General features: G+C 35.6%; 6 protein-coding genes, 2 long non-coding RNA genes and 1 pseudogene across 13 annotated transcripts; 5 read left to right on the forward strand and 4 right to left on the reverse strand.

The window, feature by feature from the left end:
• Nucleotides 1-21,272: 21,272 nt before the first annotated feature.
• On the forward strand, nucleotides 21,273-22,922 carry LOC102631347 (60S ribosomal protein L9-like). Of its 2 annotated transcripts, none has more exons than XM_025094201.2 (3): nucleotides 21,273-21,762; nucleotides 22,510-22,632; nucleotides 22,688-22,922. In XM_025094201.2, exons 1-3 carry the CDS (start codon nucleotides 21,388-21,390, stop codon nucleotides 22,715-22,717), a joined length of 528 nt encoding a protein of 175 aa, XP_024949969.2. In that variant the 5' UTR covers nucleotides 21,273-21,387; the 3' UTR covers nucleotides 22,718-22,922. The 2 variants fall into 2 exon arrangements, with proteins under 2 accessions (XP_024949969.2, XP_006494839.2); XM_006494776.4 differs by having other exon boundaries at nucleotides 21,276-21,762; nucleotides 22,705-22,922.
• A 3,662-nt stretch (nucleotides 22,923-26,584) lies between these two features.
• LOC102629181 (MLO-like protein 1) lies at nucleotides 26,585-32,107 on the forward strand. Its single transcript, XM_006478441.4, has 14 exons — nucleotides 26,585-27,003; nucleotides 27,119-27,176; nucleotides 27,296-27,531; nucleotides 28,969-29,085; nucleotides 29,188-29,248; nucleotides 29,376-29,470; nucleotides 29,645-29,719; nucleotides 29,812-29,900; nucleotides 30,138-30,187; nucleotides 30,384-30,424; nucleotides 30,550-30,759; nucleotides 30,871-30,938; nucleotides 31,389-31,449; nucleotides 31,558-32,107. Exons 1-14 carry the CDS (start codon nucleotides 26,887-26,889, stop codon nucleotides 31,804-31,806), a joined length of 1,527 nt encoding a protein of 508 aa, XP_006478504.2. The 5' UTR covers nucleotides 26,585-26,886; the 3' UTR covers nucleotides 31,807-32,107.
• A 5,658-nt stretch (nucleotides 32,108-37,765) lies between these two features.
• Nucleotides 37,766-41,231, forward strand: LOC102619198 (uncharacterized). Its single transcript, XM_052438232.1, has 3 exons — nucleotides 37,766-38,451; nucleotides 40,086-40,465; nucleotides 40,572-41,231. The coding sequence occupies exons 2-3, from the start codon at nucleotides 40,088-40,090 to the stop codon at nucleotides 40,839-40,841; spliced, it is 648 nt and encodes a 215-aa protein (XP_052294192.1). The 5' UTR covers nucleotides 37,766-38,451; nucleotides 40,086-40,087; the 3' UTR covers nucleotides 40,842-41,231.
• Nucleotides 41,232-46,422: 5,191 nt separating this feature from the next.
• Nucleotides 46,423-47,106, reverse strand: LOC127900753 (uncharacterized). The gene has a single exon (XM_052435956.1). It carries the CDS (start codon nucleotides 47,104-47,106, stop codon nucleotides 46,423-46,425), a length of 684 nt encoding a protein of 227 aa, XP_052291916.1.
• A 1,863-nt stretch (nucleotides 47,107-48,969) lies between these two features.
• On the forward strand, nucleotides 48,970-54,132 carry LOC102614450 (MLO-like protein 1). Its single transcript, XM_052435957.1, has 14 exons — nucleotides 48,970-49,329; nucleotides 49,537-49,594; nucleotides 50,013-50,266; nucleotides 50,549-50,665; nucleotides 51,048-51,111; nucleotides 51,246-51,340; nucleotides 51,870-51,944; nucleotides 52,022-52,110; nucleotides 52,249-52,298; nucleotides 52,488-52,528; nucleotides 52,788-52,997; nucleotides 53,129-53,196; nucleotides 53,527-53,587; nucleotides 53,731-54,132. Exons 1-14 carry the CDS (start codon nucleotides 49,213-49,215, stop codon nucleotides 53,926-53,928), a joined length of 1,497 nt encoding a protein of 498 aa, XP_052291917.1. The 5' UTR covers nucleotides 48,970-49,212; the 3' UTR covers nucleotides 53,929-54,132.
• A 153-nt stretch (nucleotides 54,133-54,285) lies between these two features.
• LOC102628537 (putative disease resistance RPP13-like protein 1) lies at nucleotides 54,286-60,746 on the reverse strand. Of its 4 annotated transcripts, none has more exons than XR_008053481.1 (4): nucleotides 56,296-60,746; nucleotides 55,679-55,808; nucleotides 55,461-55,541; nucleotides 54,989-55,375 (listed from the first exon to the last, which is right to left on the reverse strand). XR_008053481.1 is itself a non-coding variant. In XM_006478438.4 (2 exons), the coding sequence occupies exon 1, from the start codon at nucleotides 60,578-60,580 to the stop codon at nucleotides 56,333-56,335; it is 4,248 nt and encodes a 1,415-aa protein (XP_006478501.2). In that variant the 5' UTR covers nucleotides 60,581-60,746; the 3' UTR covers nucleotides 54,286-54,674; nucleotides 56,296-56,332. The 4 variants fall into 4 exon arrangements, 1 of the variants encoding a protein (XP_006478501.2); XR_008053482.1 differs by adding an exon at nucleotides 56,084-56,160 and having other exon boundaries at nucleotides 54,989-55,541; XR_008053480.1 differs by having other exon boundaries at nucleotides 54,989-55,541.
• A 4,489-nt stretch (nucleotides 60,747-65,235) lies between these two features.
• LOC102628339 (uncharacterized) lies at nucleotides 65,236-67,742 on the reverse strand. Its single transcript, XR_008052842.1, has 4 exons — nucleotides 67,594-67,742; nucleotides 67,422-67,497; nucleotides 65,901-66,298; nucleotides 65,236-65,797 (listed from the first exon to the last, which is right to left on the reverse strand). It is a non-coding gene; the product is annotated as an uncharacterized LOC102628339 (long non-coding RNA).
• Nucleotides 67,743-68,211: 469 nt separating this feature from the next.
• Nucleotides 68,212-69,304, forward strand: LOC127900935 (uncharacterized). 2 transcript variants are annotated; one of them, XR_008052841.1, is made up of 2 exons: nucleotides 68,212-68,570; nucleotides 68,856-69,304. It is a non-coding gene; the product is annotated as an uncharacterized LOC127900935 (long non-coding RNA). The 2 variants fall into 2 exon arrangements; XR_008052840.1 differs by having other exon boundaries at nucleotides 68,964-69,304.
• A 5,585-nt stretch (nucleotides 69,305-74,889) lies between these two features.
• On the reverse strand, nucleotides 74,890-76,877 carry LOC127900754 (putative disease resistance RPP13-like protein 1; annotated as a pseudogene).
• Between the last annotated feature and the right edge of the window lie 38,614 nt (nucleotides 76,878-115,491).

Consider the following 115,491-nt stretch of genomic DNA (forward strand, 5'->3'; position numbering starts at 1 on the left):
TTTCCAATGCCCTTTTTCGGGACAAAAAGCACATTCATCTTTGGCAGACCTCCCTTTAGACTTGTTTCTTTTTCTACGTTTGCGGCTTTGTTAATGACCTCTCGCTGTCAAGGCTTTTACAACTGTATCTTTGTGATCTTTTATGTTTTTCTTTCTAGTCTCAGAGTTGTACAACGCACTGCATATAACATTGAATGTGATACTGTCCTTCCCATGAAGCAAAGTGGTAGTGAGATGATCATATTCATCAAGAAGGGAATTTAACAGCAACAATGCCTTGTCTTCATGTTCAAATTTCTCATACAGATTTAACAAATCTAGTAATATCTTGTTGAATGAGTTTACATGGTCATTTATCGACATACCAGGTGCATATGTGAATCAATAGAGTTTTTTCTTCATATAAAGGCTATTTTCAAGATTTTTCTTCATGTACTTTTGTTCCAGTACCTCCCACAATTTTTTTGTTGATGTCTCCCTCATGACATAGTATTTTTTATCTTTAGCCAGACATAGGCGAATAGTACCATGTGCTTGTCTATTGGTCTTTGTCCACTCTTTGTCATCCATCATGTCATACTTTTCTTCAAGAGCAACATCCAACTCTTGCTGACATAAGACATCAAACACCTCACATTGCCACATACCAAAATTATTGGTACCATCGAATTTCTCCACTTCAAACTTTGTAGTAGTCACAATAGTCCTCGCTGATGAAAACGACGACAATGCCTCTGCCATCATTTTTATCTCAAATGATTAGTGTCTTCAACAAATATTTACACTTAAAAAACAGTCTCTATGATGTTTATTTCGCGTGAATAAATGCACCAGGAAAGTTCCCAGGAGAATGGAGGAGTCAGAATGGTCCCACTTAAAACTCATACTCCTTAGACTCTTATCGCCTTGTTGGCATAACTTTCTTAGACATGCGAAAATACATACTACTTACAATAGACTGTCTCCCAAGTATAAATAGTTGTCTCCACTGTATCAATGAACAATATTGTATATGTGAATAGTACCGTATACGTGAACAGTGCCGTATCTGTGAACAGTTCGTATACGTGAACAGTACTGTATGCCCCAAACATGAACTTTCGGCTTTGATACCAATTGTTGCGGAAGCACAGGTTAAACAATTACTAATATTATGGTAACTACGACTTTTGGAGGCATATAAATGTGGTGATAAACAAATGCAAAGAAAATAGGACATAATAATTTACATAGTTCGGCATAATGCCTACGTTCACAGGTAAAGATTGGAAGATAATTTTACTAATAAATAGGAATTTACAAAATTTGGAAAAAACTCTCAACATCCAAAACCCCAATACACCAAAATAGAACCTCAGTAGAACACTCAAGTGGAAGCTCTCTTAAATCTCTCAAATCATTTCACTTGCAATTGCTCTCTACTTCTCTCAAATTGGGATGCTTACAATTGCAAAATGCTTCTCTATTTATAGAGAGCATTTTGCACCAAGTTGGGTTCAATTGGCCAAAAGATTGAGTTGGAACTTGCATTGCATGCATTAAAGTCATGCATATTTGTCAAAAATTGTATGTGTTATTTGTTGCCATCTTCAATTTTCAACATCATCGAATTGCATGAACAAGAGTTTCAAAATCTTTTTCATGCTTTGAAAACTTAACTTGTCTTTCATATTCAAAGTCAAAATTTCAACATTTTCTGTATGTGGTCAATAAGAAATTAAGGAATAATTCAAACAAATAAATGAAGCATAAATTTTTTCCTCAGAGCAAGCCAAAGTTCACTTCATCTTGTTAATTATGTCAAGTCAAATAACTGAAAAAAAGTTTACTGATGAGTGTTAAAGGAAATTTTTAATCGTCCAATATGAGTGAATATAGGAAGAATTATTTTTAATTCAAATTAACTTTTTCCTACTCCAATGTTAATAGTTTTTCTTTCTTAATCAACGAACTAAATTTGAGAATCGTCGTTGTAGCCTAGGATTGGCCAAAACCGAGTTTTAAATAATAAATAAATAAATTTATTTATTTATTTATTTTTTAAATTAGACACCATTTTTATGTTTAAGTGTTATTAGTCCAAATTTATTAGAATAACTTGTACAATTTATGAGCAATAACGAGATCTCGTACGATTCTATTACCTGTATCAACAAATACGTATATGTGAAATCACACTAATGGAATTTATGAGTACTAATAAGATGTTAATTGCCTAGTTGGAAAATATTTTATAATTCATTATTTGTATAAATAAAAACGTATATGTGGAATCACACAAATTCATTTTCATGATTTATGTCAATAGTTAATATTGTGCTCGCATAGTTGCACTTAAATATTTTGTTACCACATAGAAAAGATTGTTATTATTCTTTTTTCATGAGTAACTTGTAATGATTTCATATGTACATCTCTATATATCACCACACAAATTTACCTCCAGTGGTCTGGTGAGTAGTTTTTAAGAAGTTTTATTTAGTTGGTCATTTGAATTTAAATCTTGAAGAAGTTTGAGGGATTAAACAATTTATTTATACTTTGCCAAGGAAGATATTTATTGTGCTTATGTATAATTATTTTATTTTTAACACGTCAAAAGTTATTCAAATATAATTTTCAAACAACTTCAGATTTTCGGATGTATCTTATGAACTGTAGGAGAGAAAGCAATTGAATAAAATAAGACGGGTATATATTAAGCCAAAAAAAATTCACGATGATTTGAGTTTGTGGACCTATTTAATGGATTAAATTTTCGTTCTTGTACATGTGTTATTAAGAAGGTCTTTAGTGCTTTTGGGGTGTGTTTGTAACCTAGGCATATATGATATTATAATACTATTCACGTTAATTATTAGTAAGGGAATATTTAGTAAAATTTGGGACCTCATTGTGGTGTATTATAATACATCACAATTGGCTTTAGGCGCATTACGCAGCCCGAGGGGAATGCAGTAGCTTTTGTTTCAATTGAGGCAAAAGTTAATACTTCAATTGAGGCAAATCTATTTTATAATGTTATGAAAATAAATATTTTATTTAAATAAATTATCTTATCATTAATAGTAATATAATAAAAAATATAAAAATAAATTATCTGATAAAATATAGTATTATTAAATAAAATAATATTATCATATAATTTATTATATTTCTATATTATTAATTAATATAAAAGTAATTATTTAATAATTAATTTATTATAAATAATAGTAAAATAAAAATTAATTTAATATTAATATAAAATTAATATAATATCGTGTAAAACCAAACATTATAGAATATTGTTATAATACAATGTTAATGCATTATAACATACAACAGTACAATGTATTAAATAATACAATACATTGTATTATTTAATACATTGTACCAAACGCATCCTTGATGCGTTGTTATGTTTCGATTCACTCTTTATCATGTGTATGCATATTATCATAATTAATTGAGACATACACGTGAAAATGAATGAATAGAAAAAAAGCAGTGTCATAGGAACATTAAAGACTTTTCCAATATCAAGACATTGCAATGCCAACACTAATAATTTTTCAATTTGTTTACTATTTTTCAAAGATGATTTATTTACTAAGTTAACTCTATATTTGAATTTTCAAAACTTCTAATAATTTGGGTGTGCCTGGGTCGCCTTAGACTTGCAAGTGGTATTGACACTACTCTTTTAATTTTCTTATAAGATATAATTATTTAAGTCTCTCAAGTCATTTGGACTAGAATATCATCTAGTGCCATAAAATGATTTTTCCTGTTAATTAATTCATACTGGATCTTGTTATAATGACACCAAGTACAATGCTATGTCAAATAATTAAATGTTTTTCAACATTGAACAAGGTGAGTTTATTCAGCTTTTACTATCATATTATTGTGCTTTACTACGCACTTTAAGTTGTTTTAGTTCCACATCTGTTAGTTATATTAGGTAAAATTATGATATTACATCAGTAATCTAACAACGACTTAATTTTTTTTTTCAATTACATGTTTCAAATTATGGGTTACATTTTTTAAGTTCCTTAAAAGTCATAGTCGTGCAACAAAAAATATGGAAATATATACGGCACCACTCATGACTTGAGCGTTGAGATATGTAAAGAAAGGCTAGAGAAGTATAAAAAATAAAAAATCAAAGTTAGCGAGATTTAAAGAAAAAAAAGCTCTACTATTGTAGTCTAGTTAAACTGACCCTTGATCAATTTTGAACAAATTTTTTGCATTTTCATTATCACTATTCTCGAATAAAATAACCTCTGACCTTTCAACAAGACAAATGTTATATGCTATTTAGGATTCTTGTTGAAAACTGATGAAATATGAACTGAATACTCAGTCTTGACATATCATATGTTGATTCCGTGTTAGTGCGACATGTCGTCTGATAAGAGTTTGGAACGAAACCGACATAAGCCAGAATGTCGTTCAATGTTATAAGTAGCTCACATGTCTAACACGTGAGCTAAAGGAAATACTTAGTCTCTCAAAACGACTAAGTAAGAAGTCGTTTCAAACCTGCTTATTAGAGACACGCTGCAAGCACGTGACTAAAGTTGATAATTTTGTTACATTAGCGGGAAAAGCCGCTGATGAAGGGGATCCAGACTCAGTTGATAAAAGGACTGAAGTTCTGGATTTTGCAACGAACAGAAAACGAGAGAGGACATTGATAGGGAATGTAGAGAGAGTTCTGAAATGCTTGTATTCTTCATTTGTGTAAATGATGTCTGTAACTCTTGAAAGCAATAAGAAGTGAAATCACAATGCTTGTTTCCAGTGGATGTAGGCATCATTAATTTGGTGCTGAACCACTTTAATTCGTGTGTCCATTTTGTCTTTGATCTGGTTTGTTATTCTTGATTCTTAGTGCATTGTAGTGATTCTTGAAAGGTTCTTGGGTCAGGGTCAGTGAGTTAAGTGTTCTTAAGGTGGGTTTAGTCTCGATAGTTTGGGTCTAAAACACAACAAATTGGTATAAGATCTACTGGTCTCTGGCTTTAGATTCAAGAAATGGGTACCGAGATCAATCTGGAAAAGTTTACTGGGTAGAATGATTTCAATATGTGGAAGATCATGATAGAGGCTTTGCTAATCACTCAAGGTTTGGGAGATGCCATTGAACCAGCCTTCAAGAAAAAGGGAATGGAGGGCTCTTCTTCTACAACTTCTGAACAAGCTGCTGCGATTGATAAGAAGGCAATGAGTACGATCATTCTTAGCTTAGGGGATTCTGTGATAAGGGAGGTTGCAAAAGAAAGAACTGTTGCAGGGCTATGGACAAAACTAGAGAATCTGTATATGACAAAATCTCTTGCAAATAGGCCGTACATAAAAAAAAAAAATGTTCTTGTTAAGGATGATTGAAAGATCATCACTTGATGAGCATATTGATGAGTTCAACAAGGTATGTGATGCTCTGGAGACTATTGATGAAGGCTTAAGTGATGAGAGTAAAGCACTTCTGTTAATTAGCTCATTGCCTAAAACATATGAGCATTTTGTTGATGCTCTTTTGTATGAGAGACAAACACTTTGTTTGGAAGAGGTTAAATCAGCTTTTGGTACAAAGAAACTGAAAGACAAGCAAAAGAAGGCTGACAGTGAATCTAGTGAGGGTTTAATAGCCAGAGGCAGGCCTGAGAAGAGGGAAGGAAAAGGAAAGAAACAAGGAAGATTTAAGTCAAAACAGAAGTAGCTTAAATGCTTCCATTGTCACAAGGAAGAGCATTTCAAGAGGGATTGCCCTGAGAGGAAGTCCAAGATCAAAGGATAAATTAGGGAATGCAGTAATTGCCATAGATGAATCCAGTTATGAAACAACTGAAGTACTCATAGCTTCCAAAGAAAAGATTCAAGGTGAGTGGGTTCTTGACTCAGGATGCACCTTTCATATGTGTCCAAATAGAAACTATTTTACATCATATCAGTCATGTGATGGTGGTATGGTATTAATGGGGAATAATTCCATATGTAAAGTAGTTGGTATAGGGACTGTTAGCCTGAAAATGTTTGATGGTGTGGTGAGAGAAATCACACAAGTCAGACATGTCCTTGACCTTAAAAGAAATTTAATTTATGTGGGGATGTTAGATCAGATGGGATGTACTGTGAAGGCTGAGAAATGTGTGTTGAGAGTGATAAAGGGCTTAATGATCATAATAAAGGGTAATAAAAACAATGGCCTGTATGTTATGAATAAACAAACAGTCATTAGGGAGGCAAGTATAACTGAGAGTGGTGAGGATAAATCTAAACTCTGGCACTTGAGGTTAGGACATATGAGTGAGAAGGGGTTGAAAGAACTGGAAAAGAAAGGGGTGTTTGGGAAAGATCAGCTGAACTCTTTGGGATTCTGTGAAGACTGTATACTAGGGAAGGCTTCCAGGATAAAGTTTGAATCTGCAGTTCACATTACCAAAGAAAAGCTAGGTTATATACACTCTGACCCGTGGGGACCTGCACAGGTAACCTCTTTAGGTGGTTGTAAATTTTTTCTGACCTTTATAGATGATTTTTCTGCAATAGTGTGGGTTTATGCTCTAAAATCTAAAGATGAAGTCCTTGAAAGCTTCAAAAGGTGGAAAGTTTTGGTTGAAAACCAAACAAATTTGAAGGTGAAAGTATTGAGAACAGATAATGGATTGGAATACTGTAACAAGTTGTTTGAGGAATACTGTGAGAAGAATGGTATTTTGAGGCATAAAACAGTAACATACACTCCTCAGCAAAATGACTTGCTGAAAGAATGAACAAAACATTAATGGAGAAAGTGAGATGTCTGCTGATTCGCTCAAAATTACCAAAAGCTCTTTGGGCAGAAGCCTTAAATACAGCCTGCTATTTGGTGAATAGAAGTCCATAACAACTATAGGCTATAAGACACCAATGGAACTGTGGTTAGGAAGGGTAGCTGATTACTCTGAGCTTAAGATTTTTGGTTGTGAAGCATATGCTTATGTGAAGCAGGGAAAGCTAGAAGTACGAGCATTAAAGTGTAAATTTCTGGGCTATCTTGAGAGGGTCAAATGCTACAGGTTATGGTGTATTGATTTTAAACCACCAAAGTGCATAATTAGCAGGGATGTAACCTTCAATGAAGCAGAAATGTTGAACAAAAGAAGGAGTTCTGAGATTAAAGAAAAGAAGCCAAAAGTTGAAGATGAGAAAATTCTGTTTGAGGTGGAGCATGTTGAAGGTAAGAAGACTGAAACACTCGCAACAAAAGAATCATGAGAGGTTGATAATGGATCTTATGCTGAAGAAGAATCAGAATCAACTGAGAGTGGAAGTAACACTTACCAACTAGCAAGGGACAGAAAAATGAGAACAATCAGACCACCAAAGAGGTATGCAGTTGCAGATTTAATTGCTTATGCTTTATTAGTTACTCATGAGATCAATGATGATGAACCAAAGACTTATCAATAGGCAATCACAAGCAAGAATAGTCTGGAATGGAAAAGGGCAATGGATGAGGAAGTTGAATCCCTCATGAAGAATGAAACATGGAAGTTAATTAAGAACCCAGAAAAGAAGAAGATTGTAAGCTGCAAATGGATATATAAAATCAAGGAAGGGATACTTGGAGCAGAACCTAGGAAGTTCAAGGCTAGGTTAGTGGCAAGAGGCTTCACACAAAGGGAGGGTATTGATTTCACTAAAGTATTCTCCCTAGTGGTGAGGCATGCATCTATAAGAGTCATCCTTCCACTTGTGGCTGTGCAAGACATGCATCTTGAACAGATGGATGTTAAAACAGTCTTTCTACATGGAGAATTACAAGAGGAGGTTGTAATGGAGCAGCCTGAGGTGTATGAAGTACTTGGCAAAAGGGATTATGTTTGTCTGCTTAAGAAGTCTCTTTATGACTTAAAACAGTCGCCTAGGCAATGATACCTAATGTTTGACAGTTTCATGGTGAAGCATGCCTACAACAAATGCAGCTATGATTGCTGTGTGTACAACAGGGAGATAAGTGAAACTTGGATCTACTTAATGCTGTATGTTGATGATATATTGATTGCATGTCATGATAAAGTAGAGATTGATTATTTAAAAAGGTTATTGAGCAGTGAATTTAAAATGAAGGATATTGAGCCAGCAAAAAAGATTCTTGGGGTAGAAATCATCAGAAACAGGAAGACTGGAACAATGTTTCTGACTCAAAAGGATTGCATTGAGAAAGTGATGATTAGGTTTGGTATGAATGAATCCAAACCTGTCCAAACACCATTGGCAAGTCACTTCAAGCTATCAGCAGCTATGTGTCCCCAAACAGCTGTAGAACAACAAGAAATGTTAAAAGTCCCTTACTCAAATGTTGTAGGGAGCCTCATGTACGCAATGGTGCTAATTAGACCAGACATTTCACATGCCCTAAGTGTGGTGAGTAGGTTTATGTCAAACCCAGGGATTGACCACTGGAGGGCAGTAAAATGGATAATGAGGTACCTTAGGGGCACTGCAGAGTATGGTTTGTTATATGGTGGATCTGGAAATAAAGGAAATATCCTAGTAGGCTATGTAGACTCAGACTTTGTTGGGAATCTCGACAAGAGAAGGTCACTGATAGGATAATTTTTTACTTTGGGGGGATGTACAGTCAACTGGAAAGCTACATTACAGAATGTAGTGGCTTTGTCAACTACAGAAGCTGAATACACAGCAGCTGCAGAAGCTCTCAAGGAAGCCATTTGGCTGAAGGAATGGTTACTGAACTTGGAGCTGAACAAGACTCAGTTGAGGTTCATTGTGATAGTCATAGTGCAATTCACCTCAGCAAAAACCAGACACATCATGAGAAGACTAAACATATTGATGTGAAGCTCCATTTTGTGAGGCTTAAAGTTTCCAAAGGTGCTTTAAAGCTTCTAAAGATTAATACAGAGGAGAATCCAACTAACATGCTAACCAAGGCAATAACCTCTGCTAAGTTCAATCTATGCATGAACTTAGCAGGGATTTGCAGGAACTGACGCTGCAAATAGTGAGGAAGAAAGCACTGTGGAGTAACTTGAAGTATTGAGTTCAAGGTGGAGATTGATGAAATATGAACTGAATACTTAGTCCCGACATATCATATGTTGATTCCGTGTTAGTGCGATATGTCGTCTGATAAAAGTTTGGAACGGAACAGACATAAGCCAGAATGTCGTTCAATGTTATAAGTAGCTCACATGTCTGACACGTGAACTAAAGGAAATACTTAGTCTCTCAAAACAACTAAGTAAGAAGTCGTTTTAAACCTGCTTATTAGAGACACGCTGCAAGCACGTGACTGAGGTTGATAATTTTATTACATTAGCGGGAAAAGCCACTGATAAAAGGGCTGAAGTTCTAGATTTTGCAACAGACAGAAAACGAGAGAGGACATTGATAGGGAATGTGAGAGAGAGTTCTGAAAAGCTTGTATTCTCCATTTTGTAAATGCTCTCTGTAACTCTTGAAAGTAATAAGAAGTGAAATCTTAGTGCTTGTTTCCAGTGGATGTAGGCATCATTAATTTGGTGCTGAACCACTTTAATTTGTGTGTGCATTTTGTCTTTGATCTGGTTTCTTATTCTTGATTCTTAGTGCATTGTAGTGATTCTTGAAAGGTTCTTGGGTCAGGGTCAGTGAGTTAAGTGTTCTTGGGGTGGGTTTAGTCTCGATAGTTTGGGTCTAAAACACAACAAAAACAAAAACGCGAGGAAATTATTTTACATCGCACTTTTGTTTTAAAAAATGTGAATTAGCAAAACATTGTATTTTAATAGTAAAAAAACTGACGTGTTTTCTGTTTGCAGTCAAGTAGAAATTAATGGAAAACTTGAAACAAATAAATGAGGCATTAATTGTTCTCTGGGTCAAGCCAAAGTTCACTTCATTTTGTTAATTATGTCAAGTCAGATTAATCATGGAATGGATCCCTAATTCGAAGACTTTTTATGCCAATAGATGCTGAAGATACTCTTAGAATTCCGCTACCTAATGTGCCAAGATCAAACCAATTAGTGTGGCATTATGAAAGGAGAAAATTTTATGCCGTCATAAGTGGTTATCAGGTGTTAATGGGCTTGTAGCCCGTTGGTAATCCATACACATAAGAACGCATAGGCTTGGTCCCCAAAAATTATTGAGATTCTATTTTCTTTTTAATAGGACTCTATTCCCTTCTTAATAGGGGTCCATTTATCTCCTTACATTCGGAGTAGATAGATTTCCCTCTGGAGTAGATAAATCTCCTTCCAGTATTAAGTGAGGATTTGAGTTATGCCATAATAAAATTATTAAGAAAAATCTCAATCAATTTCTAATCATATGGCCTTGGGACTTAGTTACTCAGAATCTCTTTCCTGTTTCTTCTTTTACCTCAGGCTGGTGGAAGCATCTATGATCCTTATCTCTTCCCAGTGAAATTAAAATTTTCATATGGTGACCTTTGTTGAATATTCTACCTACAACAGATAACTTACACAGGAGAAAAATACTAGATTCTCCTAATTGTCAAAGATGTCAAATAGCTAAGGAAGATGCTTTCGATGCCTTTTTGTCTTGCAAGATGGCCAGAAAGCTATAAAAACTTTCAACTTTAGCTGATGTTTTAAATTAGAACTCTTTCAATGACTTTTATAGTGCTTGCCTGCACTCTTTATTATCTAAGGAAAAAGCACTCTTTATTATCTAAGGAAAAATTGCTTTTGATGCCTTGTTGTCTTGTAGGATGGCCAAAATGGTTTGGAAGCTTTCAACTTTAGCTGATGTTTTAAATAAGAACTCTTTCAATGACTTTTATAGTGCTTGCCTGCACTCTTTATTATCTAAGGAAAAAGCACTCTTTATTATCTAAGGAAAAATTGCTTTTGATGCCTTGTTGTCTCGTAGGATGGCCAAAATGGTTTGGAAGCTTTCAACTTTAGCTGATGTTTTAAATAAGAACTCTTTCAATGACTTTTATAGTGTTTGCCTGCACTCTTTATTATCTAAGGAAAAATTTGAAGGTTTTTGTGGTTCTAATTTGTTCAAAAGAGAGCGAATGATACTTTGAGTACTTTGGTAAAGGTCGACAGTTTAATTCAAGCTTACAAGGATGCTCAAGCTACCTATGTTAAACCCTTTGAAGCATCTCTAGTAGGGGTGTTCGCCAATTAGATTTTGCAGATTAAATATCAATTTATATCCGATCCACGATTATACATATTATTAATTTTTAATTCAGTCTAATCCACAGATTGGTGAAGTTCAATTCAAATCTAATCCATATGTCTACAAATCGGATGCGAATTTGACCCAATCTATCATTTTGCGGATTGGTTTGTAGGCTAAAATTTTTTAATTTTGTACTATTCATGAATTAACTAAATAAAATAATAATATAAAAATAATTTTACTACTGATCAAATTCAAAATTAAATAATATTTAAATAAATTAATTGTTTAAATAAAATTAAAAAATACATTCAAAGTTTCAAAATATAACACACCAAAAACAAAAAAATCTCATTTGTTTAGATCAATACATGAAAATTAACTGCTTTAAAAACTATATTTGTTTGTTTAGTTATTTTTTATTTTATATTATTATCGGATAAGATATAATATTGTGTTAATGTACCTATATTTTAACTTATTTATTTATTAGTAAGTATTAATGTCATATTTACAAGTTTAATTTTTTATTAAATAAATATTTTTTATTTTTTTGCGAATTTGTAGATTTTTGCTGATTACAAAATTAAATCCATATCAAGTTCACTGACTACGGATTTTTAAATTTGTAATCAAATCAAATCCACCAATCCATGGATATGATTTTTACGGATCGAATTTCTACAGATAAGGCAAATTGAGCGAATCGGATTAGATTCTAATCACTCTTAATCTCTCGTAATTAAAGAAGAAAAATGGTCTCCTCCTAACAATAATTGGTTCAAGTTGAATTCAGATGTATCTATCAGTGAGATTGAAGGTTTCACCGAGCTCAAAGTAGTTATTAGAAACTCTAAGGGAGAGTTAATGGCTGCTACAATTTGTAGAAGATCGTTCTCGGGTGATATTGAATTTACGGAAGCTAGTCCAGTATTGGAAGACATCAAATTGATAGTGGATTTGGGGCTTACTCCACTTGTGATTGAATTTGATTCAGTTAACATCATTAATCTTATATCACGGAGAATCATTAACAATTTGGAAATTGATTGGGTTATATATGACATTAGAGCTCTTATTTGTAACAAAAGTTTGTTTGTTGTGAAACATGTACCGAGGCACTGTAACTCAGTGGCTCACATTGTTACTAACTGGCTCTTTGTCAATCAAAGTCTTGTACATGACTGAAAGATGTGGCTCTTGAAATTGCAATTCTGTTGGAATGTTTTTGTCTAATGAAGCATTATTTTCCAAAGAAAAAAAAAAACCTGAATGAGTTATAGGAAGGATTAATTTTAATCCAAATCAAATGATTCTGTAATTGTTTATTCTAAATGAATCTTTTCTCTTTTTTCACATGAGAAAGAGAAAAATGGGGTGCTGACTCTATTGGGAGTTTGGGACTCACGGAAAACTCATTTTAAATAAATATTAACCTTTAATTCGATCTTATCACATGCCTATTTGCTTTTAATTAAGAAAAAAGTAAAGCACTAAAGCGATTTGCTTTAATGCATTAAAGCTTTCCTCCTCTAATATTAATGGTTTTAATTTCTTAACCAGCGAATTAAACTTGAGAATAGTTGTAGATAGGGTACAAAAAGAGCTGGAGCTTTTAACACCCTCTCCCCCCCCCCCCCCCCCCCGGCGATGTTACTTCTTAAAATACACTTAGAGGTTGTTTGAGATTTTTTGGAAGGTTTAAAAATAATTTGAAAATTTAAAAGTTAATTTTGATATTTAGTAAAATTTTTTAAGAAATTACTTTTAGAAAAATTATCTCATCTTATAGATCTTTAAAAAAAAAGAAAAAAAATAGCTTATTAAAAATTAATTTTGACAATCATAATTTCATATATATAGGGATGGCAATGGGGTGGAGTGGGGGTGGGGAGGCCTACCCCATTCTCCAGCCCATAAAAAATTTTAACCCATGTTCCCCACCCCATTCCCCAATAAATTTATTGGGGTGGGGATGGAGAATCTCCATGCGTGGAATAATTTCCCTATTCTCATCTCATTTCTCATTTACTTATTTAATTCTTTTACAATATATATGAATACATAATTTCAATAAATAAAAAATTAGAGACTTAAATAAAATAAAATCATCACCATTTTATAAAGTATTTAAATTATTGAAAAAAACTTCAAAAGTTTGAAACAATATCAAAACTACAAAATGTTTGGATAAATCATAACTAAAAGAACAAAAATGTATAGCAAATGTTTCAAATCCTTCTTTCTTTGGTTTCATCTTCTCTTTATCATATTCATATAGCTTATGATTGTCACTTTAATCCTGCAATATCAAATAATACAATTATTGTCTGTTAATTCACTAGAAATTTATTTAAGAAAAGGTTTTGTCATACATCATTTGTAAACACTTGTAATAAATAAGATGATTAACCTCATTCATATAGAATTTTACCTCATCTGTATCTTCATAAAATGAGTTGCATCTATTTTTTGTAAAAGAACCAGAATTAGAACCTGATAATATAAACAGACTCACATATGAACAATAGCTTGCTAAAACCAAATAAAAATCAAATAGAATTAAACACGCGCGCGCGCGCGCGCGCACACACACACACTTTAATGCAAATTATTTATTCACACAACATACCTTTAATTTTTGCCCATAATCAATTTTGAGCACACATTAAAACCTCCAATGTTTTAGGATGTAATCTGCTACGATGTGAACTCAAGAATCTACCACTGGTACTAAAAGCAGACTCAGAAGCAACTGTAGAAACTTGAATGGCTAAAATATCTCTAGCAATAGCATGCAAAGTAGGATATTTGCTTCCGTTCCACCAAGCCAATATGTCAAACTTAGGAGACCAAGGTAAGACAGGTTCCCTTAAATAATGGTCCAGCTCTAACTTAACATGCTCATCACTAGTGGTATTACTAAACAAATAAGTCAAATTATGCCAAAGGATCCACCTTTCCCAAAACCAATTCTAATTGAGAAGATGAAGCAATTGTAGATTGATAAACTTCTTCTTTGGTATTATTCTTCAAGTGATATTCTGTCACCAACTCATACCAAATCATGCGAATTTTATCAATTTCATATGAAGAATCATTTTGGTATATTTTTGGAAAGTAAAACTGTAATAACTTCATCTTGAATCTTGGATCTAAAACAATGGCTATAGCCATTATCCCATAAATCACATTCCAATATTTGTTAAATTTTGCTATCATATATAATGCCATATCCTTTCTTACATCACATGGAGAAATAAGCCACTCTGAAATCGATAGCTTAATTTGACAAATCTTTGGAAAGTAAAGGTTGGCTGTAAGATACTAGGTACCAGAAATAACTCAGTAACTTCAAAAAATATTTCCAATCTATTACAAATCTCCTTCGCCAACTTCCAATCTTCTTCAGAAGACAAATATTTATATTATGACTCTTGTTGTTTTTAACGAGAGAAAACATTTTTATATATCAAAGCAGTATGAAGTATTAAATAGTATAATTCCACCTAGTTGTGCAATCAAGACATAACTTCTTACTACTTTGGATATTCAAATGGCGGGCAACTTCAAAAAAAATTTCCTCTCTTTTGGGTGTTGATGTCCAATAAGCAACACTATTACGAATTCTTTCAACACTATTACTAGTCACATCCAATCATTCTTTCACTATCAAATTCAAGATATGGGCACAACAACGCATATGAAAAAACTCTCCACCCAAACCCATAGGGAATTTTTCCATTCCTACATATATATCCTCACATATATTATAAAATTTTAAAATTATCCTCATTCAATTAGGAAATTAAATTATTACATTTAGGGAGATCATTATCATAATAAATATTTTGGTCTAATTTTAGTTTGGCTTAAAACTTTATGAGAGCTTATCCTCTACAAGTGGTTTTTGGCAATGGCAAGATAGACTACTCAGGAACATCATTTTGTGGAAGGTCGTGGCTAAGACAACTTGAAATCAAAGAAAAAGACCATTAGAAGTGACACCAATGGTGGCCAACAATGACACTTTAACGATCAAGCGAGTTGGAGGTTGAAAGAGATGATGGGTTTGAGAGAAACCCTAAATAATAAGAAATTTGATTGTTTGTGTGAGTGAGAGAATTTGCTCCCTTTGTGAGACGGACCTGATCTTAAAAGGTAGAATGCTCCTAAGGGTATCTTTGTGTTGTTTTGGAGACGTGGCAAGTTGTTGTTGATTATTTCCTTCCTTATGTAGGGGTTTTAGGTAATTTAGCATTTTTTATTGAAGCTCTTGAGCTTGCTTTGGTTGAACAGTTATCCTTTGAGGGATTGTCCTTATTGGCAGTGTGTCCCCTACCCTGTTTGGTTCATTTTAAATGAACCAATTGCGTTGAAAGGTATCTAATTTTGTTGGAGAATGGGTAGGCATCTATGTTGGTAGTCCCCTTCTCATATGTAAATCTTCTCAAAGGACAATTGTCCAACCAGAGTAAGCTCAAGATCTTCAACAAGAAATGCTAAATTACTTAAAACCCCTACTTGAGGAGGGATTGTCCTTATTGGCAATGTGTCCCCAACCCTGTTTGGTTCATTTTAAATGAACCAATTAGGTTGAAAGGTATCTAATTTTACTGGAGATGAGGTAGGCAGTTACGTTGGGGTCCCCTTTGCATATCTAAATCTTGTAGCCTGTAGTAGGGTATTTTAGAGAAAACCCAAGTGGAGATTGTACTGTGATAGTGTTTCTTGGAGTTACTGGTAGACTATCATTGTTTTTTATGGTCTCATATTGACATGTGGTGGGTTTGATGTGTTGTAAGGGGTATCTTCTGTAACTTTCATGTGATTTAGATGGTTGAAGTTAATTTTTTGAGATCTTCGTGTTTTGCCCTCATCTCTTCAACTTCTCTTTCATTCTTTTCAAAGACTTAAAAGTCATGTGCAATATTCATAAACTATCATGCGGTGAATACGTTTTGTTCAAATTTTGCCACCAACAGTAGATATCAATTATATTGAGAAAATAATAAAATAAAATAAAATAAACAAAAAGTTATTTTAATTATCAATTAGTAATATACACCATAAAACATTATGTTCATTTTAGTTTTTGTATTCTTATAGCAATTCAGCGGGAAAATTTACCAAACACATACGATTGCTTTTAAAATTTATAGTTTACCTGTAACGTTGTATTTGCAAGATTACTTTACCAAATTATAAGATTAAGAGCACGATTTCCAAATTATCCAATCAAAACCATACATCTGGATAATATTGGCAAGCTTACATTGAAGATATTTGATGATTACTGTACATTAGTAGGTATCAATATTCAGCATTCGGTTCCACATGTACATACAAAAAATGGATTGGCAAAATCATTAATTAAACGTTTACAAATAATTGCAAGAATTTTACTTCTTAGATCCACTGCTTATCATCAATATTCTCCAGCACAGTTTGTACTTGGTCAACAACCTGGCATTTCTCATCTACACATTTTTTGTTGTATTGTATATATATATATATCACCACCTTAACACACAAATATGAGACCTGAACATCGTTTGGGGATTTATATCAATTTTCAGTCAATTTTACTTGTCAGATATCTTGAACCCATAATGGGTAATCTTTTCACCGCATGTTTTGTGAATTATCACTTTGATAAGATAATTTTTCCATCATTGGGAAAGGGAAAACCTCCTAAAGTAACACATGAATTCTCTTGGAAAGTTTCCACTTTGTCTCATTTAGATCCTCATACTAGTCAATGTGAAAATGAAATATGAAGGATAATATAGTTACAGCAAATTGCAAATCAATTGCCAGATGCATTTACAAATGCAGCAAAAGTAACTAAGTCATATATTCCAGCTGCTAGTAGCTAATGAGTTATCTATTACACTTCATAAACATGGTGGATCACTTGGTTCCAAAGACAGTGCTTCTCGAAAGAGGAGAATGAAAGATCAAGATATTGTTGAAAATAACGCTCGAGCTATAAATGTACCCACATTATCTTAATCACTAGAAGAATCGATGGTCCCTAAAAGGGCACAACTCTCTGACGAGACAGTAACCCCTAAAGAGATACAAAACATTAAAATGAAGAAAAGTATACAAACAACACTTATACAAAAAAAAAAAAGTGGGATTGTAATGAAATAAACTTCAACAACGTATTTTTATTCATAGTAGCTACTGAAATTACAAATGATTTTGAGTTTAAAACTGTTGATAAATCTAGACAAATACATGATTGGCCTTAATGGAAAAAAGTAATTCAAGCATAATTGACTTCTTTAGCTAAACGTAAAGTTTTTAGACCTATAATCCAGACACTTGAAGATGTCAAACCCGTTGGATGCAAATGGATATTTGTAAGGAAACGTAATGAGCATAATGAAATCACTAGATACAAAGCACGACTAGTTACACAACGTTTCTCATAGGGACTTGGTGTTGATTATGAAGATACGTATTCCCCAGTTATGGATGCTATTATGTTTCGATTTTTAATCAGCTTAGCAGTCTAAAAAAGTCTTTACATGCATCTTATGGACATAGTGATTGCATATTTATATAGGTCACTTGACATTAATATTTACGTAATAATCCCTGAATGATTTGAAATGCCTAAAGTATTTAAATCAAAGGATTGTAATATGTGTTTCATCAAGTTAAAACTATTCTTATATAGACTGAAACAATTTGGAAACACTGGCATAATCGTTTGAGTGAATATTTAATTAAAGAAGGATACAAAAATGATTTTATTTGCCCATGCCTATTCATTAAAAAATCTAAATCTGGATTTGCAATTATAACAGTTTATGTTGATGAATTTAATTGGAACTCCTAAAGAGCTCCTAAAACTACTAAATATTTAAAAAGAGAATTTAAAATAAAAGCCATGGGGAAAACAAAATATTGTCTGGGCCTGCAGATCGAGCATAAAACAAATAGAGTGCTTATCCATCAATTCGCTTATGTTGAAATTTTTTTAAAGTGTTTCAATATAAAGAATGTTTATTTGCTAAGCACTTCTATAATTGTTCGGTCTCTTGACCCTAAAAGAGACCTATTTTGACCAAAATAGGATGACGAAGAGATACTTTGTCCAGAAATACTATGTTTAAATGCAATCGGTGCTTTGTTGTATCTAGCTCTATGCATCAGACCAGACATTGCATTCTCTGTGAACTTATTGGTAAGATTCAGCTTAGCGCCAACACGCAAACATTGGAAGGGCATCAAGTATATCTTCTGATATCTTAGCGAAACAACAGACTTGGGGTTGTTTTATTTAAGTCAACCAATAGAGAATCTTGATCTTATCGATTATGCAAACACATGCTACCTATCGGATCGCCACAAAGTCCATTCAGAAACAGGATGTGTTTTCACTTGCAATGACACAACAATTTCACAACGATCTACTAGCAAACGTTTGTTGTCACTTCTTATAATCACTTAGAGATCCTTCCGCTACATGAAGCAAGCAAAGAGTGTATTTGGTTGCGATCTATTATCTATCATATTCAAAGGACTTGCAATTTGACATTCACAACTGATTTTCCAACAATTATGAATGAAGACAATGCTTTTTGGATTGCTCAAATTTGAGGAGGATATATTAAGGGAGGTAGAACCAAGTATACATCAAAGTTCTTCTACACTCATAAGCTGTAGTAGGACAAGAAAATTGATGTCAAACATATATGCTCTACTGATAATTTTGCTAATCTTTTCATTAAATCTTTGCCGACATCAATGTTTAAGAAATTAGTCCACAATACTGGCATGCGTCAACTTAACAAATTAGTAAATTAATACATGACATTTGAGGAGTTATTTCATCAAAGGGAGCATATTTTGAAGATATGAGTTTCTACAACTATATTAGATAAATGTGCACTGTACTCTTTTTCTTTTGACCAGGTTTTGTCCTACTGGGTTTTGCTGGCAAGGTTTTAACGAGACAATATTAAGCACACATAATAAATACCTAAATGGTGAAGTTCGAGCGGGAGTGTTGTAAACACAATAGTAAACTTTCACCATTTATCCCACATCAACAAATTATCCTTCCTCCCCTAGCTTTCCAATTCCATATATATGTAATGTATTCATTTGTTTTTGTAACAACAAAAATTGAAAAGCTTATCAATAATAAGCTTAATAATAAGGTACTCTTAAGTACTTCGTTTAGTTCAATATTTTCTCTATTATTTATTTATTTTATAACAGTATTAGATTACTTTAAGTATTTTCAATTAAAAGTGGGACTATTGGCACCACTCCAAATACCGCTTCACACCTCTTTAATTATTTTATGATTTTAACGTTTATGAAAATTATATAATAGAATAATTTTTAATTAAATCCCCACTCAAAAGTCGAACAATTTTTTCTCCTTAAAAATTCTTTATACGACATCTAGTATAAGCTCTCTTCTCTTTCTTGAACCCTAATTTAAGAGTTTCAAATTTAGGAGAAAATAACCATGCAAACAGATAAAATGGATAAATGAATAAAAGATCAAACTATCATCATTAGCAAACCCAAAGAAGAAACTTTCAAACCCGAAGAGAGAAATTAAGTTTCAGATGCTTGCGTTTAACATCTTTGTCGATAAACCAAATAACATTTGGCCTTAGAATTGCACGCATGGTGGCTTAATGTTTGCTAAGCATCATCATCAGTTTGAATGAATTGTCATGCGTTGGAGCAAAGTGTTTGCCATGTAGTGTTTCGGTGATTTACCGAATCAGAGTAGAAGTTTAGTGGAGCAATAGTTTCTTTTTCTTCTCTCTCTCTTCAATGGATGATTAGTTGTCTCAAAATCCACAACTAAGGGATCAACAAGATTATGAACTAAACAAGAATGTGACAATTAATTTTAAAATAAATAAATAAATAAAATGACTCAGAGAACCAATTATTCTGGTTGTATCACAAAGGAAGATGTAATGAAGTGATTCCAGATCAAATGCGAAGGTGTGCTTCTCAATAAGTTTGAGAATATTGGTGCAAGTAAAAGTAAATAAAAGTTAAATAATGAGATTTATACTAATAAATTTCAATTAAGGGTATTTTTGTCATTAAAAGAGGTGTTGAAAGAATTTTATAATATAAATATTTTAATGGGCTTAATAAAGAAAAGAGATGTCAAGAAGTATTTAGAGGGATGCCAATAAACCCATCCTTCAATTAAAAATGGATTTTGTGAACAATTTTGAAGGGATGTCAAAAGACCTCTGTAAAAAAATGCTTGTGCCTAGCCCATAGCTCGATTTTATTTTTTCTTTTGAGATGTCCCGGAGCCTGAGTTTAAAATAAAAAAGAATTAGTAATATGTCTAAAAGATTACTTGATAGACCCCAATTTGTAAGTTCAATTATTGTCAATTCAAAATTCGTAATATAACTAATGAAACTTATGGGTACTAAAAGTCATATATGATTCCACAATTTATATCATCACACACACACACAAAGAGTCATTCTCTAAAGTGAGCGGCTTTATTTTTTTCATCTGGATATATTGTTAAGCCGTGCGATTTAATAAAATTAGTTTTAATTGCTATTAGCCGTATGATTTTATAATACATTGAAAATTAACTCTATTAAACCGCACAGTTTAATAATATGTCTGCATTAAAAAAAATGAAGGTGTCTACACCTGAAAATAATTATACATAAATACGCACACACATACGAACACCAAGTTTGCCTCTATAGGTGTAATTATGTTGTTTTAGAAATTTTTATTTAATTGACCATCTGAATCGAAAAATGAAATATTGAAGGAATTAGTGGGCTTAATAATTAATTCTATTTTTGTTTGCTCTACTACTATTTTTTTCTTTTTTTTTCTCACTCACTAATTTGTTTCCATTATGTTATACAAGAATATACTACTGTGCTTAAATATTACTATTTTTACTTTTTATTTAAAACATTAAAGTTTTTGTAATACAATCTTTAATAGCTAAATCCCAATAAAAAGTATTTTTTATTAACAAAAACCGGACTCACCAGCCCGACGCTGGCCCGTCTATACTGGGCCCAGGCCCGGATTTTTGCTAAAGGTTGCTCAATGCAGTGTGAATAAAATTTTTACGTAAAAACAAAAACCCTAATCCTTCTCTTTTCTTTCGATAACTCACCCAAATTTTTATATAACATAAGCTTGGAGCTAGGGTTTTGGTTTTTTGGGTTGCAGGCTTTGCAGCAGGTTGATAGAAAAATGAAGACAATACTATCATCAGAGACGATGGACATCCCAGACGGGGTGAAAATCAAGATCAATGCTAAGATCATCGAGGTTGAGGGGCCCAGAGGGAAGCTCAGCCGGGATTTCAAGCACCTGAATCTCGACTTCCATCTGATGACCGACGAGGAAACCGGGAAGCGGAAGCTCAAGATCGACGCTTGGTTCGGTTCTCGCAAGACCAGCGCCGCCATCAGGACTGCCCTCAGCCACGTCGGGAATCTCATCACCGGTGTCACCAAGGGATACCGCTACAAGATGAGATTCGTCTACGCTCACTTCCCCATCAACGCCTCCATCGGCAATGCCAACAAGTCCATCGAGATCCGAAACTTTCTTGGGGAGAAGAAGGTCAGTCACTTACTAATGTCGGTTTGTTCGGCTGGTCCTAGATTTTCGATTTAGTCTCCGTAGACTTATAAGTGTGTAGATTCTCAGTAGCCCCATAATGTAATATATATATATGTATATGTATATTTGTGACAATTGAGAAAAAAAATGTAGACATGTTTTGGTTAATTAAAATACTAATTAGTTGGTTTGGCATTTTTACATGGTGCCTAATTTAGAAGGTTATGGAAAATCTAAAATGTGTGTATGTATAATGTATTCGTGGGTGCCGGGCTCTATGTGTGGATGTATATACATATAGATGTATGGGATCCCTTGATGGAACATTACTCTATATAAATGTATATACCCATCTACACACACGTATATATAGGGTGCGGTTATTTCAACTAAAAATTTTTACTTAAAATTTTGACACAAATTTTGAGTCAAAACAATTCAATGGTAGTGGTAGATATTGAAAGTCAAAATAGCATTTACCGATGGTTATTCATTCATCATTGGATTTTTTGAAATCAATGGCTCAAGATTTGTGTTAAAATTTTTAGTAAAAAATTTTAAGCTGAAATATTCTAATTTTTAGGGGAAAAAATAAAGCTAAAATGTCCTAACCCATATGTAAATATAATGTTACGGTCTGCGTGTTTGTTAGTAGTAAAGAAGAAAACTTAACTTGCTTCTTAGATGTGTAGTTGATTGATGTTGAGCTTTGCCTTGTTATTATTGCTTGGTGAAAAACGAGATCAGGTTCGCAAAGTGGACATGCTTGATGGTGTTACTGTTGTTCGGTCTGAGAAGGTTAAGGATGAACTCATTCTTGATGGGAATGACATTGAGCTTGTGTCTCGGTCTGCTGCTCTGATCAACCAGGTTGGCCTCTGTGTGTGTGTGTGTGTGTTAGAAATCTTCCTGTTCTGACCGCTAGATCTTTTATTTTGACAGAAATGCCATGTGAAGAACAAGGACATTAGGAAATTCCTTGACGGGATCTATGTCAGCGAGAGAGGCACAATATTTGAAGAAAACTGACGACTAGCTCTCAATATTATGAAATTTTTGTTCTTTCTTTTTTAATTTTGCTCTTACCTTGGCTTGAGGACATGCTTTTGGTTGGATTTGGGATTTAGAGAGAGTTATGCAATTCAATTTTCTGTCTTCTATTTCTATTGTTACGTTATAAGTATGGATTTTAACTTTTCACCTGTGCATATTGTTGATCATATATGTGCTTTCATAAAGAATCGACTAATCAAATGCTGGGCAAAATCATCACTTCACCAGAGTTGCCGTTTTGCAGTCTACACATATGGTCAGTTTTGTTGTTCTGATCCTGATAAAGCAAGGTGTTACTCTTTTGTTGTGAATTTTGATAGTATTTAGTTAATTCCTCTGCAGTTATTAGATAAGTTGGTCAATAAGATCCTATATAATATTCTGATAATTGCACATCTAAAATAGTTTTATTTTATTTTCATAAGCCTGAAAGTATAACGGATTCAAATTAGGGTGAATGACACTTTCATCTCTTAACTAATAGTTGCCATATGCTGTGTAATATATTTCTCTAAAATTAAAGATTTTGAGAAAAGTTTTAAGCTTACTGGGTAGGGAGATCAACTGTAAGGCGCCCATTATTTGAGTAGTCCATGAGAGTCCTGAGAAGTTACAGGCCCATTATGGCCCCCTTGATCCATTGCTTAGCCCAACTAACAAGCCCTTGTATATGCTTCATCAAAGATTGATTTCTTGAAATGAACGACTGAATCCTTGTGTTTATTAGCCTGAAACATATGACATAATATTGCACAAAGTGAAGGTAGATTTATATTGTCACTCGCTTGTATTGTGTGACAATTGCATAAAGTGGTACAATATTGCCATACATGATTGCTTACAATAAACACTGAGCAAAAAGAGTGCTGACTGCTACAAAATTTGTTCAATTAGAATATTATAACTCTATACTCCATAGATTTTGGACTCGCATACCTTGTGCCCCAATGCATTGCACTACAAGGCTAAGATACAAGTGTTGCCATTATTTGAGGCCCATAGTGCGATTAGCCCATAACTCCAAGCCCACTATAAGATAATTAGCTGATCATGTGTCAAGCTCTGCAAATGCTGATATCACACCATTTTTTTTTTTTTTTAAGTACATCGCATGATGTTAAATTTGTATTGATTGAAATCGTTAAATTTATTGTCTTTACCTTATATTGATGAGGATTGATATGTCAAGATAATTTTTATGATAGCAGACGTGTAAGTTATTATGTTGGGGACCTTTTCTTCGAACTTTAACAATGTTTATTCATGAGTGCCAACTGGTACAAAATTTTCTTGGGTAAAGGCTACCTAAGATATCTCTCAAAAGGAATTAAAAATAAACCCATCAGTTTCCCATGAGAGATTTAATTAATAAATTAATTAAGAGTAGAAAGATCTGAAATTCTATAAAATAGCGTCGAATTATTCAATTTAAAGGTGACATCTCAACTCTCAAGTCTCATTTCTCCAATCAAAAATATTTTTGACTCAGGCATGCATAGATGCATGTATAATATATATATATTTGGGAATTGACCTATCCTTCGGGAATTTTTTTAATAGAAATGGAGATAGTGAAACTTTCGATGCTCCCAAGTCCGGCTCTGTGTTAATGAATTAAATGTTATTCAGAAGTAGTGTAGTCATAATTTGAGTATTATGTGATAAAAGTTAATTATGGAATTTCATAATCAATACAGTTTAGATAATGATAACACCAATCCAAATTGCATGTTACTGTTGTTCCGACAACATAAGGGTTATTTGACCCATATGTTGAATAAGGACTGCTATTCACAAAATTCTATTTCACCCCTCTAATTGTAGAATTACTTCAATTTATGTTGAAAATTTTGATTCGAAAAGGATGCTCGAAGAATTTGAATAAGAAATGACAAATAAAAAATAATGTTTGAAATAAATGAGATTTATCAAAAAAGTGATAGACGATGAGATAAATTGAGGAGAGTCGATCTCACTACTCTTTATATTAAACGTTACGACTACGTTTTGCAGACCAGTTAATTAAAGATAGTCAATATGATCTATATATGCATTAACATGTAACTAGAGAAGTCATCATTCATGCAATGTTTTTCAACACGGCCTTTGACGAAGTTTTTTTCTCATCAGACTCTGTTTCTTTGTTAGTTGTTGTTGCTGTTGTTGATTCTCTCATCTCTGTCACTGTAGCGGCTGGCTTTGATTTTTTTTTCCAAATGTGATTACTTGCAGCTTAAGAGTTGTAGTGGAAAAAGACATTTATTAGCCGGAGCCTAATTATTGTAAAGAAGCAATGTTGACACGTGATTAAAGAAAAAAAAATGGAGAGGATTCGTTTTTGCTTCCTTGGATGTGAGTGTGTGTATATATGGTAAAATTGTAAATTAGGTAAGTTAGTCAAATGAAGCTAATTTAATGAGGAATTTTCATCGCTGCTCACTTCACCATTTACGCGTTTATATGATTATGTATAAACCGTGTGTGAAAAGTGAAGCAAATTAGCAATGTCTAATGATGTATACTGTTTTGTTGTGCATTACTATAATATTTGTAATAAAAATTAATACAATAATTAAATTAGTAGAATTAATTATGGCGGAGTAATCAACTGACTCCCAACGTGTTAAGGCCGGAAATGAGAAGTCTCCAAAGCTTGTATGGAACGCGGTTCATTTGTTCGCACGCTGCGTTATGGGAAAACAGACTACACAGACTATTTAATGACAAGCATTTTGAATATATATATATATATACACACATACACACATACCCAGATTGTAGGGCATGGCTCGTTGAAATCCCATTTTTTGAACCTCCTTTTTTTTAGAAAAAAGAAAAAAGGAAAAAGTTCCTTAGGCTATGTTTGGTGCTAAGCTACAATTGTTTTTTTTTTTTAATTGTAACTATTAAATAAAAATTAATAGTAGTCATTATGATTTTTAAATAATAATTTTGACAATAATAACAAAAATATCATAGATTTTCCATAATACAAGTGCTAGATTAAATCAACTTAACTTCAAAACTTCAAAACCATATTCGATTCACGATTTTATGGTTTATAACTTTTCAATCTAATTCGTTTGTCTGCAGATCAGATGCAGATTTGAGCCAATCCATATCCAATTCACTATTTTGTAGATTAGTTTATGGATAAATAACTTTTAATTCTATCCAATCTATGAACTAATTAAATAAAAAAATCTAATAAAAAATTAATTTAACTATTGCTTAAATTAAAAATTGATTAAGATTTAAATAAATTAACTGTTTAAAAAAAGTTAGAATAATACATTCAAAATTTCAAAATATAAACATACCACAAAGAAAAAGTCTCATTTGTTTAGATCACTACCTGAAACTTAACTAAAATTATGAATTTAAATCTATACAAATGTTGAAACTTAAGAGTTTGGATGATTTGTCAAAATAATTATTCCATTCTTGCAAGAGTAGAAAGATAATCTTTATGCTTTTTTATAATATTTCCTAGTAATGACACATTTACAGGTTTTATTTTTTTAATTTGTGGATTTTTGTATATTTACAGAAGTAAATTCATATCCCAATCCACTGACTATAAATTTTTAAAATTTTAATCCAATCTACCGATTCATAGATCAAATTTTTGCAAATCAAACTTTTACAAATCAAACAAATTGAATCGATTAGATTCGAAGCACCCCTACACTCTAATACTGTAGCCCAAGCTCAATTTCTATAAAACGGGGCCTCAAATTAAGTGGAATGAATGCACGTAGTTACACGTATTAATCATTCAAGTCTATGATAGCTCCGTCGTGTGACCGCGTTTCTAAAAATATGTAAAAAATTACAACAAATTCATTAGTCAAGACTTTCGGAGCTGCCCCTGTGGAAATCTTATGCATTACAACTATTTGATCAGCCCCTTCTATTACCAACAACCACACCAGCTTCAAAATTCCATCAATTATACACTCTCTTTCATATCTCCTCTATTTATACACACACACACACACACATATTCTGCTTTCTTAATTACTTGTTCCAAGAGGAACTAATCTACTAATCTTGACCTTCGCCGGAGAAATGGCAGAAGGTGGAACGACTTTAGAGCAGACGCCGACGTGGGTGGTTGCCGTAGTTTGCAGTGTCATCGTTATCATTTCTCTTACTGTTGAACGCCTCCTCCATCATCTTGGCAAGGCATGGATTACATTATCCATGGAAAAGAGCAATTTATTAATTTCTTAATGCTAACGTTGTATGTATAATCCTTTTAAGTTGTTACTCATTAGTTGACTCTCTTTCCCCTTTTCAGATATTGAAGAAAAAGAATCAGAAACCACTTTTTGAAGCCTTACAGAAGATCAAAGAAGGTATTGTGCTTCGGCTTGATTTCGAAGCACATTCACGTGCTTTTATTTTAGCCGTGGGTTAAAAGTCATAGCACCCCAATCAATCTCGAGCATTGAGCTAATTTTATTTGTTGATGCAGAGTTGATGCTATTGGGTTTTATATCGCTGTTGCTCACAGTGTGTCAAGGACTAATCTCCAAAATTTGCATGCCCGAGCACTTGTCACGCAAATGGTTGCCTTGTGATCCGGAGAAGGACGACAAGGATACCAAGACTGCCGCCCATTTTCAGGCCTTTTTCTCTGCTTTTAGTGCGCACCATGGCACCGGCCGTCGCCTCCTAGCTGATGCAGCCTCTGAGGGCAATTGTCCAAAGGTATCTAATTGTCTCTACTTCTACTTTAAATTTAACAAAAATGAGTGCACTGTAAAAGTTTCATTCACACGTAAAATAACGGTGGTTAAAATGTGAAAAATTATCAATAAATACTCTCTTGATCTAAGCTCTTGTAAGTTTTATAAAGATATTGTATCACATATTTTTTAATATTAATATAAGATTATTAAGCATTATTTTTATGTTTTTATTTATTAACCACTATTTTCACAGCATATATTTAACTAACCCTATGTATGTGAATGTTGACTTTGAAACTAGATCGTGATGCAACAAGGCTTTCAGTTTTTTATTTGGTGGAGTTTCCAACCTGCTACGATGAATTTATATAATGCTATACATTCCTTTTCAACTAGAACTGGAACATGCTTAATAGGTTGTTGAAAGATTTAAGACAAGATTGGGGGTTACATAATTAATTTATTTTTGAAGTAAAGTTGACTTGGCACCAAACTTTAATGCTTCTCGAATCTCGAAGATTTTCAAACGCGCCACCGACCACACGTACTTAGTTTGAAAGTTCTTTGCAGTTTCACGTACTTTAGACAATAATCATCGGGCTCTTCAATTTTTGCTTATCTCATTTTTTGACAAGTTAAACTTTTTTGTCGGGCCTAGCAAGTCTTTTCTCGGGTTTTAGCCCGGCTCGAGTCAGGATTTTCGGGCCAGGCCCAAAAGTTCGAATCTATACATTTTACATTTTTTAAAATTTTTTTTCATTATGTTTTATAATTTATAGTCTATGAAATTTGCTTTTTTTTGTTTGGGTTAGTTTAGCCTTTAAAAGTTGGGCTTAATTGATAAAAAAATTTAAATATATGTTATGGGTGTATTAAGTATATGTTTAAAGTTGTATTTTAATTGAAATAATATATATTTTTTAAAAAAATTTTAAATATTTTTCAAGCTTTTGGGCCGAACTCAGACTTTTTAGATGAGGCCCGAGCTCGGCCCAAGTACTTAAAAAATATGCTCGGGTCGGGTCAAGTCTGATTTGAAGTACCAATGCTTGGGTCCGGTTGGATTTTTTTACCATTCTCTCCTTACTTATCTAGGTACATGAAAAGTAATAAAAAACTCTCATATTATTGTCGGAATTGTTTCAAAAAGTTGTCAAAACTTCATTGTTAAATGGGAATATATTTTTTTTAAATACTAATTTAGGAGTAGGTTCAGCATATTGTGGATTAATCCAAATTGCACCATAACAAAATTATAGAATTTTTTTAAAAAAAATTTCTCATGTAATATTTCAAAAAAAAAAGAAAGAAAAAGAGATAAGCAAAAATTATTAAAAAAGTGATTTGATTACAAGCAACACCAATTGATAAGACTATGCAATTATATGCATAGCATCGTAATATGTATCCTACTCTAAATCTTTTTCCTCTAATTAACCTTCATTTGAATTAACAGGGAAAGGTCCCCTTGCTGTCTACAACAGCATTGCATCATCTTCACATATTCATCTTCGTTCTGGCCGTCGCACATGTCACTTTCTGTGCTTTAACTATCCTTTTTGGAGGAGCAAAAGTAAGTTCCATATACATATTCATTTTAATTTGTTCTTATTGTAAAATTTTTGTGTCATTTAGAGTTTCTGATTTCCAAAATATTTTTCCGAGGTTAATTTAGATTCGTCAATGGAAACATTGGGAGGATTCTGTTGCAAACGAAGAATTTGATGCAGAAGAAGGTAATAATACTTTAATGATCGTGTGAAAAGGGAGTCTCAGTAATCATTTTGCTAAATCACGAGCGTGCTGCTGTCTTTTTTCCCTCTAGTCGATGAATTTCTTCTCACGCAAGTAATATTTTTGCAGTTCTCAAAACAAAATTTACCCATGTTCATGAGCATGATTTTATCAAGAGTCGCTTTCGGGGTGTTGGAAAAAGTCATCGCTTGTCAGGTTGGATGGTATGTGTTAATTAATTATTTAGTACGTTAATTATATTATTATGAATCGATAATTTTACTTCAATGAATTTTTATTTTGTACATTTGCTTGCTGAGTTAACTATGTATGTTGATCATCTCTCATCCCTATTTTTCTGGCAAATTAATTGTTGTTTCATCAACATCTTGTTTCAGCATTCATTTTTCAAGCAATTTTATGGATCAGTGAACAAGTCAGATTACACTACCATGCGCCTCGGCTTCATCATGGTGATTGATTTGTAGTCCTATATTTAATTGCCTCATACTTAATTTATTTTCGACTTCCATAAATCATAATTAATTCATTTCTCCCATTTTAGAATCATTGCAGGGGAAACCCACAGTTCAATTTTCACCGATACATGATGCGTGCCCTTGAAGCTGATTTTAAGAAAGTTGTTGGAATAAGGTGATTGGCCACAACTTAATTTCTTGCACAATTCACATTGCTCGTTATATTCTAAACCTTGAACACTAAAACAGCCTGCTTTTGGGATTGTTTTAATTTGTCGAAGAACCATTCTAATTATGTCCGCAAAACTTTGATTAGTGCACTAAATTAATTTTGTATATTAAAAACTTGCAAATTTTGATTATTTTTTGTTGGGTAGATATCTTACTAATTGTTTACATTCACTAATTGCAGCTGGTATCTATGGGTATTCGTGGTGGTTTTCCTGCTGCTTAATGTTCATAGTAAGTGTATTCTATAATTGTTCATATATAGATTACCGATTGCAACAGTATAATGTTGCATTGTTCCAATCTGAATTATAGATGAAGAAGAAATCTGAAAAAGAATAACTATATATTTACCCATTTTTTAAGTTTTATTTTTAATTATTATTTTTCAAATAATATTATATATCCCTCTTTAATTTGTTTCATGCAGATTGGCATGCATATTTTTGGATATCATTCATTCCCTTCATCGTAAGTAATCTAAAAATATAAAATATGCTCATTAATTTGTTTCTCTTTGTTTAATTTATATAATTAATTATCAAATAGTTAGTCCATATGAAAGTATATGGTGTTGCCTTTCTCTTTCATTGCAGCTTCTACTAGCTGTGGGAACTAAGCTAGAGCATATAATAACCCAATTAGCCCATGAGGTTGCGGAGAAACATGTTGCCATTGAAGGAGACTTGTATGTTAAGCCTTCAGACGATCACTTCTGGTTTCGCAAGCCTCGCCTCGTTCTCGTACTAATTCACATCATTCTATTCCAAAATTCGTTTGAAATTGCGGTTTTCCTCTGGATTTGTGTAAGCAAACATTCAAACACAGCCATCAAAAGCTAATTTCTTCGCTATAATGTTAATGAACTTAATTTATATTGATCATAATTAATTGATGCTTTTATTCATTGCTTTCAGGTTCAATATAAGTTCCACTCCTGCATTATGGGACCTTATGGTTATATCATTCCGAGACTTATCATCGGGTAGACTCTTAATCTAATATTTATTTTATTTTAAAAACCTTGCAAGGCAAGGGAGTTCATCAAACAAATAGGTCAAGAATTACAAGGACAAAAGGATGTCTTACTGTCAAACTAATCTTTGGTGCTACTGTGGGAGCCTAACTTGATATTTGAGTTTAAGCATGAGAATGTGAGAGGGGCTGGGAAAATCCACATGAATTTTTTAGCCTATAACCTTTCTTAGAATTCGAACTCAGATGATTAGTTAAACAAAACTGTTTGATAATCATTTGGTCTAATACTTGGTGGTTTTTAAGGTCTTTCGAGATTGTGTTTAGTGTAATTTTCAGACGGCCAGGGATTGTTAACTAACAGCTTTGACTTCTCTGACGCTTAAACTATCAATTTATTTGTTTATTTATTTTTTTATATTGGGCAGAATTTTTTATTTATGCCAGTCTCATTTTTCAGGTTGTTTGTTCAGTTCTTTTGTAGCTACAGTACCCTGCCACTTTATGCAATTGTCACACAAGTGAGTATATATAATCATTAATTTGTGCAATGTTAATATCAAACGTATCAGGCTAATCAACACTAACAAAGGTAACGACAATATGTTTCATTTGGTAATGAAATGAAGATGGGGAGTTCATTCAAGAAATCTATCTTTGATGAGCATATACAAGAAGGCCTTGTTGGCTGGGCCAAGCAAGCAAAGAAGAACATGGGATTGAGAAAGGCTGCTGCTAAGGGCTCAAATCAAGTGGTTCACAAAGATGATTCTTCTGCGTCAACTCAGATGACAAATGTACAAAGCGAGCAAAATTCTGCAATAGATCAAGACGGCAATAATGCAAGTGAAATCGTACCAGACACTGCTCATAAATGACTCCAATGGGCTACTGAAGTGAAGAGAGCCCAATCAGCCCAAATAATTAATCTTCTCTCATTCCGCAATAAGCTTAAAGCTTTCTAAATACTTTAGCTTTTTTATGTTTGGAAATATTATTATATAAACATACATAGCAAAGGAATTAAGGAAGGCAAGCTAGCTTCTTTTGTTTTACAATTTTCACCCTGAGTATAATTGTATGTAAAATCTCTGTGTTAAAGTTGTTAATTTTATAAAAGAAAGAATAGGAAAATCCCTTATGATACGTTATATGGGGTTTGGTTATTGATAGAGTGAATAGATTTGTCATTTTCTCAAATCTCTCTTATGATGTGAGAATAAATTTTTATTTAAGAATGAAGTCTGTTTGAAACATATTTATATCTAATCATCCTTTAAAGCCCATTGATGTAGAGTAAGAAATTGAAAAAAAGATTGAAATTTATAATATTTAGAAATATTTTAATTAATTTGTATTCTAGTTTAATTGTTTTTCCTATTTAGAGTCTTATTGTTTAGGTATTGCTTATTTGAGTTATATTTCTAATTTAGGTATAAGTCTTATTAAAATAGATTTTCTAATCAAATTAAGATAAGTCTTAGTTAGTATAAATAAGTGTCTTTTGTAGCTTTTACGAGTAGAGATCCAATTTCAATAATATTTTAAATTTTCAAATATCTTTGTGAGTATTTGAACAGTTAATTCTTGGTATTCTGTGGAATCAACAAGTTTTAACCTCTAAATTTGCGGTATTCTTTTGAATCAACGTGAATTTAGTTGTTCTTTTATTTTGGTATTCTCCAGAATCAATGAAATATTTTGAACATTAAATTTTCACTGTGCGACATCGCCGCTGACCGATCGCCAGTTTCGGCCACGCGTCGGCCAGCACCACCATCATCAATCCACTTCTCGCCATCATTTCAACCTTTCTCATCCCTTCTGCCGCCGATTGATGAACTGGTTGTCGGAATCGAAACCGACACAAAATCGCTACTTATATCTCCAATTTCTGGCAAAAAAATTAACTTTTCTGACAAACCACCACCACCATCATATTCACCAACCATAAATCTTTCAATCCATCCATCCTTGTCCAATTTTCCCACCACCATCGCCGGAAACCCCATCTTTTACTTATTTATACTTTGGTCCAAAACTTCCTTCAATTTCAGTATTGCCCTTTGATTTTCTGTTCTAATCAAAACACCCAAACACACTAAAAAGAAGAGGAGAAAAAAAGAGAGAAACAGAAAAAGAATTAAAAAAATTGAATCATGAAACCACAACATTACTGTGAAGATTTTGTCTTGAAAAAAGTTTTAATTAGGATGTTAAGGATTTTGCATTTGATTTCTCAAGATTTAGAGAAACTTCGAAATAGAAAATCTTTACACATAAAGCACGGACATGGATTTGACGAAGTTGTTTGATGCATGTTATGAGGAAAATGAGGAAGATGGTGACCTTGTTTCACTTGATAATATTATTCCTTCCAAGGAGAATATTAATTGGCCATTCATGTCTACAACAAATTCTTCACACATAAACATTAATTTGGATCATCCACCGAAATTTGATGACTATCTTGACATTATGGAATGAGAAGAGGTAATTGTTCATACATCTTTTGATCTTGTGGAGCAAAAGGAGGTAGTTGTCAATACAATCTCTTGTTGATATCTTGATTTGCCAAAAGAAGACAAAATGAGTTATGATATTTTTCAACAGTTAGTGGATTATGAGAAGAAATCATTTTTCCTCAACTATATTGAAGTTCGATGCGAACAATACAAGAAGACATTATTAGAGAAATTGTTGATAGAAGAATTTATTTTACGCCATTGGAGTGATTGGATGGACATTATTACATAAGTTGAAATATTTAAAGTTTGTTGTGTACGTCGAAGCTCTATTTTGAAAATTAATCCTTATACATATGAAGATGTTCTTGAAGAATACAACATACAAAATTCGAGGACAAATTTTTTCCACCCTGGCGGGAATGATGTAGAGCAAGAAATTGAAGAAATCCTAATTAGATTTAAATTTATAATATTTAGGAATATTTTAATTAATTTGTAATCTAGTTTAATTGTATTTCCTATTTAGAGTCTTATTGTTTAAGTATTGCTTATTTGAGTAATATTTCTAATTTAGGTATAAGTCTTATTAAAATAGGTTTTCTAATCAAATTAGAATAAGTCTTAGTTAGTATAAATAAGTGTCTTTTGTAGCTTTTACGAATAGAGATTCGATTTCAATAATATTTTAAAATTTCAAATCTCTTTGTGATATTTGATCAGTTAATTCTTGGTATTTTACGGAATCAACGAGTCTTAACCTCTAAATTCACGGTATTCTTTTGAATAAACGTGAATTTAGTTATTCTTTTATTTCGGTATTCTCCAGAATCAACGAAATGTTTTGAACATTAGAAAGTTCTGGGCCAAAGCATAAATAAGTAAAAGATGGGTTTCCGGTGACGGTGGTCGGCAAATTAGAGAAGGATGAATGGATTGAAAGATTTATGGTTGGTGAATATGATGGTGGTGGTGATTTTTCAGAAAAGTTAATTTTTTTTTGGCTGGAAATTGGAGATACAAGTGGTGATTTTGTGTCGGTTTTGATTCTGACAACCGGTTCGTCGATTGACGGCGGAAGGGGTGAGAAAGGTTGAAATGATGGCAATGAGTGGATTGATGATGGTGGTGTTGGCCAATGCACATCCTTAATTGGCGATTGGTTAGCGGCGGCGTTGCACGAGTTTTGGTAGATTCTGGTGATTTCAGGGGTCGAATAGCGGCTTTCAAGGATGGTTCTTGATGGCCAATGTCCTCTAACTAGGATGGTGGTGGCTAGTCATCACAACGGCGATTGAAAATTAATGACGGCAGCCATGGATGGTGGTTGAGGCGGCTGTCGTTTCTGCTTCATTTTTTTTGGAAGCTACAGGTTTAAAGGAAAAAAAAGGGATATGTATTGAGGATAGTTTAGAACCAGGCTTTTTGCTCTGATGCCAAGCTAATGCAGCGGAAGTTTAATTTTCAAAATATTCCGTTGATTTTGGAGAATACCGAAATAAAAGAACAACTAAATTCACGTTGATTCAAAAGAATATTGCGAATTTAGGGGTTAAAACTCATTGATTCCGTAGAATACCGAGAATTAACTATTCGAATACTCACAAAGAGATTTGAAAATTGAAAATATTATTGAAATCGAATATCTACTCGTAAAAGTTACAAAAGACACTTATTTATACTAACTAAGATTTATCCTAATTTGATTAGAAAACCTATTTTAATAAGACTTATACCTAAATTAGAAATATTACGAAAATAAGCAATATCTAAACAATAAGACTCTAAATAGGAAACACAATTAAACTAGAATACAAATTAATTAAAATATTCCGAAATATTATAATTTCAACTTAATTAGGATTTCTTCAATTTCTTGCTCTACATCACCCATACATACATAATTTTAAAGTGCGGGAAAGTTTGGGAAAGCTTTAAAACTGCACGGTTTTAAAGGCTTACAGTTTTAAGCTTTTAAAACCATGCGGTTTTAAAGCTTTTCCAGACTTTCCCGCACTTTAAAATTCTAGCATTTATATATATATATATATTGCATCATAGAATTTCTTTTCTTTCTTAATCACTTGGGTATATCGTTAATTTATAATACACATTTTCATTCATATTATTAATAAATTAACAAAAATTGAAAAGTACACTATTGAAGGGTGAATGGCTAAATATGATCTTTTAAAATAAAAATTGATTCGCTTTAATTTGTACATGTGATAGAGTTTTCTCTAATATTGATTGTACGTTAAATTGTGATATTTACCCTTAACATTGGTGCCTTTAACGTTTCAACACCAAAACAAAAGTGGTGGATTAAAAAATTGAAAGCGACTTGAATAATAATAAAATTCTACAATACTTTTGTTTAAAAGGTACGGGTGGGCTGAAATTAATTTTTTGATCTTAGACGATTAATTAAAAAAATTATTTAAAAATCACACGACTATAACCGTGTTATAGTTAAAAGTTTATGGAAAAAAAACAAAAACAAATTGATTTAATTTTGCAGTTAGATAAGATATCTCAATCTTTCTGCGTCAAGATTTGAACAACAACAACAACAAACGCCATGTCTAAACTGCAATTATAGTTGTAATGAATGAACCGATCGATAAGGATTAAAAAAAAAAATGGCGACCCTGATTGAAAATCATAAAAACAAATGTCATATTAAAAGAAAAATTTTACACGGGGTCTGTTTTCAACGGATTTTGGGGTAGGAAAAACCAAAATCTATCTTGAACAATGAATTTATATTTTTTTGGGGGAGATGGGGTACCTTACTGGTTTGTTGTGTGCAGTGCGGTGTATCTGAAGTTCGGGGGAGGTGAGAATGGGAGAGAGAGTGATAACAATGGTGAAAGGTCAAAACCAAGAGAGGTGTCCTTCAAAATGAGCTACACGCCTGCAAAACAGTGAAATAGAGGTTAGAGGTGAAGCCGGGGTACCCCGGCGTTCACACTCCGACGCTCAAGTTAGCAAACTCAAGCTTTTATGGTAAAGAGAGCTGGCTAGCCCTCTGTAAATTAGGGTTTTAAGGTTGAAGAAAACCTATTTTTCGGAGTGTGAGTGTTTTAGGGTGAATGAGAGCATGATGGAGAATGAAACCTAGGCACCTTTATATATGGAGTACTTCAGCTGCCACGTGGCGTACCCTTTTTGGCTAACGTCCTTTTACCTCTTTATGATTTTTTTTGGGCCGTTATTTGCATGTTCGCGGCGTATCTCATCTTTTGGAAACGTGGCGCGCGCTGGCGAGTGGTCCAGGGTACCTCTGCAGTAGCTGTCGGGTAGGCTGCTGGGGACCACTGTCCTTGGGACATTATCCTTCACTTTTGGCAGAGGTAGCAGGCGGCTGTCCCCCCCTTTTGATACGACGTTCTTGATTCCTAATTCTGACAAAATCAAATAATATCTTTTAGGAGGCGGAGACGTTTCTCATGGCGGATATTTTCGATGGATTCTCTTGCATCCGCTTTGTCGGGTACCTCGAGTTACGTGGGGTACCCCCTATTACGCGGGGTACCTCTATTCGTATGGGGTACCTCTATTTATGTGGGATACCTCTAATTGTGCAGGGTACCTCTATTTATACGGGGTACCTCAAGTCATGCCAGGCACCTCGGATTGTGCAGGGTACCTCCGATTGTTCTAAAATCATTCCATTGGTTGACACGTGGCGCTCTATTGCCTTTCCTATTTTTTCCTCAAACAACATCCTCCTAGTTTCTTTTTGGCGAGAAGTATTGGAGGCAAAAGAAACTCATTGTATGGGCGACACGTGGCGACGCGGCTGGACCGGAGGATACCTTGCTTAGCTTCTTCGCTAGACTAAACTTTGAGTACTTCGAACTAAAAATCTTCTCTGTCTTTTCATTTTCCCGCTTTTTTTTTTTGACGATGAGAACGAACAGTTGTCTTCATATGTGGCAGTCGTCTGACATGCAGTTCGAATTTTGAAAATACCAATCTCACACAAACATCCCTGAATTCGTTTCTTGGGCAGCGTGTTCTGTCAGGTTGAATTAAAACTCCTGACGTGTGTCAATCTTCTCTCGCTTATTTTGAAAATCCCCAAACGATCTCCAAAAATTTGATTATTTCCAGTAGCCTTTTTCTTTCATAATTTTGTCTCCTCTTCTAACTGCATCAACTTTTTTTTTCTTTACTCGTTCATCTTCCCTAGGCTTTATTTTCTCTTTACTCTTTTTCTTTTATCTCCTTCCTCTTCCGTTTTCTTTCTTTCCCGTTTTCTTTCTCCCTTTTCTTCCTCACGTTTCTTCTTCCTTTTCTTTCTTTCTTCTTTCTTCTCTCGGCTGGCGTTCTTCTCGAGTGTTTTCCAGCGTGTTTTCTCAGCTGCTGCAGTGGTGGTTTCGGTTCCAGATCTGATCGGCTCAACGCGGTTTTCTGGCTGCTCACGGCGAGATCCAAACCGGCGGTAGCGCGGTAATCCTCCCCCTTCCTTGTTTCCTCATTTTTCTCTTACTTCCTCTCTCATCTTTCTCATTATCTCTCTCTTCTTTCTCTCCTTTTTGCGATTTCCAGCGTCGGATTTGATGGTTGCGGCCATGGCAGCCAGTTCTTCTTGGTGGCTGCAGCTTCTCAGTTTTCTCTTTTTTTTTTTTTTTGGCCGGCGTTCTTCTCAGAGTTTTCCGGCGTTTTGGTGGTCGCAGCTGCAGCGGTTAGCGTCGGTTCGGTGGCTGCTGTTCCCTCCCGCGTCGGTTTGCTACAGCTTCTCCATTTTTTTTTATTTGCTTCTCCCTTTTTTTTTTCTTTTGGTCGGCGCTCTCCCTTGGTGGTTTCCGGTGTTCTTTTTGCGATCTCCGTCGTCGGTTCTCGGTGGTTGCCGCCATGGCAGCCGGTATTGGTTCTTGGTTGCAGCCCTTCGTTCTTCATTTTATTTATTTACTTATTTATAAATAAGTACATATATTTAAGTTTATTTTTATTTTTATATTTTCATATTTTTACTCACTGTTTTTGGTTGCCTGCAGCTTCGTCTTGCCACGATTTTCAATCCCGATCTACTGAGTTGGTGAATCATAGGTATCCCTCCTCATTTCTCCTCCTTTGGCGCATTTACAGTGGCGCACTATTTTGCATACTCTGAGAAAAAATTATTTTTGGTTTTTGTTGTGTTTGTTTTTTTTTTTTTTTGTTGGTTGGTGTTTGCATTTGGTGGTTGATGTGTGGTGGGTGGTGCTTGGTATGAATATGTTGCTGTTTGAGAAACATGTGGCTTGCTGGATGTGTTGTTGGGGGCTTGTGGATGTGTTGTTTGGGGAACTTGTGGATGTGTTGTTGGGGGCTTGTGGATGTGTTGTTGGGGGAACTTGTGGATGTGTTGTTGGGGGCTTGTGGATATGTTGTTGGGGAACTTATGGATGTGTTGTTGGGGGAAAGTAGATGGGCAAGAAACACACAGTACCCCTGAGGAAGCGACGTAAAGTTGAGGCTAGTAGGGTTGACAGCCCTCCTGCGGGTTCCCCTTCGCACATCTCCATCAGCGAAGGGGATCGGTCCCCCCCTAGTTCCTCTAGGAGTTGCAATTCTCGTTCTGAGCCCCCTCCCCCTAGGAGTACCCCTCGAGTCAACCCGCGCTTTCTTAGTAAACGGCCTACCCCCTATCCTCGAAAGAAGGGTAAGTCAACCAAGCCTAAGGTTCCAGCTCGTTCCTCGGACTAGCCTCCTAAATCTCCCCCTGCCACACCTTCAAAATCTAGCAACCCTTTTTCCCTAGGCATTAGGAGGGCTACTTTGGGGGACTTAGAACAAATTAGAGCCAAATACAATATTCCTCCGTCTGTCCAGCTTAGGGTACCCCATGTAGATGAGCGACCCGAGTGTCCAAAGTCTGATGAGATTGCTCTCCATATCGACCTTTTCGATCTAGGACTCTGCCTGCCTCTCCAACCATTCTTTATGAAAATGTTTAGTTATTTGGGGGTAGCTCCTGGGCAGCTGTCCCTTCCAGGGTGGAGGACACTGTCAAGCTTACATGTGTTATGGTTGAAGGTCGTGAAGTGCGACATTTCTATTCGGGAGTTGAGGGGCCTTTACCAATTCAAGAAGCCTAAGGGTCCCGGCATTGCTTACTTCTCCCTCTGGGGTGATCATGGCCACATCGTTGAGGGGAACCCCGCCTTGAAGAAGGGTTACCGAAATGGATGGTTTGTCGCTGAGGGTAGGTGGGGGACAGAGACTCTGAGTGAAAAGGGCAACCCCGTGGAGGTTCTCCATTCATTCAATGTAGACTGTAAGTATCTCTCTTACTTACGATTATTTATCGTAATCTTTTACATGAATGTCTTGCTAACCTTGGATTTTTCATTCTTTCGCAGGTGTGACATGGGCTAAAGGGTCATGCCCAGTTCAGGAGGTGGGGAGAGAGGTGAAGAAGTTTGTGGATAGGCTTCGAGGTGCACAAAGGGGTAGTGATGTGCTAGATGAGAGCCGATTATAGAGAGCGGGGCTGATTGACCGAAGTCCTCCTCCTGCTCCTGGAGATGACTCATGTATGATTTGGGTGTCGGGGGGTATCCTATTATTACTTATAGGACTGGGGTACCCCATTATCATTGCATTCTTCGTTTCGCTTCCCCGCTTTCCATTTCCTATTTTTTACTTTTGTAGTACTTAGTACTTGTCTAGCTAACATAACTTTTGTGCATTGGGTGCAGTCATGGAATCGATGGGTGACGCTTTTGACGCCTTCTTCCAAGCGGTAGTGGGCGGTGCTTCCGGATCTCAGGATTCGGCAGTACCCCCGAAAGGCTCCCGACCTCCTCGAGCTCCCGGTCCAAAGGGGAAATCTCAGGGTACCTCCCATAGCGGGTCAAAGGGTACCCCTCGCTCGAAGAAGAGAAAATTCGGGCTGGTTTCTACTTTCCCCGATGAGTTACGTGAGGGTGACTTAGACCCGGCTTCTAACAAGGAGGTTTCGCACTTGGCTCGCCACTTTTATTACTCTGCTGAAAATGTTACCTCCGAGGTTGCTAAAGAGGCTGACAAGATGAGCTTGAGCCAACGTTACGGTCAAGCACTTAGGGCTACCAAAGAGGTAGGCTTTCCCAGGGTACCCCGGGTGTATTCTTCATCATTTTCTTTTTACTTATTTAATCTTTTTGTCATACACATATATTTAACATGTCTTTCATGACCCGCAGGCATCCTTTCTCCTTAGCCACTGCCTTCCGGATCTCGACTCCCTTGTTGCCGCACAGTCAGAGGTCGACAAGTTAAGGAGTGAGCTTCAAAGCCATCAATCTCGTGAGGATCAGCTCGCTCGAGAAGTTAAAACTCTGCAAGAATGCATTGCTGGCCTGTCGGGAGAGAAAGCTAGGGTGGAGAAGGATTGTGAGGAGTTGAGGGCCACCAACGGGATCTGCTATCTCGACAAAAGACGATGGCAGAGGATGCATTCTCACTCATCATGACAGAGGTGTGGAGTGTGGATCCGGAGTTGGAGGTACCCCGGGTGCAGAAATTTGTCAACAAGGCTACGATTCTGAAGACAATTGCAGAGAGGAAGAAGCCTTCCCAGGCACGGTCGGGTACCCCTTCCGGGTCGCCTGGGGTACCCCGTGCGCTTCAGCCGTTGCCTGCCTCGGATGCCCCTACTTTGGCAGCTCATATTCCGGGTACCTCGGAGTCCTCTGCTGATCGCCCTCTGGAGACGGATGTCAGGGATGGCGTTCCCCCCTCGGTGTAGCCTTTTCACTGTGCTCTTGTTTTTTTTTGGATCTATCCACATTTTGCTATTTGGACCTTGTTTCTTTCTTTTTGGTTTCTCGGGATGTTTTGTATTATTGGGACTTCTCTTTTGTTATGATATCATGCCATCGAGTCTTCTTGTATTTTGCATGCTTGTTATTCTGCAAATGAATACTTGGCTAAACTGTTACCTTGTAAATGTCTAGGGTACCTCTCATTTTTGTTTTTTTTGAAACGGGGCACCCCTGGTACCTTAACAAATATCCAACATCAGGCGGATTCCCCACAAATTTGGTACATGTTCTTCTTCGGAAACTATGGTGGATTCCCCACAAATAGGTAATCAAAATATCATCGCGACATCTCGATCAAACGTTGAAAGCGTAATTGGTCCAACCAATCACTTTCTTATTCTTTCGAAGTTCTCTCCGAATTTTTTGAATAGCTTACCCCCTCTTTGCTCAAGTACGAGGATGGAGGTGTGGGTGTTCTCATACCTAAGCCGAACCTCGTGCCGCTAGGGTATGACGGCTTTCCTTCACCCTCAGGTCCTCTCTTACCCTTCCTCTCTTTGTCTAGGTAGCTCGGTCATGCTTCCGCAGAAAGGCTACCCCTGGGCGGTTCCCTCTGTTGCCCATCTTGGCTTTACATAGATCATCACGATCTTGGCATATCAGGTACCCTGACTGGTCCTGTGTTTGATTAGTCATAATTGACAAGCATATGACGAGAATTGCATATAACCAGATGCAAGGGTATATTAATGGCGATAAATGAATATAATTCGCAATCTAAGATCGAAGTGGCGAATAATAAAGAAAGAACCCACATCATATTTGTTGAGAAAGAAAATGCATTTATAGATAACGAAAGTGTTGATCAATACATGACTTAGCTTTGTTACCCTGAGGAGAATGAGAGACCGCAAGACCTCACATCCTTTTCATTTGAAAATTAAAGAAACTCTAAAGTTGCAACTGACCAACATAGGGCATTTAGGGCACCCCATTTGGCCTACCACACAAAAACATTAAAGAAAGCAAAAGGCTAAAGGTTAAGACACTGTCCTTTAGTAATACTTCCGTAGCATTGCAGCGTTCTAGGGGTGCCTCACAATTGTGCCATCCATGTGGAATAGCCTGTATGCACCTATCCCAACGGGTTTGTCGATGCGGTAGGGTCCTTCCCAATTTGCCCCGAAAGCGCCTTCGCAGGGTACCCTAGTGTTCTGAGTTACCCTTCTCAAGACCAAGTCTCCTTTCTTGAAGGATTGAGGGCGTACATTTTTTTCGTATAGACCTGAAATGCGATGCTGATATATGGCTGTCCTCAGTTCTGCTCTAGCTCTTTTTTCAGCCACTAAATCAAGGTTTGAAGCAACTAAGGAGGTGTTCTCGGCCTCATCAAAGTATTCAACCCTGTGAGAGGGTACCCCGATTTCTGCTGGAATCACTGCGTCAACACCGAATGCGAGGGAAAATGGGGTCTCCCTGGTGGAGATGTTTTGAGTAGTCCGGTACGCCCACAGTACCCCAGGTAGCTCGTCTACCCATGCTCCCTTTCTTTCTTCTAGCTTCTTCTTCAGGATACCTTTGATAATCTTGTTAACGGCTTCGACTTGCCCATTAGATTGAGGGTGGGCAGGTGTAGCAAATCGGTTGGCTATCCCCAACTTTGAACAAAAGCTTCGAAATTTTTCATTATCGAATTGCTTGCCGTTATCACTGACAATTGCATAGAGGATTCCAAATCTGTAAATGAGGTTCTTCCAAATAAATTTGGTGGTTTTCCTTTCTGTGATGCTTGTTAGTGGCTCCGCTTCCGCCCATTTTGTAAAATAATCTACCGCCACGATTGCATGTTTTGCTTGCCCCCTCCCGGTAGGTAACGGGCCGATGAGGTCCACGCCCCACATAGCGAAGGGCCAAGGGGAAGATATAATTGTTAGCTTCTCTAGGGGTAGGTGGGGTACCCTAGCGAACCTTTGGCATTTGTCACAACTTCGTACCATATTCTTGGCATCTTGCCGCATGGTTGACCAGTAGTACCCCTGACGGAGAGCTTTTTGTGCCAATGATTGTGCTCCATAGTGATTGCCACAAATCCCTTCATGTATTTCCCTCATGACATACTCGGCCTCGTCGCTTCCTAAGCATCTATGATAAGGAAGATTGAACCCTCTTCTGTATAGGGTATCCTGGATCAGGCAGTACCGGGTGGCTTTATACTTCTCCTTGCTTCACTTTTATATGAGGGGAGGTCTCCGTCCTTGAGGTACCTTATGATAGGCTCCATCCAAAGCACCTCGTTGGACAACGATCCTACTTCCAATGGCTCTGGGAGACCAACATTGGGTGTGGGTATGTGTTCTGTTGTGATGGGGCCAGATGATTGGACTACCCCAAGGGATGCCATTTTCGCCAGGGTGTCGGCTTCGCTGTTCTCCAGTCGGGGTACCCTTTCCACCTTAACCTCACAAAATTGGGACATCAACTCTCTGGTTTTTCTGAGGTACCCCTTCATGTTTTCCGCTTTCGCTTGATATTGTGCGGTAATCTAGCTTACCACTAACTGTGAGTCACTCTTGACGTGTACCCTTTTTGCTCCCAAAGCCTTCAACATCCTCAACCCCGCTATGATTGCCTCGTACTCGGCTTCGTTGTTTGAAGCCTTGAATCCGAATTGCAGGGCGTAGCATATTTTCACCTTGTTCGGGTCGATTATAATAACTCTCGCGCCACTTCCGTGTGAGTTAGAGGAACCGTCTACATATATTTCCCAGATTTGCCCCCCTTCATCAGTGGGTGGGGTATCTAACAGGTATCTCAAATCACCTTCACCACTTGAGTCATTGGCGAATTCCGCAATAAAATCAGCGATGGCCTGTGCTTTAATCACTAAACGAGGCTTGAAGATGATGTCGAACTCGCTTAATTCGAGGGACCATCGGAGAAGCCTTCCAGACATGTCTAACTTCTGGAGGATTTGCCGAAGGGGAAGGTTGGTGACGACCGCAATGGTGTGAGCCTGAAAATATGGTCTGAGCTTCTGTGCGGAGACCACCAATGCCAAAATGATCTTCTCAGAGGTGGGGTACCTCTTTTCGGCATCAACCATAGCCTTATTAGTGTAGTAAATAGGTCGTTGTACCCCATTATCATCCTCTCGGAGTAACACAGAGCTGGTGGCATGCTCAGATACAGCGAGATACAACAAAAGAACCTCTCCCGGCTCAGGTTTGGCAAGTAGTGGAGCATTCACGAGGTACCCCTTCAGCTCTTGGAAAGCCTCTTCGCAATCGGGTGTCCATTGGAGCTTCTTGCCGGTCTTCAAAGCTTTGAAAAAAGGCTTACACCGGTTAGTAGCCTTGGAGATGAAGCGGCTCAGAGCAGCTACCCGGCCCGCCAAGCTTTGAACCTCCTTGATGGTGCTTGGCGATTTCATGTCAAGAACCGCACGAATTTTATCGGGGTTGGCTTCAATCCCCCGCTGTTGTACCATGAACCCAAGAAATTTTTCCGAGGTGACCCCGAACGCACATTTTTCAAGGTTAAGTCGCATATGATGTTTTCTCAGAACGGTAAAGGTATCTCTAAGGTGCCCCAAGCGTTCCACCGCATGCACCGATTTGGTGATCATATCGTCTATGTACACCTCCATGGTGCGCCTGATTTGTTCCTTGAAAATTTTGTTCACCAGCTGCTGATAGGTAGCCCCGGCATTCTTCAAACCGAACGACATAACCTTATAATAGTATAACCCACGGTTGGTGATGAACGCTGTTTTCTCTTGATCGGGTTCATACATCAGAATTTAGTTGTAACCGGAGAAGGCGTCCATAAAACTAAGCATCTCATGCCCCGCCGTTGCATCAACCAGCTGGTCCACCCGGGGAAGTGGGAAGCTATCCTTGGGGCAGGACTTGTTCAAGTCGGTGAAGTCCACGCACATGCGCCACTTTCCGTTTGATTTCTTGACAAGAACAACGTTGGACACCCAATCGGGGTACACTGCTTCCCGAATAAACCTTGCTGCTAATAGGCGGTCTACCTCTTGTTCAATTGCATCGTACCTCTCTTGGTTGAAGGCGCGACGCTTCTGTTTGACCGGTTTATTATGCGGGCTGACATTGAGTTTGTGACAAGAGAGAGATGGTGGGATACCCGGCATATCCGAGTGGGACCAAGCGAATACATCGTGGTGCGTACGTAGGAAGGTGATGAGCTTCTCTCTTTGTTCCTCCGAGAGGTTGGAACCTATTTTCACTGTCTTTGTTGGGTCGGTAGTGCAAATCGAGACTGAAATAAGATCTTCAACTGGGGTACCTCTTTTTTCATCCTTTAATATTCGGGGATCCAAGGGTGCCTCGACTTCACACCTGGGCTCCACTTGGTCCCCATGGGGTACCCTCGAGCTATCCCCCGCACCCGGGCGATCTACAATAAGAAAATCAATCATATGAACAATACGGTGAGGTACCTTACCAAGTGAAACGGGGAGCGTAATGATGCCTTTTGGTATAACCATATCTCCGGCAAACCCAATAAGAGGCGTAGCATATGGGGTGATCTTTGGCGACTCAATCAATAGTTGATCCAAGGCGCTTTTGAAAATGATGTCAACGGAACTGCCTGTATCTACGAGAGTTCTTGCTACCTTACCAGTAGCAACCTTCAACGTAATTACGAAGGCATCGTCATGGGAGTACGAGATGCCCTCCGCATCTTTTTCTGTAAAAAGGATAGGCGGGGGATGGTGGGGTACCTTCGGTGTACCCCATTCATTAAGGTTGACTTCTTTGCCCATATTGGTGGTTATCGACAACGATCTACCATAGCCTTTGATAGCCCTCCTAGATTGGCCCGCTAAAGTCGGTCCGCCCATGATCATTCGGACATACACGCCTTTCTTGTGTCCAGGGGGTACCTCTCGTTCGGGACTGCCATCAGTTACCCGCTTGCCTTTATCCTGTTTCGCAGATTTCTGAGCTTCTCTCATGCCAGCAACAAATTCTTTGAGGTACCCGCTGAGAATCAAAGATTCAATTTTCTCTCGCAAGGTGAAGCACTCGGCTGTGCTGTGACCAAAGTCCTCATGGAACTCGCAATACTTCAGGCTACGCTTCATGTTGGGGTATTTCTTCATTGGCTTAGGTGGACGGAGGAGGCCGCTATCCCGAATATGGTAGAAGATCTGCTCTGGGGATCGATTCAGTAGGTGGTAAGATTCGTACCGAGGCCTCGGTGGTGGCTCTCGCTGATCCGGTGGTGGCGATCTTGGAGGTTGGGGTACCCTTGAGGTACCCTAAGGGTTATACCCTCGTCCCCGCAGGGCAGCCCGTGGAGGGCTCCGTGCTCGGGGTACCCGCGGTATTGGGGCTTCCACCCTCTTGGGCTTCTCCTTGTTCTTTGTAACATCGGCCTTATCTTCTTGGCGCTTTAATTGGCATTTTTCGTCCATTTCCACTTGTTGCAATGCTCGAGAACGAGCTTCCCCATATGAAAGTGGACGCTCATTTTGAAAAGAACGCCATAACTTACCCAACCGCAAATTTTTCTCAAAATGGGTCAATGTGTATTGGTTTCCAAATGCTCCGGTTCGCAGCACCTCTTGGTGGAAACGACTTACATACTCCGCCAAAGGCTCGGCCTCCCCTTGCTTGATAAAGGCAAGTTTGGAGGCTACCCTATCTTGAGTGGAAGCATAGGAAAACTCTTTAGTAAATTCGGATAACAATTGGTGTAAGGAAGATATGCTACCCGCTTTCAAAGAGCGAAACCATGACTTCGCGGGGCCCGTGAGTGTGTGTGTAAACATCCTACACATGGCGCTCTCATCTACACCCTTAATAAGCATTTGGTCACGGTATAGCTCAGCATGCTCCGAGGGATCAGTAGTACCCGAGTATTGGGATATCTGAGACATGGCGAACGCCTCGGGGAGAGCTGCTGTCCTAATCTCCATAGTGAATGGCGATTGGTAGGTCATTGGCGTTGGTGTAGCTGTGATGTTTTACTTCTCGGAGAGGAGCTTCACTTGGGCTTCCAGATTCTCCATCTTTTCCACAAGTTCGAGGGGTACCGTCGGTGTACCCGATGATGTCGCCGCCATTTGAGAAGCCCTTTTGGTGTTTAAGTTCTCACGGAGATCCTCGTGGGTACGCTTTGCACACCTCGTACCCTGGCTGCTGCGGGAATTACAAGAGGCGGTGGAACGCTCGTCGCAGGAGCCCATGGTTTGAAACTTAGAACGGGTACCCGATGGCCTAGGCTTTGGCTTGCTGGCCTCGGGTACCCCTCTTCTGACCATAGCTTGGTCGACCGTTTGAGGTGGTGGAGCTTCTAACGTCACTGGTGGAAGTGAACTTTCGGGTGCCCGAGATCCGACCGCCCTAAGTATTGCGTGGGCAAGATCCTCGAAACGCTTGTGAGAAATAGGTTCCTCCTCTTGGCGAACACCCGTCGATTGCTTGACACCCTTGCCCTTACTGATGCGGGCTACCCTTCTCGCGGGATCACTACCTTCATTGTTGCTGTCATCTCTCATCCTTGTAGGATCCCCCATTAAACCTTCGGGAGGTACGTCGGGTGCCATGTATTGGAGTACACACAACAACTAGTTTGGTAACCGCGGAGGAGGCTTTTTGTGCGACTCCCCACATACGGCGCCAATTGTTTTCTAAGGATTTTGGGGTAGGAAAAGCCAAAATCTATCTTGAACAATGAATTTATATTTTTTTGAGGGAGATGGGGTACCTTACTGGTTTGTTGTGTGCAGTGCGGTGTATCTGAAGTTCGGGGGAGGTGAGAATGGGAGAGAGAGTGGTAACAATGGTGAAAGGTCAAAACCAAGAGAGGTGTTCTTCAAAATGAGCTACACGCCTGCAAAACAGTGAAATAGAGGTTAGAGGTGAAGCCGGGGTACTCCGGCGTTCACACTCCGACGCTCAAGTTAGCAAACTCAAGCTTTTATGGTAAAGAGAGCTGGCTAGCCCTCTGTAAATTAGGGTTTTAAGGTTGAAGAAAACCTATTTTTCGGAGTGTGAGTGTTTTAGGGTGAATGAGAGCATGATGGAGAATGAAACCTAGGCACCTTTATATATGGAGTACCTCAGCTGCCACGTGGCGTACCCTTTTTGGCTAACGTCCTTTTACCTCTTTATGATTTTTTTTGGGCCATTATTTGCATGTTCGCGGCGTATCTCATCTTTTGGAAACGTGGCGCGCGCTGGCGAGTGGTCTAGGGTACCTCTGCAGTAGCTGTCGGGTAGGCGGCTGGGGACTACTGTTCTTGGGACATTGTCCTTCACTTTTGGCAGAGATAGCAGGCGGCTGTCCCCCCCTTTTGATACGACGTTCTTGATTCCGAATTCTGACAAAATCAAATAATATCTTTTAGGAGGCGGAGACGTTTCTCATGGCGGATATTTTCGGTGGATTCTCTTGCATCCGCTTTGCCGGGCACCTCGAGTTACGTGGGATACCCCCTATTACGCGGGGTACCCCTATTTGTATGGGGTACCTCTATTCGTATGGGGTACCTCTATTTGTGTGGGATACCTCTAATTGTGCAGGGTACCTCTATTTATACGGGGTACCTCAAGTCATGCCAGGCACCTCGGATTGTGCAGGGTACCTCCGATTGTGCTAAAATCATTCCATTGGTTGACACGTGGCGCTCTATTGCCTTTCTTATTTTTCCCTCAAACAGGGTCCATTAAATTGTGACAAAACTATTTTAAAGTTTCTCTTCAGATATCTAATTACTTATAATTGGTTGATCTTAGAGTGCATATATAATTGTTTTTAAAATTTGTAAATAACTCAGTACCTACAAGTTTCCAAATTCTTTTTTATTTTTTTATTTTTGGAATGCTGCACTTCTGGTTTAAGACAAGGGATGACTTTAAACGGCCAGAAATCTCGGAGGTTGAATAGGATAATAACTAATACATGCAATCCTTTTAGTTCTGTTATTCTTATTCTTATTATTATTATTTTTAATGATGTTGGAGAAATAGACAACTCTAGAAAATTAGAGTCTAAATAAAGAGAGAGAGAGAGAGAGAGAGCCGGAGAGTTGAACTCCGAGGAAATGGCAGGAGGCGGAACAACGATAGAGTACACGCCGACGTGGGTGGTTGGCGGCGTGTGCAGTGTTATCGTTGTTATATCTCTAACTGTTGAACGCCTTCTACATAAACTAGGCAAGGCACGTTTTCACTCTTTTCATTTTTTTCTTTTTTATAATTAAATCTAAAGATTCTTTTTTTTTTTTTTGTATGTTTATCAATTTATTAGTGTGATATGATATCCCTAAACTACAATTTTGTTTTCTTACTTTTTTCTTTTCTTCCATTCAATTTCTTAATGAATATTGAGAGTCAATTATGGATGATCCTTTGTTTTAATTTTGCAGTTGTTGAAGAAAAAGAACCAGAGAAACCTTTATGAAGCTTTACAGAAGATTAAAGAAGGTATCTCTTAGCCCTTCCAATTTCTCTCTTTATTTACAAGAAGATTGCTGGTTTCCTCACTAAATTAAAAATTTTCATTTTTTGCTATTTACCTCCACAATGTTTTAGCATAATAAAAAAATTGAATAGTTTATTACAATAATATTTTCATTTTTTTTTGTAAAGTTTTTACGAATGTACGTGACGAGGGGTAAAGCAATACCACCAAAGTACGAAAAACTAATATAGAAATTAACGAAACGAGAGACATAGTTACTTGAATAAAATTGTGACTCAATATTTTAATGAATCATTTGTTGGAACTTTGATTAGTTACTTGAATTTTTTATTTTGCCAGGAAAACTTGTACATTTACATAATGTTAAAATAATTAATCGTCGTTTTAATTCATAATGTTCATGTGATCGTGTTGGTACAGAATTGATGTTGTTAGGGTTCATATCGTTGCTATTAACAGTATGCCAAGGTTTTATTTCCAAAATTTGCATACCAAAGAAACTGGCCAAGACGTGGTTGCCTTGCAGAGAAAATCAGAGGACTAAGCTTCATCCTATTCATGGTATAAAAAAGGATGATTTGGAGTTTTTATCAAATCCCTCCTTTCATTTTCATCCCCGAGTTGGTCGTCACCTCCTTGCCGTCGAGTCTGGTGAATATTATTGCAAAAAACAGGTAACTAAATTTTGTTAAAATCATTGCTTCGTCGTTTTTTGTTACAAACATTCGTATTAGACAAGAATACAATTTATTATTATTATTTTTTTGCAACACGACACAGAAAAATAAATTTGTATTGCACAAAAAGATTTCGTAGCACAACGAAGGAGCAATGAATAATTGGAAAAAAAAAATATTGTGGGAAAATAATAATGGTGTTGTTGTACTAATTAACATTCATATTTTGTGATTTTTCAGTTCATCTAACACAATTAGTTTCCTTTAATCAATTTGCAGGGAAAGGTTCCTTTGTTACCCGAAACAGCGTTACATCATCTTCACATATTTATCTTTGTCTTAGCTGTTTCACACGTCACTTTCTGTGGTTTAACAGTTATTTTTGGAGGAGCAAAGGTACACAAATAATTTTTTGCAACATAAGCACTTGAAATACTTAGTTTGTGTGTCTCAGCTGATATATCACAAATTATTTATTATCATGCTTATGGTATCAATTGATTTTATTATTTATTACCCATTCAGAAATGATCTTATGAAAAATGTTGTCCACACTCTACCGTTAAAAATAGCACATGTGACCTAATTTTGTAGCACCTTATCAGTAAAATTAAAATTGTAGATTACTAGACAAAATCACATATTGTCTCGTTGTAATGTCGGTCGCTATAATGTGCGAGTAGTTTTTCCAACTATACCATCACGTGGTATAATATGGCATATTCTCCTTTAATGTATATTTGAGGTTTGCTTATATTTTAAGTCCACTCCGATTTAGATACGTCAATGGAGAAAATGGGAAGAATCTATCATAGAGGAATTGCAGGCAAGCGAAAATCCTGGTATACTTAATTCTTTTTCCTTTCCCTTTCTCTCTCATTTTGTTCAATTGACATCCACTGTTTTTTGGTTTTAAAGAAAATTATACTATCCCGTGAGATTGACCTTTCTGATTATGAAAGAATTATTTATGCAGTTTTGGAAAGAAAACTTACCAATGTTCGAGAGCATGATTTTGTGAAGAATCGCTTCCTAGGTGTTGGAAAGAGACACGCTATCATTGGTTGGATGGTGAGTAATGATGATCTTCTAATTATTTTTAAAGAACAAACAAAATTGGCAAGATTTGAACCAAATTTGGTTAGTGTTAGTAGTTTAGCACTCTCACTCCTTAAGAGAGGTCAGGGGTTCAAGCCCTGCTCTCGTATGGAGTCACCACTTTGGCCAGCACTTTATCCCTTACGGGCTGACCCGATGCAAGCGGGGATTAGTCTGGGTTGTGATACGGGCTTAAGGGTGTCTCTCACAATTAGAGCCCACTTGGAACCACCTCGTAGTTCAGATAAAAAAAAAAAATTGGCAAGATTTGGTTTTATGTATTGCTAGATGGTGTTAAATTAACCTAAACATTGAGTTTGAAATTTTGTAATAATAAAAAAGTATTAAAATGAATTTAATAAATAAAATTATATAAGCAATGTTAAACAAGTTTTATAATTACTACTAAAATATATTGGACATTTTATTAATATTGAAATAATTTTGCTTGAAATTCAAAATAAGCTATAAAGTATATAATGGCATCATTTTGATTTTTCAGCAAGCATTTTGCAAGCAATTCTTTGTATCAGTGAATAAAGCAGATTATACAACATTGAGACATGGCTTCGTCATGGTGAGTTTTCATCAACTTGGAATAAAATTTTTCAATCAATTTTATTCATCCTTTGTTATAACTAATTTTTCTGATAGAATCATTGCAGGACTAATCCCAAGTTCAATTTTCACAACTATGTAACCCGTGCTTTTGAAGCTGATTTTAAGAAAGTTGTTGGAATAAGGTATGCGTATGAATATTGCATATTCATTGAAGAGTTAAAAAAAAAAAAATTCATCAACAAGAAACTTGATTACATGATTTTTCTAACTAGCTAGCTTGGAGGATGCTATTAATGACTGAGTTCAATGATTGATTGCAGCTGGCATCTTTGGGTGATAGTGGTTATTTTTCTATTGGCCAATGTCCAGGGTAAGCGATTTCATATACCATAGAAATTTCTGTGTAGATATCTACCTATTTTAAAATTCAGATCCAATTTTATTTATTACTTGGTGCTATTAAATTATACAAAGGTAATGTTTTTTACATTTCAAATAATTTTCATATTGTCATTTCATGTTTGTATTGATTAATTTTAATTTTTGTCTTCTTCCGCAGATTTGCATGCATATTTTTGGATATCATTCGTTCCCTTAATTGTAAGTTTTCCCCATAACAAATGTCTTTTGTACAAATATTAACAATGTTTCATTTTGATCTGAGCTTATTTTCATTAAAAAAATTCTTACGGCTAATTTGTGGTTAAATTTCAGAAATAAATTATTTATTTGACACGTGATATAAAACTTTTAAGAGCTCAGGAGAGCTTAGAGCTACAGAAATTTCTAATTCCAAGTATTTATTAGTTTCTAATTAATTAACGTTTGATATTGTAAATGTTTCTTTACAAAATTGCAGCTTTTAATTTGTGTGGGGACTAAGCTGCAGCACATACTGACACAATTGGCACAAGATGTTGCTGAGAAACATATGGCTGTTGAAGGGGACTTAGTCGTTAAGCCTTCTGATGATCACTTCTGGTTGCACAAACCCAAGCTTGTTCTCACACTTATTCACATCATTCTTTTCCAAAATTCTTTTGAACTTGCTGTTTTCTTTTGGATTTTGGTAAGAAATATTAGTTCTAATATTTCCCAATTTTCATAATTAAATAATTATTGAACTTTAACTTATTATTAATGCGTCTCAATTCTCATATATAATTGATTCATCTAATGCATCAAACTAATGTATTACAGGTTCAATATGGTTTTCATTCCTGCATCATGGGATCAGTAGAGTATATCATCCCAAGACTTGTCATTGGGTACGTATAAAATATATATAATTTTCATGTGCAGGTGTTCGTTTTTCTTTTTTTTCCATGCATGTCCGTTATCAAGTCATATGCTTTATAGTTAATTGAACAGTGACTTATTAAACCAAATGGTTTAATAGTTAATTGAACATTGATTCTATTAAATAATATGACTTAATAACATATTTGCATAAAAAAAAGTGAGGACACCCACATGAGTATATGTATATGTATATGTGTGTGTAATTATAAATTACCACTCATAAAAATGAAATATATGAATATATCTATATATAAATATGTGTGCGTGTTTGATTATATTACATTTTTGCATTTTAGGGTGTTTGTTCAGGTTCTCTGCAGCTATAGTATCCTACCACTTTATGCAATTGTTGTACAGGTGAGTTGGATAAATTATTACGATTCATTCTCTAACATGAAAATTCAAACGTTATAAAATTCAGATTTTATGTTGAATCTTACAATCAATACGAGAATAATTTAGGCTTACAACAAAAATTAATGTTGATTTATTTGGTGCAGATGGGAAGTAAATTCAAGAAGGCTATATTCAAAGAAAACATACAAGAAGGGCTAATTCATTGGGCCAAGAAAGCAAGGAAGAACATTGAAAGAAGGAATAGACTTGATGGCAATTTATCAAGAAGTAGCTCCCTTGCATCAATGCTCTCCAGATCATATTCATCCACATTCTCTTCTTTCAGAAAACCATCCAACTGAACAAACTTAATCAATCACTTATCCCTCAGAAGCAGCAGCAGTTTTGCAAATAATAGTCTGATTTCTCCAATATTTGGCAAGTACTACTTAGCTTAGTTAGTTCTGGTGATTGTGATTGTATGAAAATGTGTTGAGATGAAACCATGTTCATGAGTAAGTACTATAGATACAAAATTTAAGTTATCGTAAACAGAATTCAATTTGATTTTGGAGTAATGTTAAGGTGGCATGCTCAAACATTTAAAATATTTTTGTTTAATGTCTTATAATCCATCTTGTGAGTGCCGCAACCTTTTTTTTTTATTCCATGACAATATTTGTCCTTATTAATAGACAGCAACGAATGCAACCCAACCATAACTTAAAATAGGTTTTATAACTTGATGAGAAAGTTAAATTAAATGGTAGCAACTGAGACATGACACATTTCGATTTGATGACATTGTCAAAGAAAAATCTCTTAAGTTCATGAAATGGTGATCTCCATTAATTTCTGAGTCTAGCTTGATGATGTCATTTGCTTCATCGTTTCTACTTGCATGAACGAAACCTGGATCTTCTCTTCTGTTTTATGGAATTGATACAATCAACCATGAAGACTGCTGGGTATATCTTGAACTGTTAGAAGCTTCAGACCCCAACAGTCACGTTGACTTGTGAACACATCAACCTGCATTAAAATTCCAATGACTTCACAGAGTGTAAGGGTGCAGGTACGTAGCATAAGGATCAATGACTAGCACAGCCTGCCAGGATTTGCAGCAGGGTCACTAGCCTCTATCAGCTGATGTGTTCACAAGTCACCAGGAAGACAAAGTAAGACAAGTGCATTGCGAAAAGGTACCTCGGCTGCCAACTAACAACAAATATACATATGGTAGCTTGCACCAAATTCTAATTGATGCAATTAGAATATCAAATACTGCACTATCATGGAAATCTTAACTCAACTAAATAAGTGCATAATTTTCTGAAGCATTAATATCCAGACTCACCAACAATGAGCAGAACATTTACTATGTGAGGTCATGTGATCTTGACTAAGATGCTGATACCAACATTTTGCTCAATATTCCTGCCCTTGAACAATGAACAGGACAACAAGATTAAGACTAAGGAGGCCCTAACACAGCAGTATCACGACATGAAGATTTTACAAAAACTTGAAAAATCGAAAATGAAAATTTACAGCAGTTGCAAGAATTTCCTCCATACATTAAGATATTTGTCCACCAGAATCTTGAAGATTTCAAAAATGAATTGATCATCTTTATTAAAATTGTATTATATGTGATTTGCTTCATCATATCTAATTACATGAACAAAAAGCTCGATCTTCTCTTCTCTTTTCTGGAATTGATATCACCAAACATGATCACAAAGACTGCAGGGTATGTCTTCTACTGTTAGAAGTTTAATTTGCAGATTAACAATCACTTGTCGCTAGCTGCATTGAAATTGCAATTGACTTATGGTATGTGAGTGTCTACTTCAACATGGTTCAAGGTATAAGGATCAGTGACTGGCATTACCAGGATTTGCAGGGCCATTAAGTCTCCATCAGATGTTTCTTGGAGCCTCTGACCAGTGGCCAGGATGTGCTCACATGTCACCTGGTAAACAAAGTAAAACAAGTCCAATGTGAAAGGTACCTTAGCTAGAGCATCTAACAACATATAATAACTATATTGTACAAATTCTAATGAATAGAATTAGAATATCAGATACTGCATTATCGTGAATTTCTTACCTCGACAAGGTTATCATTTTCTCAAGAATCACCTCTAGATGGTCATCAGCAGGAGACCATTTACGTGGAGATGTGAGGTTATGCGATCTTCATTAAGATGGTGATGCCCAAAAATCTCAGGATTCCTTCTCTGAAATAATGGAAAGGATAACAAGATTAATAGCGCGTTTGGGGCAGCTGCGCGGTGGACCAAAGGAGGTGCCACCAATGCAGTACTGCAGCATTAAGATTTGCAGATGTACAGCAGTGCAAGGATTTTCCAGTTTATCCTAATGCCAGGGATGTGAGCTATATTGGACAATTTCGATATGTGTATGTACAAAAGTGAGGATGAAAGCTAAGATAAAATTTATAAATTCTGACAAAAGCAAACTGTAATTTATTAACAGAAAATGTACTAATTACCTTAACAAACTACCACTGTGAGGTATTAGCTGCTTATTGACATAACATCGATAAACCAAATAGCTTCAACATACAATCTGACGAGTGAAATTGATAATAAGCGAGTGGCTCAGTTTAGGGCAGAGGCTTAGTTATACAACTACTTAATGAGAATACTGTGATATGATTAACAACATAAAAAACATCATTATAGATATTAAAAATTATCTGACCTTGTTATAGAGGATGATATTTGGAATGAATCTTGAGTTAAAAGTTCTCATTTGCTGACTCCTGTGGTTCGTATATGAATTTGTCATCTATCTCAACGCAAGGGATGTGAGCAATCTTGGACCACTCTTTTCCTTTATCCATTTTGCACTCCTTTTTCAGCAGTGGACAATGATCAATGTATAATTGCGTAAGTGACGATGGAAGACCCAACTCTGGAAATGATGCGAGATTTGGGCAATTCTTGATCCATAAGTATTCAAGAGAGGTCATTAAAGATAGTTTTTTCAATTTTTTGAATCCCGCAATGGTTAAATGAGTTAGAGAGGAGGGCAACATCATTCCCATCTCCTCATTTGGAAAACACTCTACCTCATCATCATGACAACCATCAATCTCGAGGCGTCTAAGAGCAGTAAGCCTGTGCAATCCCCACTGAATCAGTCCCTTGTACATTTTGACATCTCCTCCAATTACCAGGGATGCTAAATTGGTGGGAAAGCCTTCTTCTGGAAATGATAAGATACTTGGACATTGCCCTATACTCAAATGTTCAAGAAAGTTGAGTCTGTGCATGTCATTAGGCAGGGCCTCAAGCTTCTCACAGTTGGCAATCACAACTGTTGAAATGCAGTTGGGAAGCCCCCTTTCTGGGAATGAAACAAGACTTGGACAATTCCATATATAAATGCTCTGTAAAATGTTAAGATTGTGCAGTCTATCTGGAATTGACTTCAGCTTTGGACAATCCCTTATATAGAGGTATTCAAGCGCCTCAAGGAATCGGATTCCTGATGATAAACTAGTCAGCTTAGGGCAATCCAAAACCATAAGGTGTTTCAAATTCATTGTTGAAGAAAGCAATGAAGAAGAAGAAGATGCATCGTCTTCACCATCAACCAAACACTGCATGTTCTGACAATGCAATATCTCAAGCATTTTAAGAGATGAAGGTAGCTTGCACCTTGTGATGAATGTTAGAGAATCACAACGGCTAATACGCAACCTTTCGAGTAGTGAATTGCTGGCCATCATTGCCTCAGGTAAGGATTTTAGAGCTGTGCTCTTTCCAATCCTAAGAGAGTGCAGCTTATTTGGGGGGAAAATTAGTTCTGGAAAGGAAACCAAACTTATGCAGTTTTCTTCAATTGACACCTCTTCAGGGTAAGCAAGCATATGTAGCCCTTGGCCAGGTTTCTTATCCGATCTAAAGATCCCATGCTGCTTCCACGACTTGATCTGTTCAGAATTGCCAATGGCCAAAGTTTCTAATATCTCAAATCCTGGAGTCAATAATTTTCCAAACTCCAAAATATTTGAAATAGTCATAGGTTTTAACATTGAAGAGTCAGTTGGACTACCGTATAGCATCCCTTTGCACCCAGTTATAAGTAACGAACTATTTGAAATAGTCATAGTCTTTATCAACTTTGAGTCCACTGGAATTCTGCACACTAGTTCTTTGCATGTATCAACTTCTAATCTGCAGAGGACTGGAAAGCCTGATAATGAAACAACCAACTTTTGACATGTAGCAACAACAAGTGTCTCCAAGGAGGGCAGAAGCTCAGGCAATTTTCCAGAGAGTTTTGGACATTCCATAATCGAAAGTTTATGGAGGCGAGGAAATATTTCAACACGGTCAGCATGGTCATTTCCTTTGATATTGGTGTCCCAATACTCCCATTCCGGTAAATTCTCAAAACTTAGAATCTCCAGTGATTGAAAAGGCTTTGAGAAACCTTTCCCATAAACCTCAGAACCTATGCTTTTTAGTTTGGTCAGCCCTTGAATGGTGAGTTCTCTCAGTGAGCTCAATAACCCAAGGGACAGCAATGATGTGCAATTCCAACAGTTTTCTAATTTTAGGACCTCCATCTTGGAGAACAGTGGATCTCCTAACCAAGAAGGAAACCTTGCACCATTATATTGCTTGATTGCGAGATTTTTTATACATTTATGAGGTTGTAATTTGTCGAGTACCCCAACTGCATATTCTTCCATAACTTCGTCTTGTGAATTGTCAAATTGAGACCCCCATTCTAGAGACAATGTTTTTAGATTCTCCTTCTCACATAAAGTGGCTTCTCTCACTTTCTGTGAATCATTCACATTCTCTAATCCAGAAATACAAAGTTCACCACCGAGAAATTTTAAATTTTTCAAATCTTCCAAACCAGATATAGCTTCACCTTTGCCCACAATGAAATTGGACAATGTTCGAAGATTCTTCAACTCCTTCATTCCAAGTGGCATCTCTCTCAGTAAATTCGCACCTTTTATGTCAAGATGATGCAAATTGATCAAATTCCTCATTTTGGATGGCAGCTTTTTTAAACGTGAACAATTTCTTAATATCAGAATTTCCAAGTTCAATAGAGAGTTTGTTGACTCGGGTAAAGTTCTTATCATAGTATCAGCAAGGTTGAGGTACCTTAGAAGTTTCAAATCTTCAAAAGAAACAAGTAACTCGCCAATATAGTATCTCTGCAAAGATAGCACCCTTAACCTTTTGAACTTTGGTAACAAATCAGAGAGAACTATACCAGTTATGTAACTGCATATAGTGCCCCCTCTAATACGTATTGGCAAGAATGTTCGTAGATTTTCAGTCTGATAGAAAACCTCGAACTTGGATCTACCATCATAGCCACCACGGACATAAGAAGAATGACGAACCCTTTCAAATCTTCTCGATATCGCATTGGCCTCCTCTAATCTGAATATAGTTTCTCCAGAAACTAGTTGAGCAAGATCATGTACAAGGTCGTGCATCACAAATTTACAACTATTTCTACTTGATGGTTGAAAAATTGACCTTGACACTAGATCATGAAAGCACTGACTGCCCAAATCCTCCAGCTGCTCATTGTTTTTTGACTGCCGAATAATACCTCCACCAATCCATAAGAAAACCAGCTCCTTCTCATAAAATTCATAATCTTTGGGAAAAATCGCACAATAAGCAAAACATCTTTTCAAATAAGAAGGAAGATGATGGTAACTCAATCTTAACACAGGAAGAATGCCACTTTGTTGAGGTAAATCCCATATTTTGCTATCCAATATATCTTCCCACAGATCGCACCTGGTAGTACGTAGAAGGCCCCCAAGAGATTTTGCTGCCAGGGGCAATCCTCCACACTTGCCAACAACTTTCTTGCGGAATAATTCTGAAATTTGATGTGCTTTAAGAGATCTACTCTCATATGCATGCTTTATGAAAATAGACCAGCAATCCTCATCTAACAAACGCTTGAGATTATAATGTTTAATTGGTCCCATTGTAGATGCAACATGTGAATGGCGTGTGGTGATAATCATCTTACTGTTTGGAGCAGCAGCTAGTAAGGGAGCCTTCAAGTGTACCCACAAGCTGTAATCCTCATTCCAAACATCATCTAAGACTAGCAAGAATCTTTTCCCATCGACAGCCGTTTTCAAGTCTACCTGCACTTCATTTAAAGTGTTTAGATGACAAGGTTTACGGGTGATTGACTCGAGGAGTGCCTTTGAGATGCTCAAAACATCAAAGACGTCAGAGATACAAACCCATGCTTTTATGTCGAACTTGAAATCCTTGGCATTTAGGGACTTGTCATTGTAAACCTCTCGAGCAAGCGTTGTTTTTCCAACTCCTGCCATACCCACAATGGGTATTACTCGAAAGTTCGCATCATCATCAGTTTTTTCATCAGTACTTAACACCATCTTAAGTATTCTTGCCTTATCTTTATCTCTTCCGTATACAGCACGTTCTGTGGGGACACTTGAACTGGGTGGCCTTTGTTGTGCAGCAGAAGCTGATGATGTACCCACTGAACCAGGAATCCGTTGCAGTCCAAGTTCAATTCTTTCATGACAGAGTTGCTCCAATCCGCCACAAATGTCTTTAATCTTGGACCCCATGCTATGATTGAACATAATAGCATTTGGATTCAAACTAGCCGGGATGAAACTAAGAACCTGGCGGGTGCTATCCTGATTTTCTGCCATTAACTTACTCTCCAGAGCTTGGGTAGCAAACTCATCAAGAATGTCCTCAGCATCATAAGCCAAGTCTTGAAGATCGTCCAGCCACATCTTCACAGCCTCGTCCGTCAGTTGCTTCTCCTCTGCATCCCTGAGCACCGCCTGGATCATCCTCAGCTTCTTTTCCCACTTCTTGAGCTCCGAATCGACCCCGCCTCCAAGTTGACGTACAAAGCTGAATAAATCAGGGGAAGCCAATCTGTCAAACAAAACCTGGAACAAGGCATTGAGTAAGATCTCTCCCACAGCAACCATGGTTTCGTAGCAAACAAGAAAAAATGGTTTGATAGAAAGCAAAGAGAAACTGAAAATGGTTTGATGTAAGGACGATTGGATTCTGAAAATTTGGGATTAGAGATTCAGATTCGTTAGAACAAAAGAGTTGACTGACAGCCTTGCTTTTCTTTAATAGATTAATATATATATATATACATATATACATCGATGTTAAAAACTCCTCATCAAAAAATATTAGGGTCGCTAAAATCTCAACGGTTATTTACACTTAAAAAAAGTTCTATAATATATATTTTTTTAAATGAAAAAAATTAAGTACTAAAATATAAAAATAATTTAGCATTAAGGATAATGATATAAATAAATATAGTATTATTTTGTTGACACCCGATTCGACCACACCTTATAAATATCCAATTATCTTTCTTTAAATGTTAGTTACTTTCTTTAAATCTAGCACTAGAGAGAAAGATAATTTTTCTGAAAAATGTTTAGTTATATACAATAAATTTATTGATGAAAGTGATCTATTCACTTTTCTTCCATGGAATTAACTCTTGCCATGGCGCAGTTTGAATAAAAAATGTATTAATTCTTTGATTAAGTAAGTTAAGTTCAACAGTTGCCTTTTTTATAAAAAAAAAAGAAGAAAATTTTAGTTGCTTGTAGAACTCTTTATCTCAAGAGAAACTGACATAGTTCTTTCGCTAATAATTTAAAGTAAGGTGTCATGTTTAATATAATCTAATTTTCAAAAATATTTATTTAATTTAAACTCTTTTAAAAATTTTTAGTATTATTTAGTTATATTTTCAATAAAATTTTTGACAGTTAAATAAATTATTTTGTCTTTATTTACAGAAATTTAAATTTAAAACTTTTAAAAATAGACGTTGCAAAACTTATTTAACAAATTAAATTATTTAAAATATTCTCGTAACATAATTTTAAATATTTTTATTAAAATAATTTATAATATTTAATAAAAATTCTCATTAATAAACAAACAATTAAACTATCTTCAATAAAAACTCTAATTACATAAACTCTATTTAAAAAATTATACGAAAAGCAGCGTTAATTGGTTGTTGTTTGTTTCAAAATACAATGAATTCAGAATAATTATTTAGCCTTTTTCTTTAAGCGGGTTGCCAATCAAAGTCAGGCCGCTAACAGCTAGAAGAATGGTACGGCACTGCCGGGCCTGAGGTAAGAAGGACGGCCACATATAATTTTTTCATTCTTCATCTCAGCCAGAGATTATACAAATACAGTTAAATTAGCTCTTAAAAAATGGTATTAAAACTTTTTTATAAATATTAAAAAAACGAAAGTAGTGCCGTACCATTTTTATAAATATTTGGAAAATTGTTTAATTGAGGATCATGAATGGGTGTACTAAGTAAAAAGTTGTGTTTTACAATTATTATACGGGTAGTTTTAAATATTATGAATATAGTTAAACTCATTTATGTTTTTTCTTACAAATTATTTGTATTCATAATCAATTCAAACATTTTTTTTAACTATCTGTCACTTCTTATCTAACTAAGTGATTGGCAAAAATTTATAACAATCTAATTTTTTTTTCATAGTTCTTACAAACTTAATGTTATTGTACCTGAAGATTAGTTTCAAATTATGATTTAGAATACATGTAATTAAAGTCAATATGATAAGTATTAGAAATTCCTTACTCAGGAAACTTTTTAATTTGAGTTATTATTTTTTCACTATGCCAAATATTGCGAAAAAACAAACCATTACATGAATTATTGAAAAGTATTAACATTAACCTTTTTAAAAATTATAGTTTACTACATTTCCATCACATATGTTAATTGACTTGTTAGTTGACTTATAAAATACAAATTTTATCCTTAATGAATAACTCGTAAAAAAAAAAAAGATTCAAATCAATGCCATGTCAACTTATAATTTTGCCTTGCTCTTGGCGTTAAACAACATATCATTGCTGATTCAATTTACAATGATAGGTAAATGATAATATTGTAAATTAAAGAAAATGTAGTAAATTGTTTTCTAAAAAAAATTAATGTTGTAAAATGTTACCTTTTAATAATTTGTGTAGTGATGTATTATTCGCAATACTTAAGGAAAATAACACTAGGACATCAGCATATGACAAATTTGTGTGAAAATTCCGTCCGCCAGACTGTTGGAGTAATTGAACTTGACGTTGTGACCGGGCCGTACCAGTTCAAGATCAGTTTGAATGTGGTAGATATCGAGGCATCGTTCACTTTTGGGAAGACTTTGGTTGGCTCCATTCAGAAGGCCCCTTCCCCATAAGGCCCATCTACGCTGCACCAAAGGGAAAGGGTAAAGTCAAGTTCGTTATCGACGACCAGCTAGTCACTATCTTGGCTGATGACAAAAAAGTAGGCTCAAGAAAGGTAGAAGTTGTGCAGCATGTAGAGTCGGAACTTCAATTCCTATCGTATCAGTTCGAGACAGTCAATTGTATCCCCCTCGACGCGAGGCCACCCAAAAGAATGAAGACGAGCTCACCCGGGTGGAAAATGCTGGCGAAGATGAAATTTCAACCCCTATTTGAGTAAGGCTGGGTCTGTGGATTAGCTTACAAGGAAGGCTTGCGCATGTAATTCTGCCAAGGCACGATCCCCCTTTACTTAGTAGGGCTTGAAAGGCTGGACTATAAGCCCACTCCCCAGGATTACGTTAAGAGAGCAGAGCCGAGAAGGAAAATTTTAAAAGCAAGAAGAAATGGGGAGCCCGACCCGTGCGATCTTATGCCGCCCCCACCACCTCTTTTCTTTACACCAGCTTCCCGATCAAAGGAGAAAGGGCTTTTTTTTATAGAGGTTGGTAAGGGGGATTTGCTTGCTGGCTCTCAGGGCTTATAGTAGGTTCTGTTCTAAGGTATTCCCTTTCATTAGCTACGCGAGGTTAGACCTTGACTGAAAGGAAAGGAGAAGGGACGAGTGGCTTTGATAGCGCATAGAAAGCTGTTTTTGATAGCACCGAAGAACCAGTTGCCACTCACTGGCTCCATATCTCCTTCCCTTTTTCTTGGTCCCCCCGGAAAAGCTATATATATATATATTCCCCCCTTAAACTCTGTACTATAGCTATTCAGCTGACGAGTTTACCCTAGCTCTTGTGCTTCGGGGAATAATCAGGGAAGGTGTCTAAAAAAGGAAGCAGAGGTTCTTCACTTCGAATGAAAATATAATTTTGCCCATATGACATCAGCAGCTCATCATCATTAGACTATTGGCAGTGATAGAAATATATTAAACTGACATTTTAAAAAAGTTAATGTAGTGAAGTAATACCTTTCAATAATTCATGTAGTATTTTTTTTTTATTTCGAAATACTTGGTGTATTAAAAAGATAATAATCCTCTGAATTTATATATATGGTAGGCATCAAGATTACAAAAGAAAAGCAAAAAACATAATAATTCTTTTGAGTTTTAACAGAGAGAATATAACTTAAAAAAATAGAAAAATACAATAGTCTATTTTTTTAAAAAAATGGAATTAAAGTAGGATTAACTTAAAATTGGGGTTGATGAGTAGATTAGAGGGCTGTAAAAATGTAGTACTCTAAACAGATAAATGGCCACCGAGGCTTCGGCCTTTTGAGTCCTGCTATGGAACTCAACCAAATTCTTCTCTTATATATTTATGATAAGTGAGAGTATTTGTGCAAATTTCTGAACTATGTTCTGCAAACATCCGAACAAAATAGGCTAAGTTGGTGATTCGTTGGGAGGAGAGAATGGAAGAAAGAAAAATAATTTCAATTTTATTTTTATTTCATTATTTGATTGAACAAAATATATAAGAATTTAATTTCCATCATAATATAGAATTCGAATTATATATTATTAATTCAAATATCTCTTATGTTGGAAACCAAAACTTCCAAACTTACCCTTCAACTTTTAATAATAATTATTAATGTCATTAATAATAATTATTTATAATTTTATTTTATCAATTTAATATTATAAATAATTTTATATTAATTAAATTTAATGAATGATTTAATAAACTTAACAAAATAAATAATCTTATTTATTTAATATGAAAATATGGAAATATAAATTAACTGTCACTGGAACTCTACCAAACCATTGCTAGAACGTTACTAGAACTCCACCAAACCACCGTCAAACCATTGCTAGTCGCCGTCAACCGCCATTGGACTACCATCTATAATTATATATATATTTCTAATAAATCATGAATTATTTTAGAATTTTTTGACATTAAAAAAGTTTGGCATTGATATTAACTTATATTTCATTACTAATGTAGATAGTTTAATATTTAAGGGAAAAGATAAATTTATCCAAAGAAAAAAATTATAATTCCTTTCACTATCAAAATTTATGTCAAATCAAATAATGAAATTCACTATTTTCTTACACTCTTTTCTTCTCATTTTCCCTCCATTCCACTCTTTTCCTCTCCTGCAGTTTCTTCAAACCAAAGATGGCCTAATAATAATAAGAATGGAAAGTTCTTCCCAATTATACTCCCCCCCCCTCCCCCCCTCCCCTTCCCTCTTAATTCGAGTTTTTATTAAACTTATTGAACGCATTGCACATCTAATGCAATCATTATTATTACAAAAAGAGATATGGACATTTTCACAGAATTAAGAATATATATATAAAGATCATCCAAGGCAGAAAGAGGGACAAAGTTGGTGCAAATCTGAGTATTCTTTTAATGTAACGACAAAATTTATCCTTATTAATGAACACCATCAAATGCAACCCACAAATAACTTAAAAGAGGTTCTATTACTTGATGAGCAAGTTAAATTAATGGCAGCAATTGAGACGTGATACAATTTTGATTAAATGACATTATCAAAGCATAAGCTCTTAAGTTGATGAAATGGTGATCTCATTAATCTCTTAGTCCAGCTTGACGTCGTCATCCGCTTCATCGTTTCTAATTGCATGAACGAAACCTGGATCTTCTCTTCTGTTTTCTAGAATTGATACAATCAACCATGAAGACTGCAGGGCGTGTCTTGAACTGTTAGAAGCTGCGCTCATCAATAATGACATGTCACTAGCTGCATTAAAATTGCTCGGACTTCACAGTTGCACAGGTCCATGGTATAAGGATCAATGAGTAGCACAGCCTGCCATGGATTTGCACGGCCAATAAGCCTCCATCAGATGTTTCTTGAAACCTCTGGCCAAAGGTGATGCGTTCACAAGTCAACTGGAAAACAAAGTAAAACAAGTGCATTACTGCCAAAAGGTACCTCAGCTACCGCAACAAACAATTAGAATATCAGATGCCGCGATTATCATGGATTTCTTACCTCAACTAATTAAGTGCATCATTTTCCCGAGCATCGATGTGAGGTTTTATGATCTTCATTAAGATGCTGATACCTCAGGATTGAGGACTCCTTCCGTTAAACAATGAACAGGACAACAAGATTAAGATGAAGGAGGTTCTAACAGAGCAGTACCACAACATAAATATTTTACAAAAACTTGGGAAATCAAAAATGAAAATTTACAGCATTGCAAGAAGTTTCAAAAATATCCTCGAGCTTGCACCACATTGCTGTTCTCCATTTCCGGATTGAAAGTGATCCTAACTGTTTAGTAGGTATGCTTGCACCACATTGCAAGAAGTTTCAATGACTTAGTAGGTATGCTTGCACCACATTGCTGTTCTCCATTTCCGGATTGAAAGTGATCATTTCTTCCTCTGAGAAGAAAAATTATAAAACAAAATGAAGCATAAAAGTCTATGATCCTAACTGTTTATTTGTCTATTATCTGAACAATTGACTGGAAAAAAAAAAAAGAAAAGAAAAGAAATTACATTGAAAGTTTCAGATACAAGGTACTAAAATCAAGGGTAATTTTTAACATACCCCAAATAAATTGACATTTTACACCGCGTCCCAAAAAAAATTGACTTGTTGCACCGCACCCCCAATTCCGTTATTTTCTTTGTTAAATTTAATGGTGGAGAGGTAAAATTAGAAGTTCATTCCTTAAATTAATTTTAATGGGAATTCTCTTTATTGTAATTGAAATAAAAATCTTTAAAAAATAAAGGAAAAATAATAGTAGTGACAGTGTACATGTAACAAGAAAATTTTTTTATTGCAATTGAAATAAAAACTTTTAAAAAAATTAAATGAGCTAAAAATTTTATTTTATTTTTCATATAGAGAGGCATTTTTGTCATTCAATCAAAAGTTAGATGGAGCCGTTAGAAATAATTGAAAAATTAACGGAATTGGGGGCGCGGTGCAACATGTCATTTTTTTTTATGCGCAGTGCAAAATGTCAATTTATTTGGGAGTAGGTTACAAATTTCCCTAAAATCAATAACTGTAGTTAATGAAGAGAAACCGTACTAATCTCCTCTATAAATTAACAACTAATTCTAGATCAAAATGGGATTTCCAGCAAAGTAAGGACAAGATTGAAAAAAAAAAGAATAGAAAAAGAAATTGCATTGAAAAGAAAGTGCAAATCCAAAACAACAAAATTGATGAAGTTTGACTGAGCTCATAAGTGGAACTGTCAACTTGCATTGCATCTCTCTGGAAAAATGTAACGAGCAAAGAAAAAAGAAACATGAAATTGGTAATTTGAAAAATATAGATATGTCTAACAATAAATTAAAAAATTTCAACTAATACAATTTCTGTTTTCCATTACCTTTCATCCATAAGACTAAAGATTAAATAATAATAATAATAATAATAATAATAATGACTTGAAATTTATGAAATTAATGGATCACAATATCCGGAATTAGGACGGACTATACTATGCAGTAGCTAGTAATTAATTTCAAACTGTAATTAAAGTACCTCTGCCTGTGTGGCGTGAGAGGATGAGCTTATTGTTGACGCAGCAATAGGATGAAACAAATCGTGTACGGACAATCTGATTTGTGCCCAAGAAAAAAAAAATTGAGTTGCAATTTCAAATTAAGGCAGAGGATTAATTAGATAACTGGATAATAGCAATAAATCAACCGACCTTGTATTTTTGTAGACGACGATAAGAGATGGAATGAGTAATAATTAATACTATCTACTCGTCTTAATCTGAATGTGAATCTGGATCGTATATGAATTTGCCATTTATCTCCACACAAGGGATGTTGGCAATCTTCGACCACTCTTTTCCTTTATCCCTTTTGCACACTTTGTCCAGCTTTTGACAACCTTCGATGGATAAGTGCAAAAGTGAGGATGGCAGGCCCCCCTCTGGAAATGATGTCAGATTGGGGCAATTCTTGATCCACAGATATTCAAGAGAGGTGAGGCTTTGAAAACACATTGAAGATAGGCATTTGAGTTTCCAGAATCTGTCAAGGGACAATCCAATTAGAGAGGTGGGCAACATCATTCCCATCTCCTCGTCACATTCTGTAATCTCGAGGTCTGTAAGAGAGCTAAGCCTGTACAAACCCCACTGGATGACTGCCTTGGTCAACTTTTTCACATTAACCCCAATTCTTAGTGATGTTAGATTGGTGGGAAAACCTTCTTCTGGAAACGATACAATACTTGGACATTCACTTATGCCTAAATATTGAAGAGAGTTGAGTTTATGCATGTCACTTGGCAGGGCTTCAAGCTTCTCACAATCGTCCATCGAAATTCTGTGTAAATTGTGCAGGCCAGCAGGTATTGACTCCAACTTTTGACATTCACTTATCAGGAGTTCTTTAAGCGCCTCAAGTAGCTGGATTCCAGATGATAAACTGGTCAGCTCAGGGCAACTGTCTATTAAAAGAAGTTTCAGCGTCACCGGTGAAGAAGACAAGGGAGAAGAAGAAGACGAAGAAGCACCCTCTTCATCATCCACCAAACGCTGCAAGTTCTTACAACTCCTTATCTGAAGCCTTTTAAGAGATGAAGGAAGTTTGCCTCTCGCGATGAACGTTAGAGAATCGCAGTTGCCGATGTACAAACTTTCGAGTTCTGCGTTGTTGCCCATCATTTCCTCAGGTAAGGATTTTATTGCTTTGCTTTTTTCAATCTTAAGAGACCGCAAAATATTGGAATGAAATTTTAACTCTGGAAATGAGACAAGACTGGTGCAATTTTCTTCAATAGATACCTCTTCAGGGTGGGTTAAGACATGTAACCCTTCCACTGGCTTCTTATATCTGAAATGCAGAAGCATCCACCATGAATTGATTTCTATGAAATCACTAGTCACCAGAGATTTTACTACCTCAAATCCTCCCTTTAACTGTTTTCCAAACTCGAAAATATTTGAAATTGTTACAGAGTCAGCTGGACCATCACTGTAAACCCCTCTGCATCCATATATTTCTAATGAATTACTGGAAATAGTCATACACTGATACGGGCTTGCCAATTGAATTGGATGCAAAGGACAATTTGCCAAGAGAGGATGAAGAAGCCAAAACCGTTACTAAGGAACCTAATAATGAATTCGCAGAAGCAAAACAGCAGCTCAACTGTAGACCCGAGAGAGCCAAGAAACAGCCCAGCTGGATGAAGGACTATGCCACATGAACCAGGACAGCAAGGGTGGATGGATAATTTCTCTTAACAATTATCTGAATTCTGTTATTATAATTTAGCTACTTTACAATTGCCAGCTCATATTTGTCTTTTAGCCTTAGAATACTCTAGAGGAGTCACGAGATATATATGTAAAAGGGAATATTGTGTAAGGCATGTTTTTATGAATGAAAAGTTCTCCTTTTTCACCTCTGTCTGATTCTCTTTTTTCTTATTTTGGAGTTGTCACTCGCTCGAAGAGTGCTCGATCATTGGTACACTTTCTGAATTCTAGCTGTAAAGTGTATCATTGGTGCTTTCATTGATTCCTTCCATGGCCGATTCTCATGAGAGCAGCACATTAAAGGAACTTAGTGAGAAAATTGACAAACAAGCATTATCTTTTCACCAGATGATGCAGCAATTTATGACTGCAGTAGATGCCCATTTTGATGAAATTCGATCTAAAATACCTGATACTCCAAAAAACGTGCCTAGTTCTTCGAAACAACCATTAACAGTGCCACCACTTTCATCTAGCCCATCCGATGGGCGAGATCTCTCTCCGATGGTCAAATCCATGAAGATGGAAGTTCCACGTTTTGATGGTTCTGATCCACACAGCTGGGTATTTCGAGTGGAGGAGTTTTTCGAGTTTCATGGTACTCCAGAACATCAACGCCTCCGTATCGTTTCCTTTCACATGGAGGGTCGAGCAGGAGGCTAGTATCAGTGGATGAAATCCAACAATTTACTTACCACTTGGAGAGAATTTTTGGCTAATCTGAAGTATCGTTTTGCCACTACTCTTTATGATGATCCACAAGGTGAATTGTCTAAACTCACCCAAACCACCACTGTTGCTGAATTTTAGTCAGCTTTTGAAGAACTCATGAACAGAGTTAATGGCGTCTCCGAGCAACTTCTCATAAGTTTTTTCATAACTGGCCTGCAGCAAGACATCAGGAGAGAACTTCTCTTTAATCGGCCAACAACACTCATGGCCACCTTTGCTATGGCTCGAGCGCTCGAAGCCAAATTTAATGACATTAAACCACACACTCGCTCCTGGTCTAAATGGCAGCCACAATCCACATTTCCCTCCATGCCAACAGCACAAACCAGAACCGTTCCTTTACCCCTGCTTTCCCATTCACATTCCTCCACCATAAGTGCTAACCCACCATCATCAAAACCTCCACCACCTCACATTCACAATAAAACAAACACTTTACCCGCACTTCTTCCTACACCAAATTTGCCTATTCGTCGGTTGTCCCCTGCTGAGCTACACGAGAGACGTGAGAAAGGTCTCTGTTACTCTTGTGACCAGAAATACAGCCCCAATCACCGTTGCAATCGTCGGTTCTTGTTACTTATCGGAGCCGAAGATGATCATTTAGATCCAACCAATGAAGGGGAACCACCAGACGAGGAAGACTCCGCTGTCACTGGTGATATTTCAAGTCTGAATGCTCTCGCTGGCCAAGCAAATCCTCGCTCCCTTCGTTTACAGGGCAAGATTGGATCCCAAACATTCCAAATATTAATTGACAGCAGCAGCACTCATAACTTTATCAAACCATCAGTGGCGGAACGTGCCGGCGTCGCGATTCAGCCCACAACTCCGTTTCGAGTCTACATAGGAAATGGTGATTTTTTATTGTGCACTCAATTTTGCCAGCACGTTCAATTAACACTGTAAGGCACGGAGTTTCCCATGGACCTTTTTGTGTTGCCCATTGAAGGAGCTGATATTGTTCTTGGAATACAGTGGTTGCAACAACTAGGACGGGTATCACATGATTATTCAGCTCTTTCCATGGAATTTTCTTTTAATGGAAAATCGGTTACTCTTCAAGGTGACTTGTCCACATCTCCGACTTTAGTAACTTATAATCAATTTCGGGCTTTGATCCACCGTGCTGCAATTTTAAGTTTTTGTGCTCTTCAACCGTTATCTTCACTACCAACAGAGCCCCCTCCAAGCCAAACACTTCTCTCCCATTTAGAATTTCCAACTGATTTACCACCCCAATTCCGTGACCTTCTCCAACAACATCATCATATATTTTTATCACCCACAACACTTCCACCACACAGAATTATAGACCACAAAATACACTTCCTCCCTAACACTTCCCCTATCAATGTGTGACCCTACCGATACCCACACTTCCAGAAGAATGAAATGGAGAAACTAATTCAAGAGATGTCTGACCAGGGAATCATCAGACCCAGCTAAAGCCCTTTCTCTTCCCTAGTGCTTTTAGTAAAAAAGAAAGATGGCACGTATCGTTTTTGTGTGGATTATCGTTTTTGATGAACTTGGCAAGCTACGGTCTTCAGTAAATTGGATTTGAGGGCTGGTTACCATCAGATTCGGGTCCACTCTCGAGACATTTACAAAACTGCATTTCGGACACATGAAGGCCATTATGAATTTCTGATTATGCCGTTTGGTTTGACGAATGCACCTTCGACGTTCCAAGCCGCTATGAATCAGAACTTTGCTGCCTATCTTCAGAAATTTGTAATCGTCTTCTTCGACGACATCTTGGTTTATAGCGCTACCATGGCTGACCATTTAGTTCACCTTGAACAGGTATTGTTATGTTTGCAAATGCATCAATTCTTTGTTAAATTGAGCAAATGCCTCTTTTGTAAGTCAAGTATTGAATATCTTGGTCATATTATTTCTGCTATGGGAGTACAAGCGGATCCCCAAAAGGTGACTGCCATGCTCGAGTGGCCACTGCCGCAAAGTACCAAGCAGTTGAGAGGTTTCCTAGGCCTTACGGGATACTACCGGCGGTTCATTCGTGGATACGCTTCATTGGCTGCCCCTTTAACTGACTTGCTATGTAAAGATGCATTTCACTGGAATTCTGAAGCCACAACAGCATTTGCATCTCTGAAGCAAGCAATGGTTCAAGCTCCGGTGCTCAAACTACCAGATTTTGATTCCGAATTTGTGATTGAAACAGATGCCAGTAACGTGGGAATTGGAGCAGTACTTATGCAACAAGGCCATCTCGTGGCTTATTTCAGCAAAAAAATCGGGCCCAAACTGAAAGCTTCATCCACTTACTTAAAAGAATTGCACGCTATCGTACAAGTAGTCTCTAAATGGCGGCAATATCTCTTGGGCAGGTTCTTTGTAATACGCACAGACCATCGAAGCATCAAGGAACTACTACAACAAGTGATTCAGACTCCTGATCAGCAAGTTTATCTACAGAAGTTACTCAGTTTTCAATTTCGGATTGACTATAAACCGGGGCATGCAAACCGAGCGGCTGATGCTTTATCCCGAGTGCATGCAGCTTCTGATGAAATAGAGCCAATTGACAGCAAGTATACGAGCTCTTTTTGTCTGTCTCTTCACAGTAGCCCTTCCTTCAATCTCCTTACGGAACTATTGCGGGAAAATTCAACTTGTCATGATATTCTCAAGCTTCATCACCAAGTTTCTTCCGGGCATTTCATGGCTGACTATTCCATTCATAATGGAATACTTCTCTACAAAGGGAAATATTATTTAAGTGCTGAATCCTCATTGAAAATAATCTTATTAAAGGAATTTCATTCAACTCCATTGGCCAGGCACGTTGGCATTCATAGGATTTACCTTCGATTGTCAGCAAATTTTTTTTGGGTTCACATGCGACAGGATGTTGAGAAATTTGTCACCGAATGCTTAATATGTCAACAAAAAAAATATTCAACTAAAGCCCCTGCTGGTCTCCTTCAACCGTTACATATTCCAAGTTTGGTTTGGGACGAAATCACTATGGATTTCATCACAGGCTTGCCCTTGTCTCGCGGTTATTCGGCTATTTTGGCTGTGGTAGATAGGCTGAAAAAATCGGCCCATTTCGGACCATTACCAAGTAACTTCACAGCTCATAAAACTGTAAAGTTATTTGTCGAAATTGTGGTTAAAATTCATGGCTTCCCCAGCTCTATTATTTCGGATCGCGATCCTGTGTTCTTGAGTCAGTTTTGGAATCGGCTGTTGACTCTTAGTGGCACATCGTTACACTACAGTATGGCCTCTCATCCGCAAACGGACGGTCAAAGGGAGGTTGTCAATCGTAGTCTTGAGCAATATCTTCGTGCATTCACACAAGACAAACCAAAAACTTGGGTTTCACTTCTCAGTTGGGTAGAATTCTGTTACAATTTCAGCTACCATAGTGGCTTGAAAATGGCCCCATATTAGGCTTTGTTTGGTCGACTCCCACCCACAATTCCCCCATATGTGAAGAGCTCTACTTCAATCCAAGCTTTGGATGACATCCTACTCGAGCGTGATAAGCTGCTGAAATCCTTGAAAGATAATTTGCGTCAAGCTCAACATCGGATGGCCCAAAAAGCTAATACTCATCGTCGAGAAGTTCAATTTTCTGTTGGAGATAAGGTGCTGGTCAAGCTCCAACCGTACCGCCGGTATACAGTAGCTTCACGTTCCTGTCATAAATTGGCCAAGCGCTATTATGGGCCTTTTGTAGTCATCGCTCGCATAGGTCCTGTTGCTTATAAGCTTGAGTTACCCCTGGCATCGAAAATTCACCCTATTTTTCATGTTTCCTTACTTAAGCCATTTCATGGCTCCACTCCTCAAGAAATCTCTCCACTCCCAGAATATAGCATTGACAATCACCCATTGACTTTACCAGCAGTAATTTATGCTACTCGCATAGTGTTCCAGCAAGGAAAATTGGTTCCACAAGTCTTGGTGCAGTGGACAGATGGTGCCCCTGAAAACGCCACTTGGGAAAATTTTAGAGTTTTTTGTCAACAATATCCTGCTTTCAACCTTGAGGACAAGTTTAGTTTCCAAGAGGGGGAAAATGATACGGGCTTGCCAATTGAATTGGATGCAAAGGACAATTTGCCAAGAGATGATGAAGAAGCCAAAACCGTTACTAAGGAACCTAATAATGAATTCGCAGAAGCAAAACAACAGCTCAACTGTAGACCCGAGAGAGCCAAGAAACATCCCAGCTAGATGAAGGACTATGCCACGTGAACCAGGACAGCAAGGGTGGATGGATAATTTCTCTTAACAATTATCTGAATTCTGTTATTATAATTTAGCTACTTTACAATTGCCAGCTCATGTTTGTCTTTTAGCCTTAGAATACTCTAGAGGAGTCACGAGATATATATGTAAAAGGGAATATTATGTAAGGCATGTTTTTATGAATGAAAAGTTCTCCTTTTTCACCTCTGTCTTATTCTCTTTTTTCTTATTTTAGAGCTGTCACTCGCTCGAAGAGTGCTCGATCATTGGTACAATTTCTGAATTCTAGCTGTAAAGTGTATCATACACTTTATTAAATTAGGCTCAATTGGAGTACTGCCGCACACCAATCCTTTACATTCATCAATTTCTAATCTACAGAGCATCGAAAAGTTTGAGACTGAAACTAACAACTCCGGGCATTTGCTAACAATAAGTGTCTCCAAAGAAGGAAGAAGCTCTGGCCATTTTCGTGAGAGTTTGGGACATCCCACGATGAAAAGTTCATGGAGATGCGGAAACATTCCAACGTGCTCATTTTCAGTAATTCTGGTGGTCTTTCAACACTCCCATTCTGGCAAATTCTCAAGATGAAGAATCTCCAATGATTGAAAGGGTGTTGAGCAGCCATCCCCATAAATCTCTGAGCCGATGGTTCTCAGATTCATCATCCCTTTGATGGTCAGGTCTTTAAGTGAACCCAACGACCCAAGTGTAGGCAAGGATATGCAATTCTTACAGTTTTCCAACTTAAGGACCTCCATCTTAGAGAACAATGGATCTCCAATCCAAGAAGGAAATCTTTTGCCACCATAACGCATGACTGAGAATTTTTAGACTTATGTGAGGTTGGAGCATGTCGAGTACATTTCCTTCTACTACTTCATCTCGTGAATTGTTGAACCCCCATTCTAACGACAATTCTTCTAGATTTTGCTTCTTAGATAACATGGCTTCTCTTGCATCCTGCATATTTTCCATATTCTCCAATCCCGAGATACAGAGTGCTCCACCGAGAAAATTTAAATCCTTCAAATCATTCAAACGAGATCTAGAACCACTCTTTCCCACAATAAAATTAGACAAGGTCTGAAGATTCTTCAATTTCTTCATTCCCAATGGCATGTTGTCCAGTTTATATGCACCTCTTAGGTTAAGATGATGTAAATTGATCAACTTCCTCATTCTGGATGGCAACTTGATCAGCCAAAGACAATCTCTTAATTTTAAAATTTGCAAGTACAGCAACGAGCTTGTAGACTCGGGTAAACATCTGATCTCGGTGCCACTGAGGTTTAGGTACGTTAAGAGTCTCAATTTGGTAATTGAATTAGGTAATCGAGTGACATAATATCCCTCTAAAGATAACACCCTCAACTTTTTAAACCTAGGCAACAAATCACATACAACCATATTACTTATATAACCACAATAACTGCCACCGCTTATGACTACCGGCAGGAATGTTCGCAGATGTTCAACTCTAATAAGAAACTGAAACCTGCTTTTATTATCATAATCACTACGAGGGAAAGAAGAATGGCGGACCTTTTCTTTCCTTCTTGATAGGTCACCGGCCTCCTCTAGCCTGAAAATGGTCTCTCCAGAAATCAACTGAGCAAGATCGTGAACAAGGTCGTGCATTACGAATTTCGAACAATCAGCATGTGACTGTTGAAAAATTGATCTCGACACTAGATCGTGGAAAGACTTGTTGCCCCATTCTTCTAGTTGCTTATTGTTTCTTGGCTGACGAATAAGGCCTTCAACCTTCCACAAGAGCACCAGTTCTTTTTCCTTGAATTCATAATCTTTAGGAAAAAGAGCACAATAAGCAAAGCATCTTTTCAAATGAGAAGGAAGATGATGGTAACTCAATCTTAACACAGGGAGAATGCCACTTTCTTGAGGTAAATTCCATATTTTGCTATTTAATATATCTTCCCATGCTTCATCTCTCTTAGAGCGCAGTAGGCCCCCAAGAGTCTCTGTTGCTAGGGGTAATCCTCCACACTTTTTGATAACTTTCTTATGATATAGTGCTGAAATTTAAAGTGCATTAACATCTGTGCTTTCAAATGCATGCTTCATAAACAGAGACCAACAAGCATCATCAGATAGGAGCTTGAGATTATGACGTTGAGTAGGTCCCAATCTTGATGCAACATGCCCAAGGCGTGTAGTGAGAATTATCTTACTGGATGGTACAACAGCAAGGAACGGAGCTTTAAGGTCTCCCACAAGCGGTAATCCACATTCCAAACATCGTCCAGAACTATCAAGATTTTTTTCCCATTCGCAGCTTCTTTCAATTTTATTTGCACTTCATTTAAAGTATTTAGATCACAAGCTTTGGATGTGATTGACGGGAGAAGTTTCTTGGAAATACTCAAAACATTAAAGTTGTCGAAGACACAAACCCAAGCTTTGAGGTCAAACTTGTAATCAATAATGGTTGTGTCATTGTAGACCTTCCGAGCAAGGGTTGTTTTTCCGACCCCACCCATGCCAACAATGGGGATTACACGAACATTGGCAACACTTGGCTCATCGCTCAACACCATTTCAAGTACTTTGGCTTTGTCATCTTCTCTTCCATACACAACACATTCTTTCGGCACACTTGAGCTGTCTGGTCTTCGCGCAGCAGTACTTGATGACGTCACTGCAGGAGTCAATTGCAATCCAAGGTCATTTCTTTGTTTGCAGAGTCGATCCAACCGTCCGATAATATCTTTAATCCTGGATGGCATACTGGCATTCAACTTAATAGTACTTGGGTTGAAACAACTGAAACAAGCAGTGGGGACCAACCTCTGAACTTTCTAGTACTGGCCTCATGAACATGCTCTGCCTTCAACTTGCGCTCTAAAGCTTTGGTGGCAAACTCATCTAGTATGTCCTCAACGTCATAAGCCAAGTCTTGGAGATTATCCAGCCAAATGTTTGTTGAATTAGCTGATGAAGCTGAACTAAATGCAACACATGTTGGAGTGCTAGCCGGAATCAAGCAAGCTGTAAATCCAGTAGCTAGTCTAGGAATGAATGTGAAAGGTACACGTGAGAAGTTGGAAAGTTCCAAATGGCAAAACTGTAGCGATTCCCATGCAGCTGGATTATGCAGCAATTAGTTAACAAATCAGTACTTATTAATTGTATTGGATTTAGTTAGATCAGAGTTAGTTACTCAGTAGTTACATTGCTTAGCTGTAATTAGAGTACTCAGCAAGTATTAGATTCCACCATAAATACTAAGTTGAGCTCATTTCTGTAATTGATTTGCAATAATAAAATTGAAAGACAATTCTTCTTTTTCTTCTTTATTTGATCTTCAAATTCCAACTTGGTATCAGAGTCTGTTGTTAAAATGGCTAACAATGAATTTCAAGCTACAAGCACTCGAGCTTCAAGCTCAACTGCAAATCCAATCACAAACTCAATCAACAACTCATCAGTTAACTCTATGATTTTCAATACTCCGATCAAGCTCACAAACAACAATTGCTTGCTATGGCGATCTCAAGTTATTGCTACGATCAATGCAATCGAGCTTGAAGATCTGATCGATAATACTAAGAATCCTCCAAGTCGAATGATTGTTAATGTCAATAACGATCAAACTGTGACCACTGTGGTAAATCCGCAGTTTCAGATCTGGAGAAAAGTTTATCAACAACTCATGAGTTGGCTACTTTCAACTCTGAGTGAAGAAGTGTTAAGTGCTATTGTTGGAGCAAGCTCATCTCTAGAGGTATGGCAAACACTCTCTGGACAGTTTGGTGCTAGGTCTCGTTCAAGAGTTCTTCACTTAAGAACTCAGATCTAGACAACTAGAAAGGGATCGATGAGTATTCATGAATATTATATTAAGATGAAGTTGAATCTGGATTCACTAAGAGCTGCTGGTAATCATATGAGTAATGATGACTTTGTATTGTGTTTACTTGCTGGGCTTGGACCTAAGTATGACTCGATTGTTGCTACAATCAATGCTAAATCAGAAAGCATAACTCCATCAGAGGTTTATGGCATGCTGTTGAGCCAAGAAAATATGTTTGAACATTAGAACTCTGTCAATAGAATAGGATTTCAGGCAAACATTGCTTATTACAGGAGAAACCAGAGGAGAAATTGGCAACCAAATTTCAATAACACTGGAAATGTTACCAATCAGAATGGAAGGCAATATGGAAGTAATTCTGGTGGAGGCAACTTTAATCCAGCACAAGAGAAAATGAAAGGAAAAGCTCAAATTGATGAAGAAACACCTAAAGGACCATGTCAGATCTGCTTCAAGAAGAATCATACTGCTGTAAACTGCTGGTATAGGTTTAAGAAAAACTATGTGCCTAATTTTGCAGGAAACAAAATAAGTGCTTATGTGATTGAAGGTGCAGAAACTAAAAGTGGAGGCTGGTATCTTGATAGCAGAGCAACATATCATGTTACTAATGATCTCAACAACTTAAGCATAAGTTCTGAGTACAAAGGTAATCATCAGCTTGCAGTAGGTAATGGTTCAAAACTTGAAATTGTTTCTGTTGGTTATACATTGCTTGGCACACTTGGACCTGCTATCCAGAAATACATTAAACTAAACCACATTCTTTTTGTACCATAAATAACCAAAAATCTAATCAGCATATCAAAACTTTTGAATGATAATAACATATGAATTGAATTTGACAAAACATATTGTGTTGTTAAGGACAAGAGAAGGGGGATTATTCTCATGAAAGGTGTGGCTAAAGATGGACTGTACAAGCTGCTGAACATGCCTCTAAATCACTCTCAAATCAAGTCCATTTTGTTATCTTCAGTTTCTCATTCTAGTCTACTTTCAGTTTGTAAAATAAATAAACCAGAGTCTATGATATCTGTTGTTTCTAAAGAACATTGTACAAGCTATAAAGATCAAAGAATCAATAAAACTCTTGATCTTTGGCACATGAGATTAGGTCATCCAAATGTCTCTAATCTTAGGCAAACATTATTAGCTTGTAATATCTCATTCGGTAGTAAAATCTCTGAGTTGTCCTTTTGCAAAGCCTGTCAATGTGGAAAGATGCACAGATTGTCTTTCAAAAGTAGTGAATCAAAATCATCTACTGCCCTTGAGATTATTCATAATGATCTTTGGGGTCCAGCACCAACCATCTCAAACCAGGGGTTCAAATATTACATTACTTTCATTGATGACAAAACTAACTATACCTGGATTTATGGGTTAGCTAATAAGTCTCAAGAACTGTCAGCTTTCATTGCTTTTAAAAACCAAATTGAAAAAAGCCTAGAGCTGAAAATCAAAACAATTCAGTGTGACATGGGAGGGGAATACATGGTTTTTGAACCTTACCTCAGAAATGAAGGAATAACTACAAGATATTCATGCCCTTATACACATCACCAAAATGGGAAGGCTGAGAGGAAATATAGACACCTTGTTGAAACTGGACTGACACTCCTTGCTCAAGCTGATATACCTCTTAAGTTTTGGTGGGAAGCATTTTATAATGCTACTTATCTTGTCAACCGAATCAGTACACCTACATTGAATCACAAAACACGTTTTGAGGCCCTTTATTCCAAGAAACCAGGTTATTCTCAAATCAAGATCTTTGGTTGTAAGTGTTACCCTTTCTTAAGACCATACAACCGTCATAAGTTTGATTTTCATACCTCAAAATGTGTTTATTTAGGTTTCAGTAACTTGCACAAGGGTTATCTATGTCTGAATCCAAATGGAAGAATTTATATTGCTGCACATGTTAACTTTAATAGGAATTCTTTCCCTTTCCAAAATGATCCAAATTTCATGGTCTCAAAGTCCACTCATACACTAGAACCTGCAAACACATTTAGCAAGTTTATCTCAGTATCATTTCCTTCAAAAACCCAAAATTATGAGGTAACAACAGCAAGTACAAGTTCATTAGAAGACAAAACTAACTTAGATGATCCTTCTAATGAACAAAATCCTGACAACAACATTAATCAAATAAATTCAATGCATGATAATGAAATCAACACACCTGAATCTCCACAAACTTCTTTTTCAAATCATTCTGAACCAAACACTCAAATTCCAGAAACATCTCAGCCTACATATCAACCTGGACCTTCACATCCTATGAAAACTAGAGTAAAAAATGGCATATTCAAATCAAAATTATACAACACTGAAAAGTCCCTGTCACTTGACACACCTTCAAGTGTAGCTGAAGCTTTGAATAACCATAAGTGGAAACAAGCAATGCAGGAAGAGTTCAGTGCCTTAATGAGAAATCAGCCATGGTGTTTAGTTCCTCCTGAACAAAATATGAAGCTAGTTGGGAACAAATGGATCTATCGAGTGAAGCAGAATTCAAATGGATCAATCAACAAATACAAATTTCGTTTGGTAGCTAAGGGGTTTTTACAAATAGAAGGGTTGATTATCAAGAAACTTTCAGTCCTGTTGTCAAGGCAGCAACCATAAGAATTATACTAAGTCTTGCTGTCATAAACAACTGGAAGCTAAGACAAGTAGATATCAACAATGCATTTCTCAATGGGGAGCTCAGTGAAACTGTTTACATGCCTCAGCCAGAAGGTTTTAAGAATTCAGAGCATCTAAATCATGTGTATAAGCTGATAAAGGCTCTCTATGGATTGAAACAGGCACCAAGAGCATGGTTTGATAAACTTAGGTCAGTTCTGGAATCTTGGAAATTTACTAGAACCAGATAAGACACATCTTTATTTTTTAAAAGAAGTGAGAATGATATGATTATGCTGTTGATTTATGTTGATGATATAATAGTGACTGGAAACAATAATGTTGAAATAGAACAACTTATCAGTAACCTTAGCAGCACTTTTGCTCTTAAAGATTTGGGGAATCCTAATTTCTTTCTTGGTATTGAAGTTATTAGAAATGATGCTACTTTAGTATTATCCCAGTCAAAGTACATAAAAGATATGCTTGCCAAGTTTGACTTGAAACAATGCAATGGAACTGATACTCCTCTGGCCACAACAGAAAAGCTTAGCAAAAACATGGGTGAAGATTTTACAAATGCAACTCAATACAAAAAAGCTATTGGAGGATTACAATATGCAGTATTAACAAGGCCTGAAATTGCATATGTTGTAAACAAGCCAAGTCAATTCATGGCTAACTCTTTACAACCTCACTGGCTTGCTTGCAAACGAGTACTGAGGTATCTCAAGGAAACCATAGATTATGGCATGACTTTCAAGAGATCTGATTCTCTAGACCCTGTAATATATACTGATGCATATTGGGGTAGTGATATTGACGATAAAAGATCAACTAGTGGCTACTGTGTCTTTCTAGGTGAAAACTTAATCAGCTGGAGTTCAAAGAAGCAGAGCATAATTTCCAAATCATCAGCAGAGTCAGAATACAGAGCTATGGCATTGGCTTGTTCAAAATTAACTTAGATCTGCTCAATTTTTAAGGAACTTGACATCAGACTTCAGAGTACTCTACTACTGCTAAGTGACAGCACAAGTGCAACTACTATAGCTACAAATCCAGTAATGCATTCTAAGACCAACCACATTGAAATAGATATTCACTTTGTGAGAGACAAAGTTGAGAGGAAAGAGGTTGAAATTACTTTTGTGTCTACAAATGATCAATTTGCTGATTTATTAACTAAACCTCTTACATATCCTAAATTCAGCTTCTTCAGAAGCAAACTTAAAGTCTTTCCAAAAGACTTAAGTTTGAGAAGGGGTGTTGAATTAGCTGATGGAGCTTAACTAAATGCAACACACGTTGGAGTGCCAGCTGGAATCAAGCCAACTGTAAATCTAGTAGCTAGTCTGGGAATGAAAGTGAAAGTACATGTGAGAAGTTGGGAAGTTCCAGATGGCAAAACTGTTATGAAGAGATTCCCATGCAGCTGGATTATGCAGCAATTAGTTAACAAATCAGTACTTATTAATTGTATTGGATTTAGTTAGATCAGAGTTAGTTACTCAGTAGTTACATTGCTTAGCTGTAATTAGATTACTCAGTAAGTATTAGATTCCACTATAAATGCTAAGTTGAGCTCATTTCTGTAATTGATTTGCAATAATAAAATTGAAAGACAATTCTTCTTTTTCTTCTTCATTTGATCTTCAAATTCCAGCTATGTTCAGAGCCCCGTCCGTCAGCTGCTTCTCCTCTGCATCGCCAAGCACAACACGAATCATCATCAAAGTGTTTTCCTAATTCTTCAGCTCAGACTCAACTCCACCACCAAGTTGACGGACAAAGTTGACCAAATCACGGGAAGCCAATCTGTCAAACAACACCTGAAGGAAAGCAGAGAGTAAAAGCTCAGCCATGGTTTAGTTTGTTCGCCAGAAAGTAAGGAATACGTGCAGGAAGGATCAGCAAAAGAATAAAAGGGGATCAAATGGGAAAGAGAGAGAGAGAGCAAGAAAAAAAAACATTCAGTTTTTTTACTGAATGGATGTTGAATAATAGACACAAGACTCAGAAAGCGAGTATTGTTGGGAAAATATGCTCGTTAAAAGCATATGTGTTTATTTACTTGTAATAAATATTTTTTCTGATTAATAAAATTAATGAAGTATTTTATTCAAATATCTTAATTGCATTAATATTTTTATTAAAGTTCATTTAATCATATTATATGTATTTATGTGATCACCATGTGGATTCACATAAGACATAAATACAAGTTATCTTATGATTAAATAAATTTAGTTCGCAGTTGATAAATAAAGTTGGGCACTTTATTTAGGTATAGACTGTAATGAATTCATTGAATGATTTGTCTTAATCATGTATGAATTTATTGATGTAGTACGACTACATTGAACATGATCACATATGAGATTTAATTAACATTGAAATGACTGTCAGACTTATTAAATCTCATAGGCATTGATTTTACTGTAATCTTAATCTTGAGTTAGTTATGATTTCATGATTGTAATTGTTATTCCATTTGAGTTACCAATGGGCACGACACACAATTGTGGCAAGATTACCCGATATCTTGGTGGGAGCAATTATGAGTATTGGAGTTATGGATTAACAATATAGAATTTATACAACACATCTCTTGATGGATTTTCCGCACTTGATCATAAAATTCTCTGGGCAGAGTGTGTCAACATATTTAGTATGTTGAAAATGATCATTAGAGAAAACCAGTAAGTATCAAGGAACAAGATGTAATTAAATTAATTGGACAGTTGAGATATCGATTTAATTAATGATGTGGTACAAATGATTGCACAGTAAATAAATCAATGTGGCTTGGGACGAATTATTATTCGAGCATATAATTATGGAGGTCAATTCCAATCTTTCAGTGGAGTAGATTTGGAATTAAATAACTAGGCTAGTTTAATTATAGGCCTAATTGTTATAGCCACTATTGTATGTTCCCAAATGATCCCCGGGTTAGCCCATTTAATTGACTGCACCACTACTGGACTAATAAGTAAGATAACTAGCTATTTGGGTCAAAAGCTTAAATATATCATTTAGTGAGAGGCTTCATTTAATTAGCTTGTGTGTAAGGGACCTTATGTTATTTTACAAGGTAGGTCCCCTATAGAAAAAGCAAGTAACGTGAGTTTTTTTTTTCATTATTTTAGAGCCTAAGGTTTTTACTAAAGGGAGATATAAAAGACTTATTTTCTCTAAAGAAAAAAGAAAGCAGCCATTTTATACAGATCAGAGAAAAAGATTTTTCTCTCTATTGTTGAGAGAAAAAATTTCTCATGCTAGTTGCTTTGCTAGTGATAAAGGCGCCCACACGTTAAGTGCAGATCGAACTTGAGTCATAACCTGGAAGATCATTGGTGACAATTCGTGATCTAACAAGCGTGGTGGTGACGGATCGTGACCTAACAGGAGTGGTGGTGATGGATCGTGATCTACGAGCCTAAATCACTTCAGGGGAAAAAGTCAAATCAGATTTTCAAGGTATGATTTCTAGATTACAAATTCTTATATATTATATGAGAATGATCTTAAAAGGTTTTATAAAAATTTAAAAACCTGATTTTTCCCCAACAAGTATAGCAGAGAATTGATTAGATTGAAAACCGTGTGGGTTCCACAACACTCATTCTTTTCTAGCTGTTGTGGACAACGCCACTAACAGTCTCCAATAATTAAAATGTTGTGTCACTGTGTAAACTTGATTGGACTAAATTAGTGAAGATTGATGACACTTTTGTTTTAATGGCCCTCCAAGTTTTTGTTGAGAAGAAAGCTAGTAAATACTATGAAAATTAACTTAACAAAGACAAATGCAATTTTATGAGCTTTGCATTGCAAAACACGAAGTGCTTGTGAGCTTTACTTATAGCCTTCAACGATGATGGATTAGGTAACTTTTGATGTTATGTTTTTTTTTGTGTTCCGTCTTTAACCAGCATTGGCTTTATGCTCCTTTAACTAAGTTTGAAGTGTTTACCAAAGCACTTAGTTTTATTTTGAAAGCACAACTCCTAAATAACAATACCAAACAAAGCTTTTGTGAATTTAAAGATGGCTAACCGGCCGGGCAGCACATGGCACGACACGAGTACACGTGTCTGTACAGTACAGTATGGCACATTTCGACAAGGCATGTGGCACAACACGGCACGCACGTGGGTTGGGCTGGACTTAAAATTTTAAGTACGTGAGCCTTAAAAGTACAGCACGATTAGATATAGGTCAAAACACGGCATGTGAAAAAGTACGCAATAAATACGCTTCATTGGTGGGATAACATGCCGCTGTGGACATTTTTCAAATCAAATAGCCTTGCTAGTGAATATTGAACTGGACAATGAGCTGGCAATACTGACTAAATTGTAAAGTGTAAACCATGAATTGCAATGTAAAGTGTGCCCTTTTGATTTTGAGCTTTTTCACGGCCTCTGATTTTTAGGTGAACATAAATTTTTGGTTGGATTTTAGGAAAAGGTTCAGAATCTAACACCTCTTTCATTTTTGTAGGTTAATTATTAGAACTAACACCATATTTAATTTGAATATCCTTTGATATTAGCTCAATTTAATTTTAATCAAGTGATATAATTTAACATAGTATTAGCTAGAATCAGTTTGTACATTAGATGTATTTTACCAAAAAAAAAAACAGAGGGTAGAGGTGATTATCGATCTCTAATATTTGCAATGAAATGGTATTGAAGATCCATTAATTCTCTAGTTAAATAGAAACATCAGACTAAGGGTGCGTTTGAGATTGAGGTTGGACAGTTGTAGGTTAAAAACTACAGTACTAAAGTGTTTGGTAAACATTAACTGTTTTAGCTTGGAAGGTATATTAATATAATTTTTCACTTGTATGATGAAAAATCTATTATATCTTTAATAATTTTGTCGAAATTATTATTTTAAATTTATATTTATTACATATTATTAATTTTTATTTCATAGTTACAGTTTTTTTCCATAACAATTATAGCTTAAAAGCTACAACACCTCAATCCCAAAGACACCCCAATAATTGCTTTAAGGCAACTCAGGAGCTTCACGTTTTGCTTTTAGTAGTAACATCAATTGCTACCGAGCTCCACACTGGAATTTATTTTAAAATTCTATATCTAACTACGAAACCAAGATCTTGGTTTCATGGGACATAATGGAGAAATTGTAAAACTTAAACTAGCTTTAACATAAAGTCGGTAAAAATGAGAGGACATGTAGAGAAGACCATATTGGAGAAAACATAAACTTGAGCACCTAATTTTATCATAAAATTGTAAAACTAAGGGGTCGAACATAGTTCTGCCTCTATACATTATTGGAGATGCATGATATTCATGTATAGTCCACAAACACAATTGGGTGATAGGGAGTGTCTAATTCATTCTAATTTGGTACTCCGTCTAGCAAGGTTTAAGCTTAAGTAGACACCTGACTTCTTTTGGGGCGCAATGCCTTCCTTGCAAATATGCATATTATCTTTAACCCATTAGAGTCCGAGTGTATTTGGGAGTGATGTGAGGCAATTGGGTTGTCAAAGCCCAGTTGTCAAGGTGTTTGGTTACACCTTGCAACTGGACTTTAACAGTTCAGCAGCTTAAAAGTAAAGGCTCTTACTCCACAATTATGTCTTTTACTGCACAATAGCTACAGCTTAAAAACTACAGTACCTCACTCCCAAATGTACCCTCTATCAACTGATAAAAAGTTGTTCTATAAATGTGGGTGGTGGCAATTGATGTTCGCAAGTTAATTAGGCATCACACCCAAAAGAGCTCATTTACGGTGTCTACTAAAGTGGAAACCTTACCAAACGAGTACTAATTAACATAGAATTTCATTTAAGTACTCCCTAGCACGCCCATTAATGGACCAAATCATGAACATGAAGTTATTGAGGTTGCTTCCTAAAAGCAAAAGGTGTGCAGGAAAAGGGTAGCAGTGGAGGACATTAATTAATTTGTGAGTGAATAGAAAAAAAAAAGCCAATGAAGAAATCATACAATTATACAAAAGGGTAGCTCTATTTAAAGGTGAAACTTAATTTTTTCGGTTACGCATTTATCTGTGTGATTAGATAAGCAATGGAAGTAGGATGGATGAATTAGTTACAATTTAGGTCATAAGTGAAAATCTAGTTTTAAGTCATCAATATTATGTTGGTGTGAATTACCTGCAGAATTTAAAATTCGCCTCAGAAACAGAAAGCATGGTATAGCATGAACAATTTTGTAGGGACATCAAAGATATGTGAAGCAATTATAGCAAGAATATCAAGTAAAGAACTATGCTAGAGGAATTAGAAACATGTTTACAGGGAAAAAAAAATATAGGAATGAAGATTAAGAATGATTTTTAATTATCTTAATTGAAGTAATGGGCCCGGCCACAGAGCACTCAAAAAGGTTTAAACATACAACGTATTATGTGTCGGTAGTATTGATGGCTCTTTCTTGGAATGTCAATACTGAATTAATATCATCAAAATATCAACTCGTTTTCGCCTCAAAATCATGTACGTGAATAATTTTGTTTCTTTGGGATAATATCGCTCTATGTCTCAAAAAACAACGCGTGGCAAATGGCAATCTTCAAATTGACTTGACAAGGACAAACCAAAAATAATAAAATAACTTAAAACTAACATTTTTTTAAGACACTCATACTACAACCAGACTATAACCCATATTATGTGAGACTACTATTGATTTTTTTTAATATTAATTACACATCAGATTACTGTATTACAAATATATTTACAACTGCTATTACAGTAGACATTATACTAATATTTACAATCAGATATATAAATAGTACTTACATTATTACATTAAATTCTATAAAGTACATGCTCAGTGTTGAGTGTTAGAAAATGCATATTTATAAAGGAGAAAACCGTCATTTTACATTTCAAGTCTTACTAACAACCCTTACTTTTATGTATTTAACCTTCTTGTGATTTAATTACATGTGTTTTATTTTAATTAAGTATTTTATGTATTTTAGGGGCATCATAGTCATTTCACAATAAACGAGAAATCAGATGGCAAAACGGACATTACTTTTGAACTCAGGACGGTCAAAAACCTTAGGAGGAGCATAAAAGAAAAAATGACAATGTTCACATGTACGGTACTATTCACGTGTACGGTACTGTATACGTTACTGTTCACAACACTGTTCACATAGACGAACCGATGATGTGGCATTGACTGATGAGGTGTCAAGATCCTGTTGGACTAAAATTCTTATATACTGTTGATGGTGACGTGGCAACATATCAGTGGACGAAAAATCTCGCATACGGTGCATGCATCACACAGGATTATTTTCAACCAAACCGCGTTACTGTTCATCTGGGTCAAACCGCGTTACTGTTCAAAGTCGGGTCAAACCGTGTTACTGTTCATCCGCGTGGTCAAACCGTGGACTGTTGACTGATGACGTGGCGCAATCCTGAGCGTCCAAACTGTTTTTAATCCGATGGCCATGATTTACTCCATGTATCTATAAAAAGGGGGCCTCTCCCCCCTAATTTGATATCTCTGAATCCATTTTTGGGATCCATTTTCTGTAATTATCTCTCCATCTTGTATTTTCTTCGTATTTTAATAAATTCCCATTTTGCCCCTAGTTCAATTATGAGTAGCTAATTTTCTTTCAAGCTTGGGTTGAAGGTGAAGTCTCAACATGTGTCATGGGCTTAATTTGGTAAATTTATTTTCTCTTCCCCTCTAGTTTTTGTGGATGTTTTAACTTCTCGTCAACAAATAATAATATTCTTGTCTAGTACCGCCTTGGTTTCACCGGCCCTCTAGTACAAGGTTATTATTATTTGGCACGATAAGCCCTTAGCACCATATTGATTAGAGCGTGGTTCATGAGGTGTGGATTCCCCCCTCATGATTTAATTGGCATTAATACGGATTATTTAGCTCATGATGCATGTTTATACGGATCCAGATACCCAAGTACGTCATTTCAATAGAATTCTCTTTAGAATTTATTCTCGCCATTTTAATTCCAACTTTAAAATTTATTCTCGCCATTTTAATTTAAGTTTTAGCATATTCCAAATCATTTCCACCACAAATCCAATCACCCATTTACAAAATTAATTCTACACACAATTAAAATTCACCTCCTCGTGGGATCGACACTCGTCACCATTAGTCTATACTACAATAGATTCGTGCGCTTGCGAGTACATTAAAATTTGCACAACAAGTTTTTGGCGCCGTTGCTGGGGAGGTAAGTAATTTTAATTCATAAAATTAATTTTTGTGAATAATTTCTTTTATTTGTTTTCTTGTATTTTTTATTAAAAAAAAAAGTGAATCCGCATTTAGAGGTTAGTAATTTCTTTTCTTTTTCTCTTCTTTAAATTTCTGTAATTTAATTTTCAAGTTTTTTTTTCTTTGTAATTTTTGTTTATCTTACTAATTCTTTTTAGTTAATTTATTTCACGTATTTGTTTTTGTGTATTTTAATAGAAAGGTTGTAATAGCGCAATAAGGTTAGTATCGTAATTTCTCTCTCTTCTTTATTTTTATTTATTTTGTTCCCATCTTTATTTTTTATTTTATTTGTTTTGCATGCATGGTCGAAGGTCATTATTACCGAATCTTGAACCTATAGACCTTGAACTTGAGAAAACACTTCGCACACACAAACAAGTAAAATATAAAATAGATTTGCAACCACAGGAGAGGCCATTTAAAGATTATTTCAGTCCTTTAGTAAATTTGAGCACATCATGTATAAGATACCCAAATGTAGCTGCTAGGAGCTTTGAATTAAAACCTAGTGTGCTAAATTATCTCCCCACATTTTATGGCCTAGAAAATGAGGACCCATATAATCATCTGAATGATTTTCATGCTATTTGTCAAACTTTAAATACGAGAATTTTTCAGACGATGATGTTAAACTTAGATTATTCCCATTTTCTTTAAAGGATAGAGCTCGTTCATGGCTTAATACATTGCCTGCTAATAGCATTGCATCATGGGAACAAATGGTTACAAAATTTTTGAATAAATTTTTCCCAGTGCATAAAACCAATGCTATTTGCAGGGAAATCTCAGAGTTTACCCAGAGAGAGGACGAGCAGTTTTTCGAAACATGGGAGCGATTCAATGGGCTACTCTTGAAGTGTCTACATCATGGGTACGAGAAATGGCACCAATGTCAATACCTTTTGGAGGGATTATTGCCGAATGTGCAAGAATGACTAATGGCAACAAGTGGAGGAGAGCTAATGTCAAAAAGTGCATCAGAAATTTGGGAATTCTTCCAGCGACAAGCGGATAATTCCCAACAACGGAGTCGATCACTCAGGAATACTAAAAGAATTAAAGGAGTGAATGAGGTTCATATTGGCGAGTCAACTTCGGGAATCAAAGAAGTCAAGGAGATGGTTGAAGGTCTTGCTCGACAAATAGCATCGTTATCGACTGCTAAATCAACAGAACCACATGACCATGACTCATACTCCGATCAAGGCAATGCCATAGGTGTAATGAGAAAACCATCGAATTATAACCCATACTCCAACACATATAACCATGGATGGAGAGACCACCCTAATTTTTTATGGTCTCAAGGATTCCAACAGAATGGACCAACAGCTCCAGCTCCACCAATGCAACAAATTCCACAAAATCCTCAAGCCTCTCAGCCACCATTTAGACCATACAATCAGAACCAAAACTACTCTCAACCCAGACCATGGGAGGATGCATTCCAGAATTTCAAGAATGTTACTCACTCCACAATTGAGCAACAAAACCGCACCATTGATGGACTACGAAATGAGTTGAGAGCAGGCTTCAATTCACAAGCCCAATCAGTTTCAAGCCTCGAGAAGATGGTGGGACAGTTTGTTTCTTCAGTTCAGACCTTGGCAATGACTGTTGAGAAAGGTAAGTTTCCAAGTCAACCAGTGCCTAATCCTAAAGGAGTACATGAAGCAAGTACCAGTTCACCACAACAGCATGGAGAGGTCAAAGCAGTAATGACCTTGCGAAAAGGAAAAGAAGTCGACAACAAAGTGGAGATGCCAGTGACAAAAGAAAATCAAATTGTTCCTGTGAGTGTTGAGGACTCATCACCAGAGGAGAAAGAAGAAACCAACCCACGAGAATATGTTCCGAAAGCTCCATTTCCTCAGCGGTTAGCTAAAGGTAAGAAGAGAAAATCCACAGGTGAGATTCTTGAAATCTTCAAACAGGTAAGTGTTAACATCCCTTTACTTGATGCTATTAAACAAGTTCCATCTTATGCCAAGTTTCTTAAAGACCTTTGTACTAAAAAGAGAAATATGCATGTTCAAAAGAAGACATTTTTAACAGAAAACGTTAGTTCTATCCTCCAATATAAAATTCCTTTAAAATGTAAAGACCCAGGCTCCCCCACTATCTCATGTAGTATAGGGAACCACACAATTGAGAATGCTTTGTTGGATTTAGGAGCTAGTGTAAATCTTTTGCCTTACTCTGTATTCGTGAAACTTGGACTGGGAGAATTACACCCAACTCCAGTGGTGTTACAGCTTGCAGATCGGTCCACGAAAATACCTTGTGGTATTGTGGAGGACGTGCTTATCCAGGTAGACAAGTTTTATTTTCCTGTTGATTTCATTGTAATTGACACTCAACCAATACAGGATTCAAGGAAGCACATCCCCATTATCCTAGGCCGACCTTTCTTGGCAACTGCGGATGCTCACATTCAATGCAGGACTGGAAATATGCAGTTGTCTTTCGGCAACATGACTATGGAGCTGAACATCTTCAACATTGCCAAACAACCTCACAGTGCAGATGATGGAATTGTTGATGTGGATTTAATAGAAGCATTAGTTGATGACACTTTTGTTTCAAACCTTAGTGATGATCCTTTGCAAACATGTTTAACTCACTTTGATTTTGATTTTGATATTGACAGATCGGTCGATGAGGTCAACGCCCTACTTGACTCAGCACCATCTATGGACACTAATAAATGGAAGTCAAGAGTTGAGCAACTAGCACCATCAGAGAAGCAACTCATTCCATCATCAGAATCATCACCGAAACTCGAGCTCAAACCATTGCCCAACACTTTGGAATATGCATTTTTGGGAGAAGAAAGCACTCTGCCGGTAATCATCTCATCATCCCTCAATGACGAATAAAAAGGTAAGTTGTTAGATGTTTTGAAAGAGCACAAAGGGGCATTAGAATAGACCATAGCAGACATAAAAGGTATAAACCCAGTAGACTGCATGCATTACATTCACCTTGATGAAAATGCTAAAACTACTAGGGAGATGCAACGTCGGTTAAATCCTAACATGAAAGAAGTTGTTAGAACAGAAGTCCTTAAACTATTAGACGCATGTATCATTTACCCAATTTCTGATAGTTCATGGGTCAGTCCTGTACAAGTTGTCCCCAAAAAGTCAGGAGTCACAGTAGTTACGAATGCTGATAATGAATTGATACCCACTAGAGTAACTACAGGATGGCGTGTATGCATTGATTATAGAAAGTTGAATTCTGTCACACGTAAAGACCATTTTCCTTTACCATTTATTGATCAAATGCTTGATAGATTAGCAGGCCATGAATTTTATTGCTTTCTAGATGGCTACTCAGGATACAATCAGATTCCCATAGCACCAAAAGATCAAGAGAAAACTACTTTCACTTGCCCTTTTGGCACATTTGCATATAGGAGAATGCCATTTGGATTATGTAATGCACCTGCTACATTTCAACGATGCATGTTGAGCATTTTTTCTGATATGGTTGAACGATTCCTTGAAGTCTTTATGGATGATTTTTCTGTCTTTGGTGATTCGTTTGATCAATGTTTACATCATCTAACACTAGTTCTGTAGAGATGTATTGAGAAGAACTTGATCTTAAATTGGGATAAGTGTCATTTTATGGTAAAACAAGGTATTGTTCTCGGTCACATCATTTCGAGCAAAGGTATTGAGGTTGACAAAGCCAAGGTGGATCTCATTTCTAATCTTCCTCCACCGAAAACAGTCAGAGAAGTAAGATCTTTCCTTGGGCATGCTGGTTTTTATAGACGTTTCATTAAAGATTTTAGCAAAGTTTCTAGACCCTTATGCAATTTACTTGCTAAGGATGTACCTTTTATCTTTGATGATTCATGTCTTGTGGCATTTGAAAAACTAAAGCAATTGTTGACATCATCACCCATCATTCAGCCCCCAAACTAGAGTTTACCATTTGAGCTCATGTGTGATGCATCTGATTATGCAGTAGGAGCAGTATTAGGACAAAGAGTTGATCGAATTCCCCACGTTATTTACTATGCTAGTATGACATTGAATGATGCACAGTTGAACTATTCAACTACTGAAAAAGAAATGCTAGCAGTAGTGTTTGCATTAGAGAAATTTCTATCTTATCTCATTGGTTGTAAAATAATCGTGTTCACAGATCATGCTGCTCTTAAATATCTTCTCACAAAGAAAGATGCAAAAGCTAGACTAATTCGTTGGGTGTTACTTTTGCAGGAATTTGACTTGGAATTCAAAGATAAGAAATGGACAGAAAATGTTGTGGCGGACCACTTCTCTCGTCTCCATTTTGACACAATTACAGAGCCATTAATATTGAATGAGTCATTTCCAGATGAACAATTAATGAGTGTGGAAGTATTACCTTGGTATGCTGATATAGTTAATTATCTTGTTACAGGTAAACTTCCAGAGCATTGGACCAAGCAAGATAAGGCTAAATTCTTTGCAGAGATAAAGAATTTCTTTTGGGATGACCCTTATTTGTTCAAGTATTGTGCAGACCAAATTGTTAGACGATGTGTCCCAGAAAATGAAATTCAGAATATTCTTTCATTCTGCCATGAACAAGCTTGTGGAGGCCATTTCAGTGCTAAGAAAACAGCAACTAAAGTTTTAGAATGTGGTTTCTATTGGCCATCTATATTTCGAGACGCTTACACTTTCTGTTCTTCATGTGATAGGTGTCAACGAATGGGGAGCATTACACGAAGGAACATGATGCCACTAAATCCAATTTTAGTGGTTGAGATTTTTGACGTATGGGGTATCGACTTCATGGGACCCTTTCCCCCTTCTTTTGACCATCAATACATATTGGTTGCTGTTGACTACATATCGAAATGGGTAGAAGCAATTCCATGTAGGACCAATGATCACAAGGTGGTAATACCATTTTTGAAAAGCAACATTGTTTCACTCTTTGGATTCCCTCGAGCAATAATCAGTGATGGTGGTGCCCACTTTTGTAACAAAGCATTCAAAGCTCTTTTGACAAAGTATTCAATCACACACAAAGTGGCAACCCCATATCATCCGCAAACTAGTGGCCAAGTTGAGATATCCAATCGAGAAATAAAGCACATATTAGAAAAAACGGTGAGGCCAGACAGGAAAGATTGGTCATTAAGACTTGATGATGCATTATGGGCATATAGAACGGCTTTCAAGACCCCGATTGGGATGTCACCCTACAGACTAGTGTATGGAAAAGCTTGCCACCTACCTGTGGAACTCGAGCATCATGCATATTGGGCCATCAAGAAATTCAATTTTGACATGCAGCAAGCCAGCTCAAAAAGAAGATTACAGCTGGCAAAACTTGAAGAAATTCGCAATGATGCATACGAAAATGCTAAGATTTACAAGCAACGAATGAAAGTCTTCCATGACAAGCAAATTATGAGAAAATCTTTCACTCCAGGTCAGAAAGTGCTTTTATTCAATTCTCGCTTGCACCTATTCCCAGGTAAGTTACACTCTCGTTGGTCTGGCCCATTTATTGTTCATACTGTTTTTCCACATGGGGCAATTGAAATTAAGGACCCAAAGAACGGTGTCACGTTTAAAGTTAATGGTCAAAGATTAAAGCCATATCTAGAGTACCAACCACATGGAGAAGACACCGAAATAAATTTAAGTGACCCACCAAATTTGAATTGATTTTTTTTCTTCTTTCTTTTCGTTGATTTGATTTTTTTTTCTTTCTTTATATTATTCTTCTGCTAATTGAAATTATTTTTGCATAAGTGTGTTTGTTTAACTATTCAGTTTTCTTTTATCATTTTTAATCATGAGTACCTTACTTAGACCGTTTCTCCTGAACATTCTTAAACCACTTCAACGTGTCAAAACTCATCTCAAACGGCAGATTCAATTTTGTAAAACACATCGCATTTGGGCTCTACAGCCACCAGAGTTAGTAGCCTATGTTGAGGGTTTAGAAAGCCAACTCAAAGACATTGAGAGAAGTGTTTACGACATCCAGTTGGAGCTTGAGGTAAATTCAATAAGAGGACGATTTTAATTTTCTTTGTGTGTTTTAATTTATTTTTCTGTTTGTGTGCTTTAGTTTGTTACCCCGGTGAAGTGGCGGATAACGGTACTCCGTGACAATCAAGTCGGTTACTTCAGTTTCCCATAATAACTGATATTCTGAGGTGAAGGTATGGACAGAAACGAGATTCTAGCAAAGCTTCACAAGCGATTCCCTTCACTTCCTCAGAATGCCCTTCTTACGATCTATAAAGCTCGGTCTGAACGCATGCGATTGCTCATAAGGAATAACATACCTGCTGATATCCATTGGTTAATTGAGGCGAAAGTACGATTGGCAGGTGAGCTACCTCCAAAATTTATTGCATACATGCCTGGCTGTGGTAAAGAAAATTATGCAAGAAAACGACGAGCTCGAAGAATTTCTGTTGCTTGTCATAAGTGTGCCATAATGAGTTGCAATAAAAACCCATGTTCTTTAGGAATGGTGTCTGATAACAGGGAAGATAAGATTCAATTCATTAGGGATGGCTTGAATAAGGAGTCATTGGATGATATCCTTTTGTCTCTTGAAACGCATCCCAGTGGATATGTGCAAGGAGCGATTCTCCAGTTATGGCCATTATTCCAGAAAGAGCATGCACGATACAGTCTCGGGAATCTGACTATAAACGACCATGTTTGCTAGTTTATAAGAAAACTGGATGGGAAGCCTATCCTCGACCCATAGAGGGCGTTCAACCCGTTTCTGGACGTAAAACCAGAGGAAGATGTGAGCCACAGTCGCAACTACCTGTAAATATCATTTTACTTTATTGTTATTTTATTTTACTATTGTCTTTAATAATTTTATTACTGTTTGCTTTTTCTTTTTTACTGTTTCCTTTTTGACTCGCGAGCCACGTGCTTTACGTGTTATTTGACACGGACATGTGACCTCATACACAACTGTGACCCACTATCACCAAGACTCTTAAATGTGATTTTCTTTGTCAAGCACTCACAAATTGTTTTTGCGAAGTATCACAATGGCAGCTACTCCCAATAGACAATTCAAGAACATTTGTATGCTTTCTGGATTTACCTATGGCAAACATAAAGAGTTCGTAGAGGCAGCCATAGATCTTGGTCGAAGCATAGCAGCGAGAAAATTACACTTGGTGTATGGAGGAGGTAACCGAGGGTTATCAAAAATGGTCTCAGAAGCAGCTTTTATTAGAGGAAGTCAAGTGTTAGGCATCATCCCAAGAGTCCTAAAACCATTGGGTAGTTCGTCTGACTCATCAACTGGAGAAGAGTTAGTCGTCTCAGGTATGTAAGAAAGAATAACTGAAATGCTTAATCATGCTGATGCTTTTATTTTCCTTCCAGGAGATCTTGCAACACTAGAGGCACTTATCACACTAGCATCTTAGGCCCATCTACACATCCACCAGAAACTCATCGGTTTGTTAAATGTCAATAACTTTTATGATGGCTTTATCGCATTTCTTAACCATGCAATAAAAAACTATTTCATTCCTGCTAATGTGAAAAAACTCTTTATTTGTGCTCACACTGCTAATGAGCTATTGGATCCGTTACAAGCTTATAGACCGGAGCCAGACCCCTGGACCTTTGTGTTGGAGCGTCCAAATAATGATGGTAATAGTAGCAGCAGTAAGAAGTACAAATTAAATTTAACTCTCCGCCTGTAAATATTTTCTTCTGTGTAGCACCACCCAGGTGATGTCTTCTGAACTCTACTTCTTTCCTTTAAAACATTGAGGACAATGTTTCGTTCTGGTTGGGGGAGGGAATAGTCGACAATTGTGGAATCTTGGTTAAGTTTTTACTAATTTTTTATTGTAGAAACTAACTGTTGCTAACATTTTGTGTTGAAGATGGCTGAATATGGAGTGTAGTGACTCTAAAAACGCATCTTCATTGTTAAAAAAAAAAATTTTAAAAAAATTTAAAAAAACACATCCATCCTTCGATCCTATTTTTTTTTTTTAATTTGAAAAAAAATTTAAAAAAAAAACAAAAAAAAAATTTTAAAATCAGACATTTTCTTTTTTCTTTATTATGTTTTGATGTTTATTTTTCTTCTTTTTAATTTCTCCTCTATGAATATACATTTTCCAACTTTTGAGTCGAAGATGGCTGAATATGGAGTGTAGTGCCTCTAGAAACACATCTTCTTAGTAAATAAAAAAATAAAAAAATAAAAAACCATTTTCTTTTTTTATCATTTTAAGTGTAACTTTTCTAATTAGTTTTTCTACATCATTTTCACATTTCTGCATGTATATTTTCCTTTTATGTTTAGAATAGGTTGGGGATAGAATGTTGTTTTTAAAAAAAAAAATTTGTGTGATTTGTTTTAACATTGGGTGACATGATTAATTTTAAATTTTAGTATTTGTATTATCTTTGGTCTTAAGTGATGTTACATTATGTTTGCTACTCTACGTGTTGATGTCGGAGACATATATGAGTTGCTTGAAGGAATGAACATGTCATAATAAGTACCAAGTGAGTTTTTGAGCCTATCATTTTTCTTGAAGAGTAACCCTTTTGCCCATTCTTTATACAGCTTAACAGTTTATTATTGTATACACGATCTCTAGATTTCTTTTGAGTTAACCCTTAATAAAAATAAAAAAAAAGAAAAAAAAAGTGTGTTGCTACATTTGGAGGCCCATCTAACTAGTAGATATGGAAGGTTATTTAGAGCCCTAAAAGACGATGGAAAGGCCATCTTTGATCCGTTTGAGCCTTTCTAGCCATCCCTTTTATTAAATATCCATAGTTAAACCTTTTGAGCCTTTAAAAAAAAAAACATTTTCTTTGTTAACTTATCATCTTGACCCACTCCGATTTGGAGTATTACCCGATATTTTATAAGTTTCATCACCTATTTATGTTTGAGAAAATGTAAATAATTATGTTGTTCAGTGAAGTTATACCAAAAAAAAAAGTAAAAAAAAAACAACAAAATAAAAGTTGTTGTTTCAAAAGAATAAAAATAACAATAATAGGTGAAATCCACCTTGCAACTTCCGAAAAAAAAAAAATCTCTGCATTTTTCTCAAACATACACTTTGTTTTCCTTATTTCCTTTCTTTGTTAACCATGTCCCTAGCCTACGTTACATCCTAATAAAAGTCCTTCCTGATTTTAGGGAACTATAATCTGAAGTAGAAGCTAGTTATATGGGCTAAAAAGATGTAGTGGTGCATATAAAAAAAATAAATAAATAAATTGGGTTGACTAACAGTTTTTATTTGACTTGAGATCGTATTATTTTTAAGCTGATGGCATATTTATTTCATCTTGGTGAGAGTATGTGATATCACTTCTTCATTATTTTCTCTCAATTACCATTCATTGGAGTGACTATTTTTATTGGGTTTAATTTCTTTGTGAGAGTGTCACTACTTCCAGTGAGATTTTGGGGTTTGACATGTCATTCTTGAAAGTAGCTATAACAAAGTCTACTGGGCTGATTCATGTGGATGGTTGATGTGGATGTGATGTTACTTTAAACTGGAGATAATACTTATACTTTTATTTGATTGCTATCATTAATCTGATTGAATAAACACGAGTGTTTCTAAATTTTAAAAAAAAAAATCATTTTGAATTTGAATTTTATTTTCGCTTCATTTGCTAGGGACTAGTAATAAGCTGGTTGGGGGGTGTGTTGAGTGTTAGAAAATGCATATTTATAAAGGAGAAAACCGTCATTTTACATTTCAAGTCTTACTAACAACCCTTACTTTTATGTATTTAACCTTCTTGTGATTTAATTACATGTGTTTTATTTTAATTAAGTATTTTATGTATTTTAGGGGCATCATAGTCATTTCACAATAAACGAGAAATCAGATGGCAAAACAGACATCACTTTTGAACTCAGGACGGTCGAAAACCTTCGGAGGAGCATAAAAGAAAAAATGACAATGTTCACATGTACGGTACTATTCACGTGTACGGTACTGTATACGTTACTGTTCACGACACTGTTCACATAGACGGACCGATGACGTGGCATTAACTGATGAGGTGTCACGATCCTGTTAGACTAAAATTCTTATATACTGTTGATGGTGACGTGGCAACATATCAGTGAACGAAAAATCTCGCATACGGTGCATGCATCACACAGGATTATTTTCAACCAAACCGCGTTACTGTTCATCCGGGTCAAACCGCGTTACTGTTCAAAGTCGGGTCAAACCGTGTTACTGTTCATCCGCGTGGTCAAACCGTGGACTGTTGACTGATGACGTAGCGCAATCCTGAGCGTCCAAACTGTTTTTAATCCGATGGCCATGATTTACTCCATGTATCTATAAAAAGGAGGCCTCTCCCCCCTAATTTGATATCTCTGAATCCATTTTCTGGAATTCTCTCTCCATCTTGTATTTTCTTCGTATTTTAATAAATTCTCATTTTGCCCCTAGTTCAATTATGAGTAGCCAATTTTCTTTCAAGCTTGGGTTGAAGGTGAAGTCTCAACATGTATCATGGGCTTAATTTGATAAATTTATTTTCTCTTCCCCTCTAGTTTTTGTGGATGTTTTGACTTCTCGTCGACAAATAATAATATTCTTGTCTAGTACCACCTTGGTTTCACCGGCCCTCTAGTACAAGGTTATTATTATTTGGCACGATAAGCCCTTAGCACCATATTGATTAGAGCGTGGTTCATGAGGTGTGGATTCCCCCCTCATGATTTAATTAGCATTAATACGGATTATTTAGCTCATGATGCATGTTTATACGGATCCAGATACCCAAGTACGTCATTTCAATAGAATTCTCTTTAGAATTTATTCTCGCCATTTTAATTCCAACTTTAAAATTTATTCTCGCCATTTTAATTTAAGTTTTAGCATATTCCAAATCATTTCCACCACAAATCCAATCACCCATTTACAAAATTAATTCTACACACAATTAAAATTCACCTCCTCGTGGGATCGACACTCGTCACCATTAGTCTATACTACAATAGATTCGTGCGCTTGCGAGTACATTAAAATTTGCACAACACTCAGAAAAATGACCCTTACAGACGAGGGATGTCTTTGCTCCACTCGCGTTTCACAAGGAAGAAAGACTTACAAATTAACTCCACATAATTTTTTGTTTTAATTGAGGGAGGTTGAGCTCATGAAAACTCGAACCATTACCCTCAAAGTCCTACTTAACTTTGAGAGTAGTGGTTCACCACTAGGCCAAAGCCCAAGTGGCGATGGCGACTACTATTGGTATTTATAATCAAATTATAACTCATATTACATAAGACTAATGCTAATATTTACAATCAGACTATTGTTGGGCTTAATTTACATTAAATCTTATGACGCACTGTCCAGATTTTTACCATCTCTAATATTCGAATGATGCATACTCCACTCATATTTGATAAGGGAGTAGACTGTCTCTACTCAATTATATAATACAATTGAGGAAGAATTAACATCTATAATACTTTTGTGGTGAGTTCAGATTGACATTGAGTAATAAATAATAATATCTAACTTTTATCAACTTAAATATAATTAATAAGCTTCATTTTGCAAATGTTGTAAGGAATAAAAGACCATTTTAAAATAAAAGTCAATTTATTTATTTTTTTGGGCTTAATTGGGGTTTAGCTTAGCTGTGGTTTAGCTATGAGGTGAATATCATTATCTATGTATCTATATATCTATATAAAGTTGGGACTAAAAGAGCTGATGTGGCATCATTATTTCTCATCTTTTTATATTTTTTGTTATCTAATATATTGGCTGAGATTAAAAAATAATTACATTACAAAAGATTAAAAATAGAAAATAATTACAGAAGATTTGGTTGAGAAATTAAAAATATTATGCACTCACATTGTTTTACATGTCTCTTTTTTTTTATTATTTACGTTCAACAATATGTAACCATTAACAATAATTAATTATAAGCCTTAAAAGATTCATTTATTTTATTAGGCCAGCAATTTGAGAAATTAAAACTATTACAACACTCACGTTGTTGTACATGTCTCTTCTTCTTTCTATTTAAATAAATTCAACAATATGCAATCATTAATAATAATTAATTATAAGCCCTGAAATATTCATTTGTTTTATTATGCCATCCATTAAAGTTTCGTATCTTAAAATACATCAACTAATTAATATAGAAATGAATGTTTCTTCATCTTCCCTTAGCAATGCCACTACTAGGTCCTAATTTTAATTCCATAATCCTATATTTAATTATGCAACCTTTGATTTAATGCCTTTTGGCTTTTTCAAACTCTCTAAACACTAAGTATTCAAGATCTGTTATGCTTGGGTTTCTTTTTTTATTATTTAACCAACATCCTCTTTAAAAAAATTCATGTGTTTTTATTGATCGACTTATTTGAATTTTTACTATTGTGTGTTTCATGGAGTACTCTTTTCTTCATGAATTGAACAATGATGAAGATAGTTGGATGATAAGGGTTATGCTTTGTAGGATGTAGGAGTCTGTTAATACCAAGAAAAATAGAGAATTGATTAGTGTGGACATAATTTTTATTTATGAAAAGATTGTATAAAAAATTCATTCTCCCATTGTTTTCTCTGATTATCTTTTTTTTCCAATTGGTTTACACTTAATGAAGCATTTCTTTTTCATAGGAAAATCTAATGCATGCAACAATTAGAAAAAATTTAGTGACAAGCTTTAGGCACATGTTGAGTGAGGGTTTTTTGTACAGTGTCAAGAATTTTAAAGTTGTTTTAACTCCAGACGAGTACATACTACTTTCAAACCAGTATAAGATTATTTTCTTGGTTATAACTTCACTTAATAGGTTAAAAGAAGGAATTGTTAAGATTCGGATCAACGGATTCCAATTCGTATCTTCAACTTTGATTAATTTACGTGTGAATGATAACACAATCCTTTTAGGTATTTATTTTAATTATTAATGTTTGTTAATCTTTAAGTATATATTAGAAATTATTAATCCTTATATTTTAACATGTTTATGTTATTTTTCTATGATATTATAGATGTGGTCGGAAGTTTATGTGGTGTGGATGATATTGAGATCATTGGAGCTAGTTAAAAAAAAAAGAGGTATAAAAGTTCTAATAGATTAGTAAGTTGGATATAATCAAGAAAACTATGACTATATTTTTTTTAGTTATTACTTTATCATAAGAATTGATTGACAATTTGACTTCACTAATCTTATTAGTTATTACCTAATTTTTAAATTTCTTTTTCAATAAATACATCCAATATTTGTTGAAGAAAACCCTTATGAAGAAAACCATTAAAAGTACAATGAAATAGGGTATAGCCCTTAGAGATTATTCACCGTATTCACAAGAAAAATTAATTAGAAAATATGTTCTAGGCAGCCCAAACATCTTCTCACAGATGTAATAGAATAAACAACAGTACTTGACGGTTAAAATAATTAATGTAAAAGAAAATAGTAATAAAAATCACTCTAAATCCAATTGGAATGTAGAATGAACAACCTCAATTTCTTGAATTATTGCCTAATTACTTGTTCTAATTCTTAAGAAAAACATTTTTTTTTCTTTTCCTCACACCCCACCTCTTCATAAACACAAATAAAAAAGTCAATTGGTAAAATTCATATTGAAATAGGGAATAAAAATATTGGTGATTTGGAATAAAAAAAAGTAAACAACTGTATGATAATGTAATTCGAGACTTTCAAATTTAATGATAATACAATATCCTTATAATGAGTTTTTATCTTTATATTATTAACTTTTGTTAATTTTATGGATAGTTCGGTGCCAACAAAGATTATTTTATAGGGAAAGTTGAGGGAGATGTTTGATTCAAACTTGTAAAAGAAATTATTTTAAAGCTGTGTGGTTTTAAAGCTTTCCCTGACTTTCCCGCACTTTAAAACCCCTGACCAGAAAACTACTATATATATATATTGATTTACGATTTTTCAATGCATGTTTTGAAAGCTTAAACCCGTTTAAGAATTATTAATAGACACATGTTTTATTAGTGTCATCTTAGGATGACAACGTGATCATATGTCTATTAATAATTCTTGAATTGTCCCGACTTGGACAGTTTGGGAATGCATAATTTTTTTCAATTCCTAGTAGGTGAAGTTTTATTTCATGTAAAAGGAAATTTCAATAGTTGCTCCTCATGTTCTCCAGGTACATACTAGATGAATGCATAAATCTAGGTCGTGTACTTGGAGAACTATAGGGAGATCCTGCCGAAATTTCCGTAAACGTGGAAGAAACTTCACCTACTAGGAACTGAAAAAAATTATTCATTCTTGAATGAGATTTATAAGACCACCTACCACTTATAAATGTGAAGAGAATGTCCGAAATTGGGAAAGTGAGGAGTTGAGTTGGTAGATGTAGTTGGTTGTGGTTTTGCTTAGTTGAGTTGGTTTTAAGGTGGTAAATTTGCTTGTCTTGTTTTGTTGATTAACATGCTAAAGAAGCCATTATTAGTAACAATCACAGATTCTGATCAAACATTTAGTTGAATATATCAAACACATTAGGCAGACTAACATACTTTAATTTCTTTAGAGTATGGCATGTTTGAAGTTTAATTATTGAATCTAATTAGGCTATATATAATTTTATTTTTGATATGTTAGTACAGATGTTTCAAAATTTTGTAGAAGTTATTATATATTAATGTTTAGAAAGTGTTAGATTTGTTCTCTACCTAATATAATTTTAATTTATTTTGTGATAAAAATAAAATACTCCAAGAGCATCCTATTGCATAGATTATTTTATAATGTTAATGTTGATGATGGAAATATATAATTGACATATATAGAGTATAGAGCGTATCTTTAGATTGTAAAGTAAACAAATATTTTTATGATTAATATTAGATACTGATGATCAAGCTAATTAATTGTGAGCTGCTACAAATCAATTAAAAAGCTAATCACCAAGTTCAAGTTCCTATGGCAGTAATATATAAGAGTGAAAATGTTGGCTCCAATGTTTAAAGATGTTTGAAGAATAAAGCAATGTGTGGATTAATTATTTGAAAATCAATGTGTATGTAATCAAATTTTAGTGTCTCAATTTCTCTAGATTAATTTAATTTGATGCCAATTTGTTAATGTGTTCTATTTGTTTATCCTTATCGAATAAGTTTACTTGATTTCATTATCATGAAAACTTAGTTTAAACAAAATATGTTGTTCTCATTTTCATTAACATTGGATTACTTTGTTTTAACAGATTATTGCTCACTTGTCTTTACAATTGCTACTATCTACTTGTTTGCAAAAAAACATAAGGTAAGAAAGAAAAATCTTTGAATAATCTTTTGTTGTCTAATTTATGCCATTTACATGTGGAGATATTGAGGATTGTCACTTTAATGTTTGAATGTATGCTTTGAAAGCTTAGTCCCGTTTAAAAATTTTTAGTAGACACATGTTTTAGCTAGTATTTGTATTTATAGACCAATTAATCTCTGGTGTAGTTTTATTTGATTGATATATAATTCATATGCAGGAGGTACAATTAAAAGAGGTCGGTCTTTTCTGAATATGAACTAGCCATATTTGAGGATTCAATATCTATCTTGATATTTGGTGTTTTATGGAAATAAACAAATACAAAAGGTTTAAATAAATGCTTAAGTTGTTTTTGACTGCATTGTACAATATACTTAACTATTAAAGTGATAGATTTTGTATGTGTGATTGGAATAATGCTAATGATTCTAATATTTAGTCCTAATTGATGTGGTATATATATTTTAAATGATAAAATTATAATTTTATGAAATTATCCAACTGCTTTTCTAACCTTCAAATTTTTTGTTTGAATTGAATTTTATGAAATTCGATAAAGTAAACAGAAAAATTAATGCATTCCATTTGCAAGCATTTCTAGGAAATCTTAGAAGTACAAAATAACACTCAGAAATTTACACATGAACCCAAGTTTATTACTTTAAGTAACAAACTTCTAAGTGTCTTAATTCAATATCATTAATTTGACTATTGACTTTCTAACAAAAATGTAAAAAATAATTATGAACAAACAATTATTTCACAATACATGTATGTAATATTATTAATTCTCATGCAGACAAAAAAAATAATTAATTAATACATATTAACTCTTTGTGAGTGAAAAAAGAGAGAGACGAAGGGAGGAAAAAAACATACTATTTGTATAGTTCACCAAATGGGGAAGTTGGAAAGAAAGAGATATAAAAGTTCGAACAGATAGTAAGTTGAATATATCAAGAAAATTATTACTATATATTTTTTTAGTTATTGTTTTATCATAAGAATTGATCGACGATTTGACTTCACTAATCTTATTAGTTATTACCTAATTTTTAATTTTCTTTTTCAATGAATACATCCAATATTTGTTGAAGAAAAATCGTTAAAAGTAAAATGAAATAGGGTATATCCCTTAGAGATTATTCAATGTATTCACAAAAAAAAATTAATTAGAAAATATGTTCTAGGCAGCCCGAATATCTTCTCACAGACGCAATATAATAAACAACAGCACTTGGCAGTTAAAATAATTAATGTAAAAGAAAATTAATGAAAATCACTCTAAATCCAATTAGAATGTAGAATGAACAACCTCAATTCCTTGAATTATTGCCTAATTATTTGTTCTAGTTCTTAAGAAAAACATTTTTTTCTTTTCCTCACACCCCACCTCTTTATAAACACAAATAAAAAAGTTGAGTGGTAATATTCATATTGAAATAGAGAATAAAAATATTGGTGATTTGGAATTAAAAAAGGAACCCACTGTATAATAATGTAATTCGAGACTTTCAAATTTAATGATAATACGATATCCTTATAATGAATTTTTCTCTTTACATTATTAACTTTTGTTAATTTTTATGGATAGTTCGGTGATATCAAAGATTACTTTATGGGGAAAGTTGGGGGAGATGTTTGATCCAAATTTGTACAAGAAAGATGACGATCCCTGTCTTGTTATAGTAACTTCTACAACCATTAAAAAATTCCAAGGTGATTATTTTATTTAGATCCTACTAATTAACATTTTCAAATACAATGTGGCTATCTTAATATTATACACAAATTTGGATTTTCTTGAAGTTTTGTTTTAGTTTACATTTACTCTAAATTAATTGCCTTTAAATTTACATTAGAACTGTTAAATGGATTTTTGTTGAATTTCTATATTATTTTAGGGTAACGTAATTAGACCTAAAATCAATCATACTTAGAAGTTTCTTCTAAAAAAAAATGTGTTAATGTTGTTTTTAATTATTTTGCATGGATTTATTTGATAATATCACAACTATAAATGCTCACAACCCACCAAATTCGAAGAATAATAATTAATAAAGAAGTAATCTGAAAGCCTCTGTTCGTGGCTATAAGTGCAACCGAAATTAATGCCAATGTGACACTTGCATGAGTTTAAAATTGAATTGAATTGGTTAAATTCAATCTCATTTTGTTTTTTTAGTGATTTTTTTTTGTTCTTTCTAACATATGGTATGTATTTGTTTGAAAAATTCATTGCAATTCTTATTTCAATAATTGAAATATCTTCTCGGGGCATATTCTGGACAAAAAAGTTCCAAATTTCGAAAAAAAATATCAGGACTTACAACTCCATGTTTGCTTTCACATCTATGGGAGGTCGAGTTGATACATCAATGAATCGATCAAAGGGTCCTTATGTTTTCAGGATAAGCGGTAAGAAGTTGAGAAAAAACCACAGTTTGCTCAGCTCTATATATATTATACTGAAAATGAGACAGACAACAGAATCAACACTTAACTAAAACATGGAATGAAGACAGAAATTGATCATGAAATTGTTCGTGAACTATCTAAAATGTTGAACCAACATAATAATTTGGTCCAATCTTTTAGAATGACAAGGGATAGATACAAAGCACCACTAGAATCTACATTCCATTTACGACTCTTAAATAGCAGGACAAGAGATGGCTGTCGATACAATATGCCAACAGTTTCGGAAGTTGCAGGCTTAATAGTTGGTGATTTCAGTTAAGCAAACTTTCAACACAATGTTATTAAAGAGCATCGCACAAAGGGACTTCAGAGAATCATAGATTTGAACCGATTAAAACCTCGTTTTGATTTTGAAATTAAAAAATCCCAATTTTCAAACCCTAAAACCAGCGGACCATTTCTTACTTGATTTAACCGGATTTTCTTCCACCTTCGGTCAAATTTATACTTGAAATCAATCTCTATACTCACCATCTTCCTTTCTATCGATTTAATGTCTTCCAAACACACACTTTTTCAAAAATCCCAAAATCTCTCTATAATGGCTAACAGTGAACCTTCAACTCGACGCAAAAGAGCCAAACACACTAGTCAAAAATCTTTTGACTCTTCTCGGCAAACTACTTGAGAATTTGAGCAAATCCATTTTCCTTTGTCTCACTTGGCGACTCGATTTCATCAACATTTTATAGGTAAACCCGTAACTTCCTATTTTTGCACTGATATTGCTCTTTTTGCACTGATATCTTTATCTGTGGACATTCCGTTAAAGATATTCTAGTTCAATGGGAAGAAGCATTGAGTTAGATGAAAAGGTTTATGAAAATTTGGTTTGGATATTTTACTCCAATATGGAACTCTCCGCTACCCAGCAAATTAAGATTATAACCTCCATAGGTGGAGTCCGTATCGAGTTTGATGAGGTTGACCTATTTAGTATTCTTAGAATTTGATATGGGGGATTAGACATTTATACCACTAGAAAAGTGCTTGATTTTAATGATTTTCATCATGTAGATGGTGTATGGAACATTTGTAGGCGTCGTGATCTTTCTGATGACCTCTATTCTTTGTCCTTTCGGTCTCATCTTCTACCATTCTAGGTTCGCATACTTCATAACATAATCCAACACATGGTCACACCTAGACAGGGTCATAGTGATGAGGTAACTAGGCTTGATGTCGTTTACTAGATTCCCTTATCCGAAGACGGCACGTGAGCTTGTCATACATTATCCTGCGTCATCTGTTGTCCACGCCCTTAGTGACAAACCGATCCCTTCCTTATGGCAGCATCATTACTAGGATTTTAAGGCACTTTAATGTACCTCTCACTGAGCTTGTTTATGTCAATACCCGAAAGCTAGGTAGAGGATCATTTTTGCGATTGGATTTTTTAAGAAACGCGGGAAGTGGGTGAAGACACCATGTTCTAATAATGCGGACACTTTGGTTGCCCCAGATGATAACCGAATGCTTAATGATATGTATTTTGAGGATGAGTTACTTATTTCTAACTTGGAGCTAGACCTCGTGCCCCTCGCCGAGCTGCAGCAGCCCAATCTCAGGATGAAGAGACCGCCGAGCTAGTTGAGCATCCTGAGGCACCTTCCGTTTCTGAGGACCACTTCCAGTAGCTCTTCGACAAAATGGATACTCTCTCCATGCAGCAACAGCAGCTCCAATCCCAATTTTAGACATTTCAGCAGCAGATTCTAGATCAGCAGTGGGAACTCCTTGATGGTCAGCGACACATCCTTGATTACTTTGTTTCCATCCTGACAATTTTCCTCGCAGCCCCCATCTTAGTTTCTACATTGATGTTTTTCGCACATACATTACTCATCTCATTTTTTTTGGATGATATCTTGTAGCTTTTGTGCTAATGTGTTCATTATTTGAAACTTGTTTGTGATTGTGTTGATTTTGATGATATGTTAGTGTTTTTGCTTGTGATTGTGATGATTTTGATGGTATATTGCTTCCCTAGTTGGACAATTGGTGAATATGGAGTTTGGTTGATAAATCAAAGTTTCTATGAAAGTGTTTTAACTACTTTTTTTTTTAGGATATGTTCATTTTTTAAAAGGAGATTCTGTTGAAATTTTCGCACATGATGGGTAATATATTTAATTCTCTCTTTAATCTTCTCACGTTCATTTCTTTTTTATGAAGAATGGGCAGATAAATTATATATGATATTGTTGAATAAATTCTTTTTTGGTTAAAAATTGATTGGCCATATACTTAGGAGGAGCACATATTTAGGGGGAGTAAAATTGCACAAATATTTTCTTGTAAAGTTTGTCATCATCAAAAAGAGCGAGATTGTTAACATGAATATATCTTTAATATTGATTTTGATGATAACAAACTTGATTAAGATTGATTAATTCTTTAAAAGCTCAAACGATTTTCATACGTTTTATATGAATCATCATTTCTGAAATAGCAAAGACATATACTTAAATGAAAATTGATTTTATGAAAGTTGTTTTTCAAATTCATGTCCTTATTAAAATAGCTTCTGAACACTGTCGGTGATCCGACAGTATGATAATGTCTAACCGACATCAAAATAGACTTGGTTATTATTCTTTGGACATTGTCCGTAATCCGACAATTTAATAACGGCTAATTGATGTCAAACAGACTTGGTGACTAATTTCTGGACGCTATCGGCAATCCAAAATCTTGATAACGGCTAACTGACATCGAACAAAATTGAAGATTAGCATCTGGATACTAACGGCAAACCAATTTCTTAAAAACGGTAAACTGACATTTTCTTTGCAGGTCACTGGACGATAACGCCGATCCGATATTTCTATAATGGTAATCCGATAATTTGAAAATCTGCCCAACAATCACTTGCTCAAGTCAAAATGGCGATCCAACTTCTAGTTAACGGCAATCCGACCTTGAACAGAAAGTCAATAACGGCTATTTTTCAACTCCAATTATAAATAAGCTCAATTAAATTCAAATAAGGGCTGATCACAACGTTATCATTGAGCTTATAAATGAGAATACAACATTTATTGAGCTTTAAATTCGTTATTGTTTCATTTATTCACACATTGAGCTTAGATTTGTAATCATATATTTTGTGCGAGAGAAAAACACTTTTGTAATCTTTGTTTTCAGTGATTGTAAGTGTTGGGATACACTTGGATTAAGAGATTGGGGATAATCTCTTAGTGTAAAGGTTGATTGACACTTGTTAAGTCAATTGTAAGAGTTGTTGAAGCCATAGAGGCTTGACCAGTGGAATCCTCAAACCCAGTTAGCTTAAAGGCGTGGACATAGGCAAGGTTGGTTGAACCACGTAAAAAATATATGTGTTTGAATCTCTCCTCCCTTATCTTTTTATATTTTGGTTGATTTATTTATTATTGTTTTAAATTCGTTTAAGATTTTCATTAAGTTTTGTTCAAGCATTGCATAATTTTAGAAACCCAATTCACTCCCCCTGGGTTGCTTAGATAATATTTCATTTGGTATCAGAGCTTGGTTCTCTTATTAGGACTTAACCGTCTAAAGTAAAAGATTCATGGCAACCCAAAATGACTCAACCTTTAGGGAACGACGGTCCACAACTACACCACCGTTCTTTGAAGGTAATGACTACCCATATTGAAAAACTAGGATAAAAATTTATTTACAAGTTTTAGATTGGCAAGGCATATGCACACATCAATTAATTTTTAATGTCATGTTTTAATATGGTTAATTTTGCTAGCAATATGCATGTATACTAAATTGTGTTTTGATCAAATTTTCATGTAGGTGTTGAAGAAAAACAACCAAAAACCTATTTTTGAAGCATTGCGGAAAATCAAAAAAGGCCTATCTAGCTACTGTAACCATGCATGCTTGTGATGATTAGTTGCAGATGTTCACATATTTTAAAATACACTAAAGAAATGTTACATGAGTTGAGTTTTTTTTTTAACTTCTTTTCCTTGATCTTTTACACATTCCAATTGACGGCAGGGTTGATGTAGAGTTCATGCTGTTGGGGTTTATATCAGTGCTACTGACAGTGTTCCAAGGAATGATTGCTAAAATCTACATATCTGAAGGGTTGGCAAGTAAATGGTTGCCTGGTGAAAAAAAGGAACGCAAGGCTGCTACAAAATCTAGTGCTCATTTTGAGTCATTCTTCTCTTCCTTTACTTCTCATCATGGTGACAGCCGCCCCTTCTTGCCGAATCCTCAGCCTCCGGCGATTATTGTGCTGCCAAGGTAACTAAATTCTCTCTTATTCAACTCTTTACTTCTTTAGCTTATGATTTGTTAGTTTCACTCTGACTATTTTTGACATTATCTTTATTAAAGAACATGTTAATGATAAATTATGCTCAACAAGTCCGGACATTAAAATATTGTAAAATTTGAATTTATTTTAGAATTAGAATTGTACATTACTTTTTTTCTTCAGTATCGTATCTTATATGTATAACACTAGGGAGAAATATATTTTTTCTGAAAAATGTTTAGTTATATATAATAAATTTATAGCTGAAAAAGATATATTCATTTTAAAAATGAATGTAGAAAAAAAGACATCGGTCTCAGAAGATCGTTGTAATCTCATCCACTAATACAATTCACTGTTCTTCTTTTCTTCCATTGAATTAATTCTTGCCATGGTGTAGTTTGAATACAAAATCTATTAATTCATTCATTAAGTTCACTAGTTGCCTTTAAAAAGAAAAACAGAAAATGGTTGCTTGTAGAACTCTATCTGTTGGAGGTTGAACTTGTGGGGAATGACAAATGTAGAGAAATACAACAATAATTGTGGAACTTTATTACGTAAAGTAATGTGTTTACAACTAACTCTGTATGTAGGAAGAAAAATGATAGTAATAAGTAAACTACAGAAATTTTGTGTGCTTCAAGGCACGTTACAAATGTCGCTTTCCTTAAGACGTTATTTGCCCCCACCAATTGAGTGATGCACATGGGTTAAGCAAATACGCCTCCATGATACAATGAAGCACTTGTTTGTTTGCTTGCGTTGTGCATCGACGAAAGCAAACCAGAATACTCTTGAATGTTGCAAGCCTGCCAAGAAACCATATATTGTTCCTGCAGAAAAGAATATATTGGAATGTGAATGCACAAAAGAAAATGGGTGTTTTGTGTTGAAATTCGTATTAGAAAGGAATGCTAAGAAAAGAGTGGTGTAGGATCATTAATTTCATGTCTAAATGACTTAAACATGACCCCTATTTATAGATATACTTCTGCCCCCTCATTTGGGCCGTCATCTTTCATGATACCCCTTCATTCATGGCCATTGGATCTAGATTTGATTTTAATCAATGGTCCAAATTGAATCATCACCATTTCAAATGAAATGTCACCATGAAATGATGCATCTCTAAGTGAAATGTTGCCATGAAAAGTTATATCATTTAGTAAAAAGATACTTTTTTTTCTACAAGACAATTAAATTGACATGTCCTTACAACAAGACATCATTTAATTAAACATATCTTTAGTGAAAGGTACATTTTCTATAAGGCACAATTAATAGGACATGTCTTTACCATAAGACAAATTTATTTTGAAAATTTTCCAACACTATCTTGAGAGAAACTGACATGGGGCAGTTCCTTACCACCTCACAGTAATAATTTAAAGTGAAGTGAAAGTGTTAGTATATGGTTGGTATAATTTATGAAATAGTCAAAAGTATTTATTTAATGTTAGAATTTTTTTTTTAATTTTGAGTATTGTTTTGTTGTATTTTGAGTAATGCTTTTGAGAATTAAATAAGTTATTTTATCTCTATTAACAAAAAATTAAATTTTGGATTTTTTAGAGTAGGAGTTGTAGAACTTCTTTAAATAATTAAATTATCTATGATATCTTTATAATATAACTTTAAAAAATTTACCTAATAAAATAATTTTATAATATTTAATAAAAACTCTCGTTAATAAATAAATAGTTAAATTATATTTATCAAAAATTCTGTTTACATAAACTCTGTCTAAAGAAATTATACTAAATAGAGCCTTGGTTGTTCATTCCAACATATAATGGATTCAATTCAAAACAATTATTGACTTTTTCTTTAAACAGTGGGTTGCCCATCACAATCAAACCAATAACAGGTGGAAGAATGGCAAACCAGTATTGGGCCTAACAGCCCGAGGTGGTGGGACGGCGACATATAAATTTTTCTTCTTTGTCTCAGATGAGATGAATAAATTTTTCTTCTTTGTCTCAGATGATAAAAATATAGTTAAATTAGCTCTTTAGGGGAAAAAATGGTATTAAAATTATTTTTATGAATTTTTTATTACTATTTTTTTTATGAATGTTAAGAAAAAAACAAAAATACATTATAAATAATATTTAATTTAGGATCATGAAAGGTATACTGAGTAAAATTTGTCTTTTACAATTTATTATAAGAGTGTTTTTAAAGATAAATATGAATATAGCTAAATTCACTTACATGTTTTCTTACAAATTATTTGAATGCATAATCAATCAACACAATATGTTTTTTTTTTACTAACTGACACTTCTTATCTAACCAAGTGATTTGCACAAATTTAGAACAATCTAATTTTTTTTTCTATTTCTTACAAATTAAACATTTTTGTACTTGAAGATTACTTTCAAATTATGCTTCAGAATACATTTAATTTAAGTCAATATGATAAGTATTGAAAATTCATTACCTAGAAAACTTTTTAATTTGGATTATTATCCTTTCACTACGCCAAGTATTGTGAAATAACAAACTATTACACGAATTATTGAAAAATAATGCTTCACTACATTAACTTTTTTAAAACTAATATTTTACTAGATGTTTATCACTTCTGTTAATTGACTCCTTAGTTAACTTATAAAATATCAATTTTACACATAATGGATAACTCCTAAAATAAATAAATAAATGATACAAATCAATACCATGTGAATTTATAATTTTGCCTTGCTCTTGGAGTGAAACAACATATCATTGCCACTTCAATTTAATATGATAATTAAATGATAATATTACCTTGTTATTTATCTACTGCATGATCAATTGTAAATTGAAGAAAACATAGTCAACTATCATTTTTAAAAAGTTAATGCAGTTAAGTGTTACCTTTCAGTAATTCACGTAGTGCTTTGTTATTTCATAATACTTAATACAGTAAAAAGATAATAACACTAAGACTTAATTACAAATTGCTGTTTCATTCAATGAAAATACAATTCTGCACATATGACGTCAATGTGACATCATCATTAGACTAACGATAGGGCAAAAATATAATAAATTGTTATTTTTTAAAAAGTTAACGTAGTGAAGTATTACCCTTTAATAATTGGTATAGTAGTTTGTAATTTCGCAATACTTGATTTAATGAAATGATATTAATCCTTTTATGTTGCATTTATTTGTTGGAGTGGGTGTGGGGAGTGTAGATTTCTTCTACTCCAATCTTTACTTACACATTTAAAAAAAAAAAGAAATGGGAGTCTTACTCTGTAGATTCTACTAATTTTTAGAGTGAAGACTGAGATTCTCACTCCCATGGGGGAGGTGGGAGTGAGAATCCACTTCTACCTCATCCTTTTTTATCATTCTTTTATTAAATATAATACAATCATATTTATTAAAATAAAGTAATGTTAGATTTATTTAAAAAAATAATATCATATTTATTTAAATAGTGTAATAATTATGTTTAGGGAATGAAATAGGGTGACCAAGATAAAGGTGTTTGCTCATACATTATCGTGCTCTCCTCCAAAGTAAAAGCGAGCAAATGGTTGAGCAGATCATCTCGACCAGGATGTTATTGGTCACCTCGACCAGAATAATATGTGGTGGCCTCGAGCACATCACCTCGACCAGGATGTTATTAGTCACCTCGACCAGAATAATATGTGATGACCTCGAGCAGATCACCTCGACCAGGATGTTATTGGTCATCTCGACCAGAATAATATGTGGTGGCCTCGAGTACATCACCTCGACCAGGATATTATTGGTCATCTCGACCAGGATATTATTGGTCATCTCGACCAGAATAATATGTGGTGACCTCGAGCAAATCGCCTCGACCAGGATGTTATTGATCACCTCGACCAGGAAGTTACTAGAAAGCACAATTCAGTCGACCAGAATAATATGTGGTGGCCTCGAGCACATCACCTCGACCAGGATATTATTGGTCACCTCGACCAGAATAATATGTGGTGACCTCGACCAGATCACCTCGACCAGATCACCTCGACCAGGATGTTATTGGTCATCTCGACCAGAATAATATGTGGTGGCCTCGAGCACATCACCTCGACCAGGATATTATTGGTCATCTCGACCAGAATAATATGTGGTGACCTCGAGCAGATCGCCTCGCCCAGGATGTTATTGATCACCTTGACCAGGAAGTTACCAGAAAGCACAATTCAGTCAAAATATTTTCTCCGAAATATTAGGAACCATATTCTTAGTGGGCTGAAAATTAGTAGTTTTCTTGAGAATTCTAGGGGAGAGGATAAAAACCGCTATAGTTTCCTATAAAAACCCTAGGAAGGGGAAGGAAAATGGGGGATTCTTCTAGCTCTCTCTCTCTCTCTCTCTCTCTAAGCAACTGAACCCATTGGACCTTTTTCTCTCTCTACCACTGAGAAATTTCTCTTTCGCCTGTGATTTCTTTAAGATTGATTATTTTGAATTCTTTTCCTTTAAATTTACTTAAAAGCTTTATGTTTAAAGCAATCATAATTAAGCCACATGAATTG

Source organism: Citrus sinensis, chromosome 3 (genome assembly GCF_022201045.2).
Source record: "Citrus sinensis cultivar Valencia sweet orange chromosome 3, DVS_A1.0, whole genome shotgun sequence".
Lineage (NCBI taxonomy): Eukaryota > Viridiplantae > Streptophyta > Magnoliopsida > Sapindales > Rutaceae > Citrus > Citrus sinensis.

Coding starts and splice junctions, on each gene's coding strand:
- LOC102629181 (XM_006478441.4), top strand. CDS start 26,887: ATGGCAGAAGGTGGAACGACTTTAGAGCAGACGCCGACGTGGGTGGTT. Junction 29,901..30,137: donor AAGAAAGTTGTTGGAATAAG/GTGATTGGCCAC, acceptor CACTAATTGCAG/CTGGTATCTATGGGTATTCG. Junction 30,425..30,549: donor TATCATTCATTCCCTTCATC/GTAAGTAATCTA, acceptor CTTTCATTGCAG/CTTCTACTAGCTGTGGGAAC.
- LOC102619198 (XM_052438232.1), top strand. CDS start 40,088: ATGGAATCGATGGGTGACGCTTTTGACGCCTTCTTCCAAGCGGTAGTG. Junction 40,466..40,571: donor CACTTAGGGCTACCAAAGAG/GTAGGCTTTCCC, acceptor CATGACCCGCAG/GCATCCTTTCTCCTTAGCCA.
- LOC102628537 (XM_006478438.4), bottom strand. CDS start 60,580: ATGGTTGCTGTGGGAGAGATCTTACTCAATGCCTTGTTCCAGGTTTTG.
- LOC102614450 (XM_052435957.1), top strand. CDS start 49,213: ATGGCAGGAGGCGGAACAACGATAGAGTACACGCCGACGTGGGTGGTT. Junction 52,299..52,487: donor TCTATTGGCCAATGTCCAGG/GTAAGCGATTTC, acceptor CTTCTTCCGCAG/ATTTGCATGCATATTTTTGG. Junction 53,588..53,730: donor TTTATGCAATTGTTGTACAG/GTGAGTTGGATA, acceptor TATTTGGTGCAG/ATGGGAAGTAAATTCAAGAA.
- LOC127900753 (XM_052435956.1), bottom strand. CDS start 47,106: ATGACCTACCAATCGCCATTCACTATGGAGATTAGGACAGCAGCTCTC.
- LOC102631347 (XM_006494776.4), top strand. CDS start 21,388: ATGAAGACAATACTATCATCAGAGACGATGGACATCCCAGACGGGGTG. Junction 21,763..22,509: donor ACTTTCTTGGGGAGAAGAAG/GTCAGTCACTTA, acceptor AAACGAGATCAG/GTTCGCAAAGTGGACATGCT. Junction 22,633..22,704: donor CTGCTGCTCTGATCAACCAG/GTTGGCCTCTGT, acceptor TTATTTTGACAG/AAATGCCATGTGAAGAACAA.